Here is a 110,172-nt window from a genome sequence, read left to right as displayed (position 1 = left end):
CTTCAATTTTGAGACATACACAATTATGCAGGGGATGGACAGAGTGGATAGGGAGATGCTCTTTACACTCTCACATAACACCAGAACCAGGGGACATCCACTAAAATTGAGTGTTGGGAGAGTCAGAACAGACAAAAGAAAATATTTCTTTACTCAGCATGTGGTTGGTCTGTGGAACTCCTTGCCACAGGATGTGGTGATGGCATCTGGCCTAGACGCCTTTAAAAGGGGATTGGACAAGTTTCTGGAGGAAAAATCCATTACGGGGTACAAGCCATGATGTGTATGCGCAACCTCCTGATTTTAGAAATGGGTTATGTCAGAATGCCAGATGCAAGGGAGGGCACCAGGATGAGGTCTCTTGTTATCTGGTGTGCTCCCTGGGGCATTTGGTGGCCGCTGTGAGATACAGGAAGCTGGACTAGATGGGCCTATGGCCTGATCCAGTGGGGCTGTTTTTATGTTCTTATATAGGCCCAAGCGAGGGGACGGCCAGGTCCTTGCCACTGGGATCAATACCCCGCTTGTTCTGCGGTTGCTTGAATCAGTTCTGCAGTACACGCTTGAAGTCCGTGCTCTGCCAGGGGCCAGTGCGTGAGTTCAGGTCAATCTGGAGTGAGTGGATTCGGATGTGGCGGCCACCATCCTCTGTCACTGGCTTGAGGCGCAGGATTGATAGATAGACTGTGGAGGTCTGCTGAACAGGCCGCAGGTACACCCACAGTTGTGCCTTCACTACTTTGGTGAACATCATCTTGGGACTGAAGTTGAAAAAACAACAGGCCCACCTCCCTCTCAGTCTGAGAATAGTGGCTCCAAGGGAGAACTGGCAGGATTCATGCAGTTGCCCTCTCCAGAGACAGGGGGGGGGGGTGTCAGCAGAATGCAGAAATGGCCCTGGGGTTGCTTGATGAGCTGGTCCCTGTAGACAGAGGGAAGCACTGATACTGGAAGAAAAGGATGCTGCTCAGAGTCCTACCTAGCAGCAGGGGATGCGGGGTTGCTAGGAGACAGGTGAAGGTGAAGAGGACAGATTGGTCCAAGCAGGAGATTTCAGGTGCCTCATGAAGCCGCAGCAGCAAGGTCAGCAGGCCTGGGAAAATGAAAAGGGCTTTGCCTGGCACTGAAAAGACAAGTCACCTTTGTGTTGGAACCGCAGAAGATCTGGCGAGGAGGTAGAATGTGGTGTTGGCAGTGGCTCCTTTAAGAGTTAAGGCCTGGCCTTCCAGCAAAGGGTGTGCTGCACAGCTGCAGCCACTAGAGGCAATGAGATCCCTAAGGATATAAGGAGCACCTGAGGCAGGTAGTGGGTTGTAGAGGAGACTGATTTGACTTAGTGACTTTGAGTTGGATACTCTGACTGATTTACCTGGAATCTGACCTTGAACTGTGACTTGGCTTATTGACTTTAGACTTTGACTTGGATACTCTGCCTTGTGGACTGACTTTCTGGCTAACTGACTAACAGGCTACTCAAACAGGCTGCCAAGAGCTGAGGTGTGCTGCTATACCTGGAAGGACTGCTGCCTTAGGAACTGGGAGGAGGGGTCCCTGCAGTTTAAACAGGCAAGCTACTCTGGTGGTGGAGTCTAGCGGTACTGCTGCAGAGAACTGGGGCCATTGTTGGGGAGAGGAAAGGGGAGCTAATTAGTGGGCATAATTTCCCTAAGTGAGGCTTGGATTGGGAATCTCAGAACAACCTTCAGGGCAGCATTTGAGAGACAGTGCGCCACAACTGGAAAGGCCCTCTCTCTGTTCATCACCTGCCTCACCTTACAAGGTGGAGCATCAGAGAAGGCCCTTCACAGGTGATCTCAGTATATGAGCAGGTTTATGTAAGAGAAGGCAGTCCATCAAGGGCAGGAGCTCCAAGCCCTGCTGGAAACTAATGGGCAGTATCAGCACTTTGAATTCTGCTTGACAAGAGAAATGGATTTTCTCCTCCTTACTTGTCCTGCAGCCCACAGTGTCAAACCTGACCACTCCCCAATGTGCTTCCTTCATTCAGTGCTGCAAACCTACTGCTACTGTTTTGAGGGTTGTTGCTTTCAAGTCAGCTCTGCAGCCTTTGTCATACCTGTGGCACCAGTACCCCATCCTCCCCCTCTTATTCCTGCACTCCCACCAAGTTCCATTCATCCTGTTTCATTCAAATGAGTGAGTGGGAGCAAGTGGGAGGTGGTGGTGCCTACCTTGCCTTTTTCTTGGGTGGGAACTAAGGCAGAGGAACTGTGCAATCCTACTCTGATCACTTGTGAAACAGCCAATGGAGCAGGATTATGCTGCTGCTCCACCTCTGTGAGTGCTTGCAGCAGAGCTACTGGAGGGTTTGCCTCAGTTTTCACACACACACACACACACAGAATGGCAGCCCAATCCATCTACATTTTCCTGGGAGTAAGCCCCATTGACTCTTATGGGACTTACTTCTGAGTGGACATACTTAGGATTGGGCTCTAAGTGGCTGATTGAATTGGCTCCATGGGTAATGGGCTGGAGGCAGGCAACAGGCAGGTGTGGGGCATGGGGTATCCTTTATCATTTGGCCACTCCCCTCAACTTGCCACTTAAAGCAGCCAGTCATTAGAGGCAGCCGCAGGCTAGACTGTCTCTGCATCTAGCCTTTCTTTTGATGTGCTGTTTTTCTATGTGCCAGCAGCCTTTCTATAGTGGAGCATTAAATTTGTATCTCTCTGCTTGCAGCCTGAAGAGATATCACTTGATTCTTATTGCATGTTCAAACCACCCCTGAATTCTCCTTTGTAGTTGTCTGTAAGAGGTTAGCGTAACCCCAATCTGTTTTCTTGTGCATTATAGGAAAAGGTATAATTATAAATATTTGGAACAGAGTTTTAAGAATAAAGAACTCTACTCGGATTTCAGCAGTTGACTGACAGCCCAACCCTATGCATGTCTACTCAGAAGTAAGTCCCATTAGTGTCAATGGGGCTTACTCCCAGGAAAGTGTGGATTGGATTGGGCTGTAAGGGCCCAATCCTATACAGCTGTCCAGCATTGGTGCAGCCACAATGCAGGCCCAAGGTAAGGGAATAAATACTTCCCATTCTTTGAGGAGGCCTCTGTGATTGCCTCCCCAACATAGGAAGCAGTGCATACCCCCATACACACAGCAGCACTGGAAAATTGGATAGGATTGGGTCCTAAAGCTCTTAAGGTACATCAGTTACAATCAGTCAAGTTTTTTACATTCAACAATAAGAAACCTTTACAGGAGGGATGTCCCTTTAGCCATCATAACAGTCCTGTCCTTTCCTCCCATTTCCTATTCTAGGTCCTGATTATCCCAGCTTTATGACTTTGTGCTTTCACATGTGAATAGTTTTGAAGTGTGCATTTGTTTCCCTTTAAATCTTTTGTCAAGACAGAACTTTGCACAGATACTGCATTTTCTAAACATACAAAGATGACACTTTGTGGATGGGAACTGTTGTGTGCTCCCTAAATCATACATTCATTGCTTGTACTGTGTCTTGCTGCACAGAATATCATTGCGCTAATATGATAGGCATGCCATTAATTTTAATGTACTTAAATAAATACCACCACCTGGTCCCACAACACCCTTGCCTTTTGTGAACAAGTGAATTGAAATTCATCTTTATGTTCCAAGTTCTCTTGACTGATGCCCTTGATCAACTAAAATGTTTGACAACCACTGGTTCCTGACTGATGATATTTCCTTTCTCTTGCTGTTTCCTCTAAGGCAAGTGCGATGGCCAGATTAAAGCCTCAGCTCTATATATATCCATGACTGATGATGTTACAGTTGCACAGGAGCTTTTCACTGTGATTCAGCACATCGCTGCAAAACCAATGGGTGAGACTGTAGTCAGTATAGCACCTTTCCCCCCCCCCCCGTGTGTGGATGTTCTATCCACACATAATCTCTGATTCACTGGTCTGCCACACAGGGATATCAATACAAGTTATTCATGAGAGTTGTGTCTCTCTCTCTGGGTTCTAATAGACTGATTTCTGTTTCCCACATGCCTACAAATGCCATTCAATGCTTTCGGCTAAACCCTTCAGCAGACTAACAACCTGGTGCTGAGGAATGTTCTTGTGAGCTTCTTGCCAGGATTGGTGCAAACATCAGAAGCAGGCTATGGGATTGTCTGCTCCTGCTCTGTCTGCTCCACTTGCAAATTTTTACAGACCCCTCTACTTTGGTTTGGTTCACTGCTAATCTTGGTTAAAGGTGTGGTAACTATGCACAGGCGCTGGGCTTAGTTTTAGCATGTGGCAAACGACAGCGGGCACGCCTGCGCAGAGCACACTCTGCCAGCCTTGAAACATGCTGAGTCTGAGCCCAGTGCCTGTAAACAGCAGGATGTTATGAAGAAGCGCTCATATCTAGCAATGTGTATTGCGGTTAGCTAGAGTCAGTCAGTCCCAGCTAGTTGTAACTAGAAGTTTTATCAGTATTGCCTCATGTGTTTGAGACTCAATAAAAAGGGCTTGTTGGAGGCTAAGTGAAAGCTTCTTTTTCAGTTCCAGCTCTCCCCCTGCATCTCTACATTTGAATCCCTGTCTGCTATTTCATTCATTGCTCTGATTCCTTGCTGCTTCAGCTCCAGTCTCAACTCCCTTCAGTGTTCTCTGCACTCCCTCAAGCAACAAGGCCTAAGCCTTGGGTATTTCCCAAAGCAGTGTAGAACTGCTACATCTCAGTGCTCTTTGCACTCCCTCAAGCACAAGGCCTAAGCCTTGGGTGCTTCCCAGAGCAGGTTAGCGCTGCTACAAAACGCATGGTAACCCTGGAATTAGGAGCTTCAACTATGGACAACTTGCAGCAAATAAATGAGGAGCAGGGGCAGGAGCACATGATTTTCTTGCTCATCCCTAAACCATGGTTAACTGTTGCAACTGCATCACCCCAGAGTGTCTACCAACTTTTGTCCCACCCTATGGTCAGTAATAGCAGAACCTTAGGAGCTTGGTTGCTGCTGTTGGTGAATGTACCATAGCTTTCTAAATAATCCCCGATTATTTACATCTGTAGATCTCAAAGCATTTTACAAATACGTGTATATTTATTTTCACAACATCCCTGTGAGGTAGGGAGCTACAATACTATTATCCCCCTTGTGACACACATGCTCTTTAAGAAATAAAGCAGTCTAGAAATTAAACACAGTTCTTCTGACCACTCTGAGTCTGCCAATCTGCATATCCCCAGAATGGCAGCAGACTAGTCCCTTCATTCTATCATCACTCGGAATTGCTGAGTATACTTGGATAGTCCTTCAGCCTGATCTCGAAGTTCCCTCATCGCTTCAGAGTTCGGATATCGTGTGGCAGCATTTTTGGTGGCAACTGCCAAGTTCTTCAGCAAGCTACAAAACTGGCTGCTGCCACACAGGATGTCATTTCGATGGGCCTTCTCCAGGGTTTCCTGACATAAGGCATCCACCAATTTTTGTCCAATCATAATGATCAGTTTGCTTTGGGCTATGAAGGCTTCAGGGCTCTGGTCAGTGCTAAGGCTCTGGTGGAAAGTGTCAATGGCCTTCTGAACAGAGCCAAAATATAGTCTGCAAAGGTCAGAAATCACCAATTTCTTGGCTCCATCCAGCTTGCTTGGCCTCTTGTATTTTATTGTAGGTGATGATCTCTAGAGGGAAAAACAAAAGCGAGAAGTACAAGTTATCTATGAATACATACATACTCAGAAGCACTTCCCCTGCTGACTGGGTAAGAGGCACTTTTTCAAGTGGGTGCTCCTCTTTTTAGCAGGGGTAGAGTAACTGACCCGCCTCACCCCAACAGTGTCTTTTCTAGTGGCTGTCTGCTGGTGTTCTTGTGCATCTTTTTAGATTGTGAGCCCTTTTGGGACAGGGAGCCATTAGTTGTTTGATTTTTCTCTGTAAACCGCTTTGTGAACTTTTAGTTGAAAAGCGGTATATAAATACTGTTAATTATTATTATTAACAGTATTTATATAATAATAATAATAATTCCCATATCCCATCACCCTCTATTATCTTCATTGGCCACCAGTTTGTTTGGGAGCTCAGTTTAGGATGGGTTCTGACCTTAATGCCCAAAATGGTCTGAAATAGCTTAAGAACCATGTCCTCCCCTATGAGTCTGCCCCAGTTTTGAGATGTACCTATGTGGCTCTGCCCTGTGTCTCACCACCATCAGATGTTCTGTAGTGGCGCCAACGCATTATAAAATCAGAATCGGTGGTCGCCTGAAAGGTATTAAGGAATCCCAATAAGAAGTTCCTGATATATTTTTGTGCAGACCTTTTAGTCTGCACAAAACATGTTTTCTTTTTAATTATTATGGGTTACAGTTTCAAAATTGGTGTGGCGGTGGCGGTTATTCTGGTTTGTTTAATCTGGATTGAAGCATGACACGGTGCATTCATCTCAAGAGTGTGGAGTGCACACCAACAAACGGTTCTATGATTTGGTCACTACAAACTTCCCTAAGGCTGCCCTTATATACTGGGAGTAAGTCCCATTGAATGTATTGGAGCTGAACAGACAGGTACTAGACAGTACTGTAGCCTCAACCTCACTGACCTGTATTGGAACAAAATCAGAGTTTTCAGTGAGACCAACTCTTGACTTCTCCATATGTATGTTGTTTTTTGGCTTCTCCACAATGTTACTTGGAAGATCATCATCTTCTATTCTCTGTTCAAAATTGTGTGTTGTCATTTTGTGTTCTTCACCAATCTTCTGCTCCTTTCCATGTTCCTTCTCTTTGCAGCTGTTTCTGAACAGCAGCTTCCCATTAGCAATGATAATGGACACAAACCTCTTGATGTCATCCGGAATGGTGCGAGCCACCATCACAAACCGATCCAAGTCATCCGGATTATTTGGAGGTTTCTTAATGACCAGAACCTCAAGAGACCACTTGCAGTTGTTTAACGCCTCTCTTGTTTCCACCAGCATCTGAAATGAGTCCGTGAGAATATTTAGCTGCTTTTTAATTCTTGCCTGAAGTTTACAATCAGAGAGCCAAGTGGCATTTCCCTCAATCGTCCGAGCAAAGCTCAGAAAATCTGCCAGAGAAGACTCTATGTGATCAACTGCTCGATGGATCTCTTCAATGTTTCCCTTTAGATATTCTTGGTATCTCCATTTGCTGCTCACAAAAATCATTAGACTTGCAATTGAACTGGATACACTGTGCTGAAGCTTAGTCAAAGTTCCTATGGCCAAGTCAAGTTCCATGGTTGTTTTTTTAGTGGGTTCTTCTGAAGGCAATGGTCCTGATGATGATGAAATTGAAGAAGAAGAAGATGATGATGAAGCTGAACAAGAAGACTCCATAGAAGAACTTGATGATGTTGATATCATGCTGGTCCTGCTGTCTACACTTGAAACAGACAACCTGCTGTGGTCCAGTTTGCCATCTTTGATCAAGCATTGAGGAAAAGTATCTCCAGAATTATGGCTATGTTTTTCAGTGCCTTCCTTCTGCAGTGAAGGAACAGACATACCTTTTGGAATATCATAAAGAGTCTGATGATCCTCCTTTTCAATCCTGGAGGACAGAACTGCCTGAGGAACATCATAGTTACCATTCTGATGCAGCGATAACACATCGTGTGTGGATGGTACATCATACAGAGGAAGCTCAGGAGCAGTTAATTTCCTTTGTACAGGTGGAACGTCGTATGCTTGTAGAATCACGGATTTACCTTCAGTGGTAATTGGTGGTATGTTCTGCATACCAGAATCAAACCTCCTTGGTGGTACATCATAAAACATATGCTTATTTGAGGAATGATTCCGAGGAGATTGTTTTAATCCTGCTTTTTCCGGTGATACTGGCACGTCATAAATCCATTCTGATTTTCGAAGATTCGGCATGGTATTGTAATGATTCAAATGCTTTCCTTGATTTGCCGTTTCTGTCGAAATGCTAGGTTCTCTTAAAGTTGTTGGTGGGATATCATATACCTGGAATGGAGCACACACACACACACAAAACCTTTGTAATTTATGCAGAATTAAAAATGTACCCAGATCTTCATCCAGTGGCACACATCTACAGTGATTCTATAGTTGTCCCAAACCCTTCTTCCTCTATTCCAATCTAGCCTATCAACGTGACAGACCCTTTGTGAAATAAGAGGATGCCCAAAAGGACGCCATTATGGTAAGGCAGCAACGTTGAGGAAGAAAAAGATTTCAGAGAAGAAAGTGGAAAGAAAGATAACCACTTTTTTATTTTTTTGTCCTTCTCTTGTAGCAAGTGGTTTGTTCTGCAGTGCACTTGCTCTCTGCTAGTGCAACATTGGCTCCTGCAACTAGCAGGCATTTGGATTGGGCATAACCTGATACAGATCCCAAGAGCTTTCAGTGGTGTAGCTGAGGGGGTGCAGGGGGTAGCAACTGCACCAGGCAACAAGATTTAAGGGGGCAAAAATCTGAGCTTAACACTAGTGGCCAACATTGTGAAAAGCTTGGTATGTACAAATAGTAATAATACCATCATGTTATACACCATTTGATGTGGAATTTAATGCAGAATGCAGTGAAACGAGCTGTATCAAAATATCTCTATTCTATCAAAAGTTATAGCCAAATAACCAGAAAATAAAAACACAACTGCATTATGTAACAAAAACTGAACTTTCTTAACTCAAAACTGACCAATGAGACTGATTGTTCCAAGAGCCAATTAGGTGTTAATACCTCAAGTAACCAATAAAGTGTTAATAAGGGGGGAGTCTGGGAGGAGGCGGCAGAGCAAGTGGGCAGCTGGGGGGAGGAGGTGGATTTTTCCCCATTTTCACTTTTTAAAAGCCTGGGCGTGATGTCACTTCTGGGTCATCATTTTGAGCTCAGCACTGGGCTGCACAATCATTAGCTATGCCACTGGAGCTTGTCTTTCTGCCCACGGCACTTAGGCTTCAGCTGCTGCTCATGCCTCCAGCTCTGGCAACTGACCCCAGAGACATTGGATCGAACAGCACACATCTCCAGGTCTGGATTTGAGTTGGGCAACCCACAGCCCCAATCTCTCCCCCCGCCCCGACAACAGCAGCTCTGTTGACAGAGCCTGACCCAGGACTTTGAAATACTACAAAAGAGTCCCTCAGGCTTGATGAGTGATACTTACATTGTCCACAGAAGACTCTTGCCTTGTGCGTGTTCTTGCTTTTTCTGAGCTCAGTGGAATATCGTACAGCTGCTGTGCCTTTCCTAGGCGACATTCTGTGGCCGGGCGTAGTTTGGGGCCCTTTCTGGAAGAAGGTGGAGTAGCAAGACCCTAATTCAATTTTTAAAAAGAAGTTAACTTGTCAATGTTATCAGGAGTGCTGGGGAATCATTTATACATTTCCTTTAACCCATGCCTATTAACAGTTCTTTGATTTGGTCACGAGAAACCTCCCTAAGGCTGCCCTTGTATGCTGGAACTGCAGTATACAAGGGACTGCTGTATAACTACAGCCCCATTGCACTTATTGGGGCTTACTTCTGAGCAGACATGCACCGGACAGCATGGTAACTCTTGCGAAATGAAAGCAGAACAAAGGAATAGGGGGTGACCATGCAGCACACATTCACATCCAGGTCTTTCTCCATTCTGTGTGATCGCCTCACGCTACTGTGGGGATGTAATTTGGAACATCCTCAGAGTCAGGGACTTCTGAGCTCTGACAAGAGCGAGTGCGTGTTCTAGTGTGCAGGATCTAGCCTAGTATGCATTCAGGCCTCAGAACCAAAAGCAAAAGGCGGTGCAACATTAGGCCCTATGACTGGCAGGCAGTATGAAGGCTGTGGATTGGCCAGGCCTGGCTTAAATACTAGAAGACTGGACTTCTTTCTGTAGCTGAAGCTCTGTCTGCTGGTCCCTGCTTCCTAGCCACTGACTCTGGGGCAGCAATTTTCAACCTTTTTCATCTCACAGCACACTGGCAAGACGCTAAAATTGTCAAGGCACACCATGCTGCTGGTAGAGGACTCAAATCCCCAAATTACCCGACTGATAAATGAACCTCCCCAAAGTCCTGCGGCATAACTGTGGACTGTCCATGGCACACTAGTATGCCTCGGCACAGTGGTTAAAAATTGCTGGGTTAGAGAAAGGTCACTAAATTTCAGTTCAGGTCCACAGCCTTGACCATGACATTAAGGATTTGACTATTTGTGTTCTGCCATTATGACTGCAGAGATAAATGTGAAAACATGCAGGCAATGTCTAATGAAATCTTGGGAGCCAGAGGACACTAAGCAGGACTTTCAGTGGAGTAGGGACAGAGCTCTGCCTGTCTTCTTGCTAGAGCAGCTGTCAAAAAGAGGACCTATGACAATGGTGCATTGAAAAGAGATGGGCACTAGATGGCAGAATGGCTTAATGAACACTTTTCAGAACAGAATTCAAGGGTCTGTAGTCATACAGCCAGAGGAGCTCAGCCTCTAAAGATACTATAGAATAGGGTTTCCAAACTGTGGGTCAGGACCCACCAGTGGATCACAACCTGATTTTGGGTAGGTGGCCAAAGGGTGATGGAAAGATTAATAATAATAATAATTTATATACCGCTTTTTAACAAAAAGTTCCCAAAGCGGTTTACAGAAAAAAAATCAAATAACTAATGGCTCTTGATCAGATAACTAATAACCTCAAGCCCTGAGGCTATTCAAAAACCAAGCTGCTAACTGCCCACCAGCAAGGAGCTGAGCTCCTGCAGTTTGCAAGCATGTGTAAATATAGGGAGATAAATGTTTGTGGGTCTTTCTGGTTATTATTACTTATAAAGTATTTCTTTCTAGATCTCCTTTTTTAAAAAAACAACAACAGTCTGGTAAACCTAGGTGGGTCCTGATAGAGTGTGGTTTTAAAAAGTCCTTGTGCTAAAAAGTTTGGGAACCACTGCTATAAAACTTTAAGAAGGGGATGTGAAAAAACTAAAGCAATTAAAAGTATTTTCCTGGCAAACAGTAGACAAATCCAGAAGGATGAAACAAAGAAGGCAGGCAGCCTGAGTGCTCAGGCCATGTTGAACAAGAAGTTCCTCCAACAAAGGAGACACTAACAAACAGCTTCATAGAACAAAGTGAAGTCCAAGTGGCACCTGATGTATGAGAAGTACTGTTTTCTGAATTCTCACAATGCATTGAGGAGTGTGCCACATCACGGATTTTTACCTTCATCGCGGAAAGCCAAAGCAACTGCAAAGCAAAATCCAGTTCTGACTTTTCATGCTGCACACAAGCCCTTGACAAAGTTTAACAGCTGATGGACACATCCACCGATGTAAGGAGACTCTCACCTGAGTGACTGAAGACACACAGGCCCGTGAAGATGGGACGTCATATATAATACTTGTGTTCTTCAGGGCTGACGCCCAAGTTGCCCTGGGAAGAGTGTAGAGATGTTGCTGAGGAAAGAAAAATTGGGAGGAAAGTGAGTGTTCTCAAAAAATGCCATGAGCTCAGTTGCTAATGTTGAAAGACTGGCAGATTCTAGATAACCTTTTCTCAGTAGTTGCTGACCCTGCAAGATGGTTACACAGGCCTACAAAACTGAGGGTCAGAAAAGTTTTTCCCAAACTTTATGGTGGTCTGATATGAATTTGGGGTGCCAATTCCAAAAATGGCATCTGTTTTGCCCTGTCACGTCTAGTTTTGGAGATATAGTATAGCCTCATTAGTGAATAGTTCAAGCAGCTTCCTCATGAGGAAGCCATGGTGTAGGCTACCTCATGAGGAAGTTGCTTGAACCATTCACTAATGAGGATATACTGTATCTCCAAAACTAGATGTAATAGGGCAAAACGGATGCCATTTTTGGAATCAGTACCCCAAATATACCCAGGAATTGGTGTAACGTTTAAGGAATTAAATGTGTGTTGGCCTGTGTTATAAGCCTTGAAAACAATTGGGTGTCTGCCATGAAACTAAGGGCACAATCCTAACCCGTATTCCAGCACCGACATAAGGGCAATGCAGCTCCTAGGTAAGGAAACAAACATTCCCTTGCTTTGAGGTGGCCTCCATGAGTGTCCCCCAACTGCAGGATGCAGCACATGTCCCATTGGCACAGCTATGCCAGTACTGGAAAGTGGGTTAGGATTTGGGCCTAAGGCTGCAATCCTAACCACACTTTCCTGAGAGTAGGCCCCACTGAACAAAATAGGACTTATTTCTGCATAAACCTGGTTAGGATTGTGCCCTAAGTTCATTCATCAGATAACATGGCAATTTCTTCAAAGGGAATTTTTTGCTAGATCTTTCATCTCAGTATTTCTCAAACCCACTATGTGGGTTTTAGGTGAGTCCCCATTCATTTCAATGTGTATTCAATGTTAGATTTGATGCAACCGTGGTATGTGTCTGCATTTGGGGAAATGTTATAAATCAGTACTTTTAACAGGTTACTATATATGCTTTTAACAGTGATAGTCAATGGGGCTTACTCCTGGGTAAGTGTGGATAGGATTGCAGCCTTTGGGATATTTGGGGAATTTTTTTTTAACAGATCAGCAACTGCTTAGGAAGGTTAGGAGGTTCTTCTTTATTTTAAATACATTTTTAAGCATAAGTATAAGCTTCTAAACTTTTAATTTACTTACTTAATTTGATTTGATTTTGTCATATGGGGGTGTTAAAAATTTTGTTGCTTGATGATGTCACTTCTGGCCATGACATCACTTTCAGGTTGATGACATCCCTTCTGGTGGGTCCCAACACACTGACATTCTAAAAAGTTTGAGAATCATTGTATCTGCATTACGGATATGTGACAGCCTGTAACACGTGAGGCAGGGTGAAACTTTTGTGACTATTGAACAGGCTGGTACTTGAGAGATCAAAGGCCTCCTCCACGGTATCTACCCCCATTCCAGGCTGGGCAATGGGGGTACATGGGCTTCCTGGATTTGTGCCGGCTATATATCTGGCAAGATCCGAGAAGCCCCATAAAGGTGGCTGGAGCTTGGAACGGTTCAAGGGGAAAAAGGTTCCCTTATCTTGAGGAGATCTCTTGCCTATTCCTATGGTACACTGGTTTCAGAGCAGGCAATGTGACCTGGATGCACCAGAGCAGCTTAGGATTGGGCCACCGATCTCGATCCCTTTCCTAATGACCCCTAGAATGGAATTTGCCTTCTTCACAGCTGCAGCATACGGAATCAATATTTTCACCGAGCTATCCCCCACGACCTGCTAGACCCTATATCACTTTCTTGGTTTACCACAGAGAGCTCAGAGCCTATCAATGAATCTGTGAAACTGGCATTTTTTTACTCCATCACTGTTTGTTTTGTGTTTTGTGCTCCCCACCCCCCATCACTGAACAGTATAGAACTTCCACAAAAAATCTGTAAATAGATCATTGCAACATCAGGCATGTCACCGCAGAAAGTTTAGAGTGGGGGGTCAGGAGTTAAAGCAGGATCTTGCAATGCTAAAAAGACTGGCAAGTTGAGGAAGTAAACTGCACACAAGTTAACAGGCAATCAGTCAGGCCTTCCAAATACTGATGTGGCCTCCAAATAGTGCCTAGGAAAGTATGAATCAAACGTTTGGGAGTGTGCCACCTCTGCTTGTCCACATCGCATCCTATGGTTGCTATCCTGTCACCATACTCATGTCTAGAAACGCCCTAGGGGGTGGAATGAGAGTACATCTGAGTCAGGGCAACGGGAGTGAAAATGGTCAGTTTCAGACATCGTGTGAAACCAAGATTAAATCATGCTTCTGTGTCATGTCCCTGGGCCTTGGGCTTGCATGTGCCATGCGGAAAAGAAGGATTCTCCTCATCTTGGTTTAAAACAGGTTCTAAGATTTACAGGATGCTTTACTGTTGACCCAAGGCACTGTTTTTCAGCAAAGAAGTTACAAGGGGAGATTTCAGCAAGACACTGCTGAACTAAGATTTATCAGGAAATGTTCTGTTGTTCATTTTCACTGGAATAAATAGCAAGCTTTCTTGTCTCACTACTGTGTTAAAGAACAGTTCAGCCAGATCTCATGCACCTCTCTTCACAGAAGAACAGTTCCCCACCACAGTTTTTGCATTCCATGGCCACTTGGTCCCTTCTTCCAGGAAGAGTGAGCCATTCCAGGAACTGTGAGTCATCATTCCACTTTTTAAATAGAGGTCACTGCTAGGACATCTTCTATCCCACACTCCTTTGACTCCATCTTTTACAACTTTATTTTTCACTCCATCCATGTATACTATGGTATATGCATTACTAAGAATTTCACTCCGTACATGTCATGAAGTGGACTGTCATTCATGAATGCTCACACTATTATAAATGTTTTACATCCCAATCCTGTTCAGGGGTTATGGGAGTGGATCTTGTAATTCACTGCTGTAAGCCCCATTTCAAGCTGCTGCATGAAAGCTGCACCGCCGCGGTGTATTTCGGAGCCGCCGGTGCAAATGGCCACAGGCTCAGTTTGCTTGTGCCAGCAGCTCACCCAGATTGCACTGGGGTAGGTAAGGACAGCAGGGGCAGGTTGGGGACAGGAACGGGAGAACCTTGATAACAGCAGCACACAGAAAGATCCCATCCCCCTTTCCCCGGCCTGGCATGTCCCCTGAGGTAGCTCTTAGTAAGTCTTAGTAAGTGGCAAAGGTCTGAGGACACCAATCAGTGGTCAAGCATCTTATGGAAAATTAAGTAAAAATGACTTTTACTTATCTTTCCCATGCAATCTGGTCACCCCCCCCCCCGCCCCAATGGCATCTTGCAAGGATGGGCAGGAGGTCTGGCCTAGAAGGTAGAGCCTCCATTTGCCTGAAGATAACATCGACAAGGTCGCCAGTTCGAGGCCACCGGCACCGTGCGACCTTGAAGCAGCTGACAAGCTGAAGCTGAGCTAGTGGGAGGATGGAGGCCAGAATGTGAAACCAGATCAGAGAGAAACACATGAATGTTGTGGTTCTTGAAAGAAAGAAGCTTCTTTCATTTGTAAAAATCCCTACGGGGATTTAAATAAGCCTGCCTATGTAAACCACCTTGAATAAAGTCTTGAATAAAGACCAAGAAAGGCAGTATATAAATACCTGTATTATTATTATTATTGCAAGCTGGTGGGAGATATGATACGTTAATCTTCAAAATACCACAAAGCCATTGGTTATTTTCACTTTTATGCTGGTTCAACCTTCAGTCTCAAAAGACTATGGTAGAAGCCTATGGTAAAAGACTTCTAGGTAGAAGCCTACAGCACCCGGTATTCCCAGGTGGTCTCCCATCCAAGTACTAACCAGACCTGACCTTGCTTAGCTTCCAAGATCAGGCAAGATCAGGCAACTGAGGGAATTCCATAGCATCAAAGCTATTGTTGTAATCACCCTGCTCACCAATGTGCATAGCTTTGAATGCAAATCCTATTTTATAATACTTGAAGCTTTGACTTGAATGAATGGTGTGCATCATCAGTCACTGCAGCATGAGCATATCTCAGCCTAGAAAAGACTTAAAGGATTCACTGCCACAAGATGTGGTTATGGCCATTAGATTAGATGGCTTTCAAAAGGGATTGGGCAAATTCGTAGAGGAGAGGTCTGCCAACAGCTAGTCATTGATTATGTAATGGAACATAAGAACATAAGAACTGCCCCACTGGATCAGGCCATAGGCCCATCTAGTCCAGCTTCCTGTCTCTCACAGCGGCCCACCAAATGCCCCAGGGAGCACACCAGATAATGAGAGACTTGCATCCTGGTGCCCTCCCTTGTGTCTGGCATTCTGACATAGCCCATTTCTAAAATCAGGAGGTTGCGCATACACATCATGGCTTGTACCCCATAATGGATTTTTCCTCCAGAAACTTGTCCAATCCCCAGGGAGCACACCAGATAACAAGAGACCTCATCCTAGTGCCCTCCCTTGCACTGCCCTCCTTGCATTGCACTGCATTGCAATGGTTACTCCATTCCATAATGGTTACTCTATTACAGTTACTTTATGGGATGTCTGTTAGTATGTTAGACAATCCTAGATGCTAAAAAACCATCACGTGTAAGAACATAATACAGATCATGCTTTGGTTGTCTGGTACAAAGAATGTATTTTGTACTAGGGACAGGGAATGAAAATAAGGAAACGGTTCAAAAATACTACTATATGCCTAGAACAGTCCAAAAGAAGAATGAAAACTTAATTTGTATTTACCTTAGCTGTTGCTGGGGAGGGTTAATAAATCCAAAAAATAATCATTTGACCTAGCCAAGGGTATAAATATTGGAAGATTGCTATAAGTTTTTGCCATCAGAACTATGAAGGTTAAGAATATAACCTAGAAGTGCCTCTGTGCTTGGACACCACTGGGAATTTCTTGATGGCCTAGTCAGCTTAATACAAATTGTAATCAAGATATATTGGACCAGTAAATCAAATTCCAAACTCTAACAATATGAACTGTGTTTGCAGCTTTTTGGCAACCCCTTTTTCACACTAAAGCAAGGTTCAGAAGTGGTACTGAAGAGCAACAGCAAGGAAAGCCCTGTTGCTTTTGTGTCCTGCTGATGGACTTTGTTTTGGAGTATCTAGCTGGCTTCTGTGGGAAGCAGGTTGATGAACTAGATGGACCCTTGTCTGACCTAGCACGGCTGTCCTCAGGATGTTTTACTGTGCTCAAGTGAAAGATCCTGAGAATAGCCATGCTAGGTCAGACAAGGGTCCATCCAGTTCCTCAACCTGCTTCCCACAGAAGCCAGCTAGATACCCCAAAGCAAAGTTTCTCTGAATTGGCTCACATTTAGAAGAAATGTGAAATCACTAAGGCACCAATGAAAACATCAGATGGGCTGCATAAAGTTATTACTTGGTCTTCTTTAGCTGTATATTGTGCTGAACTCTCAAATGGGCAGTAACTTTGGCTGTTTGCTCAGGCAACAGCTGATCACTCCCCAGCTGTCTCCAAGTGATTTTCATCTACTCCGTTTCTATTCCTGCACTCAGCTGGCTGTTCACCCTCCACACTCTTTAAGCATGTTTGTGCATCTGTGTTGTGATGGATTTTAATGACACAGTTGGTAACACAGTAACAACTGCGACACCATGTAAGATGAAACTTGAAAGTCAAATCCTAGGTTTTAACATCCAGAAGGTTTTACTACCTGTTTCAAAGAACCCATAAGTGATCTGGTAAGAAAGTTATGCTTGCAGTTCATGTTGGCCTTATCAACCACTTAGAGTGCAATCCTGGCCAGGAGGTAAGTCCGTGCAGGCCCCCTGTGCCCATTCCCAAGTGTTGTGAACATGCCATGAAGCACGTTCACGCCAACTCAGGAGTTGGCTGGGTTGATCCCAGATCCAGCCTCCTTGCCAACTGAAAAGAGTACATTCATGCCAGCCTGAGCAGGCTGGCACAAGGGGTTTGAGAGGGAGGGGGCATTTGGGGGAGGGGGAAGCAGATCAGCTTCAAGAGGGGGATGGGATGTGACAGACAGCACCAAATCTTAACCCCCATCCCTGGCCCAAGCAGCCTTACATGGGCTGCTCGAATTTGCACTAGTGAATTCACTGGCACAGATCTGAGTAGCCCCATAAGGTTGGGGGAGGTAAGGAGAAAAATATCTTCCCTGAGTTGACCTCCAGCCACCTCCTAACCTGTGCTGGATAGAGTGCAGGCTGGTCGGCCTGCCTGTTCCAGTGCAGGTTAGGATTGGGCTGCCCAAAGGTAAGAATTGCCTTACTAGGTCAGACAAGGTTTGTTTAGTCTAGCAGTCTCTCCAACAATGACCGACCAAATGCCTCTGGGATATCCCAGATGGTGTTGGTCACTAGCCTCTGATACTCAAAGGCGCACCAACTCTGAACTAGTAAATTCAGGTTTACTTTCCTTGTCATATCTTTCATGACTTTGTCTAGTGTTTATAAAGCCCCCTAAGCTACTCCACATCATGCAGTAATTAATTCTATAATTTGTATTTGTTCACTCCCTCTAAAAACCATTCTGAATTTTATCAGTGTCTATCACTGTTTCCTTTCCCCTTCATTGTCTTTATTTGTAAATCAAGAAGCTCCAAATAGCTCTTTAGCTTTTCCTCCATTTAAAGTGATCAAATGCTTTGCAGTGGCATACTAGTGGGGGTGCAAAATACTAAGGGCGCAATCCTAACCAACATTGGCACTTTGGTGATGGTGAGAGTGGAGAAGGGCAAGAAGAGAAGCTATGAAAGAGACTCCCAAACAAGAGGATTCCTTGGCCTTTGGCTTTTCCTTCAAAGTCTGTGATGCTTTCAAAGACCAATCGGAAGGTCTGGAGAAAGCACTACAAGTGGAAAATGGCAGGCTGAGCAGAATTACAAGTAGATTGGGGTTGGGCAGACTTTTTGTTCCCAGAAAAATTGTGGTTCACTCATGTATTTTAAACTTACAAAGCAAGAGTGTAAACTCAGTATCTCTTAACAGTTAAGGCAGAAATAATTTGTGTGAGGTAACACAGAAAACAAATCTTTTTTTGTCTCGTGGCACCCTGGCAAGGCACTAAAATGGTCAAGGCACACCATCAGCTTTTTGACAATTGACAAGGCACACTGTGCTGTCAATGGGGGCTCACATCCCCCAATGGTCCTATTGATAAATGACCCTCTCCCAAATTCCCGTGGCACACCTGAGGACCATTCGCGGCACACCAGTGTGCCACGGCACAGTGGTTGAAAATGGCTGAGCTAGTGACTGGTGATCCACAGGAAATGGTCACCAGACTTGGTCCACTGCAGCTCCCACCCTGAAGTAGATAACTTGTGTGTCTGTATATGGTGGGTCTTTTCTATGCACGTTCATAGAGAACATGTGTGAAGGAGAGAGAAGGGGGAGTTAAAATATACAGTTTGAGAGATGCTTCATTCTTTGAGGGCAACTTTTGCTTTTGAGATTTTGTTTGCATCTTTACCTGACTTGATGAACTTTGGGCCTTTTCACTTAGCAACTTCGCAGCATAAGCGGGTACTTCATACACGCCTTGTGTTGGTGAGGAAGAAGCAGAGGAACAAGGAGGATGCTTTATCCAACCATCCATTTTTTCGTAAACAGACAAGGACACAAGGGTCTTGTGTGCTGAAAGATCCTGGTACACAGCCTGTGAGTTTGTTGGCTGTCCTTGGTAATCCTGCTGCACGGAGGGAGACTGTGAAGAGATGAGTAGCTGGAGACGATTTGCAGGAGCCAGGCCTTGTTTTCCATGGAGAGAACATTTCCACCAGCCCTCACTATCAAGAAGATTCTGCTCAAGAACTGTCAGGATATCACCTCTGCGGAAGGCAAGCTCATCGGGACACTCCGCCTTGTTGTCATATAACGCTTTGGCCAAGGTGTTCTGGAGGAGAAGAGATTCAGTTTAAGATGAGATACAAGATACTTGTTCTGTAGCCACAAAATTTATACTGAAGCCCCAAGTAGGACTTCATATGAACCAAGGTTCAGCCTCAAGGCCAGAATCTGCTTAGATCCCAGTTCTGCTGTTTTTTTCTTCAACAAACCACAGCCCTCATATAATTTCTTGATGTTTCTCAGCTCACAATTATCACTGAGATGGGAAGCCTGTACTGATTCAGACTGCAGGTGGGGTTTACATGATAGAATGCTTTCCCATACAAGAAAACTCCCTCTACATAGAAATGTAAGTAACTGGGAGAAAGGTTCTAGCCCTGCCTTTTTCTCATATGCTAGCTTTTTATGTGCAGGGATTTGGGGGGAGGAGGAACAACCAGTCATGTGAGCCACCACCTGCTGTGTTTAGCCCAACACAGGTTTACCACCTTGAGAGAACTGGGTCATAGAACAAGAACGGCACAAATGAGCTCCTTCATTTGCACGGTCCCAGTAAATCAGATCAAAGGTCCTACACTTCCGTGTTTGAAGAAGGAACACCAGGAGCAATGCAAGGAGGCAGGTGATGTTTTCCACTCACTTTTAGTAGGTAGAAAGCGGATCAATGAGGATCACATCTACAGTAGGCAGGCTGGTGAAGGGCATCCTAAATCTACCCTCCTTGGCCCCCTGCAGTCCGCCACTGATGTAACCCACATCACCTAGCCTTATGGATGGGTTGCACCACCACAGAATCTAAGTGTGACCCAGCACATTTATTATTATTATTATTATTATTATTATTATTATTATTATTATTAACAGTATTTATATACTGCTTTTCAAGTAAAGTTCACAAAGTGGTTTACAGAGAAAAATCAAATAACTAAATGGCTCCCTGTCCCAAAAGGGCTCACAATCTAAAAATATGCAAAGGAATACCAGCAGACAGCCACTAGAACAGACAGTGCTGGGGTGAGGTAGGCCAGTTACTCTCCCCCTGCTAAAAAAAGGAGCACCCACTTGAAAAAGTGCCTCTTACCCAATTAGCAGGGGTTATATATAAAGGATGGGATCCTGAAAATTTCATCTCTCAGTTGCTTGAAAGCATTTATGGAGTTAAATCTGAAATTGTGCAAGTGACATCTGCAAAAAAATCTCCCCAGGATTTGGATTTCCCATATACATTCACAGCAAATTTTCTTAAAATGACAAGACATTTTCACCATTTAACCCTAAATGCATCCAAGAGGAACCAGGCTCTGGGACCTTCCTAAATCTTGACCCAAATTCCATCAGCACACGGCTGCAGGCATAGCAATTTGGCTATAGCAATATGAAGCTCACGGAATGTGTAGTGTTATGCTTCAGTCCTGCTGATTTCTCCACTGCCCATCAATTTCTTCATTCTCTCACCTCTGGAAACCCGCAATACGTTGTTAGTTTCAACTCAGAACCACTGATGGTGCAACAAGCGCTAGGTATTGGTGGACTACTTGAAATATTCCCACACAATGTTCCTATAACCAGTACCATCAATATCTTGTACAGATATTATGTATTATTGTGGATCAGGCTCCCAATCGAAGAGGAAAGAGAATTAAGTTGTTGGAAACAAGAAAACAGTAATATACCTTAAACAGGATGTGAGAGGTGAGTAATATCATGCATAGTCAGGAAATTGCCACCATAGAGGGACAGCTAACTCAGTTACATAGTATAGATGCAGAGACTTGGATAATGAGTCTATTTACAAAGAAGTTGTACAAATGCTCCTCTGATGAAGATGGTATCAAAAGCATGCTGGAGTATCAGTCCTAGCAGCTGTACTGTATCTGTTGTGAATTTATAGCTGCTCTTATATTCTTCAGTTGTAGCAGCACTTGCCCTCCCCCCACCCCCGGTGAGAGTTCTTGGGCATAGAACTGAGAGTCTGCTCTGGGCGTAGAATGACCAGTTACAGTGCTGCCTCTGTGCCAGCCCTGTAGTGCCAGGGCAGGATGGGACTGGATTCTAGAATGCTCCAAGCAAAAGGGGATGCAAACCGCAAGCATCTCCCATTGTGCCAGCCTAACTTCACTGAGAAGCCTGGGTTAAGAATTCAAAGCTGAAATGCAATCCAAAGGCATAAGTTGCAACAGGAACATAAGGCCTATATTTTTACCCACAGCATTTGCTGAGAAGAAACAGCTGCTCTGGAGTATCAGGAGGAGAAATGTGTTTGCCTGCTTCGATGATGAAAGCTGCCTTTTGTTGATAACATCGGTTTCTTTGCAGCGATGGTCAAGGAATAATCACTCTCTTGTAAGTCCTGGATTGGCAACACTCGCTCTTATCCACTGCTCTAGCAGATGTCCAAGACAGACAGCAACAGCCCTGTTTACCTTGTGAAGCAGTCTGCATCAAACCAACTTGCTTCAATGGACAAGTCCAGCCTGTTTGTCTGTTTTGACAATTCAAAGCATCCCTTGAAATGGCCAAGTGCCACCTTTGGAGATTTTCCACAAGCTGTGTTCTGAGTTCCAAATGCCAGGAAACTGGGGGTGGCCAACTCTTTCTTGCATCTGAGCTCCCCATGGTATTTATTTTTTTGCAATTTATTTTCTTAGCACCATCAGTGTGCACAGTGTTTTAACCACGTTTCTCTCTATGACGACGGGTCTCTGCCCCAAGGAATTACTACCCAAAATTTGCCGCAGAGGTGACAACAGAGGAAGGGTAAGGAAATGGGAGCTGGAGTAGAGTGAAGAAGAAGATGTGTTTATTTCCATTACAGCCCAAACCTATCAAGGGTGTATGGCAGCAGATTGTGCAATCCACAGTCATAGGCTGTGGTGTAAAAGCCATGCCAGTTTCACACAACAGAGCCTTTGGCAGAAATGGCCATTGGCACAACGCACACACCAGATTCAACCAGATGCTCTGCTGGCCCAAATAAGGTGGCCATGGGGGTGGACTGTGGATGGACCGTGGGTGGTTCAGGGGAGGTCTGGGGTGGGGACAGGGACAGCAGGGACCAGGCTGGAGGGGGTGAATCCCAGTAGCAAAAGTGCATGCTGAGTCCTAATCCCAAATTTTTTTTCTGCCCCATCCCTTTTGTCCCCTTGGACTTATGACAGCAACATAGCTGGGAAGGGTGGAATGGAGAGGGCTGGGGTTTGACAGAGGCTAGGGGGGTTGTTACGTGAAAATCCCCTTTTTTCTTTTTAGTTGTGATTTTCTCTCTATATTTGGTTATGTTACTATGGACTAAAATATCATGCAGGCTAAACTTCTCACACAGGCCACATTTCCAAAACTCTGGTCAAGTCACAAGCTCATGGTTACACAGCCACCACCTCCCCATGGTCACACATTATGGGAGGAAGTCTGGCATCTTAAATCATTGTTTAAGTGTCTCCTACATTACTGTATTCATTGTATTGTTTTAACCCAATCACTGTTTAAGTACTGTATGCAAACTTGAACTGCCTTCTTGTGTTGCTGATTCATGGTATTGTTTAAGTTTAAGTTCCCCCATCTTAACATGGTATTTAAGTTCCCCCATCTTAACCAACTTAAACATGGTATTGTTTAAGTTCCCCCATCTAGGAAGCCAGCCATAGATCCCATTGAATTTTGCTGATAACTGACATCCTGATCCTTTCAATGTTTTATCCACTCCAAGCACCCTGATATGTGGTAGTAATCAAGCTATCATCCAGCTCAGCACTGCCTCCTAACCCCTTTTTAAGAGAGGGCTTCCTCTCACATGCTCTTGCTCTCTCTCCAAGGACCAACACATCTGTGTTGTGTCAGAGGGTCCTCTTCACAGAACTCTCCCCCCCCCCAACTGCTCTACAGGACAGGTAACTATCTTGCGCCTGGAACTCTTTCCCTTCTTCTCCCCCCCCCCTTTTCTCTCCCCTTCTCTTCCCATCTTTAGTTAGCAGCTGGGATTGGCAGATCAGGGACCCCTAAAATCCTTCCCTACAACCTTTCCTTTTTCTAATTTCCTCGGATGCACCAAATACTCTTTACACGCAACCACCATGAAAGCTAGGTACACTAGATTCTAAGTACTAGGACCAAGAAACATACACATCATTTCGCCATATGCATTATGTTTACCTTTGTGCTTTTGTAATAAAACTTTAATCTTTTATTAAAAGTTATCTTTCTCTCATCCCCTTTAAGCAAAAGGGAATTTCTCTGCATGATGCCGTCTTGTTATCCAGCCTACGATCCTAAGGTTCCAATAAGGGCAGTGTAATAATTCCCCTAAACAAAACAGCCCTTTTGGTAACAGGGTGGCATCTGGCACTGGGTGACCTGCACCAGATGCTATCCCCTCTGATAGCAGCTCCCTTTGTCTCCTCAGATTTGCACCAGCTAAAGTGCAAGCTCCCAATTTGCCCCTTCCAAGCCTCCCAATTTGCCCCCTAAAAGCTACAGGAGATCTGTCCCCTTTACATCTGGTCACCCCATTACTTTTTCTCCAAACTTCTGCTCCTCCTTCTAATATAGGCACTTTGCCTGTCTTGCACCTCAGCAGACCTCAAACAGCTCAACCAATGAGAATAGAAGCATTTGATTCTGGGTGCTAACATTCTCTGATGAACGGTCAAAGATCAAGAAGGATGAAGATGATCTTCTAAACAATGGTCTTCACTGGGCCCAGTGAAAAGTCTTGCATCCTTTTGAGGGGGTCATGGCTTAGTGGTGGCTCAAGAGTCCCTGTAACCAGGGCTTCTCCAGTTCTCAGGGAGCAGGGCTGAGAAGGACCTCCCCCCCCCCCCCCAAGATCCTAAAGAGCTGCTTCTGGTCACAGCGACAATGTAGTGGTCTGACTCAGTATAAAAAGGCCTTCATATGAGCACATGCCCACTCTTCATGAGTCAGCAGCAATGATGATTCAGCAGTATAAATACTGTACTGTCAGAAAATGGGTGTGTATACATTATTTCCATTAACCTTGTTTCAATAATCTTATTTATCATAGCCCTCTAGAGGCCCAATCCTGTCCAACTTCCAACACCAGTGCAGGCAATATGCAGACCCAAGGTAAGGGAACAAATGTTCCCATACCTTGAGGAGGCCTCTGTGATTGCCTCCCCACCACAGAATGCAGTGCACACCCCATTGGTACAACTGCACCAGCACTGGAAAATTGGATAGGATTGGTCCTGGAGTATTACGTCCAGTTCTGGTCGCCACATCTCAAAAAGGATATAGTGGAAATGGAAAAGGTGCAAAAGAGAGCAACTAAGATGATTACTGGGCTGGGGCACCTTCCTTATGAGGAAAGGCTACGGCATTTGGGCCTCTTCAGCCTAGAAAAGAGACACCTGAGGGGGGACATGATTGAGACATACAAAATTATGCACGGGAAGGATAAAGTGGATAGAGAGATGCTCTTTACATTCTCACATAACACCAGGACCAGGGGACATCCACTAAAATTGAGTGCTGGGAGAGTTAGGACAGACAAAAGAAAATATTTCTTTACTCAGCATGTGGTTGGTTTGTGGAACTCCTTGCCACAGGATGTGGTGACGGCATCTGTCCTGGATGCCTTTAAAAGGGGATTGGACAAGTTTCTGGAGGAAAAATCCATTATGGGTTACAAGCCATGATATGTATATGCAACCTCCTGATTTTAGAAATGTGTTACATCAGAATGCCAGATGCAAGGGAGGGCACCAGGATGCAGGTCTCATCTGGTGCGCTGCCTGGGGCATTTGGTGGGCCGCTGTGAGGTACAGGAAGCTGGACTAGATGGGCCTATGGCCTGATCCATTGGGGCTGTTCTTATGTCCCTAAGGCTGCAATCTTATGCATACTTACCTGGGACTCTCCTGGGAGTAAGTCCTATTGAATTAAATGGGACTGAGTAGACATGCATAGACAGCATACTAACTTTGTCCTTGTATTCAAACTGCCAACTCTTTCCCTCCTGTGTTGTGACATTATCTTGTGAAAACACAACTTCCTTCCTGCAGCTCATGAACGCAGTAGTTTCTTAGTATCCACAGTGAGAAAGGCCAATGGGAACCTTAACCACTTTTGACCAACCAACACATCTCACACACAAAGACAAGGAACAGGATGGAGAAGGGCAAAGCTGAGCATGATGTAAGATGCGGAATCCCAACATAGGGGCATGGGGTATGAAAGAGCATAGCATGGCGAGGGGAAAGATGGACTCTTCACTTGCCTACACTTCCTCCCCCCAGATATTTTTAAGTAGCCATTCTTCTGGTGGGTGCCATTTCTGATTATTAGGTGTGAGGGGGAGAAAATGTCTTTAGAAAGCAGTTTCAGGGAGAAAACTAAGCATGGATGGGGAGAGGGTTCAGCATTTCTAGCACATAAGGCCCTGCAACAGTGCGAAGATCATGCTGCCTCTTAACTGTGGATCCCCTGGACGTTGGATGATGCCCAGGCAGACCCTGGATGGTGCCTGGCAGTTAGGCTGGTTCGGGGAAGGGTTGTAGGTGGGGTGGGGGAAGACAAGAGGAGTAACTGGGCAGGAAGGGGGAGGAAATAGGGGGCATGTCAAGGACAGGATTGGGAGGATACAGTGGTAGCAACTTTTGCTGGATCCTATCCCCCATTTTCCAACCCAAAATTTTTTACATACCTCCCTATTGGCTGCCTGATCACCTGATCATGAGTCATGGAACAGAACTAATGCAGATAAATAGTAATGTCTATTTCTGAATATACGGGTTGAGCAGACGCAAACGAGTAGGTGCCTGGAGGAAAGCAATAAAGCTCCCCAAGCAGCAGCGCCCTAACATCTCAACAAAGCCAATCAGAAATCTCTGAGCAATTTATCTTAGCCAGTTTGAAACAAAGGCTTCTTTTCTGATTCTCTGGCCACAATTAAAAAACAAACTTATTTTCTCCCACTTCTATTGTATTGGCAACCTTCAGTCTCGAAAGACTATGGTATCGCGCTCTGAAAGGTGGTTCTGGCACAGCGTCTAGTGTGGCTGAAAAGGCCAGTTCGGGAGTGACAATCCCTTCCACACCAGGAGCAAGTGCAGTCTGTCCCTGGCCTGTCTCCCTGGCTATGGGCCTTCCTTCTTTGCCTCTTTGCCTCAGACTGTTGGCAAAGTGTCTCTTCAAACTGGGAAAGGCCATGCTGCACAGCCTGTCTCCAAGCGGGCCGCTCAGAGGCCAGGGTTTCCCACTTGTTGAGGTCCATCCCTAAGGCCTTCAGATCCCTCTTGCAGATGTCCTTGTATCGCAGCTGTGGTCTGCCTGTAGGGCGCTTTCCTTGCACGAGTTCTCCATAGAGGAGATCCTTTGGGATCCGACCATCATCCATTCTCACGACATGACCAAGCCAACGCAGGCGTCTCTGTTTCAGCAGTGAATACATGCTAGAGATTCCAGCACGTTCCAGGACTGTGTTGTTTGGAACTTTGTCCTGCCAGGTGATGCCGAGGATGCGTCGGAGGCAGCGCATGTGGAAAGCGCTCAGTTTCCTCTCCTGTTGTGAGCGAAGAGTCCATGACTCGCTGCAGTACAGAAGTGTACTCAGGACGCAAGCTCTGTAGACCTGGATCTTGGTATGTTCCATCAGCTTCTTGTTGGACCAGACACTCTTTGTGAGTCTGGAAAACGTGGTAGCTGCTTTACCGATGCGCTTGTTTAGCTCGGTATCGAGAGAAAGAGTGTCGGAGATCGTTGAGCCAAGGTACACAAAGTCATGGACAACCTCCAGTTAATGCTCAGAGATTGTAATGCAGGGAGGTGAGTCCACATCCTGAACCATGACCTGTGTTTTCTTCAGGCTGATTGTCAGTCCAAAATCTTGGCAGGCCTTGCTAAAACGATCCATGAGCTGCTGGAGATCTTTGGCAGAGTGGGTAGTGATAGCTGCATCGTCGGCAAAGAGGAAGTCACGCAGGCATTTCAGCTGGACTTTGGACTTTGCTCTCAGTCTGGAGAGGTTGAAGAGCTTTCCATCTGATCTGGTCCGGAGATAGATGCCTTCTGTTGTAGTTCCAAAGGCCTGCTTCAGCAGGACAGCGAAGAAGATCCCAAACAAGGTTGGTGCAAGAACACAGCCCTGCTTCACGCCGCTTCGGATGTCAAAGGGGTGTGATGTGGAGCCATCAAAGACAACAGTGCCCTTCATGTCCTTGTGGAAGGATCTGATGATGCTGAGAAGCCTGGGTGGACATCCAATCTTGGGGAGAATCTTGAAGAGGCCATCCCTGCTGACCAGGTCGAAAGCCTTCGTGAGATCTATGAAGGCTATAAAGAGTGGCTGTCGTTGTTCCCTGCATTTCTCCTGCAGTTGTCTAAGGGAGAATACCATATCAGTGGTGGACCTGTTGGCTCGGAATCCACACTGTGATTCTGGATAAACGCTCTCTGCAAGTACCTGGAGCCTCTTTAGTGCAACTCGGGCAAACAACTTTCCTACAACGCTAAGGAGAGAGATGCCACGGTAGTTGTTGCAGTCACCCCTGTCGCCTTTGTTCTTGTACAGCGTGATGATGTTTGCATCCCTCATGTCTTGAGGTACTCCACCTTCTCTCCAGCAGAGACAAAGGATTTCATGCAGCTCAGTGATGATGATCTCTTTGCAGCACTTTAGGACTTCAGTAGGGATGCTGTCTTTTCCAGGTGCCTTGCCAAAGGCATGGGAGTCCAGGGCCACGTGAAGTTCTTCTAGGGTTGGTTCACTGCCAAGCTCCTCCAGCACAGGCAGGCACTCAATGTTGTTCAGCGCGTCTTCGGTGACTACATTTTCTCTGGAATATAGCTCAGAGTAGTGCTGCACCCAGCGTTCCATCTGCTGCGCCCGATCCTGGATGACCTCGCCTGTTGCAGATTTCAGAGGGGCAATTTTCTTCTGTGTTGGACCTAGGGCCTGCTTGATACCATCATACATCCCCTTGATGTTGCCCGTGTCAGCTGCTATCTGTATCTCACTTCTGTATCTGTATCTGTATATCACTTCTGTATCTCACTTCTGTATCTGTATCCCACTTCTATGGTCAATTACAAACTGCTGGTCTATGGCTTCAAGATAATATGAGCATAGCAGTCAGAGCTGGCCTTTTCACCCCAAAGCCGGGAGATGGCCCATCATACACCAAAACACATCAAAAGGCACTTTGCAAAACTGGAGCAACTGCTCTGGGGTTCTGTTTTGGTTCCATGGCAACCTCTCTTGCAACAAAAGCAAAGGGCAGCATTTTTGTTCAGCAGGAAGGGAAGGCCTGGCCCAGCAGCACCAGCTCTGCTTCACACCATCTACCACTTTTCCCTTCTATTAATGGTGAGCACCTTCCCCCGTCTCACCCCCCATTTCCTTTGAACTGAGGTTCACCACAGTGACTCATAGCACACTGGCAGCTGTGGGAGAAGAAATTTTTTTTAAATGTCGATTTTCCTTAGTGCAAATCTTGAAAAAAAAGAAATTTTTTTTTAAATGTCGATTTTCCGTAGTGCAAATCTTGAGTAGCTCGATCCTCTGTTACTCTTTTAGGAATGTGGCAGAACTAGAAGCTGTGGATGACTCAGAGTGCCTTTGCTTTGCAAAGCCCTGGCTAGGCGATGTTCCTTGGTGCTTTGTTTTGCAGACAAAAAGGGAGGCAGGTCTGTGCCAACAGCCTTTAGAATATCTAGATCATATCTACATATCTAGAATATCTAGGTCTAGAAAGCAGTTTGTGGGTGCAAAAGGAACTCCTGTTATCTTTTAAAAGTGCCAGCCAGTTCTGTGCCAGACAGCAAAGCCAAATCTCATGCATTGCCCTACAACTACATTCTCTCCAGCATTTCACAGCTGACAACAGGCACGTGAGTGAACTTCTAGCACTCCTTTATTTCACTCCAATGCTCTCTGTCTGAGCCACATCCCCCCCTTGATTACACATAGCTACAGGCTCTTCTCTACCCACTCTATAGTGTGTTCATTTACTGCATGGCAGCTTGTCTTTAAAAGCAAGGAGAGTCCAGCAATTCCATGCATTTTCATCTGGTTAGGGACCAGACCAGGGATGAAAGTCAGAAATGGATGAATGTCAAAGCATAGCCTTATTTAGCTTGCAGGTTTATTTTGACCAGCAAAACATGTAAATAATGAACTATATAACATGTGCATGTGTGTAAAACACACAAAAAAAAATAGAAAAAGAAACATATGGATGTCAATCAATGACATGGAAGATTGGATTAAATCGGATGAAAGAGGAAAGCGCATGGTTGAAATTTGAAATGTGGTTACAAATGAAAGCAGCTGAAAGAGCAAAGTGATGAAAATCAAGTAGATGAAAGTCAAGGCACTGCTGTACCTACTTCTTTGGTTAAAGATGTAATAGAAAAAGAATGTAATAGAAATATATAACTGCCCTGTCATCCGTTATCAATAATGCACAAGAAGCAGCACTAACCACAGCATGTGGAATTGCAGCCTTCTCTGCGCACAACGTGGTACTGTAGTGTTCAGATGTCCATTTATTAAAATATCTGAGTCTAGAAACATTTGCTACTTCTAGTGTGTGTATATTACCTCTGAAAGCCTTGCCCAGACCCAGCTGGGCTTTTGAGAATCAGATGAATGCTGTGAATCCTTCACATGGTGTAAAGCAAAGAACTGGATGCTACACTGTGCACCAAATACCAATTCCATGTGTTTCCATGGAATCCCAGGCATGATTTTTTAGCACATGTGGAACACATTCCAGCCTGCCTGACCACAACCAAATGATATCCCTGCACTTAATTGTCACTGGGCCTGGCAAACTCCATGATGGCATTTATCAATCAATCAATCCAAACTGTGATCAGATACACTCTCAGTTTATATCACAAACAACTTTTGTGGGTGCAAAATCAGGAGTGTACCATTAAGTACATTCACTGTTGGTGTACTTGTGTTCATCTGCACTCTGCCTTTTCCTACTTAAGAGCAAATACTCAAGTCAGTTCTTTCCCATTACTTGAGCAGAGGCTTCCTGATACATAGTATTTTTCACTACATATCCCAGCCATATCCCTGGGACACTGTCTGAAGGAGACAAAAGTTCCCTGTTGAGATCAGAAGGAACATTATTTCTATGTTTCCAGAGAACCGGAAACTGACTTTGCAAGAACTATATCTGCAGCAATGATCCCTGGGCTAGTTGTGGTTGAGTTATTTAAAGAGCCCCTAGTGCAGTGCTGGCGAACCTTTTAGAGACCGAGTGCCCAAACTGCAACCCAAAACCCACTTATTTATTGCAAAGTGCCAACCCGGCAATTTAACCTGAATACTGAGATTTTAGTTTAAAAAAAACAACTCATACATTAACATCTTTTACCTACTATTACTTGTAACTCGTAATGAACTTTTCCTCTAGAACAGGGGTGCCCAAACCCCAGTCCTGGGGCCACTTGCGGCCCTCAATGACTCCCAATCCGGCCCGCAGGGGGCCCCCAGTCTCCAATAAGCCTCTGACCCTCCAGAGACTTGCTGGAGCCCACGCTGGCCTGACACAACTGCTCTCAGCATGATGGCCAACTGTTCAGCCTCTTATGTGAGCTGTGGGACAAGGGCTCCCTCCACTACTTGCGGTTTATGTCTGTGATGCAGCAGCAGCAGAGAAGGAAAGGCCAGTCTTGCTTTGTGCAAGGCCTTTTATAGGCCTTGAGTTATCGCAAGACCTTCATTCATTCATATAAGTTCCATCCCTAATATATTCATTTATGTAAATTTATTCAAATTTGAAATGTAAATTAATTATTTTCCCCCGGCCCCCGACAGAGAGTGTCAGAGAGATGATGTGGCCCTTTTGCCAAAATGGTTGAGGAGGCGAGGCTGCAGGAGGGCAGCCAGTGAACTGTCCTGAGCCATTCGGGAGCAAAACACGGACCTTAGCCGAGCAGAGTGGGCAAAATTCAAAAGGAAAAGAAAACATGGAGCAGGTGGGGTGGCAACGGAGCGACGGGAGAGGAGGGCAGTGAGCTCAGCGGGCAGAGGGAAGCAGCCCGCCCTCCCCAACACACGGAGCCTCGGAAAAAACTCTCCATTTTTTTTAAAGTGACACACTGGGGGGGACTGCAGCTTCAGCACCCCTCTCCAGGCTGCCTGGCTCAGTGCCTGGGGCTTTTGACCCATCTGCCCCATGCCCAGGTCCACCAGTGGCCGCGCGTGCCCACAGAGAGGGCTCTGACTGCCCACTCTGGCACGCGTGCCATAGTTTCGCCACCACTGCCCTAGTGTTTCTAATGGGCCTTAGCAATACCAAAGCAGACAGATGCGATGCAATGAGGGGAAATTATTTTAGATACCACAACTTAATGCCAGTGGTCTATACTGAGGGACAGAGTTACAACATCTCACACAAATTGGGCAGGCAGATGAAATTATTTTCCACATTTTATACCACCTTTCCTCTAAGGACTCAGCTGCTCCCCTCCTTTTGTCCTCAAACAACCCTGTGAGGTAGGTGATACTAAGAGAAAGTGACTGGCCCAAGGTCACCCAAGAAGCTTCATAGCTAAGGGAAGATTTGAACCTGGATCTTCCAGGTCTAAGTCCACCTCCCAGACCACTACACCACCCTGGCACTCTGTTTGAGAGAACTGTTTGATAGTCAGGAACTTCTCAAGCAAGTGACCATGATAATCATTAAAATAACAATACCAAATTCCCAGTTTCGACATCTCAGAGAACAAATTCTAGTGTGAATACTAAATGACTTACACCTATGGGAAAACAGCAGGTTACAGCCTCCATTTGCTAGGAGCTGGTGGAGTTTTCCACATGCTGATGGTTTTTTCCCCCCTTTATCTTTCCAGAAATCATTAAAAAAAAATGAGGAAAAAGACTCCATCAATCTATAATAAATGGGTGTGGATGATCTGCAGGTGATTAAATGACAGGAGAAAGCAGTTGCAGGTTGCAGGGGGTAGGCCTTTCCTGAGGATGCCTTCGGTACTGCTCCTGCTTCTGGTACTGAAGGGTCAAGAGTTAACCTGGGCACAGGGACCTCTGATGGATGCAACTTTCAGCCACTGCTTGATGTGACTGACCCCAGCGCTTCTCATAAGAACATAAGAACAGCCCCACTGGATCAGGCCATAGGCCCATCTAGTCCAGCTTCCTGTATCTCACAGCGGCCCACCAAATGCCCCAGGGAGCACACCAGATAACAAGAGACCTCATCCTGGTGCTCTCCCCTACATCTGGCATTCTGACTTAACCCATTCCTAAAATCAGGAGGTTGCGCATACACATCATCGCTTGTACCCCATAATGGATTTTTCCTCCAGAAACTCGTCCAATTCCCTTTTAAAGGCGTCTAGGCTAGACGCCAGCACCACATCCTGTGGCAAGGAGTTCCACAGACCGACCACGCGCTGAGTAAAGAAATATTTTCTTTTGTCTGTCCTAACCCGCCCAACACTCAATTTTAGTGGATGTCCCCTGGTTCTGGTATTACGTGAGAGTGTAAAGAGCATCTCCCTATCCACTCTGTATATCCCCTGCATAATTTTGTATGTCTCAATCATGTCCCCCCTCAAGCGTCTCTTTTCTAGGCTGAAGAGGCCCAAACGCCGTAGCCTTTCCTCATAAGGAAGGTGCCCCAGCCCCGTAATCATCTTAGTCGCTCTCTTTTGCACCTTTTCCATTTCCACTATGTCTTTTTTGAGATGCGGCCTGAGATGTCTTCTCCTGATCTGGCCTGGTTTCTGATGTGCAGGCTGAGTTGCCCATGGCTGCCTTGCTTGCTTATATAGGCAGTCCATACACATATGAAGCTGCGATCTGTTGAGACAGGCCGTTTATCCACTTAGCCCAGTTTTGTATAGTCTGAGTGGCAAACAGGTCTGCGGGGCCTACTAGCTCAGATCCTTTCACTTGGGTTACCAGGGGCTGAATCTGGGGCCTTATGCAACCAAAGTATGTGCTCTACCACCAGACCCCCACCCTTCTTGTGCTGTTTGTAGCAGTACAACAAGGTCTTGGTCTGGCCAGCTCTCAGGCAACACTTGACAGACATCAAAGAAAGAGATGGAAGTGCAGAAGAGGCCAGGGAGGAAAGCTGAAGAAAGATTTTGCTTAAAAAAATTATGGATCAATATTTTTGACAATATTTTCTATGCCTAATAAAGGTTCATTCATTCATTCATTCAATTATGGATCTTTAAGATGGACTTGAGAAAGGAAAAGGGAATGGTGTATAGCGGATGGGGGGGAGGCTTATAGTTGATGATGAGTAGGGAGAAGCTGTTCTAGGAAAAGGAGACGAATCATAGCTCAGAGGCTCTACATGGCTTGCATTCATAATGTTCCAAGCTCAGCTCCTGCTGTCTCCACCGAAAGATGTCAGGCCAACCTGAAATCCTGGGGAGCTGCTGTTACCAATGATTCAGTGTGACAGCCCCATACGCCCGGTTTTGAGATGAGGTCGGTGGGCAGAAGACAGGTCAGAGAGAAGATATAGAGCCAATTTGTATATGCATATATACATCATTGATTCCTCTCAATTGACTACGTGAAAGTGCTATGCTGAAGGTGATATGAATGCTCTGTCTGGGTTTTTGAAGGCTTTTTCACACATGCAAAGCAATGCTTGATGTTACAGCCATCGCGTGTGTGTGTGTGTGTGTGTGTTTGTGTGAAGTCTTCACCGGCAGTGAAAGAGCTGGAGAGCTTTTGCATGCAAGGGTGACAAATGTGAAGTTGAGGCAAAGAACTACAGTAGTGTCTCTGTCACTTTTTACTCCTTTCTCCCACATCCATGAACTGATATTCATTTTTTTAAATGTTTTTGTCAGCACTGCTACCACAGCGGCAGCAAAAAATTCAAAGGGAAATTTAAAACGGCAGCATGGATGGTTTCACTAGAATCGATTCCCAACTTATATTTGTATTGGCCTTCAACCAGTTTGTGGACAGCTTGCCCAAAACTAGATTATTATGATCTAGAACCCCAAGTATACCAAGTCCCCAAGTTACATCCTGGCTCTGTTCTGGAGATCTGTCCAGAAATTGGAACAGAAGTAAGTCAGAACAACCAGCTATTGCTGCCTTGGAGCTAATGTGTTTGTGCAAAAACACCAGAACAGACAGAACCCAATGTGCTATCCCAGTGACAGCTGATGTACATGGTTCCTACTTCCCTTGAAGTATGTCCCATTGACTATATATCACATTGACTATATATACTACTTCTGAATAGCCATGCATAGGATTGTGCAGTAAATCTTACAGCACAATTCTATGCATATCTACGAAGTGCTGTAGTGTTATATTAAATTTGATACCAGTAACTTGTATTCAGTGGGGCTTACTCCCCAGGAAAGTGTGTATAGGATTTCAGCCTTAGTCCTTAAGGTGCCACAAGACTCTTGTCATTTTTGGTTGAAAGCTACTTAACCCTGGGACCTCTTGGAATGTGGCATAACTGTGACTGACTAATCAACTTGCCTTTGAACAAGCAAACATCCTTTGAGTCCCTGCTGAGGTAGGAACTGGCCTTCCCAGGCAAGTCAATTTGAAATAGCATCCTAAATTGGGTCTATTTAGTTTAACAATATCCTGTTAATGGCAGGCTGGCTCCTATCTGTTTAAAAGAATTTTCACAGAAAAAGGGGGGCGGGGAGGCAGGATGGACTGATGTAGCCATAAACAGCAGTGCATTTTTTTTTCTTTAGGCTTAAGACTGCAAGCTATGTATGCTTACTTGGGAGTGAATCCCACTGAATGAAGTTGGCTTTAAACGCACAGACTAGATTCCATGGGGCTTCATACATCATTATTTGCATCATCTAATGTTGCTTGAAGAAACAGGAAACTTTCACTCATTGATGGCTATGCTGGATCACTGTGGACTCAGCACACTCCTTTTCTGGGTTCCTAGAAAGTGTGTTTGTCCAACAGGGATGCAGTGCTTTCAATCTGGTGCTTCTGGTTGGCAACCTTCAGACTATGGTATAAGCCTACAGCACCCAGTATTCCCAGGAGGTCTCCCATCCGAGTACTAACCAGGCCCGACCCTGCTTAGCTTCCAAGATCAGACGAGATTGGGCATGTGCAGGGTAACAGTTGCTGGTGCTTCAGGGCACAGTTTATTTAGCATTTTGGTACCCTTCCATTTCATCCAGTTGAGTCTACAAAAGCAACTTGCAATCATTAAAAAAATAGCATTAAAAATAACCCCTATTTAAAAGAGCTCCTAAAAATATGCGTAAAACAGCAGAAGACAAAAAACACGTCTCCCCAAAGGACTGACGGAAGGCAGAGTTCCACTGGGAGGTTCATTTGCACAAAGAGCACTGCTGGCAGAAAAATTCAGAATTTCAGAATATGAATGTGCCTGGGTTTTTATTTCAAGCATGTTCACAAAGTCTGCTTTTGAAATTGGACTCTGGGCTGATACTTCAAAACATATATATCCCCATCCAGCCACAGAGTTGTATGCGTAGGTTCATGCAGGCGTGCATTAAAATGCACATTTGCAGTTTGAGTGCAGTGCTAACGTGGTCTCCTGGAACTGGCTGGGTTAATCTTTTGGTGGCCTGTACACCCCCCACCCAGGGATGAGAGCAACTGAGGCTCAATAAGGGCCACAGATCTTATGTCTTGCTGATATCTTTAGGACGGTAATGTAACATCAAAGATTAAATTGCTAAACGAAATGTTTTCTTATCATGTTTGATCTCAAACACCCCCCCCCCATTCCAGCAGCAACCCAGAGGTCTTTTTCACTTGTGGTTCCGATTTATGAGATTTTTTGTCTGAGCAATTTCAGCTCCAAGACTTTTATTGTTGGGATGACAGGGTAAACCCTTTCTCCGAGACTTTTAGGTAGCTGCTCCATTTAGTGATCTCTTTTATCTGCCTGTCATGTATAATTGTATCTGTCTTGTTTTAGAAGGCATTGTTACTATAAACCACTCTGGATATTTTAAAAGAAGAGAGCTCTATTGTTTTAAATAGATGAATAACTGCAAATATTGGAATTATGAAAACGCACAGTAAAAGATAATTTTTGCAGGACAATTTGAGAAGAGAGAATTTCCCATCTCTTGCTCCAATTCATTTTAGCTCTAGTGACAACTGTTCTAGTAGGGTTTTTTTTTTAACCCCCCTGCCAACAAGAGAAATGCAGCCATAAAATCAACATAGAGACGTTTCCTTTCTCACACAGTGCGATAACTAGTCTGTCACACAATTAAAGAAACTGCTCAGTAGCTTCTTCACACCACAAACAATCTGACATTTGTTAAAACTAAACAAGAAAATCACATAGGACAGCTCCAGCTTAATTATTATTGCAAATGGAACATGACATCTTATAGTGCTCTCCTATATGGGGGAAAAAAAAAACCTCTCTTCCCTGCACATGGAAAAATAGCATATCAGGGAAAAGGCTAGGCTTGAACCTTTCTTCTGACACTTTCAGTTTTGGACATATAGTCAGAACATCAGCTGAAAGAGGAGCTGGAATGTGTCAGGGAGCACAGAACATACAGGGGAAAAAATAGATATCTGTCATTCAATGACTACAAATACTCTGCCGTTCATATAGAAACATTGCTCATTTGGACTCATTGAAAAGACTGTCAACTAATGGAATACTGTATCTACAATACATCTTATTTCTACATGAGGACAAAGAAACTTGAGCTGCAATCCTATACACGCTTGCAGCTCTATTGAATTCACTGGGACTTACTCCTGAGTAAACATGCCTAGGATTGCACAGGTAGAGGATGACAAGAACCCCCCCCCCCCCTCCCATTGCTGCTTCCCCCACATTTAGGCTTGGAAATATCCAAAAATGTATGGATTGAATTGAAGGTGGCTGGGAAGACGACACTGGTGATCACATTTGATAACGTCATGGCATTCATGAACAGGGGTATACCCTTGAAAACAATTACATCTACAGATTTCCACACCACATCAAATAAAATTGTCCCTAGAAAGAGCAATGGCCCTTTCGTGTGAAATATTAATATATGCTCTTATACTCACATTCACTTTCATTTTGAAGCCTTCAACCAAACCTCTGCTAGTCCATCACCTAAATGTGCACTGCAGATTAACTGTCTCTTTCTGCCTTTTAGCAAAGGGGCAAACAATCTGGTTAGACTGAAGTGTTGATTGGCTGCAACCCTGGGATGTCTAATTACTTATGCCGGGCTTCCCCAGCATGGGAAGTTGTCTTCTGAGTGAAATGAACAGCCCTGGGGGATGAAGAGACCTCATCACACCTCATCACACATCTCTCCAGCCTTGCCATTGGCCTGAAGTTTTCTCCATGCAAATGAAGGTATCATATATGACTCTTTGGTGTCTCCAATGTCAAGTGGAGAGAAAAAGACGCTGTGAGAAAGCAAGTTCACAGTTAGGAAACATCACATGAATGTGGTGCAAGAGGCTGGGCAAGAAGACAGATGTCTGCATTTGAAGCCTGTTTTCGAAGAATCCGGTGGGGTATTTACATTAAAAAAAAAAAAAATCTGTATAGTGGATTTAGATTTTTAGTGCTCACTTTACCCCTTCTGTCCTGGCTCAGTGAGTTTTTCCCACTGAAAAGTTATGGTAAATATTCAGAGAGAGAGAGAGAGAGAGAGAGAGAGAGAGAGAGAGAGAACAAAGCAGGACAGACTCATGAAAATGAAATACTTTCACTGGCTATTCAAATTGGCCATCTGGTCCTGGCTGGAATGTGCAGCTTAAATAGCGCTTTTTTTTTTTTTAAACATCTTCTGGCTTTGCATAAACCCCCCTGGTTCTTTTGCATATCACTCTTCTCCTTTCTCTTCCTCCCTCCTCCCCCTTGCTTGAATGCAACCTTTCTCATTTTTTTTTTTTACAGAAAACTATTTTTTTGAGAATCATATCTGTGATTTTATGGGAGAGATTACAAAAATGCAGGATTGAAAAGTGTGCTTGAGGTTACGTGAGCAGCAGATTCCAACATCACATTGGAATCCTACCCTTCCTTGACAAAACATGGGGAATATGGATTTCCCCTCCCTTGATCCATGCAACAACATCGGCTCTCTCAACAATCACAAATACAAGGGCCAAATTAAATGCGATGTTACTAGATGGTGGAACAAAAACATATCTTACCAGTGCTTCCACTGGCTCCTGGTGCATTTCTGGGTACAATTTACAGTGTTTTTAAAAACCAATATGGCTTAGGAGACACTGACCTTTGGCATTCTACCTTTCCACTTGGAGCTTCTCTCTCTCCAAAGAGAAGTCTTTGGACTTCTCATCTGAGGCAAGGTGAGAATCAACTGGAGAGAAGAGGGCTTTTCAGTTCCATGGTGCTCTGCTTGTAGAAATTTCTCCCCACTGGGAATCCCCAGAAATGCTCACCTGACACCTACACTGCTATACTTTTTGGAACCAGGTGAAGAACTTGTTTCCCCTCAGGCCTTGAAGTGACCTACAGCCCAATCCAGTGCAAATCCCCCCACAGTGATGTAGCAGCACCTGTAGCAGCAGGATGTAGATGCATCCTGGGTGAGAACCGAAACTGCTGGAGGACTCCAAGGGGCAAAGGGACATTTCTCCCCTTGTCCTGGGGTAAGCCCCGGCAGCTGCAATGGGGAAATTTGGACCTGCGCAAGCTATATACAGGGCTGGTGCAAGTACACATTGCCCTGTGTTGGCAGATCAGGCCCAGAAAGGGGTAAATGATATGGTGCATGCCTCTGCTGCTGATTCCACCCCTCCCAGGCTCAATCTGCCCACTCACGCTGCTGTTACCACCCTCCCCCACCCTGCTACACCCCTCCCCACCCTCCTCTGCCCCATTCCACTTCCACGCCTTTGCAATGGCAAGGCACCTGTCCAGCACACATGGTGCCAATACCCCTATTGCTGTCAGGATTGTGCCATTAATTGTTCTACTGCTTTTAACTACATAGTTAAATTCACACATTGTTGCTGCAACTTTTTTTTTTTAGCTTTCTTGGGAAACATGTTCCCAAGAAATTCGTTTAATTAATTCCCAATTAATACGTCTTATTAATAAGAAATACGTCTTATTAATAAGAAATTCGAAATTAATTAATTCCCAATTAATACGTCTTGGGAAAGACGTATTAATTTCCTGAATTCCAAGAACTCTATATTTTGAAGTCCCACTGATATCAGCAGGAGAAAATTAAGCCAATAAAATCAATGGTATTTAAAAGTGCCTAATTTTGGTCTGGGGTTTTGCTCTCCCTGTGCACCTTGGAGTCCATGTTTGTTCACCAGTGTAAACTGATTTTAAAAATGCATCCTCCCCTTGATGTACCTGATATACCATGTGGCTTTTACAGTGGGAACTGTCCTTGGGAGCAAAATGCTCAGAAACACCTGAAGCAAATTTCATCCGCATCAACTCAGCAACAGTGTTTCCCCATCAACAGTGTTTCCCCATCAACTCAGCAACAGCAAATCAGATGAACACAGAAAGGTGTACCCTTCGTCCAATTAATTTCTCAACATATTTGAACATTTTAAGCCAAGTGCTTTACAGGCTGAAGCTCCTAGCTTCAATCCCTGGCATCTCCATATAAGACAACTTCATGTGCTCGCATATGTGAGAAAATGATACAGTGGCTTCCTCCCACACTGCTTCAAAATCCCAGTCTCCTGAATGTCATTGCAGTTTTATACACCCAGAAACTACAGACCTACCTTTGTGAGTGTCTTGGGTTCAGTATTTCTATCCATAGTCGTTAGCAAGGACGGATACCGGTTTCCGCACAATAATCAACCATCGTTATTGTACAACTTAGTTTAGCAATGTCAGCAGATCAGGAACTTTTTTTTTTTTTTTTTAGAAAAAGGATCTGAAATTGCATTCTTCAAAAGGTCCTGAGGAAGCTGAATAAAACCACTTCTGGAAAAGGGAATTTCTGGGGCAGTCAACAATCAATGCCAATGCTCAGAATCGGCGTCTAAGTTGAAAAGGAGTTGCATTCTTATGACTGATCGCAGACCAGCCTTTCTGCAAATAACCATACACAGGAAAAAAAACAACAAACTTTTTGCTTTGCTTCATCTTCCTGTAGTTCCTATTTTAGAAGACTGATAGGAGGAACAGTGTGGCTTGCTAGCTACAAGCAAGTAGTTGAACTTGGTGAGGTATGACTTTAAAAAGGGGACAACAACATCAAAAAAAGAGTAAGCTTCTACAGTGGTCAAAGCTGGCTGATCTTTTCAACATTATGGGACACACACTGGAAACAGATCAGGAATTAGTGGTCATAACCCAGAGTTCAAGTCTGTGCATGTCTACTCAGAAGTAAGTCCCATTATAGTCAATAGGGATTACTACCTCGTAATTGTGGATAGGATTGCCGCCCTAGTTTGCATACACAACAGAGCTGACAAGCACATGTAGGCTTGAGGCTGTGATTGGAGGTAAGAGAAACAAGACATGTTGAGTTACTTAACAGGGCAATCCTAAGAATATCTATCCAGGACCCAGAGCAGGGCCTAGGAGAGGGGGGGTAAAGGGAGTAATTTGTACCTGGGCCCAGGGTCAGAAAGGGGGCCCAGGAGCCAAAGGAGGGGGCCCAGAATTTCCTGGGGTCTTCCATTTTCCAATCTCACCCAGACTCACTGCCCATGTGGGATGCTGACAACTCTGGGCAGGCAGGTAGACCTGAGCTATGCATTGGAAGTTTGGTAGACCTTGGCTCCAATGACTTCTGGCTTTTGCCACTTTCCCCCTGTTTTGCCCCCATTCTGCCCACCCCATTGCCACTCCCCAATGTGTTTCACCTCCTCCCTCTTTGGGAAGGGGCCCAAAAGAAACTTTGTAACCCTTGATAAAATTGCTCTCAGAGGCCCTGACCCAGAGCATGGTCTGATGGTACAGGAGTAAGTCTCGGTCTGGTTGGTGACTACCTAGACGCTGCCAAGGTCTGTAAGATGCCTGTGGTCACAGGCTAGCACAAACATAAGCACATTAGAATCCACTCTGTTCAGTCCATCTGAAGTTTCACAATTTAAAAGCCCAATGCATTCAATAGAAGAGTTAAATACTTGCTTCACTCTCTGCTGTTGATATCAACAAGTGTCAAGGCCAAACTACACATTACACTGGACCTGTGTGACTGGAAAGCAATGGAGGAGGCAGGTAATTTGGATTGGGGATGTGGCATAGAGGGTAGGGAGGAGTTGTCCAATCCTTTCCCCTGTATGGATTCCTCTGAATCTGCCACTGACTAAGAGAAAATTATGGGCACACACTTGTGCTGATAGGTTTTCCCCTTCAACAGGCAATAGCAGCTCAAATATTTAGACCAGAACTGGGCAGAAAGAATTGACCCTCCTCCCACCATGTCACGACCCTGATCAAAATCAGCCCCCTCCATTGCTTCTACAAGAAGGAAATTGCATTGGCAATAATGAAGCTTCAACATCGTGTTGCAGTTTGACCCTTAATATGCTTAACTTTAGGTTGGATCATGTCCATTGGTGTCAGTGGCCTTTAAAAGAGCTTAACATGATACAGAGGACCAGTGATTTTCAACCTTTTTCGTCTCATGGCACACTGACAAGGTACTAAAATTGTCAAGGCATACCATCGGTTTTTGACAATTGACAAGGCACTCCATGCTGTTGGTGGGGGGCTCATATCCCCCAATGGTCCTGTTAATAAATGACCCTCCACCAAACCCCTGTGGCACACCTGGGGACCATTGGTTGGTGGTTCGTTGGCACAGTGGTTGAAAATGTCTGGCTTAGGGATTTGTTTTTGTTGTCTTTGGTTGGCAACCTTCAGTCTCAAAAGACTATGGTATACGCCTACAGCACCTGGTATTCCCAGGTGGTCTCCCATCCAAGTACTAACCAGGCCTGACCCTGCTTAGTTTCTGAGATCAGGTGAGATCGGGCATCTGCAGGGTAACAGTTGTTGTCTTTAATGATTTCCATAGATAACAGCAAATTACACAAAAATAATGCTAGGACTGTCTGCTGCTTTCCAAGTCATTTGTTGCCTAATGCAAAGTACTCTTGTACAACTTCAATAGAAAAATGTGTAACCCCATGCAGTGGCTGACTGAATCAGGAAATCCCCATTTCAGCTCTTTCTTCTGTTGTCCTAAAGCAAACCACTGCCTCTCAGACTAGCTCTCCCACCACTCTGTGGAGATCATGATACCAAAGACAACCTTACAGAACTGTGGAAAAGATTATTGAGGTAATAGGTGTGAAGTGCTGTGAACACTTGAAAGCACTGTCCATTTCTATAAATTGTATCCCTCATATTAGCCCTGCAAAGCATTCTAATGCTAGCCAAGCAAGGCATTCTTTCCCAAGTACTCCTAAAGGTCCTGGCAAGTACCCCTGGGGGTACATGTACACCAGGTTGGGAATCACTGCCTTAGGGAATATTTTCAACATTTTTCTGCTAATGGCACACTGACCTCTATAGTCCTCTTTATGGTCTTTGTTGTGGTGTCCCTTTTGGCTTACATAAGAACAGCCCCACTGGATCAGGCCATAGGCCCATCTAGTCCAGCTTCCTGTCTCTCACAGCGGCCCACCAAATGCCCCAGGGAGCACACCAGATAACAAGAGACTTGCATCCTGGTGCACTCCCTTGCGTCTGGCATTCTGACATAGCCCGTTTCTAAAATCATGAGGTTGCACATACGCATCATGGCTTGTAACCTGTAATGGATTTTTCCTCCAGAAACTTGTCCAATCCCTTTTAAAGGCGTCCAGGCCAGATGCCGTCACCACATCCTGTGGCAAGGAGTTCCACAGACTGACCACACACTGAGTAAAGAAATGTTTTCTTTTGTCTGTTCTAACCCTCCCAACACTCATTTTTAGTGGATGTCCCCTGGTTCTGGTGTTATGTGAGAGTGTAAAGAGCATCTCTCTATCCACTTTATCCTTCCCCTGCATAATTTTGTATGTCTCAATCATGTCCCCCCTCAGGTGTCTCTTTTCTAGGCTGAAGAGGCCCAAACGCCGTAGCCTTTCCTCATAAGGAAGGTGCCCCAGCCCCGTAATCATCTTAGTCGCTCTCTTTTGCACCTTTTCCATTTCCACTATGTCTTTTTTGAGATGCGGCAACCAGAACTGGACACAATACTCCAGGTGTAGCCTTACCATAGATTTGTACAATGGCATTATAATATTAGCCATTTTGTTCTCAATACCTTTCCTAATGATCCTAATTGGCCTTCTTCACTGCCACTGCACATTGGGTCGACACTTTCATCGATTTGTCCACCACCACCCCAAGAACTCTCTCCTGATCTGTCACAGACAGCACAGAACCCATTAGCCTATATCTAAAGTTCTGATTTTTTGCCCCAATGTGCACTACTTTACACTTACTTACATTGAAACACATCTGCCATTTTTCTGACCATTCTGCCAGTTTGGAGAGATCCTTCTGGAGCTCCTCACAATCACTTCTAGTCTTCACCACTTGGAAAAGTTTGGTGTCGTCTGCAGACTTAGCCACCTCACTGCTCACCACTGTCTCCAGGTCATTTATGAAGAGGTTGAAAAGCACCGGTCCCAGGACAGATCCTTGGGGCACATCGCTTTTCACCTCTCTCCATTGTGAAAATTTTCCATTGACACCCACTGTTTGTTTCCTGGTCTTCAACCAGTTCTCAGTCCATGAGAGGACCTGCCCTCTAATTCCCTGAGTGTGGAGTTTTTTCAGTAGCCTTTGGTGAGGGACCGTGTTGAAAGCCTTCTGAAAGTCCAGATATATAATGTCCATGGGTTCTCCCGCATCCACATGCCTGTTGACCTTTTCAAAGAATTCTAAAAGGTTTGTGAGGCAAGACTAACCCTTACAGAAGCCATGCTGATTCTCCCTCAGCAAGGCTTGTTCCTCTATGTGTTTTGAGATTCTGTCTTTGATGAGGCATTCTGCCATCTTACCCGGTATAAATGTTAGGCTGACCGGCCTATAGTTTCCCGGGTCCCCCCTCTTTCCCTTTTTAAAGATCAGCGTGACATTTACTATCCTCCAGTCCTCTGGCACCGTGGCCGTTTTGAGGAACAAGTTGCATATTTTAGTGAAGTGATCAGCGACTTCATTCTTCAATTCCTTAATAACTCTTGGGTGGATGCCATCAGGGCTTGGTGACTTATTGATCTTTAATTTATCAATGAGGTTTGAAACATCTTCTCTTTTAACCTCTACCTGACAATTCCTTGGTCAGGAGGGGCTGCTTGGGCAGCGGTATCTGCCTGAGGTCTTCTGCCATGAAGACAGATGCAAAGAACTCATTCAATTTCTCTGCTATCTCTAAGTTTCCTTTTATCTCCCTCCTTCACCATCCAGAGGGCCAACTGCTTCTCTGGCAGGTTTCCTGCTTCTAACATATTTGAAGCTTTTATTATTCCCCTTAATGTTGCTGGCCTTGTGTTCCTCATAGTCTCTCTTGGCCTCCTGTATCACCTTCTTACATTTCTTTTGCCACAGTTTATGTTCCTTTTTATTCTCCTCATTAGGGCAAGACTTCCATTTATGGAAGGAAGCTTTCTTGCCCTTTATGGCCTCTCTAACTTGGCTGGTTAGCCATGCGGGCACCCTCCTGGACTTAGTCAAGCCCTTCTTCCTTTGCGGTATACACTTCCACTGGGCCTCTATTACTGTTGATTTGAGCAACCTCCATGCACTCTGGAGAGATTGGACTCTTTTTACCTTCCCTTTCAATTTCCTTCTAACCAGCCTCCTCATCTGACGGAAGTTCACTTGTCGGAAGTCAAGGTTACATATTGAGATCTACACTTTAGGCCATTCTCTGTGTTTTCTATCATCAGAAGTGAGAAAGTAGGAAAAAAAATATTGGTGTGGGAGACACAGATGGGAGGGAGAAAGGTGTATCCTTGGGAAAGGCACTTTCCTCACTTCGTTCACCTCCTGGCATCACCTAAGAGGTTGATGGTAACTGGAGATATGGCCTTCGCTCAGATGGGACCCTAGCTTTGGAATTTTCTCCCCAGGTTTGTTGGCTTAATGGCGAATTTGCCATCTTTTCAGCACCAGGTGTTTATTAGACTTTTGATTTAGGGCCCAATCCTAACCAACGTTCCAGTGCCAATGCAGTCCCAAAGTAAGGGAACAAACTGACTTTGAGGAGTCCTCCTTGACTGCCCCACCACCACAGGATGCAGCACACACCCAATTGTCATGGTTGCATCAATGCTGGAAAGTTGGACATGATTAGGCCCTTAAACTCTGCTTGTATTTTCTGGTTGTTAATCATTTTGTCTTAATCATTTTGTCACTGTTTCACTTTACTGGGTTTGCAACTTCTTTACAAAAAGGAACCTGCAAGGCATTCTGGGAACCCCAGGATTAAAAGCCGGTGAGAAAATACAGAAAACAAATTGTCTGTTCATTCAGAAGTAATTCCCACTAAGTTCTGTGAGACTCTCATGTACATGTGCATAAAAATTGCAGCCAGCCAAAGTACTATTGGTTGCCCCTCCCCCCAGCAAGCCTCAGACTGCCATACAGCTTCTTGCAAGGCAAGCTCATTTATATATAGGCAAGACAACGAATGGGGCAATCATTAATCAAGAATCATCTCTCCAGCTAATTCTCAAATGCTCAATAAACACCCTTCCCTCTGGCTTATTCCTCTCTAGTAGGATGATGTTCTGCAATCTGAATCTCATTAGAGGAATTTGGGGTTGGAGGAGACACCCAAAGCTTTTTTTTTTTTCTTGTTAGCAACATGGCAGATCAGGGAGTTGGTCTGCGCAGAGGAACATAATTATCTTCATGAAATAAGGAAATCAGGTTTTCCATGTTTAATATTCTTTTTAAAAATCACTCTTCCTATAACTTAAGGCAAGATTGATGTCTCCCCAAGCCTCTTCCCTGTCCTCTCCCTCTGCTGCTGGGCACATCTGGTTAAGCCAGGCAGACAGCAGAGCAAGCGGCAGGAGAGAAAAAAGGAGCAGCTGCTGTTTTTGTCTTCATTTATATGCAGGAGGCAAAGCTCCAGTAACACTTGGAGCTGTCACCTAAAGCAGCTTCCTTTCTGCATAAAACATCCTGAGCTTAAGAACTTCTCTAAACCCCTGCATTTGCCTCCAGGACCTGACTCACCTCCTTAGCAACCAATTGTGTGTACTACTGGCTATTCTAGCATGGCCCAAACTTTTGATTCACAGACACAGGTTTGATCTGGATTAAAATTGGAAGGGAACTCCCAAAGAGCAATTTTCCAGATCAGTTCCAAGAACTCAATCGCTTGACGTCTCTCTGTCAGTAGGTCCCTGCCTTCCAACTGCAGAATCACCTGCTTGATATTACGAAACTTCCAAATGCGGGCAGCATGTGTGGGCAGCTGCAATAGTTAAAAATAAAACAAAAGGATGTGGGCCAGTAGCGTTGCTATTTGCATGACTGATCCAATTAATACAAAAAAAAAAATGAAGCCAAGTGGGCTGGCAACACAAAGAAAATGTTACCAAGAATCACCTTTTGACACATGTGTACGTGACAAAACAGGGGCACAAGTGATTCTGAAAACAGGAAAGCAATAATGGAAAAGGGAAACCCTCAAAATAAAATTTAAAAAATCCCCCTTGTCCACTGCTTGGCTGTTGCACAAGCAGCTCATCAAAGATAGTTTGTGATAGTACTTTGCTTTTTAACTGGACAGTATTGTTTTAGATTTGTTCAAGAGGTGACTAGCATAAGTATCCTTGTATATCTGTTTCCATCCCCAACCCATTAAATGACAGTCATGGGGACTGACCAGAACTGGGGGGGTGAGAGGGCTTTAACTCTTTCACTGCCATTTGAATCAGCCTCTCTCCCTGCAGCTATGTGCCTGTGGGGGTCTTTGGGCAGCTATGGGGAGGAACAATCAGAATTGTGGCCATGGTGGGGGTTAATAGTTAAAACCTCCCCCCAAGCTGTAGTCCTTATTCAGATTACACACAAACACACTCACTGCAGCTGCTATTTTGGGGGCAGGGAGAACCAATCATACAAGGGCTTCTTCAACCCTAGCATGTAACTGTCATTTAAGATAGAGTAATCCAACAACTGAGCACTGAAACAGCTTTGAAATTGACACCAGACAAACCATCTTAAATTAAACGAACTGTGAATAAAACAAGCCCTGGTAATCTTCCATTTACTGTGTTCTCTACAAAAACAAAAAGTCTTTCACTTTCTGCTAGAATTAAGATTTCCTTTGATTTGATTGAAAGGAGCCTCAAAAAAAGGGTACTGGAAGACTGAGAGTTTCAACCTCTGAACAACCCATACAATATGCCAGTGGTACTCAAACCGCGGTGCTGCGACGCCCCAGCCTGAGGGCCCTGGCCTCTGCCCCTTTAAGGGGCAGGGGCACGGGGGAAATGCAGCAACAAGATCCCCAGGATTGTGTCACTAGCCAGCTGCAGGGACTTGGATGCACTCACCAGTCCCTGCAGCAGCTTCCCTGGGGTGCGGGGAGCCCTGCGCGAGCGTCTGCAGGGCTCCCCAACCTGCAGAAAGTGAAAGTAGAGCGATCCAGCTCCACTTCCAGTGGAGCCTTATCACTCCACTTTCACTTTCTGCAGGTTGGGGAGCCCTGCAGATGCTCGCCCAGGGCTCCCTGCACCCCCAGGACACTGCTGCAGGGACTGGTGAGTACATCCCAGTCCATGCAGCCCCCCTGCTTGATACGATCCTGGGGATCATGTCGCTGCCTTCCCCCTGCCCCCGCTGCTTCCCTCCCCTCTCCTGCAAGCACTTACTGTGGCTTTCAAACTCCCAGAGAGTTTGAAAACCGAAGCAATATGCCAATATCTATTTTAAAGGGTTGTAATGGACCACTTGTCTGTGTAGTAAAAGTGAGACTATTCTATTTGGTACTAGCAAAATATTTATCCTTAGCAAAATAGGTAGGATATCTGTGGCACTCCGTATTTGGTATGCCACATACCAAGATATCACAGGTATCAGTACTTTTCTATCCCGCCCCCCATAAGGACATATACTGGCTAAATTTTGTCCTTAATTTTTCATATCCATGCAATTCTGGTCACAGGGTGTGTAATTGAAAATTGATTCTGTAAGGGCCAGCAAAACTCATTCTCTCAAGACAGACATAAGCTTGAGAGGAGTTTTGATGGCCCTTATGAAAATCATTTTCACAACCATACTGTAAACAAATTGTTACACTGAGACAACCAGCAGGAGGAGAAAGACCAGACACATGAACCTGGAGATTTCTTCTAGAGACCCAATGAAAGGTATAGCATGAGTATATCTGGAAACAATGCAAGACCCCCAAGTCTGGACAAAAACTTCATGGGAATCCACTTGTGGACCATTCCTTGTCTGACAGCACCCAATGTGTAAAGCTAATGCTAGGAAAGATGTTTTTAAGAAGGCTGTATAATCTCAGAAAGCCATTTAAAAACAGTTTCCAGGAACTTCTTTTAATGGCAGACTTTTTTAAATGAACAACTGTATGATGTCCATTAAATTTTTTGATGTAGCTATGTCTCAAGCTTATGGGCTGGTCAGCTTCAAGATTCAATTTTAAAACAAACTCACTTTAAATTAGCCACCCATCATGTATGTCAGAGGTAAGCTGATTTTACCTTATCTTTAAAATCTTGTTCGAATCAGGACTGGCGGGGAAAAAAGACCTTTTCAGTTCAGTTTTAGGTATTTTTGAGGACAGGTATACTATGATATAGCAATAGGATATTTTCCCAATTACAGTACTATTAAAATACATCATTCTAAGAACAAACTTTAATAAAGAGAACTTGTTGAACTGATCTACATCATCAAAGTAATTAAAAAACACACACAAAAGAATGGCACATTACAATTCAGAGTTAGACTATAAGACTAAGACTTAAAAAACCCAACAAACAACATAAACATTTAGGAATGACTGAATAATACAATAAGATGTTCAGGTTTTTCAAACTAAAAGGCCACATTCAGCAAGTGAATATGAACAAGTCTGTTCTGTTAAACGTAAATAGTCAGGTAAGAGATAGAAGTTCTAAGCTATCACAGTAGTTTTCAATGTACAGATACAACCTTAAAATTACATTTCCAGTAAGGATCATTTTTATTTGTAGGGGAGATAATTCAGTCCAAACTACTTAAATCCAGTCATTGTAAAAAATAGAAGAATTTAAAAATATAAAATGGAACAAAATCCAGGCAACCATTTCACAAATGCAGCTTTAGTCAGTAGTCGACCTTCGGTACCAAAATCGAGCTCTGTAGTCATCACTGCAAGTCATGAAGCCAGGATTGGTAGGAGAGTGGACAATACAGCGAACTATGCTATTATGCCCCAAGGAAAGAAGATTCCTTCGTTCAGCTGTTCGTGAGTCCCAGCAGCAGAGGCTAATGGTCCTTTCATCAGGGAGAAGCACATAGTCTTCTGTGTGATTGAAAACAGCCTGTGTTCTGTGAACCTGACGTCCACTCAAACCAGCTCCTGCAGGTACAGTAATATACATAAAGCATTAGAAAAGCTTCTAAGTATCAAAGTGTGTGGTTTTATTAAAAAGTGGATTTCAGATTGAATCCCACTTTTTGTCAGCTCACTTCACAATAGTAAGTGGTACATTCCAAGCATACAGTAAAATCAACACTACAGAAAAATGCCCTACTCCAAATTAATGGAGCTTGGGAACCTGACTTGCTCAGATGACCCGGATGGGCTGGCTTGTATTTGGGAAAGCACACAAGATATGTAAAGTCCAGGCAGTTTGGGATTCAACTGACAACACTCACACTTCAGTTTACACCCAGAAGCTCACAAGCAGCTAGAACACTTGGTAGTAACTGATTATGTACCTGCCTTCTGCCTTAACAGAAGGCAGACTACAGCATTCTGCACTAGCTCAAACTTCTAAATGGTATTGAAGAGTTAGCCATGTAGAGCGCATTGCAGTAATCAAACCTGGAGATTACAGAAGCATGAATGACGGTTGCTAGATCACTTCTTTTCAGGCAAGGAAACAGTTGACAGACCAGATGTGCTAGCATGCTTTCTGGCTCTTCACCACTTGTTTATCTAGGATTCCTTTGATGCTGCACACTAATTGATACATCAGGTCTGTCCCCCTTTACACAACAGTGCTCCCTTTTCCAGAATCCAGAGATCATCAACTTTTCTCTCATTTGAACTGTTTTCAAGACTATTCACCTTCAGCCAACTAAAAGCAGGTATAAGATACTAGTTCAATAATGATACTTGTCAATTTAATGAAAAAGAAAAATAGTGTTGGGTGACACTGATATACCAACAACATTTCACTCCAAGAACAACATGTGATCTCCCAAAGGAGTCATACAAATGTTAAAACAAAAGCAGAGATAGAATGAAGCCAAGGTACTCCATAAATCAACTCGTATAATGTTGACACGTACTTGGTTATCCCCACTTAGAACTTCTGGTTGAAAATGAATGGAAACAGGCAGGACCACTTATGTTTACCAAATCTCACAGAGGTGTCAACAAGTATTAGAGACCACTAATGAGAGTGACAACAGAAATATAATTATATTAATCCTATGAAACACAGGGTCATTTGAACTAGTCAAAACAAATTTATTGTAGCACAACCTTTTGTGGGTATTAAGACAATCTTGGTTCATGCCTAGGCTGGAAACTGGACAGAAGAGAGTCAAAGTAATGTTCATCATATTAATCCTAAAAAAAAACCCATTATGGTAAAACTGACCATCCAACCACCTTCAATAAAAAAGCAAAACAGAATGATCACTAATTGTGACAATTTGTGGCATAAATATTTCCCCCCCAAGGTTTCTGACCTCAAAACAGGTATTCTCCTCACTTGCAAAGAAGTTTTATATTAGGGTTGCTAATGTTTTTAACCAGCTCCTACTCCCATGCCTCTAACAATAGCTTTCTTTCAGATGTTATTAGATGCCCACATTTATTGTAAGAAAAATTTCACCTGCTAATTTCTGCATATCAAGGCACAGGAATGCTGTTCCACCCAAATCTGTTAGCACTTAATACCCATCAATAGTAGCTTCACCCATCTGGTATATGGCAAAGACCCAGGTTATATGTAATTATATGAACTTCCATAGAATACCCTGCACAAAGGGCAACTTAACTGAAACTAAGCAACAGTGATAGGGGGTTGCTAGAGGTGATTCCAGTTGAGCTTTTGCTCTGTGGTACTGTCATTAGTGCTATAAGCAATTTTATCCATGGAGCTCAAAGCACACTTCAGCAAGTTGTCCATGAATCAAATGCCTGGGTAGAATAACCCATGTCTTCGCATGTCTCACATCAACTAACTAGCTCTGTGAGAAGATTCCACAACCAAAACCCAGAAATTTGTGAAGTTGATCTAGAGCCCCTGCACTGTTCTTTCTAAGATATTAAGAACAATATTTGAAGAAAAAAATTGGGTGTTAGAAGAGAAAATAGAATTGAATTACTAGATTAATCTATAAATTCTAGGTTATTAATTTTACAGTGAATAACTTGTTCTCCCATCCATCCTTTCTCACCACCAAAAAAGCATTAAGGATACTAAAAGGATACCTTTAGTTTATGGTAAAGAATTATATATTAAAATCTAAAAATAAGTGCAGGCGTCCCCAGGTATCTGTGAATCCGGTTCTGCAGTTCCCCACATTCCCTCTGCGTCTATTACCTTCATTTATCTCCATTACATTTATGCGAAGCAATAATGTGTCTTGCTTTAATGAAATGCTATAAACAGAAAGCTTATAGCAAGACAAGCAGGCATGTAGCCTGCAGGCTAGATGAAGAGCAAATGTTAACTTCCTGCTTTCTGTAAATGATCACTCCGGAAGCCCAATCCTATACCGTTGCTGGGTGTTGCAAATGTAAGGCATGTTAATGCCTCCCAGGGAGTAAATGGTGCTGGTGGGGAGGCACCATCGCTGCAATGGGAGCTCCGGTCACTGGCAGAAATCAGATTAGTATCAACTGGTGTGTGGGCATGTGGAGGTTAGTGGGAGAGTGTGGGGGAAGCGTTTCTGGGCTGGAGGAGAATGGAACCGGCCCTGGGGGGGGGAACCAGTGAAAGCCTCCCCCACTGAATCCTATCCCCCTCCTTGGTTCAAAAGCCCAACTCAGGGTTTCTCAAGTCTGTGTTAGCTAAATAGCTGGTGCAGCTCTGAGAAGCCCCATTAAGCAGGCTGGGGCTTTATTTAGGGTAAGGGGATGAATATTTATTTATTTAAAAGATTTTTACCCCCCTTTCCTCTGCTGAAGCAGATGCCCAAGGTGGCTTACAATTTCAATATCACCATACTCCCGAGGAGGCCTCCGGCCTACTCATCTCCAGCACAGGATACAGCAGGAGCTGTTTGGAGCTGCTGCTCCTGTGCTGGATAGAATTGGGCTCTTAATCTCTACTGTAGCCAGAAGGCTGTCTGCCTGCACATCTTGCTATAAGGTTTCTGCTTGGTTAAAAGCAAGGCATGTTACTGCTTCGCGTGAATGTAATGAAGACAAAGGTAATGGGCGTTGGGAGGACTGCAAAGATACAGTTCCCCCTTATTCATGGTTTCCAGTAGTCACAGGTGGGGGGGGAAGGAACACATCCCCTATGCCATATGGCCCATATGGCCATAGGGCCTATGGATACTGGGGGAAGCCTATACTAATTTTGGGGGAGCAAAAAGGGGAAGTAGCACTCTAGAATACTGTAGTTTAAACATTGGTTATAACAGAAGAAGTTACAGAGTGTGGGAAAGCAAGTATAAAAATAAGTTTATATTAGCAGTTCTAAAAAATGATGGTAACACTGGAAGATTCAAAAGAAAGCTATGTCAATGATTCTAATACACTTAGAAGCCCCCTCAAAAAACCGACTAAGCACGTGTAATATATCACTAAACAGAGGGGAGTAGCGTAAGGCGCAGTGATTTTCAATATTTCTCATTTCACAGTACACTAACAAGGTACAAAAATTGTCAAGGCACACCTCAAGTCTTTTGACAATTGACAAGGCACACCATACTATTCGTGGGGTGCTCACATCCCCCAGTGGTACTACTAATAAATGACCCTCCCTCAAACTCCCGCAGCACATCTGTAGATCACTCAGGGCACACCAGTGTGCCACGGCACAGTGGTTGAAAATGGCTTGCCCAGAAGCTGAATTTGACCTGTTAAGACCTTCTAACCCAGTCTTCCTACTGCTCTCAGTTCATAGCTAAAAATCCAGCCCTCAAACTCTTCTCTTATACACAATACATGAATATACTGGCACTGCCCACCTAATGAAGCAGACTTGCTCCAAGATGAAGTGCTGGATGCACTTCATGGAAGAAAGGCATAGCCACATGCATCAGTCAACTGTGTCTGGACTAAACATGCTCCTGTCTGGTAATACAACAGGTGTAAAAGAACTGGGTGATAAACAAGGGAGTGAGCGATACTGCATGCACAAGAAAGGAAACTGCCTAATTTTCTCCCCAGAACTCCTCCAGTGACTGCTGCAAAACAAAACCCACCAACTGGGGGGAGGGGGGAGAATAGAACCTAAAAGCTCAATGAGGCTGCAATCCTATCCACACTTATCTGGGAGTAAGCCCCATTGGCTATAATGGTACTTACTTCTGAGTAGACATACATAGGATTGGGTTCTTAGTGACTTATTTAAAATTGAAAAACTGCTTGGGAAAGGTCAAGTTGGAGAAAGATGGGTTTGTCATGTCACAAGCACCACTCAACTGGCACTGTAAACATCCACCTTCTGCTGCAAGCCAAGGAACTGTATTCCCCTCAAATAGATTCTGGAATGAAAGCTATATGACTGTGCAAAACGAGATAAGAAATCTTCCATAGCAGTTTCACCACAGAGAAGACAGATGGAGTAGGAGATTGCAAGAATGAAGCACTGAACAAAGAGGAGATTTTATGAGAGAACAGAAATACAACCCCCAATACTGATGGGCCCTCAATTATAAACACCTCAAAAGATAAAAAGTTAGGAAATGTAGTTTCTACAAATTCTAAAGAATTGCAATTATTGTAAATGAACGTTATTTTTTCTGCCAAAGGTTTTTTATTTGAAAGAGAATTGAATCCATATTGATAAGAATGTAAGAAAAGTCCAGTTGGATCAGGTTAAAGGCCTATCTTGTTTACCAGTCCAAACCAGGCATCTCTGGGAAGCCCACAGGTAGAAGGTGATAGACTAGACCTCTCTTGCCATTCGTACAGAGAAACATGCTGCCTCTGAATATGGAGGCACATACGGCCATATGTATTTATTTTGCTATATATTATGTCAATTATGGTGTGTAGAATATTCTTTGATAGCACAGAACTGAAGGCCAAAAAGGGAACATGATCTAAAATGGAATAGGCTAAAGGTGTAGGTGCAATTTAAGACTTTAAACATTTTCCTATTATGGACTGCATAGTTAAATCAGGACTGCATAGTTTAAACTTGCTGGTTTGATCCTAAAGAAATAAACTTGTTACCCATCAGCTATTGTAGGGGGGCAGATGGGAAGGAGCAACATGTAAGATCATAACTCAACTCTGAAATAGTGTCACAATTTCTTTCAGCATTCCACCAAGCTGAAATTTGTCTATTACGCTTATATTCTCCCTGAAAGGGAACTTGATTTTTTTCTCCTCACAGAACTCTAAGGTAGATTGGGCAGAGAGAAAACCACTGTCCCAAAATCACCCATCTTTTCTTTATGGTTAGGAGGAGGTTTAAACAAAGTCTCCCCAATTCAGCATCACACTACACTGGAAATTAAAATAGAGGATCTTAGATCAACCATTCTGGTATTTAAATAACATGTTATTGCTAGAGCAGAACAGCTCAACAACTCAAACTATTACACAGAAACGAAAAGGGTAAATATTGTTTTCACAGTAAGTTTTAGAAACAGAACCACAAATCAAACTAAACACAAAATTTCAATTAAAGGTTGGAAAGTTCATGTTTGAGACAGGATGTTACAATCAGCTCTTGGGGTATCACCAGTGACAAATCAAAAATCAGAAGGTATCCATGTCTGCCTTCCTATGTACCCGCCGAGGTGGTGGGCTAGTCTAGAATAATCTAGATTCATTGATGGCCTTCTTATTAACTTATGAAACAGAAATGTCAGCCATCAAAATGACTTCTCACTATTTCTTTCACACTTTGCTGGCACAGATTTCCCAAGTTTATGGCAGACCCAAGGCAAACAAAGTGGGGAGATGATTAGCACCTGACTTGCACCACATGGCACCTGATTTGCACCAAAGCTAGCTAACCATGGCAATGGTTAAAGTTCATGCAGTTTCAGTCCTCTATAGTGCTCTAAAACTGTTCCTGGTGACAATGTGAACAGTCCCTACCCACTAAAAGATACAGCTAAAGTGTGCTGTGATGAGTTTGCAATCTACTTTGCAATCAAAAATTGCTTCAATTCCATTTAAATTGGCAGCTGCCTTTCAAATACAGAATCAGTCTGAAGTATTTCAGTTTTTAGTATCTCATTCTCAATTTCACCAAAAGTAGCAGGTCACTTCATTAGCTAGGATTATTATTACTTCATTCAGAGATAGTAACATGCCAGCCTCAAACTGCAATTGTTTGGCTCCTGCACAAGAAACATTTTTTTTTTTAAAGGACTGTGGAGGTTTGCTGAGCCAGTAGTTGTCCTTCCAATTCCAGGCATGACTGGACATCAACAATCTTGTAACCAAACTAGACTTTTGGCTGGAGTATGATGGTACCCTTTGAACTTGATTCAGATTTTTCACCTAGGGATTGAAAGGAGGGGGTTTACATGAGTTCTCCTGTTCCATGTGATCAAGACCTAGCAACTGACGTGTTCATAACTTCAAGGTCAGACTACTGTGATGCGCTCTATGTGGGGCTACCCTTAATGACTGCCTGGAAGCTCCAAAAGTTACACTGTACACTTTGTTTGGTATGGATTTTATAACCAAGGTTAAGCCTGACTAGGGTAAATTTTATATACTTTTTAGGTTCAGTGTTATTATGTTGCCTTTTTTTTAAGCTAATCTGCAGCAAGTCCTCATAATGGGATGGGAAAGAAACTAAAATAAATCTAATTTTGGAAGAACTGGTTCAATATTATTCGTAGTTATATAGGTCTGACTCACCCCAAGAAAAAGAGGTTGTTGCCTTTCTTTCTAACGTCCAGATTCCTAAAATTTCAGATGAGGAAAGGAATAGGTTGAACGAACTAATTACAGTACAGAAAGTAAGGCAGACCATTAGACAAGAATAGCAAAACATCAGGCCCTAAGTAGATGTACATCAGACTATTACAAAAGGTTTGTTGGGATTTTAGTAGACCCTTCGGCTGAGGTAGTGAATGGATATCTTTCAACCAATCAGTTTTCTTCATGCTGGAAAGCAGCTGAAGTTACTTTGATGACCAAGAGAGCAAGAACTTGTTTTAAGGTTCAACCATACCATACTACTATATTTCTCTTCTAAATCACGATTATACACCTTTATTTCAATCTTGGTACAGAAATGCATTCAGTTAGAAATTGAAAAAAGAAAGATAAAATTTGAAAGCCTACTCACAATAATCAAACTATCTAAACATGAGAAATTGTCTCCTGAGTATGTCCTTAAGGGATGCTGAAAATGTGTTCAAGCGACACTGTGGAACTGTTCAAAGTTCTTGGAACATTAAGGCTAAGCACTGTATATTGTACATGACTACAACTGTGTGACCAGTTTAAAAATTTTTTCTGAACAGCAGATTGTCAATGTCTATAGTTTTGGAAACTATAAGGATATTGTTTTGGGAACTGATTACAATACACTTTTCACTCATTTTATTAATACAGTACTAATGTTTTAGTTATAATCAGAGTGAATTGAGTTATTTTAAGTTCAGAGGAAACGAAGGGAAAAAAGTTCCATATTTCAAAGATGATATAATGCTACAATTGACTAGTCCTTTTTACTCTTTGAAAGAAATTGAAAACCTATGACATCTATATTTCTGTTGTTGGATACAACATTGCCTCAACAAACACTAAGACAATCCTATGTATATTTGCTTTGGAGTTGTCCCACTAAATTCAGAAGGACTTACTTCCAAGTAAACACCCACAGAATCAGGCTGCACAATTCTGAATTGTGTGAATCCGGGTCTAATCCTATTCAACTTTTGAGCACTGACACAGTATCAGTATCAGTGGGGTGTGCACTGCATCTGGGGGGGCAGCCATGGAAGTCTCCTCAAGGTAGGAGAATGTTTGTTCCTTTATCTCGGGGTTTGCATTGCAGCTGCCTCAGTGCTGGAATGTTGGATAGGATTGGGTCCTGTGTCTATTAAACAAGCAAAACTGAGTGCCCAACTTAGGGCCCACTGGAAATATGGTGCTTCCTAGAAGCTCAACAAAACTCAATTTTTTATTGATCAAAATTCTGACCCAATTATGATTCACTTGATCAAAATTCTGACCCAAGAGGTACATAACTGGCCAGATCTTTTTATAGTTTGGAAGAATTCCTCTCATTAAGTCAATTAAAACAACTCCATAACACTATCCCCACCCCAGCCCCCATTATATTCCACTGGAGACTTTGCAAACGTAGCAGAGCTTGATCAATGGTTTTTTGTTTTTTTTAATGGAAAGGCGGAGAACCAAGGATCACACCCAATTCACAAAATGAAAAATCAGAGGAAGATTTTCCATTTCAAGTAATTATTTTAACATCATGAGGCCTCTGTTTTAAGAGACCGGCAGGATCACACCAAAGTTCATCTAGTCCAGCATACCATTCTCCAACAGTGGCCAACCAGATACTTCTGGGAAGCTCACAAGCAGAACAGAAAAACAGCAGTACTCCTCTACTTGTCTCCAGTTCCTGATATTCTAAGATAGCATTTCTCAAACTGTGCTCCTAGGCGCCCTGGGGCTCCCAGAGACCTCTTCAGGAACTCCATGAGCACATCATAACTGGATGCCATCTGATCCCTGCTTGCTTTTATATCCCACCCTCCCACCTCTACTGTTTGTGGCTCTCCTTCCTCATTCCCCCCCCCCCCCGGTCTGGCTCTTTGCTGGTATTCAGCATTGGTTTCAGATGTTGTTCCCCTGTGTGCGTGCACCAGCCCTCTGGGGCTCCCCAAGATTCTGCACATGCACCAAAAGGGCTTCCCGAGACTCTGTTTAGGAGTGTAAGGGCTCAGGAAACCTTACCACTGTCCTAAGATTTACTGCTTGGGACTTGCAGGTTGCATTTAGTTATCAGGACAAATAGCTTTTTAAAGGCCTAATCTTAAAGAATCCTATTCTCAATGAATTTGTCTTATTAAAAACCATTCAAACTAGTGCACAACATATGGCAGTAAATTTCATAAGTTATTTCCAGGATGGTACTCCCACCATAAATTACATATGATAATCAATACATCTGTTTCACTGGAAGAAGGAACTAGCAATATCCCTTTAACATATTTACTATAAGCAGTCAGCTTATATTGTAAATGTATATGGCTTCAATTTTTACAGCTTCCAATCGCAATTCATACATTTCTCATTATGAACCTTTCCATCTTCGAAGGGCCTATCTCAATTGTTATATAAGAAATGGGAAGAAAATTCAGCAAGATTAAACTGTTTCTGCTGTGGTACATATACTATTTCTCTAACAGATGCTTACTAAAATGATAGACTATCATCCACTGTTCTTTTAGTATTTGGGGAAATATAGCCAGTAATGGCAGTTTAAAAAGATGGAACTCAGTATGAGTCACTTTTATGGAAGAAAGAAAAGATTTGTTTCAGATGTAAAAGTCTGCTAAATAAGGAGTGAAGAATGAGCATGGTACTGATATTATGAAATAGGAAAGCTCTAGGGAAAATGACCCTAGAATAAATCTAGTTTCACACCAATTTCCTTGTACTGTACAACCATTACTGAAAAATCAGCTGAAGAGGTATAATTTCAGCATCAGAACAATTCCTGTTAACGGTCTGGCATTGTTAAGGGAGACTTTAACCACATATCAGTGTCTTGCACACAGATGTTTAAAAATGGGACAGGGTGATACTTTTTAGAAATACTTTGAGGTCCCTATAAGTCCTAGTGAAATGTCTAAAAGAAGAAAAATCACAATCAGAAATGATTAAATCAATAGCAAACATTTTGACTGCACAGTATTGAGAAAAATCCTAGATTGCCTTTAATATGTACTAGGCACGGCAAGGCAGACTGACAAATGTATAAACAGACTGTAAGATTTTGGGAGAAAAGGGAAATTTCTTCCATGACCTTATAGCAGAACAGAGAGAAGCACAGCACACTGGCAACCCAACTCTAGGCTGGGTCTTAAGTCTATATTCTGGTTCTTCCATAAGATTCTTAGCAAGTCTTCAATACGTAGCAGATTAAACAAAACACATCTCTTTTCACTCTAAGTAAAATACCATGCAAATCAATAAATAATAATAATAATAATAATAATAATAATAATAATAATAATAATAATAATAATAATGGCTACCTGCATAGCTAAACTGCTAACTACACTCACTAATAAACAACAGTGAAACAATCAACTAAATAGTTTCTAACCTTTGAAGAATATGCAGAATATTAGTACTACAAGACTTGGGTGCAAAAACACACAAAGATACCAATTCACTCTTACTGAATCCTAAAATGCTAAATTCATATTCCAGCACAATGATGTAATGTTTCAGCCCTCAAGTTTCTGAACCAGCTACAGTAGAAGTTGTTTTATCCAACATTTGGTTGAGCAGCAAACTGGGTTAACAGGAATCTTCACCTGCTGCCTCAGGTGGGCAGTTGCCAGTTAAACAAGTGTGCTGCTTAACCAGAGTGTCAATTAAGCAAGCCTCCCTCCATTCTCCTCCCCCCCAACTTACCTGACAGTGCCTCCATTTGCCGTCCTTCATCACAAGGAATGGAGATACTCCACAAGCAGAATTCTGCTGTGGAACATCTCAATTCCTAGAGGACCCTTGTAAAGGAGGAAGGGGGGCAGAGCAGCACTGCAGAGGGAGCCATGTCAAGTAAACGAGGGTACAGAGGGAGCCTTTCAATCTTGTGACAGCTTTGTAAACCTGAATAGCAATTGCAGGGGGAAAATGGTGGGAGTGAAGTATGCTTTCTCTCCTATTTGTAAATTTGACTTCCCAGAGGCAGTTGGTGGGCCACTGTGGACAACAGAATGTTTGGCCAGATAAGCCTTTAGCCTGAGCCAGCAGGGTTTTTCTTATGTTCTTAACTGGCAACTTCTGTTACCCAATTATGCTGTACAACAAAACTTTTACTGTGTATATTGTTTGTTAGTACACAATCCCCTTCCTGGTTGAAGTCAGGTAGCATAAAGTTCCTTAAGCTTACCAAAGTTTACATGCTCCCAAGTATGAGTTTCTACGCTTAACCCATAAAATATAGTTCCACATATTACTTCCAATGCTTCTGAGAAGGAAAGGTCAGAAATGCCAAAGAAAATCACCTAGAATTCAGTGGGGGTAATATGTATGTTGACAGACCTAATAATGATGACTTTCAGATATATTAAATCAAGTAGGTTCTCTCCGATGATGCCCCAGAGAGATCCAGAAAGATCTCCAGTAGATTCTAAGTATTTAAGTATAATGCTTTCAGTCATTTCATTTCAACAAAAAAACATTTGCGTGAACAAAAATATTTGCTGCTTATTCCATAAGAGGGCAATAGAAAATACTGCCTTTTAAGAAACTTAATAGCACAGATGTTAGATGGCTTAGCAAATGTTTCCTCTATTGACAACAACAAAAGTTACAAATGTTTTAAAATGAAGCGAATATATTGCTTTCCTTAAAAAAAAAAAGCATAATCCAACTATGGTATGAATACTAGGAGAGCCCCACAGTGCCTTTGTCAAGGAAGAGCATGACCATGAAAGACATCTTCAGGAAACCAAGTCTTGGCTGCTCCCTGCTGGTTTAGAGCACTACATACAAACTGGAACCTTAACTTACAAAAAAATCTCATCACATAGGAGTTGTTTTCTAGTAATCAGTTCCAACAACTTATTTTACATATTCTTTTTAAAATTCTATGTTACTGCAGTAGCAGATCATGAGCAGTGTAAGGAAAAGCTATCAGAGAATAGTAAATTTACATTTTGACACTGATTTTCATACTGCTGCATCAGAACAAAGCAAACAAGCAACACCATTTCTGGACCGAATAGCAGGAAGCAAGCTGACACATGAAAGGTCACAAATTTCTGCTTCTCAGGTTCCGCTGGTTTCAATAACAGCTGTGTAAAAGTGCAAGTATGTTCTTGGGCAATTTAAATTCCTAGATCTTACTTTTTTTTTTTAAACTTACAGTCCAGTCCAGGGAAAACTCTTCTAGAATTTAATACCATTTTAACAGACCACATATAACATAAGTTATTTATAATTTTTCTCATGATAATCATCTACCATTTTCATTTTACATAAGGGGAACTGAAGCTAAGCAACAATGATCTGCTCAGAAAAATATGTCAAAAATGGCAAAAAAGATCCCCCTGGATTCTATACTAACACTCTACCCAATGAAATCACTCTTCCTGGGCTAGATAACGTCCGACAGAACAAGGTGCCTGCATATATACTGCTTTACATACATGTTACCAGAAACAAGTGATTTTAATCTGGGGAACCAAGGTGGGTGGAAAAATATTAACTCTTAAAATATTAAAAATTAGTAGTTTAGGTCTGTGTGTAGCAAAAAGCCAACACAATAGCAAAATAAAATATTAAAACATATTTAGCTAGATGCAGTGGCTTGTGGAATGATGATTAAGGCTGCTTGAGAAGTAGCAATACTTGGATCTCTGTAGGAATAACATTTTGTTCAGGTTAACTTCTACCCACCTGTATATTTCACTAGTGTTCTCCCTGTGGATATCTCCCATAGTTTAGCTACAGAGTCCTTTCCACTTGACAGTATATACTTGGAGTTCTTGGAGAAAATGGCAGAACAGACTTCAGCCCCATCATGTGCTTTCTCAAAAGTAGTGATGCAGCGATTTGAAACGCCATCCCACAATTTGATGCATCCATCTTTGCTGCCCGTTACATACATGTTTGCACTTGCATTGTAATTAACTGAGCATATAGCATCAGTGTGCTGATCTTGAGGATTGCAAGATACAAAACACTGGAAAGTATTGACGTCATATAGCCTCAGGGTAGGGTGCTGGGTGCCAACAAGTATGAAGTCTCCAGAAGGATGGAAAGAGATAGAACGCAGCATTTCTGCTTCCTGTTTAGTTGGAAAATAGGCAATTAACATTACAAAGCATCTTCCACCCCATCTAAATAGAAATGTTTTGCTGCTCGCTATAGAACATTACAGAAGGGAATGAATTCCATCTGACACCATTGAAGGTAAATGACATGGATTGATAATAGATTTGCAAATAATGGTGCAGAAAGCAGTAACACATAATGCAGCTGTTGCACAGCCATGATGACCAAGAAAAACAATTCTGACTAGAAGGAAACTGATTCAGAAGACGTGGCTTGTATACATCATACTCTCTACTTAGTCCATGTCCAAAGGCCTTCTTTAGACTTATGCCAAGAAGAAACAGGTAAAGCTAACTAGGAAAGATAAGGAGAGGTGTTTAGGAAAGAGGGTTCTGGTCTATTTCTGATCTCCTTGCACCAATTTCATAAAATTGGATACTGAGTAGTGCAGTGGTTCTCAAACTCTCTGGGAGAGTTTGAGAGCCACTAAGACTTTGCGGGGTAGGGAGGGAGGCAGTAGCGGTGGGGGGAAGGCAGTGATGCAATCCCCAGGATTGCACCGCTCAGGGGGGCTGCAGGGACTGGGATGTACTCACCAGTCCCTGCAGCAGCCTTCCAGGGTGCGGGGAGCCCTGCGCGAGTGCCTGCAGGTGTCTCCAGCCTGCAGAAAGTGAAAGTAGAGTGATCACGGTTTTGAGGAAGTGGAGCGCGATTGCTCTACTTTCACTTCAAAGCGGCTGGGGAGTCCTGCGTGAGTGCCCTTAAGGGGCAGGGGGTAAGGCAGCAACGCAACCCCCAGGATCGTGTCGCTAACGGGGCTGCAGGAACTGGGATGTACTCACCAGTCCCTGCAGCAGCCTTCCCAGGGTGTGGGGAGTCCTGCGTGAGTGCCTGCAGGACTCCCCACACCCTGGGAAGGCTGCTGCAGGGACTGGTGAGTACATCCCAGTTCCTGCAGCCCCGTTAGCGACACGATCCTGGGGGTTGCGTCGCTGCCTTACCCCCTGCCCCTTAAGGGGGCAGAGGCCAGGGCCCTCAGGCTGGGGTGTCGTGACACCCCAGTTTGAACACCACTGGAGTAGTGGATTAGAAGGGCCAAATTCCCTATTTACCAAAGAACTGCAAATCAGGCCCAAACTAGCTATTATGTGGAGTTCTGTGCTTTTTAAATTCAAAATAAAAGTAACACCTCCCCTCCTCATATTGCAGAGTCTTAGTAGACTGTCAATCTGAGTTGAGAAAGGTTACTTAGCAATTCCCTTCTGATCACTTTCCAACTCAATTGCCCCCTCTGAAGTGCTTTTTGTCTCCATGTGGATAAAGACATGGGAGCTCCATAACTTTTCCTTCATGACTAAGTAAGTCTCCAACCCCACTTTTTTGTAGTTTCGTTGTTTTCTGCCCATGTAACAGCAAGACAGTAGGGTGCCTGACCTATATACTATTGTACTGCAATTTATATAAGGATATTCGCTTACTCCACCTAGACCTGATTCTCTCTAAATTTCCAGGATATCCTGATAAATTCATTCCACATTTGCTGAATGGAGTTGATGAACCGCATATTACCCAATTAGCAGTTTTTATAAAACGGGTAATACAGTGCTGGCAGAGGTCTCCCACCATTTAATCAGTTGGTATAAACTAACATAAGTCCAGCGTTGTAAGATTTATTAACATAGATAATACTAATTCATGATGCTGCCTCTGTCAAGTAAAAAAAAATCTATTTTTGACCTTCTGACCTCCAATCAAATGGGTATAATGCTTATGTAACCTTTTTGCATTATTTATTGCTTCTTTTTTTTGTTTGTTTGTATGTCTTATATGCCAATAAAGTGAGTAAATGAATGTTTTTAAAAGTTGGGAAACTTCATGTTTCATTTAGTTTAGGCCTTAACATTAAATGACAATTTGAGTAGCCACATCAACAAATACAATTTATGCCCTTCATTGGAAGTTACAAATAGGCTTTTTGAATCCTGGGATGGTCTTAATTCTGCAAACAATATACAATTCAATTAAATTAACAAGACTTTCAAACTAAGCCTCTCCTAAATCAAGGAAACTTTCAAAAATAAAGTGCTTTGTTATTCCATACAAAGTGATGGTTAAAAGGTCTAACCTGGATATATTTGAAGGCTCTTTTGGCAGACGGTTTTGAATAGTCAAACAATTTAAGTGTGTAATCCCTTGAACCAGAGGCAAGGATCTGTTCTGTTGGATGGAAAGCTAAACAGGTCACCTCATCCACATGATCATAAAGAGTCCTAATAACAGGATGGTTCTCCATGTTCTGCTGAGCTGTTTCGTTCATCATGACCTGAAGAAAACATTTTGAAACATTGTGCCAGAAGCACAACCTTTTAGCTGCATGAACTAAGGCACAAGTAAAGACAAGGCATCAATGTTTTTCAATACACATTTAGTTGAATAGAACTAGTTCCACGGAGGAAAGAGTGAGTCAGTAAGTTAACTAATCTTTCCACCAAGGTTTATAAAGCATTTTTAATTTACAGCACATAATCTCACTTTTCATCACAGCTACCTCCTTAGCAACAGGGAACTGAAGCTGTGGGTGGTTTGGGACTGGTTCAAACCTTACCAGTCTGTGGCTGTGCTAGCACTGGAGTATCAGTCAAAATCTATCTTTACTGACTAAAGACTGAAGAGTTCATTCTGATAAAAGATACTTATGTCCAATATCCAGAAATACTTTTTTTTTAAAATCTAGAATACACCTGCTCAATAAAAATGGACATGAACTCATGTTCTAATTCTCAAGGAAATTTATTATACCATTGCTGTTGTCACTGAAAAACAGATGACTCAAGCGGTGTGCCCCAAGGATCTGAACTGGGACCTGTGCTTTTCAACCTCTTCATAAATGACCTGGAGACAGGGTTGAGCAGTGAGGTGGCTAACTTTGCAGATGACACCAAACTTTTCCGAGTGGTGAAGACTAGAAGTGATTGTGAGGAGCTCCAGAAGGATCTCTCCAGACTGGCAGAATGGGCAGCAAAATGGCAGATGGGCTTCAATGTCAGTAAGTGTAAGGTCATGCACATTGGGGCAAAAAATCAAAACTTTAGATATAGGCTGATGGGTTCTGAGCTGTCTGTGACAGATCAGGAGAGAGACCTTGGGGTGGTGGTGGACAGGTCAATGAAAGTGTCAACCCAATGTGCAGCGGCAGTAAAGAAGGTCAATTCTATGCTTGGGATCATTAGAAAAGGTATTGAGAACAAAACGGCTAATATTATAATGCCGTTGTACAAATCGATGGTAAGGCCACACCTGGAGTATTGTGTCCAGTTCTGGTCGCCACATCTCAAAAAAGACATAGTGGAAATGGAAAAGGTGCAAAAGAGAGTGACTAAGATGATTACGGGGCTGGGGCACCTTCCTTATGAGGAAAGGCTACGGCGTTTGGGCCTCTTCAGCCTAGAAAAGAGGCGCCTGAGGGGGGACATTATTGAGACATACAAAATTATGCAGGGGATGGACAGAGTGGATAGAGAGATGCTCTTTATACTCTCACATAACACCAGAACCAGGGGACATCCACTAAAATTGAGTGTTGGGAGAGTCAGAACAGACAAAAGAAAATATTTCTTTACTCAGTGTGTGGTTGGTCTGTGGAACTCCTTGCCACAGGATGTGGTGATGGCGTCTGGCCTGGACACCTTTAAAAGGGGATTGGACAAGTTTCTGGAGGAAAAATCCATTACGGGTTACAAGCCATGATGCGTATGTGCAACCTCCTGATTTTAGAAATGGGCTATGTCAGAATGCCAGATGCAAGGGAGGGCACCAGGATGCAGGTCTCTTGTTATCTGGTGTGCTCCCTGGGGCATTTGGTGGGGCTGCTGTGAGATACAGGAAGCTGGACTAGATGGGCCTATGGCCTGATCCAGTGGGGCTGTTCTTATGACTAAGGGCCCAATCCTATCCAACTTTCCAGCACCGGTGCAGCCACAATGCAACTTTGAGGTAAGAGAACAAATGTTTCCATACCTTCTGTGACTGCCCCACCACCACAGGATACAGTACATGCCCCACTGGCACGGCTGCACCGGCACTGGAAAATTGGATAGGATTGGGCCCTATGTTGGTAGTCACCTGTTTTATACAGTGACAAAAATAATGGTGTAAGAATAATGCTTGACTGAGGGTCTCAATACAAGTAGTCACTGGGACTCTGCCTTGAAGTCTGTATTTCAAGGCAGAGACCCAGTAACTACTTGTAGCAGGACTCTCTGTCAAGCTATTCCAGAACTAAATTGCGATAACCAGATATTTGCTCCCAAGAAACCCCAAATAAACTCTATAGCTGCATTCCTCCTAAAGCAGCATGGAATCTGCTGTGGGTAACTTTGCTAGGATGTGAACTGCTGAGGCAGTTGTTCTCTTTAAAGGTGTATAGTCAGCTGTTTAAGATAGATCCAGAATTACCAGTGACAAGGATAGCAGGATGTCAAACAAAGCAATTTACTCTTCCAAAACACTTCACTGAACCAGTCAAGGAAACATGTTCCTAAAGCTAATCACTAAACACATATAGAGTTCCCAAAAGCCAAATACATAAGCAATATGAAGGCCAGAGCATCTCACCAACAGAACAGAAATTCTCCAGAGTATCCCACACAATCTGGGCCACAAAGAACTGGGCACAGATGTTCCACACAAAGATAACTGCAAAATAATTACAGGCAAGTCAAGTAAGCCGACAAATACAAATGAGGCTCCCTCTGTGGGCTTCCTAACCGGGGTGGGGGACCAGGATGGACAGATGGACTTGTAGCCTGATCCCAAACATGGTGAACTTAGGACATACAGCAAAACCAATGCTGTCTATGTAACATGGAAATGTATCTGGGGTAGCAGCTGCATCCGCCAAGCACTACATCTCTCTTTGTGGAAGCTCCATACGAACCCAAACTGCCAGAGTAGAAGCCAAAATGAAAACATGCACAGAGTCACCAGCACTGGAGTATTTACCTCAATAGGCATTGCGCTTTTGGCCAGCATTCTTTCTGTGTCAAGGATTTTTATTGAAGCATCAGCTGACCCTGTAGCTATTAACTGTCCATCTCTGCTATACGTAGCTACACGACATGGTCCTTTGTGAGATGTGACATAACATGTCTCATATTCAGAAGCTTCTGGGGACATTGTCTGTACGTCTGCATCAAACTCCAAGTCAATTCCTGTGCCGGGGGCAACTGTATCAGAGCGTCCAATCGCATATTGAACTGCACTATCATCATTCTCCATTCCTGGAAGAACAGAGACAACAGACTTTCAAGAAGTCTTTCAAACAGCTGTCTTTGAAAGGCAGGCAGACCCAAACTTTAAGCAGGCAAGACATTAGTGACTGGCTACTGCAGCAGTTCTCATATTTACTCTGGAGATGTTTCAAACATTAGCACTGGTGATGCTACCCATGCTGCTTGTTTTATTTTAACCTAATTCTGCCCAGCCCACATGTGTACACATTTGATCCCTGTTGCATATATGCAATGTTGGGCAAAGTAGCTTAAATCACACTTAGCGTGCTTACTTCTAATCTCATTTAGCATGCTCACAACAGCAAGCTTGTAACTTTGACTTTTCCTGTGAATTTATAAATGCCTCAGAATATTTGGGACTGTAGCCCAGACTCTGATCTGAGGAAAGGTGTTGGAAATTTAGATAGTTTAATGCTGTATCATGCTTTCTGAATTGGGATTTTGTTTTCAATTGACTTCAGTTAAACTGTGTGGCTGATACAAGTGACTGAGGCTGAACAAAGTTTTCTATTTGTAAACTCAGATCAACATTCATCCTATCAGAACTGATCGTGGCACAGAGAAGGCAGTTTTTTAAGCTTTTCAGAAAAAGCTTTTCCTATAACTAAGCAGACAACCTGGAAAAGCACTGAAAACTGTGTACAGTAATGTCAAACAGAAGTACCCCACTAATGACAATTACTTTTCCTTTATAGAAAAGGTTTGCTTATGCAGTAGTAAGGTTTCCTAAAAACCCAAGGTGAGATAAAGTCATTTTCAAATATGCCTCCCTCTGCTGAACTTGGTACACACAACTAATTTTTACTAACCAACGAGAATGAAGCAATACTCTGTGTGTGGGCGGGGGGGGGCATGCTTGCAAATTCACTGGTCAGCAACAGGATGCCGAACCACCGCAGACACCTGCCTATAAGTCGATCCCACAGGTAAGTTGAGGGCAGGTTTTGAGCAAAAAAATCATGGAATTTTCTATGACCCTCAGATAAATCGGGGGTTAAACTTAGGGGGGGTGCCTGACTATAGTCTTGACTGATTTTACCAGAGGCCAGATCCTGAAAAATAACTTACCACTAATTGCTACCTAAGAACTGTACAGTCTCGGGGGGTGGAGCTAACTTTCAGCTAAGTTGCAGTGAACTTTGGGGGTTCCCGAAGAGACTGCAAAATAGATATGTTTTCATGTGCCTAAACAACTAAGGCACGCTTCGGTGCTAGGAAGACGGTATGAAGAGCTAAGAGCTTGAACGGGGGGGTCCTTAGAAACAGGCAATTTCAAGGATTTCTCTCTGTTTTGCTCTGTGCTGAAGCATATCTAGCCGGGCGCCATCTTTGAGAAGCTCGGAGCTGAAAACCCGTCCTCCCAGGGCCTAGATACAACAACATCGCAGCGAAAAAAGCTATTAAGAGTGAGTGAACTTGGCTCGTTAAAACGTTTTATTGAGAACTGTTAAGTAAGAAGTCTGGAGGAGGAGATAATTCAAGATTATTCACGCTGGCCGTTAGCCACCCGGGGGGGAATAGGTGAATTGGTATTTCCCCTGCTGGAGTAAGTACAAGATTATATATTTTTTTAATGGTATGTACAGAAGAGAAATAAATAAGTAATCTTCAATGAAGGAAATAAAGTCTACCTTCATTTTCCCAGCAAAAAGCCTTTATTTAAGCCTGGACTCTGCTACTTTCGGTTTCTCAGCAAGAGGCTTGAAGTTTTTTTTTTCTCTTCTTTTGGTCATTTAAAGGCATACTAACCTAACTTGACTGTGGATTTGATTGACTTTTTTTTGATATAAAAATTTGGAAAGTAGCCCTGGATACAAAATTAGAAAGTAGCCCTGCTGGAAGTGGCTTGAGTTGGTGTTGATAAAAATGGCTTTTGAAAATCTAAAAGATGATCGTGAAAGCCAGGCCTTGTTGGTGGACTTTCTGATGGATTTTAGACGAGAAATGGAGCAACAAGTCAGAGAACTCTCTGAACAAATTGGGCAAATAAGCTCCTCCCTTGTAAACTCGCGGGAACAGATTATAAACAATAGAGAAGAAAAAAGAATGGATCAGATGTCGGGTGAAGTTAAAGAAGGGGAGTATTTTGAAATGGGACACGAGATGGAAGAAGCAGATGTCATAATAACTGAGAATCTTAAGGAAGAAAAAAGATGAAATGTTTAGAGAGCAAGCTGTCTCAAGAAGAGGAAGAATTTATGGATTGAATTCAAGAACAGAATGAAAAAGAAGAAAGAAAAACAGAGGGGGGACTTAAGAAGAAAAAGAAGAAAAAGAAGAAGTGGAAGAACCAGTAGGAGGACTAAGAGGGAACACCAATAAGATAGAGTACAAAGTAAACAATAAGAAGGGCAAAATGGTTGAATAATAAATAGAATTTTTTTTTAATATATTAAATTAAAATAGATGCAAATGAAAATTTGAAATATAAATATTGCGGAAATTAAGTGGTATTAAGATATAATATTTTATTAATTAGATTAAATTAAGGTGGATGAAAAGGGAATTTGGAATATAAGTATCGTGAAAATTAAAGTGGTAAATATATGAAATAAATTAGATGGAACTGCAATTTTGGAATATAAGTATTGTGGATAAGCGAAGTATAATATTGTAATTGGAGATATTTGTTTTTAGATGTGATATTAGAAATTGATAAGAGATTGTATTTTAGAGGTTAGTTTAGTGGTAAGAAGAGTCTATAAGTAGAAATTTGAAGCCTTTTTTGATTGGATAGTTATGGAAAATGATGTATAACATGTTATAAGAGATATTGAAGGAGGTAATACCATTGTAATCAGAGACTTCTTTTTTAGATGTCATATTAGAAATTAAGAATTAGATAAGAAAGATTTTATTTTAGAGACTAGTTTAGTGGTAAGAAGAGTATATAAGTAAAAGTCTGAACTGTTTTTTTTTATGATGGGATAGATAAGGTTAGAGGAAAAATATGGAATGTTAAAGTATTAACCAGTAGGATTAAAGAATATGATAATTTTTGTATTGATTATTAATTTCGTTTGGATTAATGTTTGTTGTAATCGATGGCCACCACCCTCGTGTGTAACCTATGTAGTCCTAGCCCTAAGTCTATCCAATTTTCCTTACCTGTATCTGTAATAAATAAATAAAGCATTATAAAAAAAAAAGAACTGTACAGTCTCTAATTTATTAAAAACATAGTAAAAGATCATAAGATACATTTTTAAATTCTGGTCTTCACCACCTTTTTGTAAACACTATCAGTGTACTGTAAACAACATACCAGTAGAACAGTGGTTCCCAACCTGAGATTCATGTACTCCCAGGGGCACTCAACAGGACCTTTAAGGGTACTTGAAAAAGAATGGCATAATGGCAGAAAAAGGCAGGTCGTGCTCCAGAATGCTTTACAGGGCCAGCAAGGCAGGAAGGTAGGTAGGTAGTTGGCTGTGAAAGCCCTACCAATAGCTAGTTTTTGGTCATCAATTCATGTATGAACCAGTGATTGAAAACCAGCACAGTAAAAAAGCTGAAACATAATATGGAAAGTGATCAATCACCCAGAATTTCTCAGCACACTTCTGGTGCAAAACAGTGCAAAGGCAGAGTCTTCTGTTCTTCAAAGAGATAAAAAGAGAAATCACTGTGACAAATACATGAAGCTTTCACACAGAGCTTTCATATGAGCTTTCTGGGCTTTCATATAGAGGAGATGAGGGCTTGTCTTATTAATGACAAACGTTTTGCTAATATGAAGGGTACAATTTATGGAAATGGGCTGCCAAGGGATATGCAAGTGAAAAAGGTTGGGAAACACTGCAGGAGATCCATGAATCAAATCCACCTTTAAGGTGTCTGGTGTGTTAAGCCAGAAGCTTTACATACAACATACAACCCATAACACATAACTGAGAGTGTACAATTCAATTCACAGCAGAGAGATGCAGCTGCATTTATTTGCAACCCCTTTTACTCAGAAGTAGACCCACCGCTTTCCATGGGTGTTGTTCTTAAGTAATGGTGCATTGAATTGTAGCCTGGGACTTTGCTTCAAATGGAAAAGAGGATCCCATCCTGGTGTTGAAAAAAAACAGTTCTTTGCTAAATGCAAGCCTTTGCAAAACAGAACCAGGCTGCAACAGCATTTGCAAAATGTAACAGAGGAGAATAAAATGTTAACTTTGGCTGGAATTTTACATATTTACAGTAATTTGACATTATCACTGTAACACAAATAGCTACAATGGAAACCATTATTTCCACTGCACACTACTTTATATCTGTTATATTTTACTCCAACCACATTTATAGAACATTGCATATTTTTGTCTAAGTACGTATTTGTTAAGTGGGGCAACTGATGATATTTGCACAGTATTGTTTTAGAAGGTGGTTGAGTGCATAGAAACTGAGCAAGATTTTGATTACTGATGTTCTATGATGCAAGCTAAAGTATCTGTTTTAATATGGCACTAGTGTCACGTGCTTAGCCCTAAGGTAACATTTTAAATTTGTTTGGCATTTCAACTTACCCAGTTTAATAAGATGCAACAGCTGTTCAGAAGGTGAACATACAGACTGTGGCTTTACTTCATTTATCAAACCATTAGCAATGTTGATGTATCCATCATATAACAATTGGCTAATTATCAGCTTGTAAAGTTGCTGCCTGTCTTTCAGGCTTACTTTTGGTCTATACATTGTGAACAAGGGCTGTCTCCCAGCAATCTGAAACAAAGAAAAAAAAAATAGCTTACAAGAGCATGTTTATATCTAAAAGTGCAGAGCTGAACTGAACTATTCCATCCATCAGCCTATTCATCAAAAAGACTGATTTATTTATCAAATATTTATTTATTCATCAAATAAACTGACAGCCTATTAATTAAACTGTACTGTGACAAGGAAAAACAATGCAGAGATAGAGAACATAAGAACATAAGAACAGTCCCACTAGATCAGGCCATAGGCCCATCTAGTCCAGCTTCCAGTATCTCACAGCGGCCTACCAAATGCCCCAAATTTTCCAGTGCCAGTGCAGCCGTGCCAGTGGGGCATGCGCTGTATCCTGTGGTGGTGGGGCAGTCACAGAAGGTATGGAAACATTTGTTCTCTTACCTCAAAGTTGCATTGTGGCTGCACCAGTGCTGGAAAGTTGGATAGGATTGGGCCCTTAGTCATAAGAACAGCCCCACTGGATCAGGCCATAGGCCCATCTAGTCCAGCTTCCTGTATCTCACAGCAGCCCCACCAAATGCCCCAGGGAGCACACCAGATAACAAGAGACCTGCATCCTGGTGCCCTCCCTTGCATCTGGCATTCTGACATAGCCCATTTCTAAAATCAGGAGGTTGCACATACGCATCATGGCTTGTAACCCGTAATGGATTTTTCCTCCAGAAACTTGTCCAATCCCCTTTTAAAGGTGTCCAGGCCAGACGCCATCACCACATCCTGTGGCAAGGAGTTCCACAGACCGACCACACGCTGAGTAAAGAAATATTTTCTTTTGTCTGTTCTAACTTTCCCAACACTCAATTTTAGTGGATGTCCCCTGGTTCTGGTGTTTTGTGAGAGTGTAAAGAGCATCTCTCTATCCCTCTATCTCAGTATCACTCTGTCCATCCCTGCATAATTTTGTATGTCTCAATCATGTCCCCCCTCAGGCGTCTCTTTTTTAGGCTGAAGAGGCCCAAACACCGTAACCGTTCCTCATAAGGAAGGTGCCCCAGCCCCGTAATCATCTTAGTCGCTCTCTTTTGCACCTTTTCCATTTCCGCTATGTCTTTTTTGAGATGTGGCGACCAGAACTGGACACAATACTCCAGGTGTGGCCTTACCACTGATTTGTACAACGGCATTATAATATTAGCCGTTTTGTTCTCAATACCTTTTCTAATGATCCCAAGCATAGAATTGACCTTCTTTACTGCCGCCGCACATTGGGTCGACACTTTCATCGATTTGTCCACCACTACCCCAAGATCTCTCTCCTGATCTGTCATAGACAGCTCAGAACCCATCAGCTTATATCTAAAGTTTTGATTTTTTGCCCCAATGTGCATGACCTTACACTTACTGACATTGAAGCGCATCTGCCATTTTGCTGCCCATTCTGCCAGTTTGGAGAGATCCTTCTGGAGCTCCTCACAATCACTTCTGGTCTTCACCACTCGGAAAAGTTTGGTGTCATCTGCAAACTTAGCCACCTCACTGCTCAACCCTGTCTCCAGGTTATTTATGAAGAGGTTGAAAAGCACAGGTCCCAGTTCAGATCCTTGGGGCACACCGCTTTTCACTTCTCTCCATTGTGAAAATTTCCCATTGACACCCACTCTCTGTTTCCTGGTCTTCAACCAGTTCTCAATCCATGAGAGGACCTGTCCTCTAATTCCCTGACTGTGGAGTTTTTTTAGTAGCCTTTGGTGAGGGACCGTGTTGAATGCCTTCTGAAAGTCCAGATATATAATGTCCACAGGTTCTCCCGCATCCACATACCTGTTGACCTTTTCAAATAATTCTATAAGGTTCGTGAGGCAAGACTTACCCTTATAGAAGCCATGCTGATTCTCCCTCAGCAAGGCCTGTTCGTCTATGTGTTCTTATGTTCTTATGTTCTTAAAAGCAGTAAAGATTAAAAAGCGAAGACATATTTGGGTCAGAACTCAAATGTACAACATTTGTATTAGTATGAATGAATGAGCTATATTGGGGTGGCCAACCAGCAGATATATGAATGAATGAGCTATATTAGGGTGGTCAAACCGCAGCTTGTGAGTCACATACAGCTCTTTGACGTATAATGTCTGACTATCAGAAATATGTTGGTTGAGATCCTTTTAGCATCACGATTAACACAAAAGTCAAAGAATAAATTTTCAAGTTTGATAATTATCTACTGGGTATAACTGAGGGTCTGTTGGATTAAAATGCAAGTTTAACATTTGTGGTGAGTAAATACATTTAAGAATTTAAATACTTCTTAAACATTGCAGCTCTCAAACATCTCTCTTGTGGCTCTCAAACAACTGAAAATTTATTTTGTGTCTCTCTTGTTGTGTATATTCAACAGGGACAAAATGTGTACACCTGTGGACCAGGCAAAAAGGGGTTAAGCAAGCTTGGCCACCCCTGAGTTATATAAACACACAAAAAGAATCATCTATAAAGGATGCCACCCCTGAGGGGTTGGGCTGATGGAATACAAAGGTGAAAGAAGCCACTGCAAAGGCCATTAGTTAAAATGGGCAAGATGGGGACAGTTAACTTATGGAACTCATTGCCACAAGTTAGATGCCTTGACAGCCACAGGCATAGCTGCCTTTAAAAGATTAAATAAATTCAGGGCATGACTATGAAAATAAATGGGAGCTCCAGCTTTAGGGGGCAGTCTGATCCAACAATGGCCTTATATTCTTATTCAGCGGTGTGGGGGGGGGGAGGAAGGAGAAAAAAAAGGGACGTTCAGATTCAGGCAAGGAACTGCTGGAGTCAGTGGCGGAGCCAGGGGGGGCAAAGCACTGAGTCTGGCGGGGAGCCTCGCCGAAGAGTGCGAGCAGACCCACTCCGTCGGTGACCATTCCAGCGTACTCCTCCGTTTAGCGCCCTCCGCCCGAAATGACTCCGAAGGGGAGGGGCCGAGGGGAGTCTCCCCGCCAGACTCAGTGCTTCGCCCCCCCCTCTGGCTACGCCACTGGCTTCAGCAGAGGCCACGAGAACCGAGCGGCGCACTAAGCGACACCACCCGCAGTACTTACTGGCCCGTCCTTCGGTCTGGATGGCTCCCCGCTCAAAATGGTGGCGGCAGGATGGCCGACCACATCGATGGGCGCCCGCACAGGCAGCTGGACCAGCGCCGCGGGAGGCGGAAGCAGCCTGGGTCGAAGAGAGCTCCGCCGGGCAGGCTGCTGCATCGAAAACGCGCACATCGATTGAAGCCGCAGCTGGGAGGAGGGAGAGGGTCAGAGACAGCGACCGTGCAAGCAGCCGACCCAGCCAGTCTGATGCCAGCCTGGAAGCTTCCAAGGCTGCAATCCCACCCCCACTCACCTGGGAGTAAGCCCCATTGACTTTAATACCACTTACTTCTGAGTAGACCTGCCTAGGAGTGGGCTCTAAGGCTGCAATCCCATCCACACTTACCTGGGAGTAAGCCCCATTGACTTTACTATACTTAAGAACACATACACAATCTGAATAGCATAGGATCTGATGAAGACCACTTTCTGCTGGTGAAACACAGACTACACCTCTCTGCTACACCATGAAGAGCTATACTGATGCACCTACACTGCTTGTGTCCTGTGCAGTAGGCCCTGGAAATTCTGTTTCCAGCCTCTTGCTTGTATATACCACAGCAGATAATGCTATGGCATCTGAGGCAGGTTGTGAATTTTGTGCATGTGGTGGGGTTGCCATTGTGAGGCATGCCCCAATGAATGGATTAACTCTTTCCATGCTTAGCCCACCTGGGGTTGTTGTCAGCATGCTACTCTGTGACAGGTATATGCTATGCGGTTTTGCTATGGACAATGAGGGAGTCACTGGTGGGTTGTACCTCTCTGGGGCTCATCCAGCTTTTCTATTTCCTCTTGTCCTGCATTGGTATAGGATCCCAAATATGTTACGCCACAATAAGTTAAATGCTGCAGTGTAAAGTTGCTTGGTCCACCTAGTTAACACCACTTTAGTTAAAGCCTTATCCTAGCCACATTCACCCAGAAGCCCCATCAACATTGAAGCAGCTTAGTCCCAGCTAAATGTGTACTGAAACCACTCAGGGACCAATCCTAACTTTCCATGATGCATCTGTGCCAACAGGGTGTGCTCTGCATCCTGCAGTGGGGGAACAATCATGGAGGCCTCCTCAAGGTAAGGGAACATTTGTTTTCTCACCTTAGGACTGCATTGTGGCTGCATCAGTGCTGGAAAGCTGGATAGGACTGGACCCTAAATGAGCGCTGCTCAATGGCAGAATATATCAAGGATGTGTTTGGCAGCAGAATTTTGGGCATTTCCTACTTGTCCAGTTATCTGAGCAGCAAATTACCCACATATTCCCTATCCCAATCGTAAAGAACTTGGCCACCCCTGAGTTATATAAACACACAAAAAGAATCATCTATAAAGGATGCCATCCCTAAGGGGTTGGGCTGATGGAATACAAAGGTGAAAGAAGCCGCTGCAAAGGCCATTAGTTAAAATGGGCAAGTTCTACTCACATCAGCCTCAAGACATGTCAGTCGCATTGGCAGTGGCTCATGGGTGGGTGAGTCCATTTTACTTGTGCCCCATGGGTGCTGCTGCCTGTCACACACCAGAGTGATACGACGACTAGACATTCTTTGTCACAGAACAAGTAGCTTCTTATCACACATTCTTCATTCTATGCGCTGAAATCCTCTACAGTTCTGTGCAAATGACCTTCTACCACAAATGAGGAGCGCAACATCAATGTCTTCAGTTTTCCATCCTTATATGGTTTTCATGCTAACTTTCCAAAATGCATGGGTGGTGCAAATCTTTTTTTTTTCCTAAATTTCAGCTGCCTCTATCAACAATTACGTGTTGTGTGACTCAGACTGACCACAGTTTGATATGACAGAGCAACAGTGCAATATTCATACAGAACTTATTTAGGGAGATTTGGCATGGCTCAATGTTCTTTCACATGCGTTCTGATAAAAGAAGTTTCTGTTAGGTTCAGATTGCTCTTTGCTTGATTCAGCAGCCCAATTTTCCCATGAGACAGATAGCTCTGGAGATCAAACACCACTGTTCTGACAAAACACAGACAAAGACCTCTTCATGCATATTCTTTTTGGCCACAGGAATGTCTCATCATCACTGGAAAAACAGGAAGCTTCATCTTGTCTTCATACATGTCCAGAGAGTTCCCACATTCCCCGTATGCTGCTCCTGCTGAACTTATGGGCTACAGAAATGCAAATAAGTAAATAACTGGAGAAATAACTGTAAATAACTGGAGGAAAACAACAGTTCAGTATGTCTTCTAACTCCTTTCTTGTAATTCAATCCAGATGCCATATGGAAGTCCAATGTCTTCTTTGTATTCCTGCAACCACTTGCTGGAAGCCACCACTGACCCAAAAGTAAATATCCTAACCATGTGGTGAGCCCACAGCTCTAAGCAGTTGTAACCCTACTTGAAAGTCACTGCTGCCAAAAACGGCAGTTTGGTATCAGTCTTTCACAGTTGAGCAGGAGTGGGGGAACCTATGCTTTGGATGAAGCATCTTCCCACTGCATGTGCAAAATGGCAGCCCCTTTTGGTGTTTTACCCTTACACTTATGGTGCAAAACACAAACAGAAGCACCCCATTTCTTGCTCACAGCTCCTTGCCTGCCATACTGGTCTTAGTGGGATCTGTGCATGGCCAGAAACAGTGGATCACTGATATATTTCAGGGCTCCACTTGGGCCTTGTGGCCTGGGATTGTTTTTGCATTGAGGCCAGCCACTTTAAGGTACCAGGCCAGAGGCTGGCCAGTTTAAGACTGACCAGTTTAAGGCACCAATTTAAGGCTGGTCAGTTTAGGCACCAGTTTAAGTTTGGCCAGTTTAAGGTATCAGGTTGAGGCTGGTCAGTTTAGGCACCAGTTTCAGGCTGGTTAGTTTAAGGCACCAGGTTGGGGCCAGTCAGTTTAGACACCAGTTTCAGGCTGGTCTGTTTAAGGCAGGCCAGTTAAAGGTACCAAGTTGAGGTTGGCCAGTTTAAGTCTGGTCAGTTTAGGCACCAGTTTAAGGCCGGTCAGTTTAAGGCACCAGGTTGAGGCTGGCCAGTTTAAGGCAGGCCAGTTAAAGGTACCAAAGTGAGGTAGGCCAGTTTAAGTCTGGTCAGTTTAACGCACCAGGTTGAGGCCGGTCAGTTTAGGTTTGGTCAGTTTAGGCACCAGTTTAAGGCTCCAAGTGGAGGCTGGCCAGTGTAAGGCCAGCCAGCTGAAGGCCAGCCAAGCTGAGGCTGGTCAGTCTGAGAGTGACCAGCCTAAGGCTGGCAGCTGAAGGCAGCTGAAGCCCCTGCCCAGTGTGCCTGTCTCCAGACGTGTGGGGCAGCCCTGCCAGCGAGGCCTCATGAGGCGGGGTGGCTACCTCAAGGCGAAGACCCCACAGAGGGAGGCGCCTGAACCTCTCCCCCAGCCTGCCTCAGTCACACTCCAGAGGAGCCGTTGAGGATGCCGAAACGCCACTTCCGTAACGCACAGCCACAAGTGCGTTACGCTCTTTCCCTTACGCAAAGAGCGTAGAGAGCGCGCGTAAGAGAAGCTCTGCCTGATTGGAGCGCACGCCCTGTGCTTTCTCCCCCATAAGCTTCGGGAGTGAGGCAACCGCTGCGCTTTTCTGCGCACGCGTAGAAGGTGAGACCTTTTGCTCACGAGCTGAGGGAAGGATTGGGCGGGCGCTGGTGCGGAGCAGCCAATCGGCAAGCGTGTGAGGGAGAGACTTCAGCCAATAGGAGCGCGGCGGCCGTTTAAAGGGCGTTGAAGGAGGCGGGCGTAGGTTTGAATTCAAAAAGCGTTGAGTGCGGTGCGGTGGCTACAGCTGAGCTCGTGGGGAAGGGGGGCTACAGGTGGGTCAGTAACGGTGGGGTTCATGGGGGTGTGGGGTTGGGTGTCTTAAAGGGTGGGGGGATCTCAAGGGGTGTGGGTTTCCCTGCGGCTTTGGGGTTGGGGTTCTCAAGGGATGTGGGGGTCTCAAGTGCTGTGCCCAAGTGCTGTGGAGTTTGGGGTGTGGGGTCCTAAAGGGTTGGTGATCTCAAGGGATTTGGGGTTCCCCAGGGCTTTGGGGTTGGGGGTCTCAAGGGATTTGGGGTCCCAGGTGGTGTGGAGTTGGGGGTGTCAAGGGCTGTGGGGTCCCAAGTGCTATAGGTTTTGGGTGACTTTAGGTGTGGGGTCCCAAAGGGTGTGGGGTTGGGGATCTCAAGGGGTTCGGGGTTCCCAAGGATTATATGGTTTGGGGTTCCAAGGAGTGTGAGATTTGGGCTGTGGGGTCCCAAGGGGTGTGGGTTTGGGGGGTCTCAAGGGATGTGGGATCTGAATTGCTGTGCAGTTGGGGGTCCCAAGGGGTGTGGGGTTTGGATGTGGCGTCCCAAGGGCTGTGGGGTTGCATAGCCTGCAAGTGGGGGAGGAGACCCCTCTTGAAAACCAGGGTCTCTCAAAGTGTAGATGATGGTAGTGTCTTGAGAGTTCTGTCCTTTGTTAAGAGGGCAACAGTTGAATGTAGTTCCAAAAGGAAGCATGATTGTGAAAAGTGCAAATAATTTGCGTGTTGCTTGTTCCAACATTCAACAGTCCTATTCAGTTCCTGTTGGGGGGGGGAGAACCCACTTTCTTAAACTGTGTGTGTGCATGTGCGCGTGCGTGTGGTGCATTAATTTAACTTCTAGTTAACAATGGGCAATTTGAAATACATTGGGGACTAATATGAAGTGGAAACATTCGCATTTCTAAGTGATGCTATTTCAGGCTTGGATACCTTTTTACAATCTTCCTAAAAAAACAGGATTGCATTGTGTGGTGGTGTGACTTTGTGTCTGGAAAAGTGCCTTTAAGAATATCAAGGATTATATAGTGGGTGGAAAGAGATCATATATAGGTTGGCTTATATGTATTATTGAACTTGGAGCTGCTGAATGCTCACTATTCTTACAAGCATAGACTGGTGCAAAGATCTAACATGATGATTTAATGTTTCAAGGCACACTAGCTTCAGAGTGGCTGGCCATGACTATGGAGGTGTTGCCTGAAGTTTCTGTAGAGCGTTCCGGAGTATAAGTTGAATGTTACATGCTATAAATGGTGAATTACATGCTATAAATGGTGAATGACTGAACTCTGCTTCTTTCCTAACAGTGATGGACAAAACTGGCAAAGAGAACCTGAGTGGGAAGTCAAGTCATAATGTCAAGGTAAAGTGACTAGACATTGGCCAGCAAATTCTTATTACCTTCTCTAATATGAGTTGCAATTCTTCAGAGATGGGAGGACCACCAACATGAGGAAGCAAAGGGGGAGAGGGGAGGTGTGATAAGTCCAACTCAGGAGACAACTTGGGTCTGTTATTCAGGTAGCCTTTAGCCATCTTGACCATGTTTCTGTACCCATTTTGCACCTCACCAGTTTTCCTGCATTAGTTTTGGCCTGCCAACTGAAGAACTGACTAAAGAACTGAATAACCTCCTTTCTTAAGATTTTGTTTTCAAAGTGGCTTTTTTCTTGGCTACTTACCATATTTTCAAGCTCTTTATCCTAGGAAAAATATCCTCTTTGAGGATGTTGTTGCCTTAAATTGACACTACAAGAGTCATCTGAATAGCAAATTCATTTAAAAATGCCAATCCTGGTCAGTGGGATGCACTTGCTGAGACCTTACATAGATTGCAAGTCTATAGCAGTGATTCTCTTCTCAAACTGTGTGTTCTCTGGAGCCCTTTACACTCCTAAATGGAGTCTGAGAGAGCTCCACCAGTGCATGCGCAGAGCCCCTGAAGTGTTCTCAGGGAGTCCCAGGGCTTCTAGGAGCACACCTTGAGAAATGCTGATCTAAAGCAATGAAACACCTAATATATTCTTATTGCAACCTTTATTATTTAAGTTAATTATGTTGCATTGTCGTCTCTTACAGAATGTACAAAAGGAAAATTGCCCTCTTAAATTCATTAAATATGTTAAAACGAAACAGATGTTTGCTTTGCTGGGGGTGATATTGTGTGCTTTTTAATCAGGGAGCTGTTGTGGATGGTCCTAAACGGGTTCCTGTGACCCAGAGTTGGATACCTGCAGGGGGAGTCCAGCCACAGCGCATTCTGACAACTTCAAATGTCTGCCAAAGAGTCCCTGTCAAAACCCAGGCACCTTCTACTGACAATGGAAAACGATCCAACCAAGCAATTCAGAAGCGACCAATTTCTCTTGTTCAGCCAACATCTAGGAGTCAAGTTCAAAGTAAACCTACTGAAAGTTCTCAACAGCTTTCTGTCTCAGGTAAATATTAAGTGGTTTCTAGCTTTGTGGACATATTGATTCCTTCTCTCTCTAAAATTGTGAACTACATGTCTTGATTTTAAAGGACAAAATATATGAACATGTTTAGACTGCATTTATAAAAATTTCAGCAAAAATTGACTTGACTTGCACTGTATTGCACTTTGGTGCTGACTGCCATTTGTGTGTTTTCTGTCTAATTCAATCAAGGAGTCCCTGTATCCGCAGATTCAGTTATCTGCAGATCAGGTCTGTGGTGTCCCTGCGCATGCCCCCTCTGGAGGTGAGGTGAGATCTGCTCCCCTTGCCTCAGGAGGATCCTCTGAGCCCAACAGAGACCACACAGAGGCTTCCCCAACCTCCTAATGCCTTTTGGTTTCATGGAGAAACTGGTTTTTTTAACCAGTGGTTTTTTTAACTGTTTAGCTCAGTCTGAGCCTGGCAGAGACCACGGACAGATGGTCTGAGCCTGGCAGAGCTTTCCTTGTCTCCGGAGGGTGGGTGTCATTCTTGGGTATCCATGGTTTCAGTTAACCACGGGGGCAGGGCTTCCAGAACAGAACCCCAGCAGATACCAGGGCATGCCTGTACTATGCCAAAGGAACTGATCCATTCTTATTCTTAATATGTTACTAGTCATATTCAGAGTTGCTCTGTAGCTCACTTGAGGTGTTTGGGCAAGTTATAACCCAGACTCATTCTCAAAGTGATAAAATTGAAAATGTTTATGACACCATAACAAATGCTTATGTAGTGCGTTTGAATGTCTAGAATGCTGTATGTTAATATTGACACATAAGCCACCACCTCTGTCTTGGAGAACAGCTTCATTTCTGGGTGCAGAAATGCACTTGTGTGGTTTCTTCATCCCTGCAGCTCATGAGTTGGTTTTTCCCTGTAAGACCTTGAGAACAGATGACACCTGGCTACTGCAAGAACTCAGTTGCTTGTTTAATGTATAGCATGCACATCATGTGGCAGCATCTAGTTACAGGTGTGGGGGGTGAGTGAGTTTGGGTTTAGTTGTTTGCTAAAGGTCCCCTAGTGAAGTCATGATTGAGATGGGATTTCAGCCAGGGACATTCCAACTAGCACATTTAATTTGGGTCCCTATCTTTCAGGATCCAGATGGTTTGGAGATTAGCAGTGGCAGGCCCAGGCTTAAAACAAATGAGCTCTAGACACTGTACTAGCTGGAAGGGCTCATTTGGAGCACCTTTGCCTTGTCAGGTTTGGGTGGAATCTGGAGCTGCCCTTAGTGGCTGCAAAGATCCACGATCAAATTGGGGGTCTTGGTGGCAGGTTATGGCCCTGTAACTCTGTCAGCAGTCTAGCTACAGCAGGGCAAAAAATTTTTTATCCCATCCATCTGGTCCATCTCCTGTCTTCCTTTTCACACCTTATTTCACTCTTCTTCCCTTGGATGGGGCCCTCTCGAGTCTCTTCTTCTGGTCCCTTGTCAGCTTTGCCTTTTCTTCCTCAGGTCTCTTCCCTTTTTGCTCTCTTTGAATTTTTCCTCCCATCCTTTCTTCCTTGGCTCTGACTCTGTGCATATCCCTGTCTCCCATGGCCCCTGTTCTCCCAGCCTTTTGTGGCCCTACCCACTTCCTCTACACAGCCTATACTCATCCATACCCAGCAATGCCAATTTGCCCCAGCTGAGAACCATATAGCCTTCTGGCATTCCGCAGCCATGGTGGGCTGTGGTGGAGGGCTCTATGGGTGTGTATATAAAGCATGAATCTCTCCCCAAATCTGCTGGGGACAAAGGTATTCTAAATGCAAATAGCTGGAAAACATACTTGGTTTATTTAAAAATTGAGATTCATCTAGTTTTGAACTTTTCTGTACAGCAAAACAACCTGGAATGGAAGGTGTATCGGATCAGAAAAAAGGGGCGTCGGATTCAAAAAGTGAGACTAAGAAGTAAGTTGTTCTACTGACTTGTTTCTATGAGTGAATCTGGAAGGATGTACTCAAATGCAATGGCTTTCTCTGGTAGCTGCTAGTAAATCCCACAAAACAGCAATAAAACTAGCCTGAAGCTTTTACTTTCCTCTCTTACCCCATCTATCCCTGTCTGTTTACTGGCCTTGAGTACCCAGGGCTTTGTACAGATGGGCAAAATACTGTGAAAGGGATGTCTTGAAAAAATACCAGTTTAAAAGGAGGAGCTTTCCAAACTGAGTCTTATGTGTAAAGCACCAGTATAAATTGGTGCTGAAATTGTGTACTTTTTCAAAAGCTTTCATACACTCATTCTTTTCCCAGTCCAATTAACAGGTGTTGACACAAGTCATATTTTTCTTGGCTACTCGCGAGAATTTCTCTCCTTTGTGCATATGGTTGTACTAGACGTGGTTGTAATCATGATATGGCAGGTGTCATAGTAATATGTAATCCTCATTTCTGTGCCACTTGCACGTCCTATCCCATTTTCCTTCATCTCTCCTCTAGCCTTTAGTGAAGACTAGATAAAGAGGGAGGAGGAATGTTTTGACAATTTCATCCAAACAAGTGCACAGCAATGGTGCATGGATCAAGAAGGGATATACAAAAACTGACAGCTTTCTTCCTGTCACTGGAGAAATGTGTGTGTATATGTAGGAAATGGCTTTGCTGCAGATGCCCCCATTCATAGAAATGGAACAAGAATCAAAATGTCAAGACGCTTTAAGGAAGAAGTTGAAATGTGGAAGACATTCCCAAATAAGTATTTGCTCACCATTTTTCATAGAGTCTAAAAATGATTAAGATAGAAAGTACAGCTGCTGCACATAGCAAGAAAGCTGGGATTTGAGGTCAGCTGATTACCATGCAACACTAACTCGCACAGAAATGCATCTCATGTTTTACCCATGTACACCAATAGTGGGGCAGTACAAAAGTGCTTTAAGTGGCTTGAATGAAATATTCAATATGGGAGGTTGAAATGTGCTCTGTTTGGCATAGCCTAAATATTCTAGCACCAGAACCTCTAATTGCCTACATACTCAGATTAGGAAGATGGTCAACACAATGGTAACATGCCTTTCAGTGTAAGTAAGAAGGTGATTGAGGGGAGGGTTGTTGGCTTGCCCTGAACCATATTATCCTCTGTAAATGTGACAGTGGAAGATAGAGAACATGGTGACTTCAGTAACCACTAGTGGGAGGCAATTGTCAAAACTTATGAGTCTGCCCTGTACAGAGTCCATCTAGCTACGTATTACCTTACATGGACAGGCAGCAGGACTTCTGGGTTTCAGATGGTCTTTTCTGTGAATCGGACATTTCTGTTACAAAGCATATGGTTTTCTGCCTGAGCTACAGCCCTAGCCATTATTGATGCAATCATTTATGATTGCCATGTTTTATACCCAGATGTTGGGCTGTGCCTTAAGTGAAGCATTTGCACAACGGAACTATTTGCGTACACGCAGTGGCATCGATAGGGGATGTGGACTGCACCAGGTGACATGCTTGGCGGGGAGTGACACCACTACTGTCCAAGATTTTTAAAGTCTTGGTATTATTCAAAAATACCATCATATTATATCATCCAATGTGTAATTTCATGCAGAATGAAATGAAACAAACCATGTAGAAATATCTCTATTCTATTAAATGCTAGTCAGAAAACCAGTAGGGGCGGGGCAATGGAGCATCACTATGCCCACTGCCTGGGACATTGCCCCGCCCACTGCATGGGAGGAGGTTCATCATGGGGGGTGGCGCACTGACTTCCTGCACCAGGTGATGCAAACGATAGTGATGCTGCTACATACACAAAGGAAACCATGCCTGTTGGTGTCTTGTGTACGTTAATGATTACAGCCCAGTGGCCTTAACACCTGTGACTATGAAGTGTTTTGAGAGATTAGTGTTGAGATATATTTAGGCTCATCTTCCATCCACTTTGAACTCCTGTCAATATGCATATAGGAGCGATAGGTCAACTGAAGACGCCATCTCTATTCTTCATACTGTGTTGCACCATTTGGAACAGTGGGAAATGTCTGCTCGGTTATTCATGGACTATAGTTCTGCTTTTAATACCATTTTACCTAATTGTTTTTAAAAATGTCTACCTTGGGTATACAGCATAACATCTGCCTGTGGATAAAAGATTTTTTGACGAACAGGCCACAGTCAGGATGGGCTCTTGTTATTCTTCCACCTCAATATTGAATATTGGTGCTCCCCAAGGTTGTGTACTGAGCCCTTTTCTTTACTCCCTATACCACCCATTTTCAACCACTGCCATGGCACACTGGTGTGCCGCGAGTGGTCCACAGGTGCGCCACAGGAATTTGAGGGAAGATCATTTATTAGTAGGGCCAATGGGGATGTGCGCTCCCCACTGGTAGCATAGTGTGCTTTGTCAATTGTCAAAAACCTGATGGTGTGCCTTGAAATTTTTAGTGCCTTATCAATGTATTGTATTGGCAACCTTCAGTCTCGAAAGACTATGGTATCTTGCTCTGAAAGGTGGTTCTGGCACAGCGTCTAGTGTGGCTGAAAAGGCCAATCCGGGAGTGACAATCCCTTCCACACCGGGAGCAAGTGCAGTCTGTCCCTGGTCTGTCTCCCTGGCTATGGGCCTTCCTTCTTTGCCTCTTAGCCTCAGACTGTTGGCAAAGTGTCTCTTCAAACTGGGAAAGGCCATGCTGCACAGCCTGCCTCCAAGCGGGCCGCTCAGAGGCCAGGGTTTCCCACTTGTTGAGGTCCATCCCTAAGGCCTTCAGATCCCTCTTGCAGATGTCCTTGTATCGCAGCTGTGGTCTACCTGTAGGGCGCTTTCCTTGCACGAGTTCTCCATATGTGCCACGAGATTAAAAAGGTTGCAAATCACTGCCCTATACACATAGGATTGTGTTTCATCACAATTCTAATGTGATTATTAAATTTGCAGATGATATGACAGTGGTGGGGCTCATTAGTGGGAATAATGAATCTGCCTATGGGGGGAAGTAAAGGGGCTGTTGTAGTAGTGCAAAGAGTAATCTTACATTAAATATTAAAAACTAAGGAGCTTATAATTTTCTTCAGGAAAAGAAGGAAGTGCATACACCATTGCACATAAATTGCGAGGAGGTAGAGAAGATTGCAAGTGTTAAATTGCAATTTTAAATTTCTTGGGTACTTACTTTGCACAAGATCTTTCGTGGACTGTAACACCATTATGTTAGTAAAAAAGGCACACAGGTGGTTATACCTTCTGAGGATACTTGGGAAATTAGATCTGCCACAGCATTTGCTTGTGTCTTATTATTGTAGCACTATTGAAAGTGTCTTGACATATGGCATTCGGGTGTGGTATAGGAGTAGCATTGCAGAGAATTACAAAGATTGCACAGACCCATTTACCTGCTTCAGATGACATCTTCATATCCCACTGTTTGCAGAAGTCACATAGTATTCTTAAAGATCATTCTCATCCAGCTTATAATTTTTTTGAATTGTTGCCTACTGGCAAATGATACAGATCTATTGGGCACACACCACAAGATTTATGAACAGCTTTTATCCCAGGGCTATAAGCAAATTGAACAATGAACTTAAATGTTACTAGGAATGTAATAACACAGCATCTTCAGATGTGTGGAATGGATTTAAATGTGTTGTATGATTGTTACTTAAATGTTTTATGTCCATGTCTTGGGGTGCATTGAAATTTTGTTGTTGCTGGTACAATGACAATAATCCATCTTAAGTAATTCTCAATAAGTTGGAGTCTATATTGGTACAGGAGCCTGACCTGGGGGTAACTATTTCAGTTGCAGTAAAATTATTTTGCTTTATCTGATCTAAAATATTGACTCTTATAGAAAACAATGGTCTCTTGATGACTTTGAAATTGGTCGTCCTTTGGGAAAAGGAAAATTTGGAAATGTGTACCTTGCTCGTGAAAAAGAGAGCAAATTCATCTTGGCGTTGAAAGTCTTATTTAAAACACAATTGGAAAAAGCAGGTGTAGAACATCAGCTGCGGCGAGAAGTAGAAATACAGTCTCATCTTCGGTAAGATTGATTTCAAATTGCCATTTTTGATGTAGTGTCCTCTGACTTGATAGTAGGTTCCTCACAGTATAGTCACACCTGTTTGTCTTTTTCTACATGCAATAAGTAGACATAAGTAAAGGATGCTTGCTGGGGGCAGCAAAGGATAGTCCATTATTTTATTATAAATATTTTTCCATTATTCAGTCCCACTTAACCCAATTCTGCCCAGCCCACAGGTGTACACATTTGGTCCCTGTTGCTTATATGCAGCGCTGGGCAGAAATGGCTTAAGGGACCTTCAAAGTAACTAGCAAACTAAACAATATTAGGGATAGGAAAAAACGGTGATAATAAACACAACACCACTTTCTGAACTTCTCATTTTGGTAAAAAAACAAACCCCAAAAATCTGCAAGTTATTTGGTTATTATTCAGATGGGGGGTGGGGGGAGTGCTGACTGTGTATTGACTGTGGCTACATTTGTTGACACTGTATTGTTTACCTAGTACACTTTTAAAGCGATTATAATAATGTAAATTACATAACACCACTGAAGATCCATCTTTTGATACTGTAGTTAACTTGGTGTCAAAGGAAAATGAGTTTCAGTCACTTGTATTTTTTTTGTTGGTGAATGGGGTAAGGACAGCACAGTCTTAAATTTCATTGTAAAACATGAGCATTTTTTCTTGTAGGCACCCCAATATCCTCAGATTATATGGCTATTTCCATGATGCTACAAGAGTCTACCTTATTCTGGAGCATGCACCTCGTGGAGAAGTGTACAAAGAACTTCAGAAGCTTACCAAATTTGATGAGCAACGATCTGCTACTGTATGTTCGCCTTGTGCAAACATTTTCTCAGTGATGCGAATGAGCCTTGCATCTGAAACAGTCAGTTTGTTTCAACGGCATCATGTAGCTTCTTCCACAAACTTGAGGTGGAGCTGTGCTAAACAGCTTTGTTTCGTTTTGTAGAGAAGAAACTCCTCTACCTTCTCTTTTCCAGCTTTCTCTTTGCCATCACAAGACAAAAATAGAGTTCTAGCATAAGAGGTAGAGAACATGGAGTTGTTTTCCACCCAGCTAGCTTCACATATCTAGCTGAGGCAAATGAGCAGTGTTTAGCTTTTCCATCTGAAGAATATCTCAAAATGGTGAGGAACGTCTTACTGTGAGAGCAATTTTGCAGAACCCTTTTCTCCAGAGCTTGACAGAAGGAAACTATTGTTCCATGCTATTTTCTGTATTGTACCCATGCAACAAAGGTCATGGTGTATTTGAGTAAACTACACCATAGCAAATGTTCAGGAATTGAGAAAAGGAAATCAAACACTATTTAGGCAGACATGCAAGTGTACACCAATTAATATACATTATCATTATGTACATTAACATAATATGAACATTAATATGAACATCTTCTGCTACCATGCACAGCTTAACTTACTTGTGTTTATGACATATATCAGTCTGTGCATGGCCATAAATGTTTTGATTGTATTCTTTAAATCTGTACTATCATGGCTTTTCATTACAAATTTTTGTTTTGTTCTACAGTATATGACTGAATTGGCAGATGCCCTCTTATATTGTCATTCCAAGAGAGTTATTCACAGAGATATAAAGCCTGAAAACTTGCTGCTGGGTTCAAATGGGGAACTAAAAATTGCTGACTTTGGATGGTCTGTGCATGCGCCATCCTCTAGGTAAGAGCATTGTGTACTTAAACCTCTGACACCTACAGAGATTGCTGTGTGGACCCCAGAAGAACTGGAAATGACTGGCTCTTGTCAGGAATTGATTTTGATCTTTCTGTAAGCCAGTGTCCAATAAAAGGCCTGTGGGCCAGATTCAGCCTGGCCCTGATGTTAATTGGGTTCTCCCAACAGCTCCCTCAGCTGCTTGCAGCTGCTGAACAGTGAAGTGACACATTGGCAGAAGTGGCCCTGCAGGCAGGTTGGGGCTGGGAGATCCCAATTATGCAGGCCCTGAGGCCCTTTTAGCCTAACTTTCTTCCAAGGTCCTGGGAGGGAGAGATGGAAGGAGGTCTCAGTAGGCAAGGAATGGTATGAGAGAAGAGACCAGCCAAGAGATGTAAGGGAGAAGCTGCTGAGGTGCTGGGAGAGCTCAATTATCCCACAGACCACTATATCAGCAGTGCAAAGGTGTCACTTTGCAGAGCACCTCTCAGCTACTAAGTTATAAAGTGATAACCTTTCAGCAGCACTACTTCTGTGAAGGTGTAAAGAGGTCACTTTACATCTTAGGGTGCAATCCTAACCCCTTATGTCAGTGCTTTCCAGTACTAACATAAGGGCAATGCAGCTCTTAGGTAAGGGAACAAACATTCCCTTACTTTGAGGAGGCCTCCATGAGTGACACCTAACTGCAGAATGCAGCAACACATCCCATTGGCACTGCTATGCCATAAGGGGTTAGGATTGCGCCCTTAGTAGCTGAGACGTGCTGTGCAAGTGAGCAGAATGAGTACTCTCTAACTTGAAAATATGATCAAGATTTGCGTATTTTCTCTAGTCACTTGCAACTAATTTGTTCCTTAGGGAAAAAGTGCTTGCATGTATTTCTTGTCACCTGCTTAATGACATCACTTGTTTAATTTACATCACTTCTGGCCCTCGTCAAGCACTATACATGTTATCAGGCCTGCTGTTTGAAATGAATTTTTGACACTCCTGCTATAAGCAGTGAGGATATGTTCTGTGAGCTGGATGGAGAAGCGTGCAGTTCGCTTGAGACTCTTGGACTATTAGCACAAAGACTAGACTACAGAGGTGCAAAGTTGATTATGAATTTGCTTATTGTATAAAGGGCTACCATTTTAAGCATTTAGCTGTGGTAAAACTAAAACAAATCTGCCTTGAGCTGCTTTTGTTCCCATGAAGGAAGTAAACAATACTATTCCAAAGCATAAATTGGGATAGACAATGTAGTTATAGATTAATATGAGGGGAGAGGATGAAAAATATCCTAGATGTTTCTGCTACTATACCTGTTTCCCTAAGTAATGAATTTCAGTTTGCTAGCTTGTGCATGATTTATATTATAGGAGGTCAACCCTATGTGGTACACTTGACTACTTACCCCCTGAAATGATTGAAGGGAGAACACACGATGAAAAGGTGGACCTATGGAGCATTGGTGTCCTTTGTTACGAGTTTCTAGTAGGAAAACCACCTTTTGAGGCAGCAACACACCAGGAAACCTACAGAGCCATTTCAAAGGTAAGCAAATTATAATGCTGTTTGACTGGCTATACTGGCTCCTTTTCAAAGGACTAACATGCCAAGTATGGGGTCTGAATGCTGCTTAGTATTACTGGCCTAATATTTCTACTTCTAATTCTATGAAAATAACATCTGCTGAACTAGCTCCAGTTCTTGAAACCTCACTATCTTCTGGCATTTCTGACCTCACAGTGGATTAGAAATTTGACCTAAAAAAAGTCTGCTGAACACAATCTCCTGGCAAATCTGGGTGCTGTTCCTTATCCAAGCCCAGTAGCAAGAAGTGGTGCCCTTCTGGCCTGCCAACATTTGCCTCACCTGTATTCCCCATTCAGATTATGCCATAGGAAGGCAGACCAGATCATACAAGAAATTTCTCATCTGAGCCAATACAGGGTTGGGGGGTAGGAAGTAGGGGCAGCAAGTTGTTATAATAGGGTTAAAGAAGAAATGAATGCCAAAGGAAAATTAAATGTAAATGATTACTCTGTGAGCTAAGATTGGCAAAGAATATGGGCTATTGAGATAGGTCATGTGCTTGGAATTCATACTTTTTGTCTAATAATGATTATTTCTTTGGTTTAAAGGTAGAATATCGGTTTCCTCCTTTTGTAACAGAGGGAGCTAGGGATTTGATCTCAAAGCTCCTGAAGCACAATCCATACCACAGGTTGCCACTTGAAGAAGTACTCAAGCATCCATGGGTTGCAGCAAACTCAACAAAATCTCCGAGGCAACAAATTGCTGGAGCCACTAACACTAACAAAGTCCAGTCATAGCATGGTGAATGCTGCAGCATTGTAGTTTGCAGCAACATAATAGGATCTTACAATGAACACAGCTTATATAGGCTGCTTAAAGTTGGACTCCAGAAAGACAGACTACTTTGCATTATGAGCTTTTGAGTATGAACTCTTAAATTTTTTTCTTGGGCTCAAATTCGAAAGGACTTCTGTTGGCCTATTTCACAGTTCATGAATATCTAGAACATACTTGAAGTCCAGCTGCACATGATCCAAACTCACTGAGTCATAGCTGGTTGAGGCCTCATATATTATGTGCGTGAAACTTTGTTGCATCAGGGCAACATGGAATAGTCGTGGCTTATTTGAGCAGTGCAATAACTTCCCTGAACTGCATGCCCTTGCGGTTAATGCATTGATGTGAAATAGATGGGATTGCCTCTAAACGTGTGCTAATAACTGTGCAGTCACAAATGTCATGTCTTTAGTTATGAAGCATCTTAAACTCTATTCAATAAAGGTTGGTTTATAAGGTACAATATTAAGACAATCTGTTATAGCTGCCTCCTAAACTTAATTTAGTGGTCATGCTAAACAAGATATTTCAAAACCTGAAAACATACAATTATTTATCTTAAACTGTTCCTAATGAGAGGGGAGAAATGAACCTAAACAGAAGGCATCTATATCAAGGCTGCAATGCTATGTATGCTTACCTGCCAAGTGATATTTTATTATAAAATCAATGAGATTATACTTATCCTTCATGACAGTCTTGGCTATTGCCTTGTTTTGTTGTACTTTGTTTGCTAGAACTTTCATTACAGTGAGTCCAACATATCTGTTGGCTCAGCATCCTTCTGGGACAGATCTCCCACAGATACCAAAGGCCCACTGTACACCTGTCCATTCTTGGCTTTGAGTTACCCAACTTTTAAAATGAAGTTGAACATCATGAACTAGTCCCAAACTAGCAAGGCTGACCCCCTGTACTTGGCCAAGTGTAAGGGGCAACAGTTGCATAAAGCTGCTGTATTCATACTTTAATGGGCAACTTAATTTTTTAGCCTAGTAGTAAGTGTTAAGATGGTGGTAGGCTAAGAGTTCAGAACATAATCTAACTCCATGTTTCCCAAATTCTGGGTCAGGACCCACCAGTGAGTGGGCTGTGAACCAATTTTTCATAGGCTGCAAAATGTTTTGAAACTCTTTGCAAGCACCCCTGCCCAGTTTGCAGAAGAAAGTTGTTAGCTGGAATGCTAACATGTGGCATGAGTAGGGGTGTGTTTTTTGGTAATATTTTCTAAAATGCCTTCCTAACAAATTATAGTGGTGTGTCTTTATTCCAAGGGTGCATCTTAATAAATTATAGCCACTTTATCACCCACCTAGTACATTTTTTGTGTTGGTAGATGCCACCATGCTACTCTAACTGGAAAAGTAATCTATTACTTTCTGGAAGATCTGCAACACCAAAAAGCAGTATGGTATGTGCTTGTTTTTAACAAAAAGAAAATCTATTTTCATGTCTTAACATGCTATAGATGCTATTAAGTTTTCCCTAAAACTGCAGTCAGTGACTTGATGCTGCACTCTTGTGATTACCTCACACTTGATAATTATAGGCAGATATGCCCCCCCCATCCACAGGGGATCTGTTCCAGAGCCCAGAAGTGACATTAAGCAGCTAGAGGGGGTACCTGTATTAATAGCACCCCCACCACCCTCATTAACATTAGATACTTACCTGAGCAAAAATGTTCTTGCTTTAAAGCTATAAGTGCACAAGCTTAGGTTGCCAATACAATACATTGCACAAGCTTATAGTGATGTGCTAGCTCCCTCCTGGTAAACATTTGAGAAGTCTAGAGTGACATTAACAAAGTGGAAGTTAACTGGTTCCTGTTAACTGTGTTCAGGTTGCCAGCAGCCAGCCTCCACATTACTATAAGCTAGTATGCTTATAGTAACCCTGTAAAGCAGAGGTGTCAAACCCGTTTCATGCCAAGGGCTGAACACCATTCATGCCTGCTGAGGGCTGGAAGGGATGTCATTAAACAGGTCATAACCAAAATAAGTTTTTTTTTTTCACTTAGGTACTCATTAGCTGCAAATGACAGAAGAGAAAATACAAACCTTGATCATATTTCAAGGTGTGGGAGAGGCAATTTTCATGTGGGCTGCTTTTCATGACAGCAGTAACAACTTGGCACCTGCTCAGAACCTGAGGGCGGCATCTGCCCCCATCTTACGTTTGACACCCCGCTATAAAGCAAGAACATTTGCACTTGCATAAACATTTAAATAAGTGTAGGAGGGCTTTGGATTCATGGATATGAGGTTCTGCATGTAGTGGCTTGTATCTAGGATGCATTTTGGAGCAAGGCACTCAAGCTCTTTATGGTAGTCTAACGACAACAGATTTTCTTGATCCATTTTACAAATTCAAATGTCTTAGTCATACACTGATGATCAACTATGAACATGTTGCAGAGTGCATTGTTGTTGATTCCAAATACCTTAACAGTTATGTTTTAGCTGAGTCCCAATAAGTAAAATGAGCATGTAACAGGCATTCAGTGTTCATACATAACTTTTGCAAGATTGCAATTCATAAGACCATTGCCTACATCTTGTACAACGGTTATATTCTAGAGTCCATGTATAAAGCTAAAATTGTGTATAGTTGAAATTGCCTTAAATTCTGGAAAATGCATACCAACTCTTTAAAAATGATGGCACAAACTGAACAGCAGCTTCATTCTCGGACTCCCTCCTTGTATTTAACAAGTAGAAGGGTGGCTGGAATTGCCTATGCCTGTAGCCAAAAGTGACATTAAGTTGCAAATGACATCGTTAGGCAGACAACAGCCAGAAATAAGCACTTTGCTTGCACATAAAAACTCATTAGCTGTAAATGACAAGAGAAAATGTGCAAATTTTATGTTTTCAAGATATGAGAGCCTAATTATCAAGCTGGGAGAGCCCAATTTTAATTGGGGCTGATAAATTGCTTCCAGGGGCTGCCTTTGGCCCACAGGCCTTGTTTAACACCCCTGGCCTATGCTATTTAAACTGCTGGTTTCTGTTTTGCAAGCCACATGATATTGAATTTGCATAACTACTTTGCACAAGTTACAGGCAAACCATAAAATAACCTTTACATCTAATCCAGAAAGGTGTGGCACATATTACTGCAGAAATAAGAGAACTTAGTGGGTTATGCAGCATGTAAACTCCTGGGTTGAGAGCCATAATAGAACAAGGTATCTGCCAGTGGTGTAGCAAGCAGAAGGGGTGTCCATGAGGCCTAGCCAGCTACTATGCTCCACTTCTTGTTTCAGCAGATTCACAAAAAAACAACTTCGGCTTGAAGGCAGAGCTGCCAAACATCTGAGTCGGATGACACCACCACCCCCCTTGGCTCATCTTTCTTTGGCACATTTTTTCCTTTTCATTTTTGGTTTTGGCTTGAAGGCAGAGCTGCTGACCAAAGAAGAGCCAAAAGGGATGTCACCCCACTTGGCTCTGTTGGGCAGCCTCACCTCCAGAGCCCAAGCCAAATTGCTGCTTGGTGGAGAAGCAACTCTGCTTTGGCTTGGAGGCAGAGCTGCCAGACACAGCCAAGTGGGGTGACACCCCCCTGAATCATCTTTGGTGGCTCCAAGCCACTTGGTTTCTCAAGCAAGCCGGAAGTAGTTGGTAGTGACATATTGATGTCATTACATCACCACCAATCACTTCCAGTTCGGCAATTACTTCTGGTCCTGTACCAGGTAACACCAGAGCTGGCTCTACAATGCTTTCATTAAACAAATATTCCATAAGGGTTTTCAGTCACGGTAGATTAACTGGGTGGGGCATACCTAACTACAAGTTCTGCTGGCCTGTTCCAACTAAAAGGCAGCTGGACAATGTGCCTTAGTATTGCCATCCTACTACCATAAATACAATCTCCATAATATCTATTGCATATTAATAACAAGGTACTTAGGTCACATGCATTTTTTCTTGATAGATCTTGGTATTCAACATCTCAGGAATGATTATTATTTTGCCCTGCTACCAATCACAAGATATGAGGAAGATAGATTTCAGTAAAAGCAGGCATTTATCTGAAAGATTTCTACTGTCCAAAACAGACATGATACAATGGTGGTATCCCTGGAGTCCACACAGGGGTGCCACTAGGGTGCAGCATAATTTTAAAAGGTTTATATTAAGATGTGAGGCATCTCTCTTCTTTTCTCCAAAAACTTAATCATGGCTTTGGAGCTGGAGGTTTGAAGAAACCTATCTTCCGAAAGTATCGGACAAGTAGTGGCACAGAGACTAAGGTGATGCTGATGCGAACTGGAGCAAATAGTTTGTGGATAGCATAGGCCAATACAAAAGCACTTGTCCCAGCAGCCAGCTTGGATTGTACAAGAGCTTCATCAAATCCTAGCTTGAAGAGGATGGCAGCAATATCCACTCCACTAAAAGACAGGGAAAAGAAAAGTCATATTATATAATAATGTATTAATATTTTAATATTTAAAATGCCCATGGGTTTCCCCCTATACGATTTTTGTATTTACAGCTACAGTTCTAGAAGTGATCCTAAGAAAGTATCACAGTTTAATACCAAGGTTCCTGTCAAATGGTCATTTTTTTCTAGATTTTAAGATGAGCCCCCCATATCCCTTTTAAGAAGTTCTTAAGAGCCCCTGCAAAGGCTTCTTCTCCCCCTCCCATTTCAAAACCACACACAACTTAAAATGGTAGCATATGTATTTTGTAGGACCTCAGCCTCATTCACTACTTTGTAGAACACACTAAAAATAAACATGGTGGCATTAAATTGCGATTTTTGTGCTCTTAAGAACTTTTAGAAACATCTCAGCAAACTGATGGTGAAAGCCAAATGTAGCACTAGATCAGGGGTAGCCAAATCCCAGCCAGGGACCACTTGCGGCCCTCACGGACTCCCAATCTGGCCCGCAGGGAGCCCCCAGTCTCCAATTAGCCTCTGGTCTTCCAGAGACTTGCTGGAGCCCATGTTGGCCTGACGCAACTGTTCTCAGCATGAGGATGACTGTTTGACTTCTCGGACAAGGGCTGCTTCCCCTACTTGCTGTTTCACATCTGTGATGCAGCAGTGGCAGCAAAGGAAAGGCTGGTCTTACTTTGTAGGCCTTTTATAGGCCCTAAGCTACTACTTCATTCATATAAGTTCCATCTCTAATAAATTTATGTAATTTTATTCACATTTTAAAAGTAAATCAATTCTTTTTCCCCCGGCAGGGTGTCAGAGAGATGATGTGGCCCGCCTGCCAAAATGTTTGGACACCCCGTGCTAGATCTTAGTCTGATTCAGATAGGCAAATTGTAGGTTCAATGACCTTAATATTTCTCATCTTGGATATAACATTATATAAAGCCCCCAAATCATGCATTACATTGGCATCCTTCAGTTTTGGAAGACTATGGTATGGCGCTCTGAAAATTGGTTCTGGAACAGTGCTCTCCAGTGCGCAAAGTCTGGGTAAAGTAGATATGGAGGATAGACTATTACCCATGCAGCAAATCCCCTCTCCACGTCGCTGAAATGGTCCACTGGAAAGGCAGAGGCCAATACGGTTGGTTCCAGCAGCGTTGCAGGAGTTGCCAGAACGTGACTGTGTTCAGCCATGAACTGCCTCAGGGGCTCTGGCTCCGGATTTTGCCTTGAGGTTGACTCCTGAAGCCTTTCCCATAACTGGATGTAGCCACAAGGCAGTGGAGGTTTGGGATCAGAGTTTTCCTTCTCTCAGATGAGCTGCCTTCCCAGGCTAATGAGTCCCATCTACCCGGTGGCTGTTTAGTCACCTCTTATGACAAGTACAGCCAAACTGAGGGCCTATTCTTATCCCCAGCCCCCAGGGGACAAATCATGCATTGACCTCCAAACTATGACAGATATGTAAAATATACCTGGACACAGCCAGATAGAACATTCCCAGAGACATCAATGAAATTCCAACATGGAATGCAACTCCTACTGTTCCATATTCCTTGAAAACCTTTTTCAGCTGCTGGGATTTGCTTGGTTTCTTCCCATTCTCCTTGTTGTGATCTGCAGGTTCATTTTCTGGGGATCCACTAACATCCTACACAAAGATAAAAGAACAGATGTTCTAACTGAAATGCAGTTTTCCCGCCCCCCCGCCCCCCAGGGCATTTGTGCCTGTGTTTGAGGATCGTAATGTTGCTTTAAGACAGTGTTTCTCAACCAGTGGTATGGGTACCACCAGTAGTACTTGAGGTGGTGTCTGGTGGTACTCAAGACCCCTGCCATCTGCAGCAAGACCAGGAAAATGATGCAGCAAACAGTGGTAGGAGGTTTGGTGGGCAGAGCTCCAAAGCATGCTTTTTCGTGCTTGAAAAAGCCTTCCCATCTACCTTGAGCCTCTTACCGGTGTTTGTCACATAGCATTTGGTCTCTTTTCTGCCAGATTCCCAATCCAAGCCTCACTTAGGGAACTTATGCCCACTCTAAGCTAATTAGCTTCCCTTTCCTTCCCCAACAATGGCCCCAGTTCTCTGCAGCAGTACTGCTAGAGTCCACCACCAGGGCTCCCTCCACTACTTGCTGTTTCATGTCTGTGATGCAGCAGAGGCAGCAAAGGAAAGGCCAGATTTGCTTTGTGCAAGGCCTTTTATAGGCCTTGAGCTATTGCAAGACCTTCATTCATTCATATAAATTCATCTTTAATATATTCATTTATGTAAAATTATGAAAATTTATTCAAATTTTAATGTAAATCAATTCTTATTTTTCCCTGGCCCCTGACACAGTGTCAGAGAGATGATGTGGCCCTCCTGCCAAAAACTTTAGACACCCCTGATCTATGGGTATGTAAATCCATGACAGCAGAGGGCTCTTACCTCAGTTTCCAACATTCATGGGTTTAACATGGATGATTTTTCCACAAAGAGAGCACCTTTATAGACTAGCACACTGCAAATAGAGACACTGAAAAGCTACCACAAACTCAAGGAAAAATGATGATAATGAGGACTACAATGAACCAAGATAGAATCTCTTGGGGGGGGGGGTAACATTCTACCACAGGAAACATGATTGATAATGCAGAAAGTTATTTGGCACCACTGACAGAATGGGAGAGAGAAACCGAGAGAGCTCAAATAATTAATCCTGATATCAAGGCCAACCTTTTCAGCTCCTATTACATTATGCAATATGTATCCTTGTAGTAAAAACAGAAAAACCCAGAAAAAGGATCAACAGGGAACTACTGTGCTGTTCCTAAGCTCTCCCTTTGCTGAAATGCTACAGCTAATATGGACAAACAAATTACAGGGGCATAGGTAGAGGGGGTGCAAAGCACTAACTTTTGCAGGGAGCCTCACTGCAACGTGGAAATGGCCTCTCCCCTCTGGAGCCATTCTGGGCGCTGGGGGCAGAACAGAGGCTTTCACCCTGCTTCTAAGATGGGGGTGCAAAAGATGGGGTTTTGCATCTCCCTGCAAAACTTAGTGCTTTGAACCCCCTCTAGTTATACCACTGTAACCTCAAAAGCATAAAACAAAGAGTCCATGACACCTTAACTAAAGACTAACAGATTTACAGTAAAATCATTAACTTTTCAAGTGGTAAACCTCTTCCTTTGGTCTGGCACTCTGAGATCCTAAGCATATTTTCACAGGAGAAGGAAACCAGGAAAAGCACAATCTTCTTGCTCCCCCCCCCCCGCCCCAAAAAAGTCCAAGGTTGGAGACATGGGATGGAACAAAACACCTGGTAGGGTCTGGGCCCCACAATCACTTTTCTAAACATTCTCTCAGGGGATCTGGAAGAATTTCAAGCACAATTATCCAAAAGGGTGGGTTAACAGAAGGGGGGGGGAAAACCACCTTTAAAGAAATAATTTATTTATACAGCACTATCAGTATGCCTGCCACTTTAAGGAGTAGAAGAGGCGAGATCTCTGCCCATAAGGGCTTACAATCTCACATTCAACACAGAGAAGACAGTGGAGGAAGGGAGGAGATGTGGTAGCAGACAGAAACAGGAAGAGAATATGCAGTTATTTCAGTTATTTGTGTTTAGGGTTTGCTGCATGACGGGGACTGCAAATACAAGCAAGGCTAGCTCACAGCACGTGGCCAGTGCACTATGCTTGGTCCAGCAAATTGCAAGTTCTGGGAGAACTGTTGTTGTAAGGTAACATAAATGCTGGCTGGCTGGCTGGCTGTGCCCCTGGACAGTAGTTCTTTCAGTTTTGAGCATCAAAGCTTTGTTTTATACACTTGGGTAGAAACCAAATGCCAGCCAAGAAATGGGAGAAAGACTAATTTGTTTTGATTGAACACAAACAAAAGAGACTGCCGTACTGATATTTTGCGTACTGATGCAAAGTCACAAGGAGGGGATAGGACGCTTCTCCCCCCTCCCCCCCCCCCCCGTTCAATAAAGGCAGTACCAGACTGAGACACAAATTGGTTCTTGCTCATCAGGGAGGCTTATCTTGAACCAAATAAGGCATTCAAGTAATTGTCCTCCTAGGGCCCAATCCTATCCAATCTTCCAGTGCAGCTGTGCCAATGGGGCATGCACTGCATCCTGTGGTGGGGAGGTAGTCACAGAGGCCTCCTCAAGGTATGGGAACAATTGTTGCCTTATTTCGGCACTCATTTCTGAGGGATACCCAGAGGCAACATCTCCTTGTCCTCCTGGGGCAGTTGGTGTTTCCATAGCCACTGTGGGAGGGGGGCAGAGTCCAAGCTTAAAGAGTATAAACTGCAACACTGAGAGATTCTTTCCTGTGACTAAGTATTTTTTTTACAATTGCCATTTGCCAGCTCCACTAATCTCATGCCTCTCTCCCCCACTACAAAAATCAGATTTCCCAACAATATTTGAAAATGTTAGAGACCAAGGTCATACAAGGGGCTCAACTGAAGTGCTTTAATTCAGCCAAACAGAGGGCAGATAGATAAAAAGCCCCAAAGTCTATAGGTGGTCTGGAAACAGGAAGAGAAAGGAGCTCATGTCAAGGGCCTTAAGTGATGGGAATTGGCAGCCATTCAGCAGCTCATCATTATGCTGCTCTTCTCCACACTTCTGCTCAAAATAGCATCAAGTGGCTCCAGCTGAAAAAAATCAGGCCAGCAATTTAAGTGGCACAATGAGCTTACAACCTCCACTGACTCCAGCCAAGAATGGGTGTGAGGGGCAGGTTCAGGGCTGAGGTCATCAGCTCTGTAATGATGCACGATAAGCACAGCCTTTCAAAATGAAAACTTGGAGCACAACATGCAGGTTCAATTTCAGCACCAAACAAACAGAAGATTAAAAGCAACACTATCCCGAAAAAGTCGATCTAAAACAGCGTTTGTGTGATTGGGTACACCCCTGGCACTGTTCATCTGTGTGGTCCCTGCCATTTTCCAGTGGCTGTTTTAATGCTCTCATTAAATAATAATGTGTTTTTCTAAGCTTTATGTATAGATATGTTGCTGCTTTAGCCATCTTGAGATTCAATACAGGATAGAAAGGTTGGAAATAATTTTTTAAAAATGAAATATGCACAGCTTTGGGCTGGTACAGGTAGGTGATGCTAGCAGGGTCAAGGAGTGCAGGGGGGGTTCAAACCCCCCCCCCCCAGCCAACATTTTGCACTTGGTTCTGGCTGGTGGCCCTAGGGAGCAGGGATTCTAGTTCATGTTCATGTCTTCTTGTGCCAAGAAGCGGAAAATATTTTGTACTAACAAATCCAGTGTACAGGGATGCAAACTTCTTACAGCAATGGAATTGCAGCTCAGGAGAAAAACAGACCTGTGTTCCCCCTATTCATGGGGACTATGTCCAGCGGCATGGCTAGGGAGGTGTGGGTCCTGGTGGTAAATGTGTGAGAACCACTGTTTTGTGGCATTTGGCACCAATGATGTTCTAGATGCTGTATAGACATGCCACAGATTCCTGCTGAGTGAGAGAGGGAAAGAGTGTACATTTTTAAGGAAAGGCACATGAGTAGCAAAGTGTTAAGAGCCCAGCCCTATAACCTGTGAAGAAAGTCACAGAACTGGTGCATGTAAGAGTGTATACAGTGCAGTGAGCCCATTTCAGATCTCTCCTTTGCCATGAACATAACAGGAAGATTTCAGTAAGATTTCAGATGACCACAAACAACTGAGGACAGAGTGCCTCTACCATTAACCATTGTATAGATGAGGGAATGTTGGCAGGTGTAGCTCAATACAGAAGGCTTTAAAAAGTTGCCAAAATTCCCTCTTCAATATAAAGGTACAGACACTCTGTCCTCCATTGTATCTGGTCCCCCTGCAGTAAGCCACTCTAATTGTCTACTCCCATCTTCCAATACAGAAGCTCCTGTTCTACTTAAGAACAAGTCAGGTTCCAGGTGTCTGCTTGTAAGTAGTTTTGTTCTTTAACCCATTTTTGCCAGGCCCTCAGGTGTACACATTTGATCCCTGTTGATCCAACATCATTATTATTGGTAGCAAACATATTGTCGAATAAGAAACAAAAAATTCCACAGTACCTATTGTAGTACAGTACTCTATGTTGTGAGGTCTTACCTTAAAAAGCAGCCTAACAGGACTTGCTGGAATTTGAGAATGCTGGGAACTCGTCACTAAGATGGACAAACAGCCAGGCAGGCTTGTATCTTGAAAGAGTTAAATTGAATGGATTGCTCAGGGGGTGGATTGTTATGGGTTACTATAAGGAGGTGTGGTCAGGAGGTTGAGCTATAGCCTTACAGAAGCTGCTGGGCAGAGCAAAGGGGTGTGGAGAAAACAGCTGGCAAGAAATGGATAATATTCTGAGAACCAGCCTGAGGCATGTTTTGCAATTGCCTGTGGAGGCTTGGAAAACAGGAGAGTCATGCTGTCAGAATGACAATCACACTATGAAGGGCAGAGGCTTAAGAACAGCCCGCTGGATCAGGCCATAGGCCCATCTAGTCCAGCTTCCTGTATCTCACAGTGGCCCACCAAATGCCCCAGGGAGCATACAAGATAACAAGAGACCCACATCCCAGTACCATCCCTTGCATCTGGCATTCTGAGGTAACCTAAAATCAGGTGGTTGTACACACATCATGGCTTGTAACCTGTGATGGATTTTTCCTGCAAAAATTTGTCTTTTAAAGGCATCTAGGCCAGATGCCATCACCATATCCTGTGGCAAGCAGTTCCACAGACTAACTACATGCATTGCTAGAGGGTGTGCAAAGTACTAAGTTTTGCAGGGAGCCTCACCAAAACATGCAAGGAGCACCTCCTCCTTTGGAGCCATTCCGGGAGGGGGGAGCAAAGCAGAGGCATTCCTGGAATAGTTCTGAAGGAGCCAGCCCCTTGTACGCAGCAGTAAGGCTCCCCACAAAACTCAGTGCTTTAACCCCCTCTAACTATGCCACTGTTGAAGGGCGTAATCTGGAGAAACAGAAGGTTCTATGAGTTTCTCTCATACAATAATACTTGTAAAAACCCCATTTTTGAAAAAAACTTTTTTGTCTATGTAAAGTTCCTTGAGTCTGAGACTCAAGTCTATGAGAAGCCTGGTATATACTGTAGTAAATAAAATATTTATTTTTATATTTATAAGTGAGCTTCACTTTGAAGATGCAAAATTTTGAAACTCCACCATGAGAATCTGCCTTCCACCCTGCCCTCATACCCTGAAAAATCTGTGCTTATTCTGAAGTACCAGGGCCCACACCTCAGAGCAGTTAAATTGGCTAATAAGAGAAGAAAAACACTCTGCATGTGGTCAGAGACACACCTCCCCAGGTTTCAAAGGCACCTGAAACCACCTGGAATTTCAAATCGTGTCCGGGTCTGGGCCCTCAACTCCAATAAGAACATAAGAAGAGCCATGCTGGATCTAGGCTGGATCAAGACAGATCTAGTCCAGCTTCTTGTATCTCACAGCCCACCCCACCAGATGCCCCAGGGAGCACACAAGACAACAAGAGATCCACATCCTGGTGCCATTCCCTTGCATCTGCTATTCAGAGATAGGATACATCTAGAAATATGAGGTTGCACATACCTATTATGACTTGTAACCTGTGATGGACTTTTTGTCCAGAAATGTGCCCAATTCCCTTTAAAGGCAACTAAGGCTGGACGCCATCAGCACATCCTGTGGCAAGGAGTTCCACAGACCAATATTTTTATTTAGTCTGTTCCAACTCTCAGAAAACTCAATTTGAGTGGCTGTCCCTTGGTTCTGGTGCTGTGTAAGCAGGAAAAGAGCATCCCTCTGTCCACCCTATCCATCCCCTGCATAATTTTAAATCAGCTTCATCTCACCGCCCTGTGTAGCTTCTTTTGATCATGTCTTGCCTAACTCGGAGCCCAATCCTATGTGTGTCTACTCAGAAGTCCCATTAAAGTCAATGGGGCTTACTCCCAGGTAAGTGTGGTGAGAATTGCAGCCTCAGAGCCCACTCCTATGCTTGTCTACTCAGAAGTCAGTCCCATGAGAGTCAGTGGGGCTTACTCCCAGGTAAGTGTGGTTGCAATTGCAGCCTCAGAGCCCAATCCTATGCTTGTCTACTCAGAAGTCAGTCCCATGAGAGTCAGTGGGGCTTACTCCCAGGTAAGTGTGGATAGGACTGCAGCCTCAACCTTCCACCCACCTTGTGAGCTCTGGCAGTGCTGCTGCTCCCACTGCCGCCGCCTCCTCCACCAGGGCCGAGACCGCTCCCGGTTGCTTGCAGGGTTATCTTGGAGAGCAGCTGGTGGGCACGCTGGGCCGCCTCCCTCTCTGGTTGCTGGAGAGGAAGCCACAGGGGCGGCAGCAGCAGCCGATCCTGCCTGCAGCGGGGCTCGGGGAGGCGGGTCGAGGAAGCAGCGAGGGCTCCGGGCAGCAGCGATCCCCTGGAGAGGTGGTGGAGCCACCTCTGGCTGCCGCGCCTGTGCCAGAGCCTGGCCGGCGGGTGGTGGCCCCCGCGCGCAGCCTGCTGCACCTGGCCGCTCAGGAGCCACACGCCAGTGCTGAGGGGTCGAGCCTCCGCAGGGCTGCTGCCCACGCAGGGCGCTGCCCCCCGGGCAAGGCTCACCCGGGCCGCCGCAAGCTGCAGCAGCAGCCCCTCCGCCAGGCGCGCATGCAGAGCGCACGGCTGGCCTAGCCAGGGCATGGCAGCAGCAGGCTAACTGCCTCTCCCAGGAGCGGCTCCGGCGAGCAAGCGATCCCGTGCGAGGAGGAGGCCCGGGAAGAGCCAAACAGCCACCCACCGCCTGCCAGGCACCCTCCTCCTTAAAGGCACAGCGCCTCCTGTCCGGGCACAGGCAGTGCGGGGCAGGGGCTGCTAGGAGAGAGAGAGAGAGAGCGCGAGCCTGCAGGCTGCTGCTTGCTGGCTGTCAGGGGTGGAAGGAGCTGCAAAGTCCAGCACCAAGCAGGGTGACGAGGTGCCCTCTTTTTCCAGGACCTGTCCTCTTTTTTGCCTCCTGTCCTGGAAAAGAACTTCAATGCAGTGGCATAGCTGGGGGGTGCAAAGCACTAAGTTTTGCAGAGAGCCTCACCACAGCATGCAAGCGATGGCGTAGGTAAGGGGGTGTAGGGTGTAGCAGTTGCACTGGGCAACAAGCTGAGCTTGACACTAGTGACCAAAATTGTGAAAACCTTAGTATGTATAAATAGTACCATCACGTTATAGATCATTGGAAAGGTAATGCTGAATGCAATGAAACAAACTGTTCTGGAAGAGCTGCGTTCTATAAAAAGTTGTGGTCAATTAACCAGATAACTTTTTATGTATTTACTTTCAGAAGTGACATCACCTCTGGGGCATCATTTTGCACTCAGCACTGGGCTGCACTTTCATTAGCTATGCCACTGCATGCAAGAGAATCCTCCCCTTCGGAGCCTTTCCAGGGGGTGGGAGCAAAACAGAGGCATATGCTCCCACCCCCTGGAACTTTGCACACTGTGGCTCCCTGCAAAACTTAGTGCTTTGCACCACCCTTCTACCTACACCACTGCTTAAGTGCCCTCCTTTTCCCTGTGGGTGAGCTGCTGTAGGCAGTGCATAGCCTTGTAATTAATAAATTATATTAATATAATATATTAATAATTAATAAATTGTGTATATTATATATTATATTATTAATATATATTAACTATATGATTAATATAGTTTAAATTTAATAATAAGTAATAATGTTTGAATTAACCAATGAAATCAATATGCAAGAGATTTTAGCTTTTATTTTGTCATGTCCTACATTTTTCTTGGATGTCCTACCTTTTGGGGTGCCTCGTCCTCTTTTGCAGCTATGACATCTGGACACCCTGTAACGAAGGCATGCTTTTTCTCTCTTCTCTGCAAGGCCAGCTTGAAGCATATGGATCAGATGGTGGGAACCCCATTTACTTCGCATTGAGTTTCCCAAATGGAAGAAAGGCAGACTGAGTGGTTACCGGGTCTTGCTTGAGTGAGGCTGGCCCTCATCGAGTGGCGCCTATGAGCAGGAGTGACTTTGGTACCCCTTCCATTTGGGCAACTGTGAACTGACTTGGCTTTTTTATTGCCTATTGGTATCCTCTTTCACAACTTTCCTGGACAATCTGCATGCATGATTTTATAAATTGAGGTGTTTGAGAACAGTCTTATTTATTTTACTCAGAAGTAATCCCATTGTGTTCAGTAAAGGTTGTAATCCTGTCTCTTAGGAAACAAACATCTCTATAAAACGAATCTAACATATATAATGATAAATTAGCATCCATGAATCTGTAAATCTCTATTCATGCCATATATAAGCAGCTACAAACAATTTTGTTTCATCTAATCCGATATGATTTTTGTTTTTTATTTCAAGTACAACTGAAGTGTCAAACACCACGTAAATCTGGTGCTCCAATCAGTTGCCTGTGTCACTAAATTCAGTCTGTTTTCTGAGCTCTAGTTTGGGAGGAGAGACCCACTCTGAAACTTGCCTAAGAGTCATACCCTTTGATCCAAGGTCCTACCCATCCCCAGTGCAATGGATGGAATTTTATTTTGTAGGGAAGGGAAATGCACTTGTCACACCATGCTTATAGTCATTAAACTTTGGCCACTACACCGTTAATGTCTGCTTATGCCCAGTAGAAAAAGCTAAGTACTTTATTTTTCTAAAAGTTTGTAAACCACTCAGAAACATGAAAATCTAAGAGTAAAGACAAATAAATTGGAAGGCACTATGGAGATATCTTCAAAATCAATATGCAACGCAGTCCAAAAGTGTGTCCAAAATCAATAGGCAACCCAGTCCAAAGTTTACTCATAAATGTCCTGTTAATTTCACTTAATTTTAGTGGAACTTGCTTCCAAGCAAATGTGCATAGAATGATCTGCACATGTGTATAATGTCTTACAATCTTGAGTGTATTTGCTCAAATCATTCATATGAGGTAGGTCACTATTTCATTTTGCCAACAGAGAAGTGTGACTGATAAACCAGATGGTATTCAATGTGTTACTGCCTCTGAATATGGAGACTACCTGTATAAAAGCACATGGGGCAGATTTGAAGTTGCATCCTTCTGCCCCATTTATTTTGCATATTTAACACTTTAGCAGCAAGGATGAAATCTGTCTAAAGCTGCAATGCTAAACATCCTAACCTGGGAGTAAGTCCCATTGAACTCAAGGGGACTTACTTCTGAATAGATAGGTATAGGCTTGTGCTGTAAAAGCAGTCTGGGAGAACAGGCTCAGGGTGCCACAAAAAAAATTCCTTATGTCATCTCTCCCCCCACCCCCGCGCGCAAGTGCATTTGTCTTTATTTACTTATTTGACTTGATTGACTTTGACTTTATAAGCACAATTGCTTTAAGCACCTTTAATTGCTTTATGCTTCATTGCATAATTGCAGTATTGTGCTTTATTTAATATCATGCTTTATCCCACAATTACATTATTCATCTTTAAAATGCAGATTCTGGACTGACTTATGACCATAAGAGCTCTTTCAATAGAATCTTGGCAACCTTCAGCTACAAAGGGTTAATACTGTGGTACCATACAGTGTAGATTTTCAGAGTAGACAATCCTGGGAATGTCTGCTCAGAAGTAAGTCCCACTGAGTTCAGTAAGACGTACTTCCAGGTAAGTGTACATAAGATTGCAGCCTTTGTTAAGCATTAATGCATGAAAGGAGTTTTTTGATCTGTAATTATCTATCTTTCCTTAGACACACTGTTATGTCTCTAGTGCCTTAAGCTTCCAGGCTTCTTTACCCAAAGGTAAACTAAACAAGAATTTTCCTGCCTAGAAAGACTTCCTGTTTAGGAGCACAAGAAACTGCAGTGATCAACCCAAGACGGTACAATGTCCAAACAGCATGGTGGGAGGATGGGGTGGGCTGAGCAATGTGGGGGTGTTATGTTCAGAGTCCAATGTACTGCAGAACAGATGGCATCTTCAGGAATCTCTTCTAGGGAACTTGCATTCATTAACTCATAGGCTGTTCTCACACACATTCACAAGCTGCAAGCACTGAATCAAGGCTTTATGCATTGTGTGTAGGCCTGGATCCCTATATCCAGATTTTTTTTTTCTTCAGAAAAGAAAGATTTCCAAGAAAGTCCTTGCTTGCTTCCACCCTTGTTAGATTCTTCAGTACAGCAATGGTGTATTCCTTACTGCACTGGTTCTCAAACTCTCTGGGAATTCAAGGACCAGGGTAAGTCTCTGAGGGAGGCAGGGTAGAAAGCAGTGACGTGAGCCCCAGGATTGTGCCACCATGGGGGGAAGAGGGGCTGTTTTTAATTTAACTTACCTGCTGCCGGTAAGCACTGGAAAACATAATAATAGATCAAGGGCCCTGTCCTATCCAACTTTCCAGCAGCAGTGCAGCCGCAATGCAGCCCCTAGGAAAGGGAATAAATGTTCCCCTATCTTAAGGAGACCTCTGTGACTGCCCCCACCACCACAGGATGCAGTGCACACCTCACTGGCAGGGCTGCACTGGCACTCAAAAATTGGATAGGATTGGGCCCCAACAGCTCAATTCTACCTGGGCCTGGCAACAGTGATGTGCCTCTCTACCATTGGAACTGACTGCTGTGAAGCAGTCAAGGGCAGTTGTAAAAGGTGCTTTGGTCAGTGGTGTACCTAGGGAGGGGCAATGGGGGCAAAGTCCCAGGCACGGGCTTTGGGTGGCAGCAGCTCAACCCTCACCCCCTTGCCACTGGATTTCTGATGTGGTCAGGAACCATGCCAACAGTGGCTGTGAGAGTGCTGATCTGAGGACCACCCTCTTCTCCTCCCTTTTCTTTAAAGAGGAGGAGGAGGAGGAGGAGAAGAGGGTGGTCCTCAGACACAGTCAGGAACTGCACTGACAGTGGCTAGCGGCATGTGAAGCCATGCGCTGCTGGAGCACCAATGGAAAACGACAGGACTGGGGATGGGCAGATTGGGTCCAGGAAGAGGGTGGCAGTGGCTGCTGCTGAATCCTAACCCCCTTCCTGGACCCAGTCCTGCATCAGGAGTCCATGTGCATCTGCACCAGCTATTTAACTTGCACAGGTCTGAAGAGTCCTCACTGTGCCATGGAGGCTTACTCCCAGGGAAGGGAATGATTGTTACCCAGAGACCTCAGCAATTACTCTCCTGCAGGATGCAGCGGTAGCTATTTTTAACACTGCTGCATTGGGGGGAGGGAAAGAATAGGATTGGGCTCTAAGAAGTAAAGAGAGAATGTTCAGAAATTAATATCCTGTTCCCAGTTATTTGTAGAAATATTACATTTGTGTCCTCAAGCTTGCACACATACAAAATATTTGTTTTACTTGTGAATGCACATTCTTGTTTCCATCTTCCATATTGGAGCATACATAACATACTTTGATATTGCATAGTATACTGATTTTTGGAATTTTCCTCTTGGGAACTTGGTGAGAAAGCATAAGATGGGGGGGGGCAGTGGACACATGAAATGAAGAAAGGCAGGGAACCATATAAACTAGGATGTCTCCTTTTGCAATAAATGGGAACACTTTCTGTGGGGATTCTTATTTCCCTTGGAATGAATAACCCCAACCATGTGAAATCAGAAAGCTGAATTCCCACAGTGTGCATTTCTTACAAGAAGGATGATCCAGTGGAGAAAGAAACCAGAAAACATATGCTGGAATTCAAATTTATATGGCTTTTGAGGAACAGATTCACAAACACTGGATTCATATGAATTCCTGCACATAGATAGCTCCAACAGGTGCACACTGATGTAACATTTTAGTGATATTGTTTTATGGAGGAAGAAACTGATGTTGTGACATTCAACTTCATTTTATAGCTGAAAAAATATGTTAACACAGTGTTTTGCCAGATTCCCAATCCAGACTTCATTTAGATAATTATGCCCACTTTAAGCTAATTAGCTCCCCTTCTTTCCTCAAAAATGACCTGCCCTGCAGCATC

At 43.6% G+C, this 110,172-nt stretch overlaps 4 protein-coding genes and 2 pseudogenes across 5 annotated transcripts; 1 reads left to right on the top strand and 5 right to left on the bottom strand.

Annotated features, from left to right (window-relative positions):
* Positions 1 to 5,124: 5,124 nt before the first annotated feature.
* CASS4 (Cas scaffold protein family member 4) lies at positions 5,125 to 39,986 on the bottom strand. The gene is made up of 6 exons (XM_066625585.1): positions 39,927 to 39,986; positions 18,861 to 19,283; positions 11,270 to 11,377; positions 9,112 to 9,261; positions 6,555 to 7,946; positions 5,125 to 5,635 (listed from the first exon to the last, which is right to left on the bottom strand). The coding sequence occupies exons 1-6, from the start codon at positions 39,960 to 39,962 to the stop codon at positions 5,222 to 5,224; spliced, it is 2,523 nt and encodes an 840-aa protein (XP_066481682.1). The 5' UTR covers positions 39,963 to 39,986; the 3' UTR covers positions 5,125 to 5,221.
* Positions 35,210 to 35,326, bottom strand: LOC136650765 (5S ribosomal RNA; annotated as a pseudogene).
* Positions 39,987 to 42,044: 2,058 nt separating the features above from the next.
* Positions 42,045 to 42,161, bottom strand: LOC136650745 (5S ribosomal RNA; annotated as a pseudogene).
* A 6,887-nt stretch (positions 42,162 to 49,048) lies between these two features.
* On the bottom strand, positions 49,049 to 77,108 carry CSTF1 (cleavage stimulation factor subunit 1). Of its 2 annotated transcripts, none has more exons than XM_066624859.1 (7): positions 76,989 to 77,108; positions 75,525 to 75,710; positions 72,300 to 72,495; positions 67,496 to 67,773; positions 64,620 to 64,817; positions 62,117 to 62,507; positions 49,049 to 49,702 (listed from the first exon to the last, which is right to left on the bottom strand). In XM_066624859.1, exons 1-7 carry the CDS (start codon positions 77,106 to 77,108, stop codon positions 49,443 to 49,445), a joined length of 1,629 nt encoding a protein of 542 aa, XP_066480956.1. In that variant the 3' UTR covers positions 49,049 to 49,442. The 2 variants fall into 2 exon arrangements, with proteins under 2 accessions (XP_066480956.1, XP_066480957.1); XM_066624860.1 differs by lacking the exon at positions 76,989 to 77,108 and adding an exon at positions 56,366 to 56,410 and having other exon boundaries at positions 75,525 to 75,607.
* A 3,530-nt stretch (positions 77,109 to 80,638) lies between these two features.
* Positions 80,639 to 92,489, top strand: AURKA (aurora kinase A). The gene is made up of 8 exons (XM_066622888.1): positions 80,639 to 80,692; positions 81,509 to 81,767; positions 83,621 to 83,693; positions 87,578 to 87,769; positions 88,448 to 88,586; positions 89,313 to 89,461; positions 90,823 to 90,997; positions 91,588 to 92,489. The coding sequence occupies exons 1-8, from the start codon at positions 80,639 to 80,641 to the stop codon at positions 91,777 to 91,779; spliced, it is 1,233 nt and encodes a 410-aa protein (XP_066478985.1). The 3' UTR covers positions 91,780 to 92,489.
* On the bottom strand, positions 87,112 to 104,949 carry FAM210B (family with sequence similarity 210 member B). Its single transcript, XM_066622887.1, has 3 exons — positions 104,400 to 104,949; positions 97,699 to 97,874; positions 87,112 to 96,221 (listed from the first exon to the last, which is right to left on the bottom strand). The coding sequence occupies exons 1-3, from the start codon at positions 104,898 to 104,900 to the stop codon at positions 96,005 to 96,007; spliced, it is 894 nt and encodes a 297-aa protein (XP_066478984.1). The 5' UTR covers positions 104,901 to 104,949; the 3' UTR covers positions 87,112 to 96,004.
* Between the last annotated feature and the right edge of the window lie 5,223 nt (positions 104,950 to 110,172).

This window comes from Tiliqua scincoides, chromosome 4 (assembly GCF_035046505.1).
Source record: "Tiliqua scincoides isolate rTilSci1 chromosome 4, rTilSci1.hap2, whole genome shotgun sequence".
Lineage (NCBI taxonomy): Eukaryota > Metazoa > Chordata > Lepidosauria > Squamata > Scincidae > Tiliqua > Tiliqua scincoides.
Note: the sequence above shows the minus strand (reverse complement) of the source record. Positions and strands in the feature narration are given on the sequence as shown.

Excerpts from the sequence above, each read along its gene's own strand:
- CASS4 (XM_066625585.1), bottom strand. The coding sequence starts at position 39,962 with ATGGATAGAAATACTGAACCCAAGACACTCACAAAG. Across the intron at positions 11,378-18,860 it reads CCCAAAGTTCATCAAGTCAG|CAACATCTCTACACTCTTCC; the intron begins GTAAAGATGCAA and ends TTCTTTCCTCAG. Across the intron at positions 5,636-6,554 it reads CTGATTTTGTTCCAATACAG|AGATCATCACCTACAATAAA; the intron begins GTCAGTGAGGTT and ends TTTTCCCTCTAG.
- CSTF1 (XM_066624859.1), bottom strand. The coding sequence starts at position 77,108 with ATGTCTAGTCGTCGTATCACTCTGGTGTGTGACAGGCAGCAGCACCCA. Across the intron at positions 75,711-76,988 it reads TGACATGTCTTGAGGCTGAT|CTGCGGCTTCAATCGATGTG; the intron begins GTGAGTAGAACT and ends CCCTCCTCCCAG. Across the intron at positions 49,703-62,116 it reads AACACTAGTGAAATATACAG|GAGCTGGTTTGAGTGGACGT; the intron begins GTGGGTAGAAGT and ends CTGTACCTGCAG.
- AURKA (XM_066622888.1), top strand. The coding sequence starts at position 80,639 with ATGGACAAAACTGGCAAAGAGAACCTGAGTGGGAAGTCAAGTCATAAT. Across the intron at positions 87,770-88,447 it reads GAAATACAGTCTCATCTTCG|GCACCCCAATATCCTCAGAT; the intron begins GTAAGATTGATT and ends TTTTTCTTGTAG. Across the intron at positions 88,587-89,312 it reads ATGAGCAACGATCTGCTACT|TATATGACTGAATTGGCAGA; the intron begins GTATGTTCGCCT and ends TTTGTTCTACAG.
- FAM210B (XM_066622887.1), bottom strand. The coding sequence starts at position 104,900 with ATGCCCTGGCTAGGCCAGCCGTGCGCTCTGCATGCGCGCCTGGCGGAG. Across the intron at positions 97,875-104,399 it reads GCACTGCCAGAGCTCACAAG|GATGTTAGTGGATCCCCAGA; the intron begins GTGGGTGGAAGG and ends ATCTTTGTGTAG. Across the intron at positions 96,222-97,698 it reads TTCTATCTGGCTGTGTCCAG|TGGAGTGGATATTGCTGCCA; the intron begins GTATATTTTACA and ends CCTGTCTTTTAG.